At 41.8% G+C, this 121,896-nt stretch overlaps 4 protein-coding genes and 1 long non-coding RNA gene across 13 annotated transcripts; 4 read left to right on the forward strand and 1 right to left on the reverse strand.

Annotated features, from left to right (window-relative positions):
- Nucleotides 1-4,749: 4,749 nt before the first annotated feature.
- si:dkey-119m7.4 (uncharacterized protein LOC560629 homolog) lies at nt 4,750-22,130 on the forward strand. 2 transcript variants are annotated; one of them, XM_051409914.1, is made up of 11 exons: nt 4,750-5,619; nt 6,387-6,490; nt 6,669-6,823; nt 7,268-7,436; nt 7,853-7,976; nt 9,607-9,716; nt 12,657-12,868; nt 12,952-13,060; nt 14,152-14,364; nt 15,431-15,548; nt 19,947-22,130. In XM_051409914.1, the coding sequence occupies exons 1-10, from the start codon at nt 5,263-5,265 to the stop codon at nt 15,507-15,509; spliced, it is 1,632 nt and encodes a 543-aa protein (XP_051265874.1). In that variant the 5' UTR covers nt 4,750-5,262; the 3' UTR covers nt 15,510-15,548; nt 19,947-22,130. The 2 variants fall into 2 exon arrangements, with proteins under 2 accessions (XP_051265874.1, XP_051265873.1); XM_051409913.1 differs by lacking the exon at nt 19,947-22,130 and having other exon boundaries at nt 4,751-5,619; nt 15,431-17,693.
- Nucleotides 22,131-23,778: 1,648 nt separating this feature from the next.
- Nucleotides 23,779-105,381, forward strand: fynb (FYN proto-oncogene, Src family tyrosine kinase b). Of its 6 annotated transcripts, none has more exons than XM_051409916.1 (14): nt 23,779-23,993; nt 40,463-40,533; nt 51,845-51,990; nt 67,703-67,959; nt 75,273-75,369; nt 83,130-83,228; nt 84,632-84,735; nt 86,107-86,256; nt 91,281-91,445; nt 93,737-93,916; nt 96,657-96,733; nt 97,512-97,665; nt 100,986-101,117; nt 103,819-105,381. In XM_051409916.1, exons 4-14 carry the CDS (start codon nt 67,713-67,715, stop codon nt 104,025-104,027), a joined length of 1,614 nt encoding a protein of 537 aa, XP_051265876.1. In that variant the 5' UTR covers nt 23,779-23,993; nt 40,463-40,533; nt 51,845-51,990; nt 67,703-67,712; the 3' UTR covers nt 104,028-105,381. The 6 variants fall into 6 exon arrangements, with proteins under 6 accessions (XP_051265876.1, XP_051265877.1, XP_051265881.1 ...); XM_051409921.1 differs by lacking the exon at nt 51,845-51,990 and adding an exon at nt 91,791-91,946 and having other exon boundaries at nt 23,780-23,993; XM_051409915.1 differs by lacking the exon at nt 51,845-51,990 and having other exon boundaries at nt 23,780-23,993.
- LOC127368796 (uncharacterized) lies at nt 35,754-38,392 on the reverse strand. Its single transcript, XR_007885875.1, has 2 exons — nt 36,072-38,392; nt 35,754-35,939 (listed from the first exon to the last, which is right to left on the reverse strand). It is a non-coding gene; the product is annotated as an uncharacterized LOC127368796 (long non-coding RNA).
- Nucleotides 105,382-108,812: 3,431 nt separating the features above from the next.
- Nucleotides 108,813-113,648, forward strand: LOC127368778 (probable G-protein coupled receptor 139). Of its 2 annotated transcripts, XM_051409944.1 has the most exons (3): nt 108,813-109,023; nt 109,828-109,945; nt 110,804-113,648. In XM_051409944.1, exons 2-3 carry the CDS (start codon nt 109,867-109,869, stop codon nt 111,811-111,813), a joined length of 1,089 nt encoding a protein of 362 aa, XP_051265904.1. In that variant the 5' UTR covers nt 108,813-109,023; nt 109,828-109,866; the 3' UTR covers nt 111,814-113,648. The 2 variants fall into 2 exon arrangements, with proteins under 2 accessions (XP_051265904.1, XP_051265905.1); XM_051409945.1 differs by lacking the exon at nt 108,813-109,023 and having other exon boundaries at nt 109,425-109,945.
- A 58-nt stretch (nt 113,649-113,706) lies between these two features.
- Nucleotides 113,707-120,584, forward strand: traf3ip2a (TRAF3 interacting protein 2a). Of its 2 annotated transcripts, none has more exons than XM_051409937.1 (10): nt 113,707-113,797; nt 114,261-114,306; nt 114,421-114,900; nt 117,021-117,168; nt 117,261-117,445; nt 117,542-117,630; nt 117,705-117,773; nt 117,858-117,962; nt 118,645-118,719; nt 120,416-120,584. In XM_051409937.1, the coding sequence occupies exons 2-10, from the start codon at nt 114,291-114,293 to the stop codon at nt 120,560-120,562; spliced, it is 1,314 nt and encodes a 437-aa protein (XP_051265897.1). In that variant the 5' UTR covers nt 113,707-113,797; nt 114,261-114,290; the 3' UTR covers nt 120,563-120,584. The 2 variants fall into 2 exon arrangements, with proteins under 2 accessions (XP_051265897.1, XP_051265898.1); XM_051409938.1 differs by having other exon boundaries at nt 113,792-113,879.
- The last annotated feature ends 1,312 nt before the right edge of the window (nt 120,585-121,896 follow it).

A 121,896-nucleotide genomic window follows, 5' to 3' on the forward strand; every position in this document is an offset into this window, starting at 1 on the left:
TCTATGCATGGTGCCACTTGTGCTCTGTCTTCACAGGGTTCCTTACATTCAAAGAAACTAGTTTTTACATCCACGTCTGAAGGTAAAGGTGTTTATAGCTCTGAATGGCTTCACTCGAAAGCAGGGTAAGAAGCCGGCCTTCACTTGTTCAAATGTAAAAAGTCTGACAACAAGTACTGTATACACGACCAAGAAACAGTTTCTCCAGGAGACATTTAGCTGGGAAAATTGAATTTCTCAAATCCCCTCCACCAATTAGAGTGTTGGTGGAGAAAGATGTTAAGACTTTAACTCAGAATCAGAATCAGAAATACTTTAATAATCCCAGGGGGAAATGATTTGGCTGGAGCAACGTAACAGGCAGCATGCAGCTTTCACGCAGCTTTTAACTCAGTTGCTTAAAGTTAGTAAAAGTGAAAAACAAAAGAAATGACCAAAGAGCAAAATTAAAAAAAAGCTAAAAGGGACAGATCACGAGTGAAAACATGAGTCAACCTTGGTCAGTCATTCAATGGATGGAGAAAATTTAGGGATTTGAAAGCATTCAGAACCGATCAGGAATTGGCCCTCTTTTTCTAGACAGGTATGTAATTTGTCTGAAACAATTTTAGGCGAGACATTTGTAACTCAGTAACAGAATCTTGCTTTGTATCTGATCAGCACTGTCTAGTTTGACAGTATAATCTGAGTTTGCTGCGTTGAGCTGGACGGACTCCCTGAGAGCGACCTGTCAATCACAAGGTAGCCCCTCCCTCTAAATGGGACCATCATTTTACTAACAGTATGAACATCATGCTGTATGGAAGAAGACTGAAACTAGAGATTGATACCATAAACTCATTAGGAAACTGTTTACTGAGCTAATAAATCAAGTGAGAAGTCGGCTCATTTCTCCAAAAGTCTGCATGGTATCAGTGTTTTGTTCCAGCCAATGGAGCTCCCCCTTCTGGCCTTTACATAGAATGCAGGCTTAAGACACTTCGTCTGCTTCACTTTACAGACCCAGAAGCTCTGTCCGTTATATGTACTGTCAATAGTTTGCACCTTAGCATATATTGCAATTGACTGTGTACAGTCCATGAAAGTATACAGTAGGTTGCAGTGAACATTACTGTAACTAAACTGGATTATAAAGTTACTTTTTATGTTGGCCTTTCTACAGAGCTGTATCTTGCCATTGGCTTATGATTTTGAACAGCTGTGTTTACAAAAGAAAAATGGTATTAAAAATAAGTTGCATCATTCTATCACTCCTTTTCAGAACAAATGTACATGCTACAAAGATCGAGATCTTTAAAAACATATGGCTATTGACAGTCACAAGTAGGGAAGTGCTGTACTGAAAATAGGACTCTGTAGAGTCTCTGAGGCGCATTACCCTGGTGCGGTCATACACAGACCAAGAGAGAACTACAGCAGTGTGTATCCTGGATCTTGGGAAGAAGGAGAAAAGCAAAAGGCCATTCAAAGATTCCCAAACCATGAAAGAATGTATGCTGGCTGTCCTGAATCAATTAGTGTGACCAAAAGCTAAAAAAAAAAGTTTTAAAAAGGTGCTCAAAAAGGCTTGCCCATCTACATTTCCTCATTTTAAAATTTGTCTCAATTGAATTGTTAATTGCATAGCCCTGTTGTAGTCAATATGGATGTAAATTCACTAATTAAGGAAACAAATCTGTCTTATTAAAATATCTCTCGAAAAGATCAATTATAATCTCTGACTGGGGTTAGATAAAGACGTAATAATACTTTTACTGATAGAGTATTGGAGTATATGGGAAAAGCTGATCTGTAGCTTTGTTTCATCAGATGTTTTACACAGGCAAAGAAGGTGACATTCCTGGGAAACGGAAGAATTTAAGATAGGAAGTTGAGATAAAGATGAAGTTGTAAAAGTCGCAGCCTATCCTCCCCCAAAAACAAACAAACACACACACACACACACAGAAAGGAGCATAGCAATGTTTGGGAATGTTGTAACATTCTAGTCTTCTTGTAGTCTAAGCTTTAAGATTTTTATCTGTACATGTGTAGTTAGGCTAACATCATTGCACCACTTGGAAACAGCAGGAATTTAGAAAACAAAAAAATCAGAATTTTGAAAAAACATTTTTACACTTTGCTGACGTGGAAAAGTTGGTGTATTGTTAAATCATGACATACACAAAGCATGTGACTTAAATGTCCACTGAAACTTCTGCTCCACTAAAGAGATAAATGATGCCAGATGAAAAAACACATTCCTATCCCAGGTCATCAAATACTGATGCCGCTTTGTCACGCCGCTTGGTGTCATATAGAAGCACAAAGTCCTCTTTAAATCTGTATGAGACGCCTTTATATACACATGGTTAACATTGTGAAGCAGTTGCAGTTTTGTTAGGTTTAGGCAACAAAAGTACTGGGTTAGGTTTAGGAAAAGATTATTGATGATTTAAGTTAAAATAAATATGGTGCTTGATACAAGTCACGTTGCCATTACTTCGTCAAAAAGTAGCGTACGTTGCATCATGTAAGGTAAAACGTTAACTTTTTATTTCACATGGGACACAAACAGTGGTCTCCTGGGTGAAAGTCCTGTGTTTGTACACAGATGAGTACACTGGAACCTTCCTGAAATTAATACATGAAGTAAAATGGAATGTCATATTTCCATCACTTTCTCCACTTGTTTTTCTAGAGTGTTCAAGGTTGGACTGGACCTCTTCTAATTACATAATCTCAGTGCATTCTCTGTCTGCTATGGTTTGATAGCACCCAACTGGAGAATTAGGGCAGTGACTTTATGAAGGTTTCTAAATCTGATTGAGATACAGTGTCAACACATTTGCAAATAATATTTCTACAATTGTGGCTGCATTATTATGACAGGAGCCACTTTAAGGAAGGAAAAAAGATTGAGATTTTGAGAGGGAAGTTCCAATATTGAGAGAAGAAAGCCCAAAATTTACAAGAAAAAAAGTATATATTAATAGTAATAGTAAAAGTTATGTGTCAGAAGTGTGATGTTGATCTAAAGTTAGACGTTACGTCAATGAACCAGTTAGCATCATACAATCAGAAAGTTTAAGATATTGAAATGTAAATGAAACAAGTTACATGATGCTTTGGAGTAGTGGCTGGAGCACAGTGGGAATTGTGGGTAACTCAAGCAGAAGGGAGTGCATCCATGGCAGGAAAGTTATTAAAGCTCAGCAGGCTTTATGAAAATGATATGAGTTGCAGCCTGCCTGTGCATTACGTTGTTGCTCTGCTGGTACCGTGTCCAGTTTAGACTGACACCTGTCGCCCTGTCTGGGAGTATCTCTGGATTAGAACATGTAGTGATCTAACTGTTTGCTGCTCTTTATCAGGAGTCTGGAAATGAATAAGATGTGCATTTGCCAAACCAGGCACAAAGTGCTGATCCTTGAAGCCTCTTCTCTCATACAACAGTTTGAAAACAACTCTGATAAAGCATAAATCTCACCATTCAATGGCTTCTTTTAAACACAAATGCTAAGTTGTCCACTTCTGTTAAAGTGCAGCACATATCTGTTTCCCTAAGCTTTTCAGTGGGAAACATCCTGGACTGTGAGAGACAGTTCTGAATCAGGCTAGGCGTCGGTCTTCAGACGGAGTGTAATGTAGCTCAGGGACGAGACACTGCAGTCCAAACACGAGTCTTTGAAAATAGTAATTGTGGGTTGTAGGTAGTTACAGCATTAGAGATACAGTTTGTGAAGAAATGCTAAAATGCACATGAAATCCAATCAGCCGAATCTGACCATAATATGCAATATTTGGTTCACAAAGCAACCTACTTTATTCGTGAAATAGTATGACATGTTTGAAATTATTACGTTGTTTTTATATTACAACCTTTTTCAAAATTCAAAACGTTTCTCTAGAAATATTCAATTTTTCTAGATTTTTTTTCAAAATATTATGACTTTTGTCTCAAAACAAATTATTTTTTAAATATTAACTTTCTTTCTCTCAAAATATCATGACTCTCTCTAAATCCTGATATCTGGTGTTTGATAAATTAAGTGGTTGATAAAATTTGTCCAGATTAGTTCATCTCGGTTGGCTCTATGCTATCTTGGGCTGTGTTAACTGATGATGTTGAAATGAATTCACCATCAAATATCCGTCCATTTCCACTGCAGACACAACTGACACAGATATGTCTCTGCTCAACTGGGTAAAACTGAGATAGCTGACACAGGGCTCCTGCTCATATACATAAAACCCCTCACAGTATGAGACACAGTGGAGCCACACACCTCATCACAGAATGCCAAACATCAGTCCTCTTAGATTACGCCTGGGAGCTCTGTTCCAGTTTTGTGAATGGTTTTGATCGCAATGTCCGCTTCGAGCCACATGTGTGAGCCTCACCCAGAGTAAGGAATCACTCCTGTGTTCAAACTATGCAACGGTATCACATGAGATTAACTGATAGGGCAAAGAAATGGGAGCTAGTTAGGTGAGTAGCCAGAGTAGCCTTCATCCCTCCCTGCTGTATTAATCTACTTCTTTTGTGTCACCAGTTTAGACACTCCCTGACGTGCTATCGCATGTCAGATGAATTACTGAATACCAGTTGGAATGTGGATGTCCTTTAACTGGAGTTGATGTCCCACTGAGAACAACTGAAGAAGTCTGACAGCAGAAATACAAAGGTCATATAACCTTGTGCATTTTCTCAAAAACAATGTGACAATGAGCAGTCTATGTCAGCGTTAAGGTGTTTTTGAACTCCTTTCTTACTTGACTCCATAAAAGTCTATGCCACAAACTCTTGGTATAAAGCCAAAATGCGTTACCTAAGATAAATCTTATGTTATGAAACTTTTTGAGTGAGAGAGGGCGGGGAAATAGACAAAAGCAGCTGCACGGTCATCATCACACAGCAGCTCCTCCCATAGAGGGCAAACACCTCCCTCCTGCTTTAGTTCACTCCCATCACACTGAGGTTAAATCACCCTCAGACAGCTCCACAGTCCACTACAACTAGCCACAGGTTGCTCTCAGACTGGAACACAGATGTGACTGCATCTGAATGAGGATACTAATTCTCTACCTGTTAATCACCAGCCTGGCACACATTAATTTCAGTGTTTGATCTTAGACATTTGACTGACGTGTGGCTCTCTGCCTTTATCTGCCTGAGCATTTTTGGCCGCTCCCCTTAGGAGCACGTTTGGACCTCCTGAACCAGACCGATCATTTGCAGAGTGGCACATTTTAAGTGTGCATCTACAAAAAGCCAGAGGAATGAATTTTGATGAAATTCTCTGTCTTATTGGGGGCTTTGGGAAGTTCCAGAAGATCTTGTATGTATGGATCTGTGTACCTCAGATCTTTCTGGCATTCCACATGCTGGTCTCTGTCTTCACCGGGGCTGTTCCTCCACATTTATGCCGCTCCACGTGGCCCTCAGCGGGCGTTCCGGCCTCTTCGAACTTCAACCTCAGCCTTTTGTCCGCCCCTGATGGCAGAACCGAACTGTCCTGCGCAACCCCCTTGAACCACAGTGGTGCTGTAGCTGTTGGCGATGGGCACCCTACAGGGAGCTGCCAAGGGGGCTGGGAGTATAGCACAGAAACCTTCCAAAGCACCATAGTAACTGAGGTGAGTGATATACAAACAACCTCCCTGACAGGCTCTCAATTCAGGATTTGAACCGACCTAATATCTACATTTTCTCCTGATGTGTTTAACATTAAAACTTCATGCAGCTAAGGAAATATGGAGGGGCTTAACAGTTTAATTACAGTGTACTCTGGTGATATCCGAGACTGGGTTAAAGAGGGTGATGGTTGAAAGATGGACTCCTGGAGCATAGGCATGGGACATGGCTTTATTACAAAAAGATGAAAACTCCAAAGGCTCAGGAGAGGTCCTAAAATGCTGGAGTGTTTCTTACTCCATCAACATTAAAGTGTTAAACTAAACAAAGTGATGATAACTTGATTTATAGAACTACAATGAGTGGGCGCTTATCATTTAAAATGTGTCTAAGGTCGGTGCTAGAAGAAAGGTCATGAGGTCATTAAAATCAAATGGTTTATCCCCTTTGGAGCATGAATGTGCTAAGCAAATTGTTTGCTAAGCAAGTTGGTGCACATGGAGTGTCCAGAATAGAAATGGTTCATTATCTGGGGAGTATGAATAAGGAATCTGCCCTTTTCATGGAAAATGAAATTGAAAGGTCAGGGGGTCACAAAAAATAATAGGAGTCACCCTCTGGGTAACATGAATATACAAACCAGAATTTATGGTGATCTAGATAGTAGAGGTCTCACCACTCTTGACCCACAATTTTCATGCAGCTATAGATTTTTTAATTCTTTAATGAAAGATGTTCTCATTTAAATGCTTTTCTGTGCTTCTTGCAGTGGGACCTGGTTTGTGATAGTGCCAACCTGAACAACATGGGCGCCTCCATCTACATGTTTGGCCTCCTAGTTGGAGCAATTGTGTTTGGGAGCTTAGCTGATAAGTAAGTTTGTCCATCTTCAGAGCAATATTTGAGAAATTGTGAGACACCTATTCCGTGGTTCTGTCCTCTACCTTACTTTTTGGAATTGTTACTTTTTCAATTCACATCGTAGAATTTTGCATTATTTTTCATATTTTGTTAACATGTAATGACCAAATTCAGAAATGTCTTGTTCCAGGTACGGTCGGAGGATCATCATCCTCATTAACTTGGCATCCCAGGCAATCTTTGGGGTTGGCGCTGCTTTTGCCCCTAATTTCTACATCTACATAGCCCTCCGCTTTATGGTTGGAACATCCATCTCTGGTGTCATCATGAATGCCTTTGTCCTTGGTCAGTGTATTTATAGAAAGTTGGGAAACATTTAATCATTATGGCTTTCACAATTGATAAACTCAATCAGTGCAATGTGTATCCTATGATTAAATTAAAATTACAAAGCATGCAGTATAGTGTCTAAGCAGGCAGATTGGTGTGGTTTTGTTTACCATGCTTTTGAAATATCCTGCTATGGGACTTATTGTATGCTGCCACCCCAGTACAATGGAGAGGAATGGAAGTCAAACTCAATAACATCATGTCTTTCCAGAAAGAATGTTGCAGGTACTCAACAGTTTTCATTAGCAACTGTTTGGCTAATAACTGTTTACTGATTCATAGTGTCACTGATTAACGGGTTAGGAAATAGAGGCAGAAGCACAGTTTCATTAGTGGATATCTCAAATCTGTTTGTTCCTAAAGATAAATGTGCCCCTGTCCTGTTTGTGTGTCGTACAGGCACTGAATGGACAGGATCCAAGCAGCGCATGCTGGCTGGTATAATCACTGACTACTTCTTCGGCTTTGGCTACATTCTGCTGGCCGGAGTGGCGTACCTCATAAGAGACTGGCGTAAACTGCAGCTGGCTATCTCAGCACCTGGATTCCTCTTCATCTTCTACATCTGGTGAGTGGGCAGCAGCAGAGTGACCCAGATTTGATGCAGTGTGTACTGTACGCCCAGAAAAACACAGTTTCCCAAAAACCTTTTTTAACAGAACCTTCAACAGACTGTTTGTGTTTGTGAAAGTCTATGATAAAGAAGATCCCTTTTATCCCCTTGATTGAAAACAAAATGTGTAGCGAATGCTCAATGTCATGCATGATTGATGCCAAATTCCTCTTATATTGTTAGTGTAGCAGGAAATACACTGACCCACTTTGAGGAGTATTTCTTTGTTTGTCTCTTGCTATAGATCTTACTTATTACTTGTCAAACATGTAACAATGTTACACCTGCCCCCTTTCTTCTAGCAGCGCAGTGGGTAAAGCACACGTATTTGTAAGTAGGTCACCTGAGCAACTTATCTTTAACATTTTTAGGGTGTTGCCAAAGTCAGCTCGCTGGTTAATGACCAACGACAGGAAAGAGGAGGCATGGGAACTGATCCGGAAAGCAGCGCAGATGAATGGGAAGCCCCTCAGCAAAGATTTGGAGATGTGTCAGGTAGAGATGAGACATTTTTTATTATTTACTAGTCTGTAGATGTTTTAGATTTACTAGTAGGTTATTTAATCTTTTTTTTAAAATGTCACCAATAATAACAAATATCCATCACAGCCAAAACTGATGTTGTAAAATTGAACATTTACTAAGCTTCACCCCCCTTAGTTACCTGTCAGGATTTCTGTTCTCGCACAGCACATATGCCACTGTACAGTGATAACGGTGGCAGATTTACCATTGACTTGCTTAGACAGTGACTGCCTTGATTTCAGATAGAGGTTGGTCAAAAGCAGCATCTTGTTTCTATTCAGCAACTGTCAGCTCTAGCTAGCTTATCCGCTCTAATTAAAGGTCCAGTGTGCAGGATTTAGTGGCACCTAGTGGGGAAGCTGCAGATTACAGCTCCCTCGCTTCACCCTCCCCTTCTAAGCTCGAAGGAGAAACTACGGTGGCTGGGAAATGCCTGAAGAATGTGAACAGCCCTATCTACAGCCAGTGTTTAGTTTGTCCATTCAGGGCTACTGTAGAAACACGCCGGTTCAACATGGCCGACTCCATGGAAGTAATTTGTAGATTAAAACCTCATTCTAAGGTAACAAAAATATAATAATTCTTATTTTCAGATGTTTATGAACAAATAAAAACGTGCCTATGAGTATTATATTCTGCCCATAGAGCCTCCTAAATGTTACACACTGGACCTTTAAACTTTTATTCAATATTGGCTCATGTTGTTGTTTTTTTATGTTTGCAGCTAAACTAGTTATAAAACAAGAATTGGTGGAGTCTAAAGTCATCATTCTCACCAGTTTTTGATCCATGCAGAATATGTGGAAATATAGAATCAGCATCATTCTTGTATAGCAGTGTAGAGCTAGAAAGTCCTAGTATGAAAAGGAACAGATCAGACTCTTACGTCACTCTACTATAACCCAGCTTGGCTGCTTAATTTACATAATTGTTTGTTTTTTCAAACAATATGTTTTCAATTTTAACATTACAAGAGTTAAGGCTTTCAGAATGAGGACTGACCAATATGTTTTGCAAAGGCAACACTTCTTGGATAAAGTTGGCTGAGGTTGCTGGAGTGTAAACTTCCCAGAATCAAATAAAAAAGCAGGACAGAGCTGCCAACAACAACAAAAGTCTAATCCAGGCTTCCACACAGTGTGAAATACTCAGGGTTGCCACCTTCAGTGTGGACAAATAAGGGACACCTTGTTAGTGGCCCCATGCCTCGGGACACAGATCAAGCGGGGGGGTTTGAGTGTCAGACTCTCTTTTCAGCTTCTTACTCGCAGCTGAAAATATAAAATGGCATAAAGCAGGCAAGTAAACAAAATGTAGCGCTTGTAAACATGCAACAAAATCCCATTTTATATTTGATTAGAAATGACAAATGAATATCAAAATCATGATTTGTAAGTCACCTCATTGATCATTACTGCACAATACTGAATAGTTCCTCTTGCTTTAGTAATAGTGCGAGTCAACTAAGTGTATCACATAGGCACTCCACTCACTCCATTATCACTTTGCATAAATGTTTCATTATCATTTAAACATGCAAACTACTTAAACAGTGCTGTGTTTTGTCTCTTACTAACTGTCTTACTCACTGTGTCACCAGGTCTATAAAAGTGAGGAGCGAACAGAGAGAGCGAAGAAAAAACACTCATTCATAGACCTTGTTCGAACCCCAAAAATGAGGAAGCAGTCTCTGATTATTTTTTATCTCTGGTGAGTATGAGCAGAACGTCCCCTCTCTCTTTTATTAACTTTAAGACTTGACAAGGAGTTTCGCCATTGGCCATTGCCAAATAAATAGGCGCAAACAAGCCTGGCTTTTTACATCAGAGGTGACACACATATAGCTGATCCTTATAATAACCTTAATGAATTATGTGCTCTCCTGCCTGTGTGTGTGTGTGTGTGTGTGTGTGTGTGTGTGTGTGTGTGTGTGTGTGTGTGTGTGTGTGTGTGTGTGTGTGTGTGTGTGTGTGTGTGTGTGTGTCTTCATCTTCTTGTCTCTCGCTCTGTTAAGACACAACTGACATGTGGAATAAGTACATCATTTTAAACACAATCACAGACAGCAGTGATGCTGTTTCTGATAAATATAGGAGTGGCTGTGGTGTCCTTGGATAGCACTGCATTGCTGCAGTAAGAGTACACAAATTTACTTGTGACTTTATTTTTATTTGTTTGGTGTTTTACAATGACCCGCCCAAACAGCAGAACTTCTTGTTTTCTTCTTGGTAAAGCAGGAGGGGCACTGGGAGGGACATTCCACATTCCTAACTGTCTGTTCAACTTTGCTTTTCCAAAGCAGTCCTCTCCACCGTCTCTTGTCAGCCTGTCAGCTGTGTTCAACCTTGCAATATTTGAAACTGATACCATTTTTTTCTTTTCGTATATTTTATTTATGATATTTAAATAATCTTAAAAAGTGGGCAAACCCCAGGGGAGAGTATATTTATGATTTAATTTAATTTCTTTATACCTCTAAGTACGTATACACATTTATGTAAATAGAAAAATGTCAGTTCAATGTGGCGGCCTCCGTAGAGACCCACTCCTTCTGTAGATAAAAACAGCTGAGCTAAGGTAACAAAAACACAATGGTTCTTATTCCAGCTAATTATACACTAATGAAAACATACCTATGAATATTCTATTCTATTTCTGACAATAGAAAAGTTACATAATGGGCCTTTAAAACTTTGTTTCCAGGTTGTAACAGAGACCTTCTTTTATGATTGAATATTATATTCCATTTCTGCCAATAGATCCTCCTCAATGTTACACGCTGGACTTCTGAACTCAGAGGCTGCATAAAGGGCCAGTATAAGATAAATAAGTTTGTTTTTTAACTGTAAATCATGCAAAACCACTCTAGTCCCAGAATAAACATATAGAGCGGGAATTGAGCACAATAGTTCCTTTTTAATCACATGTTATGCTATACACCATTCATTTTCAAATTCCTATATCATAGAGAAGATAATGTACATTCAGAAAGAATTCCGATGGACGGTTTTACAAACTAAAGAGAGGATAAGCATACAGGGATACTCTGTAATCTGCTGTGTAACACTACCTCACCAAGCACAAGGCTTTCTGCATAAAGATCATTGTATTTGTACTAAAATGTCTACAGACAACCAGAATATCCCTTTAAAAACCAGAGTAGCTTATTATTTTCACAAGTTTATTTTTACTTATTTGCTGATTTGTAATAGTCAACTGCATGTATATTCCCTTTGTGTAAAAGCTTTAAGTAAGACAGCAAACAAGGGTGAAAGAGTCTCCAGTTTATAGAACTGTTAAAAGGAGTTCCCCGGATTAACGGCAGGGGTTTGCGGCAGATCGTTAGCAACACTGGAATGTACATGTGTTGGTGTTAACGAGGCTGCTTTCTTTCACTGACTGAAGGCAGCGCAGAAAGCTGCTGACACAGTGAGCCCAGAGCACTGCACACATACTGTGTATTGAATGGTAGCCTAACAAGTTTGGAGATCCGTCTAGAGATTCTTTTGTTGAGACTTGTTGAAAGTGTGAAAGTTGGCAACGCTGTGTAGTTCCAAACTGATTTTACAGAGCCAGGCCAGCTCTGCCTGTTCAGAAAGTTTGATAAGTCAGCAGTGACCGTCACTGAAGCCCCTCTCAAATTCTGCCCATTTTGTGCAAAGAGTCAGTCAAATAATATTATTTGTAACTTTTGAATGGATTGTAAGAACATAACATAACTTTAATTAGCACACTGATTTGCTGGAGCTCAAAAATGATAACTCCTATAAAAATAACTTTTTGTCATATTTTCTGAAACATTCACTATATGCTGACAGTAGTACCAGAGACAGATAATGTGTGGAATAATCTGGTTCCTCCTAGTGCTCTTAAGGGTCTGAAAGTCTCAATGAAAACAACCAATCAGAGCCGAGAAAGATAAAGAGACGCTTTGGGTTGGTGGCTTGATGATAGTTGTTTGCTGAGTCTCATTCCCAGCGTCGGTATTTAACCTGAATAAAATGAATAAAGTGCAAACAGAAATTTGCACTTTGATTGGACTGTCCAGAGATCTGACTAGCTATCGTTTGAGAACACAAGATATGGTCTTGGTGTCTGCTCCAAGTGTGCAGACCGAACTGTGTTAGTACATATTCGGTTGGTACTTGTCACTGTGCTTAGGTAATATAAATGTTTTTGACACATTAATGTATATCTCGTATGTTTTCTTGTGGATATTGTTGTTTTTATACTGCTGTTTTGGCCAGGTCTTCCTTGAAAATACATTGTTGATCTTAACAGGTCTGACCAGGTTAAATGAAATAAAACATTATAATATGATCCACACTGGGATAATAAATAACCGGGACAGGGATGATACTGTATGTGCACAGGGGAAAAAACTATTTAAACCACAGTTTTGCCAGAGACAACAGCAAATGAATAACCAGAACAGCTGCTGAATAATATAGACTGTAGAATATTGTGTTTTGGAGCTCCCGGTAGAAACCTCCTGAACCATGAACACTGAAGGAATCTTAACTGGGAGAAGCTATCTCCAGTGATGGCAATGGTGGTGTGTCAGTTATGTGGTGAAGGTAACACAGAGGTCATACAGTTACAGGAAGGACGTTAACTGTCCTCCAGAATGATGCTGTTGTTCTGCCTCAGGTTTGCCAACGTGCTCGTGTACTACGGTCTGTCTCTCAACATCTCTGACTTTGGAATGAACATCTATCTGACCCAGATGATCTTTGGCCTGGTGGAGATGCCTGCACGCACTATCACCCTGTTCACCCTCAACCGCTCCCGCAAGATCTCCCAGCTGGCTTTCCTGGCTGTGGGTGGCACTGCCTGCCTGCTGACCATCTTCATTCCCAGTGGTATGGACAGTTAATGGGTTTTTTCCGCTATGTTTCCAGTCTGTCTGAAGGTTTCCCTCACTTTTGTTTGACCTTTCCTCTAGACCTGTCTGTCATTAAAACTGTGCTGGCAATGATTGGGAAGTTTGGGATCACGGCCTCTCTGTCCATTATTTACGTCTACTCAGCTGAGGTGTTCCCCACTGTTATCAGGTAAGTGTTTCCTACCAAACACACTTGAGTAGGGAACTCACGATTCAAAAACATCTAACAAAATGAGACAGTATTAGGACTGAGAAAAAATGACTTTATTCTTCAGAGAAATATTTAAAAAATATATTTCTCTTATATTTTCTATATTTCTTATTATAGAATGCTTTTTTATCTCTGAGGTAGTGTATAAACTCTTTGTAAAAGTGATGATGTCTTTGAGCTTTGATACCTCTACTGACGTCAGTAACATAGGACGTCGAACAAGCAAAGTCAAAAGGAGATAGCCCCCTCTGCTGTTTCCACCACAATTACTTTTTCAATCTTCACATATTTGTAACATGATTTAACTGTCTTGCGATATATCTTTACATTCCCACCCTAGAGTGTTCCTGACTATAAGGTTTTGCTACCCAGCAAGGTTCCTGTGCTACATTTGAGACCATTTAACAGCTTCTACTAAAACCAAACCCGCTCTGGCTGACGATGTCCCAGAATGCTTTACTTTAACCTTTGATGAATGAAGACCTGCCTTTCTTTCTCCTCTTCCACCATTCTGAAATGATGATCACCATTTATATTGATTGCTTCAAGACCACAATGACCCTAATACAGTACTGTCCATCCACATTGTGGCTTACACCAGTGAATCCCAGCCAGGGTTATGTGTACCTCATGAACTCCAGCAGTTACCAGGGGCTACTTGGAAAGATAGTTTCTCAGCTAATTAAAAAAAAATTCAAAAAATGTTATTTGATTAAAAAAAAAAAAAAAACATACATGCCTCCCCCCAACCCATTACTACTGTATTATATACAGATCAGCCATAACATTCTGAGGATTGCCTGGTGAAGTGCCCATGTGGTCATAATGTTATGGCTGATTGGTGTATTTAGGCAATAGCTGGTCCCGGGAACTCTTTTTAACAGTTCTATTAACTGGAAACTCTTTCAAAGCAAATAAGTAAAAATAAACTCATGAAAATAATAAGCTACTCTGGTTTTAAAGGGATAATAATAATTGCTTGGAAAGCCTGGTAGCAGAGGAGCTGACTCAGCAGTGCTCAGGTTCTGACTCTTTTTGTCTTCTCGCAGACAAAATGGGATCGGTATAGGCTCCATGTGTGCTCGGACCGGAGGGGTCCTGGCTCCCATGATGCACCTCTTGAGGAGTATCAGTCCACAGGCTCCCATGATTCTGTGTGGCCTGTGCCCTCTGCTGGGCTCTGCCCTTACCCTTCTGCTACCTGAGACTGCCAATAAGCCCCTGCCTGACACCATCGAGGACGTGGAGGGATCCAACCTCAGGTATGATGCCACCGCTTTCAGACCGTTGTCATTAATAGGGTCAGTTCACCCAAAATCCAACAACCACAAAAAACTTGGAACTACCGCCCTGTGGTTCAGGGTTCCTTTTTAAGAAATAATTTTCCAGGAATCTTCCAAGACATTATCCAGGTTTTTTCTTGACAATACAAGACAACACTGGCTTACAAACGGTCATATAAACTTTGGTTTCAGGCAATTTGACTACATTCATTTGTCCACAGCCCATCGGTAACAGTTCAAACCAAGAAGTAACACAAGAACTGTGTATTTATCAACCACAGCTGATATCAATAATCAAAATTTGATTATTATTAGTCTGTATGCAGGATATGAGAATTTCGCTTGCGGCCCTGGAAAAAAATGACTCGATGCCGAAAAAGATCACTGGAAGTCAGTTCCACTTTGCATCTGGCAAACCCGTTTGGAGTGTCATACGGTTTATCCTACCAACAGGCAAAACAGGAACCCAGGTTTATGCAGGACATGTGGGAACCCTGTGATTGTATGCCTCCACGAGCCAGTCAAGTTGCAGTTAACATCCCTATCTGTCCAGACTCATAATGTATGTAATAATAATTAATGAAGTCAATAGTTGGAAGGGATTTAATAAAAGGTATAAAGTCATTTTTGTAAAAGGTTATTTTATTGATCAGTGCATAATGGACCAACGACGAGCAAACTAAAGAGTGGAATCACCACAAGTTTAGGTTCTGTATATTACATACAAAAGCACTCAAACAACCTTTACTTTGACTCACCAATGATTTACTTGGCTCCCGGTGACTGAAAGAATGTCCTGAATATGAAAGCTATAGCTGGAATATGAACTGATGTATTCTGGTATGTAGACACAATCTTTTTGTTGCTTGGCTTGGGTTATTTCCCAAAGGTCATTATGAAAAAACTCAAAAACTTTAAATAAGTTGATTAGCATCTAGTCAGACCAAAAATGTTTCAGTACTGGGCTGTACTGTTTTTCATCAAAACTCTGTACAGAGGCTCAAAGCTGATTTGAATAATATGTTTCCATCTCTTTCTCTGTCAGTGAGGAGGATGGCAGTGGGAAGCCAGTCGTCTCCGAGGCTTCTCAAACAAAAACAGTCCGCAGCACCAGGACGGACTGATGGACATGATATACAGTATTTTTCAGGACTGTTCCAAAGGTAAAGTCTGTGCTTCCAGTGGAAGTCAATATTAGACTTTGTTTTAAGGGTCTTTGCAAGACACCCAGGTTATCACTATATCGTATCGTATACTGAAATGTATACTCTTTTTCACTCAAGTTCGTTTTTATAATACATATTTTCATTTGTTCCAGTGTGTTAAATATCATCGGCTTATATAATAAAATAACTGTCTTCTATGTTATATTATGTAATGTTGAGAATGAAACTTACTCTGTCAAAAGTTATGTACGAAAAAGCAAATGACAAGGTGCGACTGACACCGCTGTACATACTCAAAGTAAAATCTTACATCCATGTGGAGGTAAAAAAGAATTGTCTGTTCAGGGCTACTGTAGAAACATGGCGGTTCAACAGGGTGGACTCCATTTAAGGCGACCTGCAGTCTGTAGATAAAAACGGCTCATTCTAAGATAGCAACAAAAGTAACAAAAACACAATGATTCTTATTTTCAGGTGATTATACACTACACTTTATCCTCTCTCAGCTGTCAGAACACCTATTTTCCACCTATTTGGATGAAAACCAAAACAACAAGCTAAAAGATGGTAAAAGGTTCCTTGAGAACTGTGGGAAACTGCAGATTTGGCCGGCCGCCCTGCAACAAAGTAACCTGTGGACAGCGAGCCAGCCAGACCAGACCCAGGTAGTAGACGTTAGCACACTTCAATTATAAACGTTAGTGAGTGTGGCACAGTGTTGACACTGTATAGAGCAGAGAGAGAAGGCACTTGGGAGTGTGTAAAAATCAAACCCACATCCCTACATAGAAACACATAGAAATCAGTCCACAGCCAACGTTAGTGGACTCCTTTGGACTTTTGTGGAAAATCCGACCCACATCCCCAAACAGAAAACGAGGACGGAGGGAAAAGTCTCATAAAATTATATAAAAATGATAAATAAATAGTATTAATTGCTTTACAGTGAGCACATTTATTTTCCTGACAGCATTCACCTAAAAGTACAAAAACACTCCTGTCCACATAACCATAGATAGATAGATAGATAGATAGATAGATAGATAGATAGATAGATAGATAGATAGATAGATAGATAGATAGATAGATAGATAGATATACTTTATTGATCCCAAGCTGGGAAATTGCAGTGTAGCAGCAGCATTACACACAGTAACAACACACAGACATATTAAAAAAAAACAATATATGTACCAGTCTGGGTCTGGTTTTGGCCCCTTAGTTCCAACAAAGTTCCCTAGTTCCATATAATCTTAAAGCTACAGTACACAATGAAATCTTAGACAATAGCCTTCTTCCAACTTTGTGCCAACAGTTTGTGTCTCTTCTTTGTTTCAACATGACAATGCCCCCGGCCTGTACAGTGTTAGGGTTACTTTAAGGTGATACACTCCCAAAGAAAACACTTCCGTGTTGGGATGTTTGTCCTGTTAATCTATGCAAACACACAGACCACACAGCCTGGCCAGCCACAGCAGTACTATTACAGATTTGTGTATGTTTTTGTATATTTTTACCTGTATATTTCTGTCATGTAACAAGTATAAACATAAATCTTGGAACAGGAAGTTTGACTCAAACTGGCTGAGACAAAGTGGCACAGTCTTCTGTCAGTGCGGCCAGCGAATTGAACTAAACGTCCCGGTACCAGTATTATGAGAGCAGTAGCTGGTATTTGTCAGCTGAGTGGCAATAGACACTTGCAGATTGCATTTAATGTCATGAAGTTCAGGCAGTAAATAAACTGCTAGTATTTTAAAGTCAGTCAGCACTGACACAGTGAATCTCTGCTGTCTAGTCCATGGTCCATTTCTTGACAGAATGTGAAGTGCACTCAGATTTACTACAGTCATAACTAACTGTAACACTAACAGGAACTGTCTTGAAGGAAACACTCACATTCACTGGTGAACAGTGAGTATTACATCTTTTATGACAGCTCATCAACCAATACTTGAAATTCACTTTTTGAAAGTAAAAACATTTCAGTGTTTGATTTACATGTTCTCTTTTTATTGTGAAATTATTGGGTTGATGTATCTATATACTTTACATTTATACAGAGATTTTGCAGAACTAGAGTCTGTGACTCAAGTTGTGTTTTATTGACTTTATTTGTACAATAAAGATTTGTTAGCAGAATGTATGTGGTGCTCTTCCGTTAGATTGCATCGGGGGTTGTGGGAACAGGCTCAAATTAAGTAGAGCCTGACGGTTATAGGTTATTTTTCCCTTAAACAAATAACTTTATTAAAGAATATTATTAACATGTTAGCCGTTTGTAAGGTAAACACAGCTGTTACAAATGAGACTAATAAAGGTTCAGTTCCATTTAGTGTAGCAGAGCCCTTCAACACACAACAGTGCACACCCTGACTCTCTTTGACCTGAATGGAACGGAACCTTAATTAACCTTAACACCAGTGTCTATCCTGCCTTTCAAATGGCCGCTGTGGAAACAGGTCATTCCTTCAACACTGTGAATGTAATCACCCACATTGAGAGCCGTCGGTCTGGTTATTATGAAAGAGAAGCTCGCCTGTCAGCAGCCTGTTCTCCAGTCCTCTAACAAAACCAGGCAATATATGTAAAACATTGGATGAATTTTGAGCAGATTATTTCCTGTTTAGGGAACTTTTTTATACAATTATCTGTCTGTATTATGTATTTTTATCATTTTTAATAATCATACAGACTAAATAAGCCTCTTTTTTGACAAATCCAGTGTTTTGCCCCTGATGCTTGATCGTCGTTCTATTAGACAGTTTACTTTCTATCTACTTCACAGAAGTGAACCAAATGCTGAGATATAGAACTACTGTGTCTATTTTCATTTAGTTTTCTTACGTGCCTGAAAATCAAGAGGGCCTTGTGACTCCCCCAATGAAGCTTTGGCGACCCCCAGGTTGGGAACGAATGGTCGAGTGACTTAAAACTTATGACTGTTCACACTAAAGTCATATTGCAAAACCACATATGGACCACATATGAGAGTTTTGGATTACCTCAACACCGAATATGTAAGTAAAAACAAGACAGAAGCATATCAATAAGAAGAAGAGAGTATTCTATAACGCAACTGAACAATGTAACCTTTGAAAAGAAGATGGAAACTAAATAGCATCAAAATTGTTTTCAGTTTACTAAAAACTATTAATATAATATAACTTTTTTTGTATCCTGATTATGTATCTCAGTTACATGTAATCCATTACTCCCCATTTTATGTCTGCATCTGCCAGTGGGCCCTCACCATGAGAGTAGGCATAATAAATTCATTTCACTACGGCAAAAATCCAAAATCATGCTAGGGATGCATGATTTTGGATTTTTGTAACCTATTGTTACTTTACATACATTTAGATTTCATTAGTTACTCTTCAGAAAAGCAGTTACTTGTTGACTGCTGCAGTGGTTATTCTTGACTTAACTCAACACAGGTGTAGCATCACCTTTTTTGAAGTGTCAAGCAGGCATCATTTTGAAAAACCACTACTTCAATTTACTTGCTTAGTTTGGCTCAATTCCTGGATTCCTTTGGGATCATTGTTATGTTATTTGATCCCACAGACACTCAACCGTTGAGCCTGATATTGCTGTTAGATGGAACTTCAACTGCACCAAACACATAAAAAACTCTGTCCTAAGGCATTTGTTTGTTTCTGAACTATCTCTTTCACCAAACACATTAGGTGTTTTGTATGTGATCTCCTTTTGATAACTTATGTAATATTGTTTCACTTCTCCCTTGAAACTGTTTGGAGCCCCCCTGGGGAGGCCCACCGCCCTCTACATTATTGTGTATGCACTTTTCAAGCAGGACCTCAATGTCCGAGTCTGAGCATCAGTCATTTGATGATATCTGACAAAAAGGTTTATCAAACATTAAACCCACCAAAATAAATGATACAATAAAGTGTAAGTATAATGTAATACTCATTTGTGTTGGATGTAGTGTATGGATAACTCAGTTTTGACTTCAGAATACTGTTAGAACTTCATAATAATCTGTTCTCCAGATTTAGAATATCTGACTGTTAAATGCAGGCCCATTTATCTCCCAAGGGAGTTCACTGTGATCTTGATAACGGCTGTTTACATCCCACCAGATGCTAATGCTAGCTCAGCTATTGGACTTTTGCATGCTAGCATTACCAAAACACAGAGCACGTACCCTGATGCCGTGAATATCATAGCAGGGGATTTCAATCATGCGGACTTAAAGGCAGCACTCCCTAAATTCCATCTGCATGTTAAGTGTGCTACAAGGGGAGATAACACCTTGGACAAGGTATACTCGAACATCAAACAGGGCTACAGGGCAAGGCCACTACCACACCTGGGCCAGTCCGACCACTTGTCCTTGCTTTTAATCCCCGCATATGCCCCCCTCAGGAAAACTGCTCCCACCATCACAAAGACTGTTGCCACATGGCCAGAGGGTGCCTCCCAGCAGCTACAGGACTGCTTTGAGAGGACCAACTGGGGGGTCTTTGAACATCAGGATCTGGAAGTGTTCACAGATAGTGTTCTGTGCTACATTAAGAACTGCATAGACACTGTCACAGTGTACAAACGCATCCGGGTCTACCCCAACCAAAAGCCCTGGATGAGACAGGGGGTCCAGCAGCTGCTAAGGGAGAGGAACACCGCCTGGAGGTCTGGCAACTAAGAACTCTACAGCACAGCCCGAGCCAACCTGAAGAGGGGCATCAGAGAGGCCAAGGCAGACTACAGGAGGAGGATAGAGGACCACCTGAGCAGCAACAACAGCAGGCAAGTGTGGCAGGGAGTTCAGCATCTGACCAACTACAGACCCAACCTCGGAGCTGCTGAAGGTGACCTCGCACTGGCAGAGGAGCTGAACATCTTCTTTGCCCGCTTCAAGGTCACAGCACCAGAGATGGCACCACTACACCACTGGGCAATTGAGGAGCATGAGGTGAGGCGCACGCTGTGGGCCATCAACCCGAGGAAGGCGGCTGGTCCTGATGGCATCCTGGGATGCGTGCTGAAGGACTGTGCAGATCAGCTGGCTGGAATCTTCAAAAAGATCTTCAACCAGTCCCTGGAACAGTCCACTGTCCCACCCTGCCTGAAATCCTCAACCATAGTCCCACTGCCCAAGAAACCTCACATCTCTAGCCTCAACGATTACAGACCAGTAGCACTCACCCCAGTGGTGATGAAGTGCTTTGAGAAACTGGTCCGTAGTCACATCACAGCTGCCCGGCCCCGCAGCCTTGATCCCCACCAGTTTGCCTACAGAGCGAACCGATTTACAGAAGACGCCATAGCCATAGCACTACACACTGCACTATCACACCTGGAGCAGCAGGGGAGCTATGTGTGGATGCTCTTTGTGGATTATAGCTCTGCATTCAACACCATGCTCCCTCACAGGCTAGTAGTCAAACTGGGCGACCTGGGGCTTCCACACACCACCTGCATGTGGATCAATAGCTTCCTCTCCGACCGCAGACAGAGGGTCAGAGTGGGCCATCATACATCAACGGCCTTAAGCCTCAGTACCGGCTCTCCCCAGGGCTGTGTGCTGCGTCCCTTGCTCTACTCCCTCTACACACACGACTGCTCCCCTGTCCATCACAGCAACACCATGGTGAAGTTTGCGGATGACACCACAGTGGTGGGGCTCATCTCCAGGGGGGAGGGCGAGTCTGCCTAAAGAGATGAGGTGGAGTGGCTGTCAACATGGTGCAGGGACAACAACCTGCTCCTCAAGACCTCAAAGACCAAAGAACTCATCATAGACTACAGGAGAAATAAAACAGAGATCCCACCATTAATCATCAGCGGGGACTGTGTGGAGAGGGTGGCAGACTTCTGCTTCCTGGGAGTCCATATCGAGGAGGACCTTTCAGCAGAGACTGTACTTCCTGAGAATACTCAGGAGAAATAACATCACACAAAGACTGCTGGTGTCCTTTAGCGTGCCTCCATTGAGAGCATACTAACATACTGCATATGTGTATGGTACACCAGCTGCACAGCGGCTCAGAGGAATGTGCTCCAGAGGGTCATCAACATCGCTCAAAAGATTGTTGGCTGCCCTCTCCCCACACTGGAAGAACTACACAGTTCCCATTGCCTCAAAAAAAGCCCAGAACATCATAAAGGACACCCACCATCTTGGTCACTCCCTGTTTGAACTGTTGCCTTCAGGCAGGAGGTACAGATCAATTAAAGCAAGGACAAATAGACTCAAACACAGTTGTTATCCAACTGCAATAACTACCCTCAATGCTGCACAAAATAAAGTGCAATATGGACTCAGATATTAAATGGATCAATGCAAGGACAGATGGTATGCATGCCTGCAGATGAATGTTTATACTGTTTTTATGCAATAACTGTGTGTTCATTCTTTTTTTATGCAATGAATGGGTGTGTATGACTGTGTGTCTATGTATGCTGCTCGTGATGTTATATGTTTCTACTTATTTTTTTAGGTAACACTAGCACTTAAATTAATTAGTATTTTATATTTCCTTTTTTTCTATGAATGATGCGCTGACTGGAGAGCCTGTGACAATGACAATAAAGATCTATTCTATTCTATTCTATTCTATTCTAATTATGGTCAAACCATGCAGAAATAGTGATCTAAAACCCTGTTCCAATCCCATAATGCTATATCAAGTGTGATACAATGTGTCCTTATTTTCGTGGATGGTGTTCGCGTGCGAGTAGTGGTCAGTGTGATGGGAACAACTGGAGGTTATGAGCTGTGGGAAGCTGGCAGAGGGAGGTGGGGCTGTCAACACTGACCGGCCGGCCCGCAGACGTCAGACAGCAACTGGCACTTCAATTAGCAGAGGATCCAGCAGGGACCACTGCACCCCCCCACAGTCCTGTAGTGTCACTGCAGCTCTGCTCCAACCGTCTGCAGGCAGGACAAAGGCTGTGAGAGATCCTGTGCCAATGGACTCAGCTTATAGTTACCACGGTTTGACATCAATTATATGGATTTGGAATGGAATTTTATTGATGGAGAATTTCTGCCAAATTTAGCAATGTAAAAAAAAAACTCTAAAACAGCATTTAAACTACAATATGACAATAAAACACCCCACTGAAACCTAAACAAATACACTTAGTGGCTATTTAAGCCAGGATGATCAATCCTGTTTATTGAGTTGTGGGTGGAATGGTAAGAGTCTCTACATTCTAACATTGAAGACCCCCTGAAATCTGATGCATAGCAGTGTAATGCATCAGATTCCAGAGACCACATTTTAGTTTCAGCAACAATAACAACAAAAAAGGGACACTGATGAACAAGATTGAATTCTTAAAAACGTGTTATTTGTTGCGACGTTTCCTCCAGCTGCTTGTGAAGTTGAGCAGACCTTATTGGACTAACGTGCTGTTCTATGTGCAGACAGAAGATGGCGCTCCAGCGTTAAGTAGAAAACAGAAGAGACACTGACGCTCATACAGCTGTTTATCACTTCATTAGAGGCATAGGTTAACAGAAAAACAGCAGCTCATCTTCCATCTATTTCACCAAATCCATTCACACACACAGAAATGTAACCATCAGATGTCAAAACTGATTTTTTTAGATAGCTTAGGCGGTATCTTATATTTCTATTAATAACTTTTATCCCCTATGTTATTGCGCTTTTAAAAGCTAGTCAAAGTCCGCCACCTGTTTAGTTTTTGCTGTGGTATCTCTATAAAATCCTCCTGAACGTTCTCATAGTTTGAATAGACATCTCAATCTTAGAAATCTGTTTATACACATACACAGTAACCCCTTCCACCCACCGCCCACCCTTTGCTGTTCTTTGATTGGACGAGCGTCCTGTCAGTCAACGGACGGGCCCGTTATGCTACCTTCACAAACCTCTGAAATTTGGGTTGTCAATACACCGATTTTTTTCCATTTATAAAAATAAAAGCAAGAAAGTAACAAAAGTTTTAAAAGGCGTTAGCAGTTGTTGTTTTTTTTTAAGAAACACACAAAAGCTGTATATCAGTACTAACTAGAGTCAATAAATGTATAGGGCAACACAATAATATTGGTTGCAATTTAAACAAAGTCAAACAAAGATTCCAATAAACAGTTTTTAATAGCTATTGCGTTCTCTAGTCGACTGCGAAAACCACACACTTCCCCAGCTGCTCCTACGTCCTGTGCTATTCCTCTCTGTAGCATACGTCCCTTGGTTGAGTCTTGTCAAATCAAATCGCGGGCTCTCATTCCAGTAGTTCCGACGGCCCGTGAAGGCAGCAGCAGTTTCATTGTGGCCCTGCAGAGCTAACGCCATCACACGCAGCGGCTACGACGAGCAGCAGGGCGACATCAGGGCCACCGCAGCGGCAGCAGCAGCAGCAGCAGTCTCTACCACTGTCTAATAATTCCTTCATAACGACAATGGAATACACTGCTGCGGACTATTAGACGCGTTTGAACTGGTAAGAGACATTTGTTTCCCCTTTCACTCATCATTCAGTCCGCATGTTTCTCCAAAGCCGAATGAATTACTTTGATTCCCCCCCCCGGTGTATTACTATTATTGACATTTCTTGGACGTAAAAGGTGCGTTGCTAGTAGCCGTTAGCTAGCTGCATCTTTCTCCACCTCCTCCGTGTAGAAAGGCTGTCTGGGTGAGGCGTCGGCTGCTTTTACTGCCTCTGTGTATTCAGTTAAACAGCCCCACAGCCGCGTACATCCAGCCCGTGGAAGTGGAATGAAGAAACAGCAGCCGGAGCTCATTAGACAAGTAGGTTATCCACGGTCAGGGGCAGGAACATACGCTGTTTGTGGTCACACAGGAGGCTTTTAGCCCTCCAAGTATCTTGGCGCATTGGTTTTTTTGATCCTCTGCTCGGTTGTTTACCATGCCCTCCCTCCCTCCCTCCCTCCACTTTCTCCCATCCTCATCATCAGCATCTCCTATCGACGCTTAGTGGAGTCAGATGAAGGACACAACCTCAAATGACTGACAGTGGCTCTCTTCTATCTGGGATGCATTTAGGCTCCTGTGCATGCAGTAAGGAACCCGTAGTGCTCAGATAACTTTGAGGACCAGGTTGCATTCCTCCATATAAAGTGTATGGTGCAGGTGGAGTGTGTTGCTGTCACTTTAATACTGTCTACCCAAGCTGTTGTTTCCCTCTTGATGTTTGCTTGTGATTTCTGGAGCATGACATGTTGTTTAACACTTGTATTCCCCACTCTGTGTTCTTCTCCACAAGCCCGATGTATTGCACTGTGCTGTAAGGTTGTCAAAAGTGATAATGGGTGAATACGTCTTTGACACCACACATTTAAAACGATGCAATACTTTAATTTGATAGTATTAAAGTGCCGAAGCTACAAAAAAAACCACATCTACACTCAGATTAAAACCCGTTGCTGTACAGATAAGACAGTGGGAAAGGAAATCAACTCGTCCTCATTGTGTTCAGTGGCTGTCTCTCTACCAACACTGTGCAGCTCTATTTTGTGTGGGACTTTTTTTTCTCCATTTGCTGTGGTATTGGGTATTGCTTTTTGCATGCTAGTATTGTATCAAAGTTTAAAATTGTGGTCTGGGGACGAGCCTCCTCCTCCTCCTCGTGTTCTCCCTCCTTTCCTTTCCTTTCGTAATTGGGGTTAATTGCTCTCATCACCTCTATCACCTTTCCAAAACAATGACGGGCGTCCCTCCATCCACCCCGTCGGCCCATTAAACCTGACCAGGCCCATTAGTTCCACACGTTGTGCTTGCAGAATGAGTGTAACTGATGATATCATCTGCCGCTGCCATTAGGCGCCCAGTAGCTTCTCTCTTACGTCAGCATTTCCTCTCCTAAGAACTGCTTCTTAATTAAGCAGCCGCTATTTACAACACGCGTGCGTGCCACTTGTAATGAATGTATTTTAGGTGGTTCTGAGAGAAAACCACAGAAACTGGAAGTGATACGATGTGATGTGGAGTTCTAATTTCCACTGCTTTCTTTTTGCTGCAGAAGTACTGTTATCCCTATTTTCAGAAAGCCGGCTTCCTAGGGTTTTGAGCAGTGCCAGCAGCTGGCAGGCAGCTCGCCTTACTCCACCAAGTGTAAGATTTCTGCACCAAGAAGACAAAGCTGCTGTTTTACAACTATGTGACGTTATGGCCTGCTGAGTTCAGGATGCTGCAGGTGCAGTGTATGGAAGCACCGTATATTGTAAGGCTTTGAGGATGGGTCTGTCCCCAGGTGGCCAGGAGAATCTCTGAGAGGTAGTAGTCTAGGAAACCAAGCACAGGAACCAGTGTGTGAGTGCAGATCTGGCTTTTAGGAATCCTAATCATTTGATGACTGCTGGAAGTCCACATTACTCCTACCAGACTGGAAAATCACAGATATTAAATAAGAAAATCCTTACTTCCATGCTTGTGTTAAATGTGACATTTTTGCAGTGAAGTTCTGTATAGCAGACGTCCCCGTCTGACTCGTGGCTTTTTGCAGAAAAACACTGCTCTTGTCAGGATGAGTTATGAGTTATGGGCTGCTCCTTTTTTTTTATTCCTGGCGCTGTACAATAGGATGAGGCATGAATAGTAGGTATCCCTGATAAAATGTTCCTTTTGTTAGGCCACGTTAGACAGATGGCTTTAAACAGCTACTCATCCTCTTATGGTATGGTGAAATGCTGCCAAAGCACCGTGTTCATGATCGCGTTCACCCCGCCACTGACTGACAGGCAGATACTTTGTGCTGGCAGCAGGTTATCACACAGAGGTGAGGAAGTTAGGACAGTAGAACACAGGAAATCTAACACACTAGTAGATGTGTAAGCATGTACAAGTTGCTCTTATTTTGATGAGTAGTCCCAAAAAATGTACTTCAGTTTGCAGTTGTTTTTTATGTTATGGGTGATTACTAAATTATGACCAGAATAAAATGCCTTGGGGCAAAAATGATCAGATGGGTCCTCATTAGATCCCAATTTCTTCTTCCCTCTATGCAAACAAAACCAAAATGAATGTAGGAATATACAGCTAGTAAGCACAAAACTGTAATAATAAAAAGCTTGTAACTAGACTTTGACACTCTGCAAGACAGGCCCTTAGGATTATGAAACAGAGCAGGCCCCCCTTCAAGGCCCTGAACATGTCAGCTGATATTGTAGATTAAAGCTGAAATAGGTAACTTTTATAAAAATAACTGTCATATTTGACAAAGCCTCTGGCTCCTCCTAGTGTTCCTAGTGGCATTTACAAGAACCCACCAGGCCTGAACAAAAGCAACCAATCAGAGCCGAGAAAGAGTTTATTGTTGAGCCTCACCCCCAGGTTGTCAAATACCAACACTTTAGGTCCCTAAGAATGAAACTCAACAACTTACTATATTCAAGCCACCAACCCAAAGCGAACTGGGGCTGAAACTCAACAACCAGCTACCATTCCCAGTTCTGACTGGTTGTTTTCATTCAGGCCAAAAACACAGATTATCTGTCTCATGTCCTACTGTCACTGAACATTTCAGAAAATATGACAGTTATTTTTTATAAAAGTGACCTACTGCAGCTTTATTTTCATATTTTCAATGAAATAACCAGAAAGAAGTGCATACAGTAGTATAACTGGAGCTTTTTGGGGGGCCCTGGAGCTCTGAGGCCCCAGCCCAGATGTCCTGTACTTTTCAAAGGTCCATTGTTCTAAATATCATATTTAGCTGTGTACAGGTTGTCAGTGGGGTCTCAAAAAGTCTAAAGTCCAATCTGAATGTCGTTTAAATATGATTGTGACAGGTCTGAGCGGTTTCTCTTCACATCCTTCGTACTTTTTAGCCGATTTGGTTGTGAAATACGTCTTCAATTGCATTCATAATGGCCTTAAAAGGTCTTTACATTCAATCTGTTGAAACCCACAGAAACTGTATAATTAGCTGTGATATTTGAGTTTTTTTTTACAAGAGGAAAGCAAAACATTTGAGTGATATTTTTATTTATTTTTTCTTCCACTGTTTCATCCTTTTTCTCATCTTGTGACCATTTTAAGGGGGTCTGATTTAGCAGTGTATATCTGTCTCTGTGTGCATTTTGGTGTAGATCTGAATCCAGATGTGATGGTAGTAACAGATTTGTAGGTTTGTGCAGTCTTGGTCCAGGTATTTGCTACTGAAGTGATTTCTTGTTTAAAACTTGCCATTGACCCACTTTAGACCACATCTCGACTCAACCTGGATAACAACACCTGCTCTTGGAATTAGCTCAGACTCAGTCAGTGTGACCCCCATTCATCCCTTTATGAAGCTTTGATTCATGCTGCTGGGGTGTACTGTACCACTGTACTGCGATCTGTTTGAGAAAGGGCCATATTACTACTGGGAAGTGCAGGTGTGAAGCGTGCTCACATCATTGCTAATGTCACTTTGTTTACTGTGGGTGTACACTGTGCAGCAGGAGCACAGGTTTGGACCCGTTCCCTGTGTAGTGGCCAGTGCACAGAGCTGGCAGCAGTCACGGTGAAGCTCTGATCCTCATCATGCTGCAACTGTGTGTAACCTCTAATCTCTGTCACTTAAGAATTACACACTTTCCCAGCAGTAAACAAGCATGCTGGGAACATTTTGTTTGCCTTCAAAGAGACACTGGAGGGTTTGAGGTGGATCACATTTGACTTCAGGCTTAATGCTGCAATTAATGATTAGTTTCATCAGTATCAATGAATCTACTGATATTTGTCAACAAATAGTTGTCTATAAAATATCAAAAATAGAATAGAAATATGTCTTCAAATAGCTTGATTGTCCAATAATCAACTAATCATTTTAGCACTATTCAGGACTAGAGGCTCACTAGAGGTTAGCCGATTAATTGATTAGTTATCCATTAAATTAATTGTGAGCTATTTTCTCATTTTAAGGTGTGTTCTTATGATCAGATCACACTAGTTTTATTAAGTCATTTTAAACGTAAAACATAGACCTAGACATAGAGTTGAACTGTGCAGCTTTTAGTACTATAACTAGAGCTGCATCAATGACTTGATTATTCATATATTTGTTAATTATTTAGTTAATCACAAACTATTTGATAATTGACCAATCTTTTGGAGACTTTTTCCAAATTTCTTGATTTCAGTTACTCAAATGTGAAATTATCTTTGGGTTGTGGAAAAAAACAAGATATTTGAGGACATCTCCTTTGGTTTTGGAAATGCATTTTCTGACATCAAAACAATAGTTTGTTGCAGCCCTGATGTGGTTGCAAAGTAACGTTACTATGTACAGGCAAGAGGATGAAAATAGATGTATACATACTTAGAAATAACAAGGGGACAACAATCATACAGCGCAGCATTTTTGTTCAAGTTAACTGAATACTGCAAACTATTTATGATGTAAATGGACCTGTACTAGTATAGCACCTTTCTAGTCTTCCGACCACCCAAAGCGCTTTTACACTACATGCCACATTCACCCTTTCACACACAGATGAACAGAAACTAACATTCATACACATTCACACATGCATGGCACAAATGTATCTTCTTTTTCTATCTTTTGTTATCTTGCTCAAGGATACTTCGACATGTGGCACCAGGGGCTGGGGATCGAACCCACAACCTTCCGATTTAGAAACGACCCGCTCTGCCTCTGAGCCACAGCCGCCCTGGTTGTTCTGGTTAGTACTAAGCTAGAAGTAGTGCACAAGTATGCAGGGCAAAGAATGCTAGAATGAAACTGTATTATGTTACTGAAATCCTGTGTCTCTTCATGGATAAGGTCTATGTGCAGTATGTACAGATTTCCAGTATGAGTCTCTGGATGGAAAGCTCAGTCTCAGTTAAAGAAAAGAGCCTGCTGCTTATTAAATCAAACCCAGCTGATTTTAGTGTTTTCACATAAATGATTAAATGTCGCCCCCACCCAGTCTCATTAGCTAAAGTTGAGGGGGGAAAAAGCCCTCTCCTCTGCGGGGAGGGGCCAGTTCAGGAGTTGATGTCATCACATGGAGCTTGCGCTGGGTCAGATGGCCCCCGGCTCATGCGTTTGGGACTGCGAGTACAGTCAGCCGCTCCTCGGCGCTCAGCGTCACACCAGAACCTCAGAGGTCAGAGAGACACCACAACAATGTTGTCCTTTGTGTCACGCTTCCAGTGGAGAGGGATGAGATGTGTCTCTCTCTCCCTGCAGTTTGGTGGCTGAGCCGTGACGTACTCTCGGGCTGAAATGAAGTTATTGTTGCAGATGAGTAAATGTTGAACTACGGATGAATGCGGCCTGTGACAGAGCCGGTGGGGACGTACGCTGACATGTGAGAGCAGATCATATGATCGCCCCTAAACGCCTGCAATCCCTCCACTGTCTCCATATCACAACTGCTAGTTTTCCTTTCACTCTGCTCATTAAAAAACCCAGAGGTTCGTTATAAAATAGGAATGTTTCTGCATGCCGTTGGGTCATTGTTGCAGTGATATCAAGGGAGGAAATGATGTGTGAAAGCGATACACTCGCATGAAAGCTTGTCAAAACGGGGCCCATAGAGATGTCCGTCTTAGGGTGTTTCTTCAAAGGAATTCAATTAGCAGGAGTTGTTTGTCTTGCTTCAAGGAGCTGCAGTAATCCAGATCCTATCACGCAGATAGCATCACGCACAATCCCCCATCAGCCCCACACTTCCACCTGCCACAGCTCTCGTCTTTGTGTTTGCTTACGTGTGCGTTGGCTCCGAATGTGCACAGTCAGTCGCTGGTCGTCAAGTGTGGCTTCATTTCCTCTGAAAAAGAATCACGGTCGCTCATTTACATCTGGAGCGCAGACGAGGCATGAGAGCTCCAGCGAGCGTGGCTTTCTCTCATATCCTGCTCAACATTTTCCATTTTAATCTTCCTCTTTTTTTTTCTTAATCTCTCCAATTCCATTTAGCTCTCAAGTCCATTTAGCCTTTATTCAGAGGTTCAATAGTCCACTGGAGCGCCTCGGTCTATATTTAAAACCTTCCCACTGAATAAATGGAGCAGAAATCCTTTAATTCTGCCAGCCACCACCCAAACCCAAAGTTTATACTGCTGTTGAAGCAGAGGAATGGCAATGGTAGGTTCCTGTAACAGGTTTCCTCCATATGCGGGTGTCTGAGAAGCTAGCCAGAGATTCAAGGCATCATGTGATGGTTGGAGGAGCAGCTGGGAGCAGCAGGGAGAGCTTACCGACTCCATGCATTATGCTATCTAAGACTTCTCTCTAAGTATTCTATTTGTCCTGCTGCAAGGATTAACATGGCACCTTCATAGAGAGGGGGGGGCGACGTGCAGCAAAGGGCTGCAAGTTGAAATCGAACCCGCGCCGCTGCAGCAAAGACCCTGCCTGCATGGGGCACATGCTCTACCAGGTGAGCTACCGTGCACCCCATGTCGATTATGCTTTTGATTAATCAGTGAGACATTTAGCCGATGAAACGGCAGAAGGCGATGATGTCTCACATTCTTTCATTTACAGTGTATTAAACAAAGAAAAGTAGCAGATCCTCAGATTTGAAAGCGGGGGCCAGACTTTATAAATCACTCATTGATCGTTTGAAATAGTTGTGGATGAATATGTTGATTATTGTACTATTTGTTTCAGCTGTGATGGAGATGAATCAAGATTAAGCGTACCATACCTAATTTCTGACGCTTGGGGGTCTTGTGGGATGTTGTTCTTAGCCGTCATTGCAGTCTACCAATTATCCACAGACGTCTCCTCCTCGCCAAAACAAATTTGTTGATGAAGGGATGAAACCTGTACAAAGAGTAGTAAATTATTAACTTTGTCAGAAAGGCTTAGGGTTAGGATGATACTAAAAGGGACCTGCTGAATAAAGCAGTTCCACCTTAAAAATCCCTGTTTCTCCCACACTGTTGGACAGACGTCCCGGAGGGGCTGCGAGCCGAGCTGCTGCTAACGTTAGCTCAGCTTGTTTCTCTGATAACTTAAGATCCAGACGTCCAATGACTAAAATCCTTCATCCGGTTCAAATCTAGAGTTAACCAGCACCATATACATGGGATAAAACCTCTGAAAACACAGGTGGGTAAGAAAGTTGAGCCTGTGCACACACAGGCTTTGGTGTTGTGTATATTCATGCTGACTTACTGTACTGGCAGTGGAGGGCTGCAGTTTGACAGCAGAGAAGCATCAATGGTAAACAAAGTCCCTATAAGCTCCTTACGAGCATTCATTTTCGACTGGCTTTACATTGATGTTCAGCAGTAACATTCATAGAGGCAGATGTACCCCACTGACAGGAGCTTCAGTAGATAAGCATTCCATGCAGCCACAGCTTGCAGGTTTTCAGATGTATTACTGATAGTGCATAAAAAGCAAAGCTTCCTTCAATGGCTGCTTCTCTGCGTTTGAAGAATTGAGAAAAACACATGACAGCATTTTGTCTCTCACTTGACAAACACACTGGTGTTGCTTGGTACTGATAACAACAGTGTGTATAAAACTTCATTCAATAATCTGAATTTGAGGCCTTTAAAAAGTCTTAAATATGATTTTGTCAGGTCTTTAAAATGTGTTGGATTAATGAAGTTAACATTACTTATATTGCATTCATAATGGTCTTAAAGGGTCTTAAATTTAACCTGTTGAAACCTGCAGAGACCCTGTATCAAATGTTAATTATTGTCCAAACGCAACTGGCAGTATGAGAAATTTTAAATAGTCCAAAATGAAATTTTTTTTTTTAATCTAATAAAAGAATATGCAAAGATGAAATCGACCAAGCAACAGTTTTTGACACTTAAGTCTACGGACATATTCTTGTCACTTCATGAAGATCCTGGATGTTTAATTTGGTAAATGCAGAAATCTGTAACCTAATCACAAGAAAACAGAATGGGTGATAACACACATAAAGATATGAATTGTTAATGTAAAAGTAAAGTATGTAAAAACACTTTGATTACTATTTTGGTTAACATAGTTTTTCCCTTATAAGCTTTTAAAAAACCTAAATAGGGATGCACCAATACCACTTTCTTCAGTGACTATATTTTGGCACTTGCCAGTACCGAGTACTGATATTAATACTTAATAATACCATTACAGTTCTAACACTGACTTTGAAACAGGATGTTCCTCACTAAGATGTTGCTTATGTTGTTGTAAAAGTTGGTTCTCTCACTGTCCATTGTCCTAAAGTGGTATCGGAGTAGTTTTATGATGATACCCGATACTGGTAGAGGTGCAGTCCTAACAACAAGGTGCTGGATTCTACTCTTTCTCCCTCCACTGAGAAATTCTGGCTCTATGAATGCCCGAGCCTACATGTTTGAGCCTCAGTCAGACCCAGACTCAGATGAGGAGTCTGTCGTGCACCAAAATTGGCAACTAGCAGATGTATCAGAATGTTAAGTGTTGGCATATTTTATCTATGTTGGTTGTTAGCTTGTAGGTGTAGTGGCTGACACTGCCTTAGTGGTTGTGAAACATGTAATATCTGCAGCAATGTTACAGTGTTCACATTGTCACAATGTTTTTGCGTAGCAGATAGCGGAGGGAAGTTTCAGGGTCACCTTTGCCTCCAAAAAGTGCAAACTCTACATGTTTCCTGTCAGAACTTTCACTATGCTAGTGCTTGCTCTGCGCTGGAGGTTTCAGGTTTCTTTGCCGGATGCATTTGCATATTAATCTGTGTAGTGAACAGACCTCTCAGCCTTCAGCAGAACAATGTGAAAACACCTCTGTAGTGACGAACTGTACACATTTTTGAGTGGAGGGGATCCTTTAATGATCTCAATTCAGTTGTTAATCTTTAAATGGCCACCTGGTCTCTATATATGTGGTGAGAGAATAAAAAATGTTATATTTGGGATCAGGTCTTGGTGATCTTTAAGAGCACAGTGGTTCTCACAGTGAACATTTGAGCACCTTAAGGCTCTCTCCCTGCCAGACACAAGCAGCAATCATGTGGGCGTTGTTCTACCCGCTCAAACAACGGGCGAAGAGGACAATGCATCTCACGATGCCTTATTATTTATTAATGATATGTTTACCATGGTGACAGGCGGACTGATGACAAGTGTTTGTATTTCGAGGCGAAAACAAAAGTGCTTTCTGTACGTATGTGGATGGCCCAGAGAGTTTTCATACATAATTAACTTGCTGTGAATTTTCCAGCTGTGTCTAATGTTATGTGTGAGTTACAAAGGCGATATTGTCCCAACAAAGCCTCCCTGTGCTGCGCGTGGTGATGCTGTTAGAAAATCTGCATTGCAAAGAAGCTATTATGTTTATGGTTTCTATGAATATCAATGCGATCTTACTGTATGCTGTCTCTGATTTTGCTTTAGATTTCCACACAGCGCGCAGTGCAAGAGAGTGTCTGTCTGTCTGTCTGTCTGTCTGTCTGTCTGTCTGTCTGTCTATATGTACAATTCCAGCTTTGAGCTTTCATCTTCAGACTCCCGGCCCAGAGGTTCTGTTATAGCCACTTGCCACTGCAGTGCACAGTCTCCTGAACCCCGCTACCTGTCTGCCCTCTGTGTTACGCTGCACGCTCTGACTGTGCAGCGTCATTTATTCCTCTGCATTGCTGATGCAGCTGCGAGATGCTGACCAAAGAGATGATTGCTCATCCTTGCAGTGTCGTCACGCTGGCACGCCAGACCTTGGCCTTCATTGTCTCAGCGCTCGGTCTTCAGTGTGCTCCGTCACATGTTCGGTAAATAACCCCAAAAGCCAGAGCTGGAATTACAACTGCAGCTCATCTGAATTTTTATTATGATCAGGGTTGGACAGTGCATGCGTTTCCCCTGTGAAAAATGGAAAATCAGACTGCAATTTAAAAAACATAGCTACTGTACAGGTCTTAATTCAGGCACTCATTGCTGTTGTTCCCAAGATTCATAGCTAATTTGAGGATCAATTGTTGTGTTCAAGTCCTCTTTTATTGATTTAATATTGGGCTTTTATTTAAGGATTGTTGGGTCTGTCCAAAGTCCTACTAAAAGGTTCAGTATGTATAGGGGATCTACTGACAGAGAGGGAATATCATATTCATTGGTATATTTTCAATAGTGTGTAATGAAGTCTTGTTACCTTTAGACTGAGCCATTTATACACCGACTAATTATGGCTGATCGTTGTATGTCTACAGAGGGAATGTGTCCTGTTGCACAGAGGCAGCCATGAACCGCCATGTTTCTACAGTAGCCCAGAACAGACAGACTAAAACACTGGTTGTAGATAGTCAAGGTTCTTTAAGTCAGGGTGTCATTGCTGTGTTTCCCAAGATTTGTAGCTAATTTGAGGATCAATTGTTGTGTTCAAGTCCTCTTTTATTGATTGTATATTGGGCTTTTATTGCCCATCTTTTTATAAAACTATCTCCTTTTACTCTCCCTTTATAGATATGTGGTCAAGCTCAAATATGACCCCTTACTTTGCATTGTTATGCTAATATATTATCATTATGTCAGTAGCTTAATGTGTTCTAAGAAAAACAATAATATTGTTTACTAAGAATATTTCTGGGACAGGATATCGTCCAACATCGTATAATAAGGTAAGATTTATATTAAGGACCAGTGTGTAGGATTTAGTACTTTGAAGCAGTGAAGTTGCAGATTGCAACTCCCATGAAACATGGTGGTTCAATATGGCGGACTCCGTAGAAGGCAAGGCATATGAAGAAATAAAGGGCTCATTCTCAGGTAACAGAAACACAACAATTTCAATACTCAGGTGATTATACCTAATGAAAACATACCTATGAATATTATATTCCATTTCTGCCAATAGACTTTTCTTTAACCTCTCCCAACCTTCTCAGCTTATAACCTTTTGATGGAAGCCGTGCCTGCGTGCCACCCCTTGGCCTTCATCTGAGAAAGTGACGTTCTCTCCTCAGATTGTTTTATTAAGAAAGAGACATATCCAGTATTTTATAATAAAGAAGCAAAGAATCTTGTAAAATGTTTGTTTATTTTCTTTTTTTGAGTCTTGTTTATCATCTTGTAACCACTTTCTCCAACCACATGGACATGGCATGGACCCACCGTTATAACGGTGGTTCTGATTTTCTTTTTCCAAGTCTGTCATACTATAATAATCATATGCCATATATACAGTATGTCCATTAAAAGAGTTATTGGTTGCTGTAATTAGAGATTGAATAAACTGCAGCAGGAATTGAAGTTGTATCTCTTGATTTTAGTGTGATGAAGTACCTTGTTTTTATCATGTATTTATTCAATGGATTAGTCAACCACGGAAATTCCCGAGAATTTATTTTATCCATAAACAGTTTCCAAGTTGATGTTCCAGAAAAGGGACCACCATGTGACGATGTATCACTGATGTAAAATTACACACACTCATAGAAGATTCTCTCTGCATCACCCTCTCCGTGTCAGTCATTCAGGAGTTTCCCTAACACAGTGCTGTTCAGGGTGGCCGCTGTGGGAATAAGATCAGCTGTTAATTCTGTCTTCCTATGAACACACAAAAGCTTTTCAGCGTTTCTGAAGTGTTTGCTCTTGATCTGGAAAAACATCCTCATTTTTGCTTTCTCCTTAATGCTTTAATCACCTGGCAAATCCCTCTCTGGTGTAGTGTAGACGCAAAAGCCGCCGCAGATAGAGTACAGGAGGCCTGGTGTGCTGTGAGGATAATTGTCCATTTTAATCCACTTCTCAGCAGTGTCTGTCAGTCAGCCTCTCAGTGAGGGCTCACAGCCCACTGGCAGTCCTGACCTGTCAGTCAAATCACATCCGCCAGGGCTCATGGGAATGGGGATGAAACGACTCTAGCATGTCAGATCTTAACCATGAACTCCATGACAATGTTTCAGAAAAAAACACGGGCAGCTGAATAGATTATAACTACTCAACTACCCCACAGTCGGTAAGGTTGCTCTAAATCCATGTAAAGGCTGTAGCCTGCAGCTGTAAGCTTTGCAAATGCAGCTATTATTGAAATGGCAAAGTGCCCTACTTACCCTTCAGAGACTAGCCCTGGAAATGAACCAGAAGTGGGTGGCTGACGGCAAGCTTTATGTTAAACAGAACGAAGCAAGGCTCGTGTGAGCGGCGCAGGGGTAAAGCAGTCGCCCACCACCGCTGACTTGGGTTCATTTCCCAGCAGGGGAGCCTCTGTCTTTGCCTGGGCCCCCAAAGATTGTAAGTGGCTGTGTTCAAAGGTGGGAAGCCAGTGAGGGAGCATGTCCCTGACTTCTGCAGACCTGTTCAGCGGGGCTTCCTCTCTTCTTGCGCTGCCACTTGTCTTGTACCAGGATATAACTTGGAGGAAGCAAGGAAAGGACAGGAGGAAAGTTAATGAGAGGAGGAGGGAGTGTGAGATTTTTAGCTTTAAAAGAATACTCCTTTGGAAATCTCTTATAAGTAGGGAGTGGAACTGACGATTTACATTAATATAATACATACATCAATGATTTTTTTTTTAATTAATAGATTTATTATTTAGTCTAGAAATTGCCTGAAATGGTGAAAAATGGTGGTAGAACCCAAGACGTGCAAAGCTCCGGCTGCACTGCCTGCTGCTGCTGCAGCGGAACTTCTTGATTTTCACTTTAGTGCCCACGTCAACAGGTAAGAGCAGCATCACTGCTCACATGAGCTGCAAGGCAGCAGCAACGCTTCACGAAAGCAGAGGTCTACAAGGTCCCCAGCAAGAAAGTGAAGTAGTGACAGTGAAAACCATGTGTTCAGCCATATCAATGTTATACAGCAACATAAACACCTTTCACTACAGTGTATCTGTACGTGTCACAGACAAAAATATAGAAATAGTTTTTTTAACTCAACACCTCCTGTGTCTGTTTCAGATTGGGTTTCTGTGCACAGAATGCATTCATTTGTTAACAAGGCTTTTTTTGTATTTATCAAAGGCAAACTCGATGTAGGAACAGGGTTAGCAGCAGCACAGGCGTGTGAGCCACTGCAGCGAGGAAGCTGTCATGATCTGCTCATGCATGCTGTATGTCCAGGGTGTAAATGGTTAAAGAAACCTAATTTACAATGTTTTGCACTTTTGCTTGATAGATATTAAAAGTGTTTGGAAATGGATTTTAAAGTTTCTAGCTTTCTCCTTTTGTATTTTCTGGCTAAGCAGATTGTTTTGAACATAAGTATGTGATGATGCATGTCCATTGATGGGGAACTCCACTAATTCGAAACTCTTGTCAGTCTGAGAAAATAACCCCTGATGATATAATCAGTTATATTGACCTGTGCTAGAAGACTGAGTTGCACACTGGAAATGTGGAGTGTGACAGACATGGGCCTGCAAGGAATAAAAAAAGACGATCTATCTTCTGCATCGATTTTGATCTTGCAGTATGTTGATGTGTGGAAAAATGGCAGCAATAGGACATGGCTGGTGTGTTTGGGTCACAAAATAAACAATCCTTTGGGAGGGGGTTTACAATGACAAGAGCTCTAATAGACACATATATGGAATTGGTGGCGACTCTGGGGGGAAAACGGGAAAGTGAAATGAAAAATCAGCACAAAACCAGATTTTTCAGCTTGAACCCTGGCTGTACAGTTGAGCACAGCGGGTGCCTGCCTTCCTGCCCACTGTCCCTCAGTGGCAGCTCAGCACATTGAGAGCGGTGTCTTCTCTGTGGATCATGCTGCGCGTCTGGCCAGTTCAGTATAGCCCACTCATCCGTCCCAGTAGCCGAGCGGCAGCAGCAGAATGACTGAGCCCGTTGTGCTTCGTCCCGTTCATGTGACAGCTTTGTGTGGCTGAATGACTTTCCCCCGCAGCCTCAGCGCCATTATGTTTTATTGGAAGGGGGCTGCTGATGAAAAGAGAGAGTCAGCTCTCCCTCCGGGGGCCAGGGGGCTCCGCAAACTCGCAGCAAAGCCTGCTGGGAGCCCCGTCGCCATGACTGCGTCGGGTGGCAGAGAGAGAGCGGATGAGAGGAAGACAGGGAGCAGCCAAATGGCAATTTTCTGCTGGTAAAGAAGCCTTAAATCACATGTTTCACTCACACACTGAGGTCAGCTTGAGTATTTTGGGACACCCTTGCAGTTCTTGTGCACAGATCTCAAAAATAGACACGCTGTAACCTCTGGCCAAAAAAACAGTTTTGTTTCTGGCTGAACATTAAAATATTACTATTAAGTTTACTCACATCCTGTTTTAGAAACAGTTGTTTTGTACTTTCTGCTGAATTCTCAAAATGAGAGCACACGTGTCATTCATAAAGAAAATGAAACCACAGACTTCACTGGAAAGGAAGAGCGTCAGAACAGGTCTTCTCATCTGGTTGTCCTCATTATCTTTGTTTTCTCTTTCTCGTTTCCTCCACGTCTCTTCTTCTAGTTTGTCTCTTTTTGTCCTGTGTTATCAGTGCACAGAGGCCAAAGCAGTGTACCACCTCTCCATCTCCCTCCACATCTCTGCCATTCAGCTGTTCAGTCAGCCAGCAGTGCCAGCATAATGATCATTCCACTTGAGCATAAGCATCCACATTGCCAAATAACAAGTGCTACACAAACTAATGTATATTCTTCCCATCATGCCCTGCTTCACATGTATTGATCTTGTGCAGAAAAATGCGGCTTACTTTGATCAAATGAACCGCTCGGTCTAATTCCACCAATAACAGGAAACGATCATGCAATAGACCCCTGCATACAAACCAGCAGCAGCAGCAGCAGTTTTCCACGTGGGCGTCTGCTGTTGCAGAACAAACAGTCGCATCACAGAGCCCACATGCACTTGCAGCGTCATTACCGCTATGCTCCAGCAATCAGCGAAGCCACAGAGACAGATTAAATTAGATTAGAGTGGCTGAGCTTTAAAGTCAAATCAGCAGCTAATGGGTTCTAACATATTTGGCAGTGGTGACAGCGTGTCTTTTGTAAATAAAGGGCGGTTAGGAGGCACGCCGTGCAGTTAACCCTCAACCCTCCCACCACACAATGACTCCATTGTGTAATTCTGCTGTCATTCAAAGAGCTGGCAGACACAGTAAAGTTTATCCATGCCTGGTGTCAATAAAAAGCTGCTATGTAGTGTGTCCGAAATCTCCTCTTTGGTTTAGTTCTGCCCTTTTTTAAAAACACATCAGTGGTTAAAACTGTTGATGTATGTCCAGGGCAGGGATTGGTCCTGTGTGTGTGTGTGTGTGTGTGTGTGTGTGTGTGTGTGTGTGTTTGAGAGTGAGTGTGAGTGTGTGTGTGTGTGTGTGTGAGTGAGTATAAACACATCAGCTCATTATCATATAAGCATGAGGGGAAATATGCAGCTTTACATTTCTTTTACACTCCCATTTAATTATTTAACAGTATCATTTATTGATGCATTCATTCGTATTTTTTACATGTGTACAGATTTGGGGCTGAAGCTGTCGCTTTACATTTTACGACTCCTGAATGGGTTTGTTTCGCAGTCCTTCTTCCCTGTAAAGCACGCAACCTTCGTCTAAGTAAAATGATTCTGTGCATGAAATGAAAAGTTTATTTAACCTGTTGGCACTGAGTAGATTAGCCTGTTTGTGATACCCTACATGTAATGGCATCTCTTCATTCACACCTGGAGAAGTGAGTGAATGGATTTCTAAAATCCACCTGCCTGCTGTAGAGGCGGTGAAACGAGGCCATCTCACTGGCTTTTGATTGAAGCTGGCAGCTCGTGTGTTGTCGGCAGCAACCTGTTGTGGTCATTTATTCCAGCTGGACAAATCTGTGTTTATCAACCTCTTCCTCTCTATTCTACATCATCCTGTTTCATGTTTTAGCACAATGATAATAGGTCAGAAAGGCTGTACTAATAGAAGCTGAGGCTGACAGTCCCTTGGCATAGTCCCAGAGCATTCTGGGGAAAAAAACTGCAAGACCCATTTTTTTTGCAAATAAGTGTGAATGACGGCGTCTGGCACACGCAGTTGATATTCGTGTTTTATTGAATAGGACGATGAATAATTGAGCGTCTCTATGTCCCTGCAGGGCCTCTGTTTTGGCGGCGCACAAAGCAATGTGGAGGAAATAAAAAAATCCTGATACGCTGAAAACCAGAGGTACGACTCTTCACACTCCGCTCGACTCACACACACTCATTTGTAACCTCACACAAACAAACTTACAGATGAATTCAGGCGTGTTTACTTGCATGTGCACACTATGAGAATATGTAGATACTGACAGCAGATGGATGCACTGCAGAACACCGTCACTGTGGAGGATTTTTCCTTGTCTTTAAATGCATGTGCACCATAGGGACACACTCATACATTACACCGATACCCACCAGCTGGCCACCACTAGCTGGGATTGTTTGCCAGAGGCCAGCCTGCTGTTCCAAGTACATACACATACCTGTGGTGCATTAACGTGGACTGTGTATTCCATACTGGGAAACGTGTGCACTTCCCTTATAAAAGGCCACCTTGTGTACCTGTTGTCTCTGGAGCAGAGTGTTATTTCAGGTTGACCCGCAGGGCAGCAGATGCAAACAGCTAAAAGCTAAAGTGTCGTTTTCCTTTATACCTTTACACAGTATATGACCTGACCCAGCTGTCTGTTTCTGCTGCTGCCATCTTTAATCCGCAGTGCAGCAGTAAGGTCAGCCCATCCATCGCCGCGGGGGTTAAGCCACTACACACTGCAACCACGCCACTATACGATTACTCATGTATCCCTCCTCCTGAACTGAAGGCTTTTTTTTTTTTCTTATCCCCATGCCACATATTTTCCAGGCTAAAACTGCAGCAGATGAGATGTTTCAGTTATTTCCTAATCCGTGTGTTAGCGTGCCAGGTCCCTAGCTAGGTTAGAGTAGAACACGATGGCACTGATGTCAGATTAGTTATCGACAGCTAGCAGCAGAGTGTGCTTTGTGCCTCCTCAAGTCAGAGTCGTCCACAAAGTCCCGTCAATGTACCGGAGTCCAAGAACAGTTTGAAATTTTGTAAAATGAGAACTGTGTTGAACCAAGAGAGATGCACTCTGTCACAATACATGGATTATGTGAAAGAGGGCAGACATATAGGCAGAGGTTTTGGGAGGGAAATAAAGCAGCAGTGTGGGTGACCATACATCATGTGTGACAGCGCATAATGTGCTTTTAATTCTGCCTTTTGGTCTTGGTTCAGTCCTTAAATAATGACAAGAAGTTCACATTATCTGATTTAACCACGATCTGACTTGGAGTTTTAGACTGAACGCCCACTAAACCTTGTGTGGTTGGACGTCTCTCTATGCTGTAATGACAAAAAAACACCACAGTTTGGTGGGTATTTTGGTTTTGGGGTCACAGTATGATTTGATACTGTAGAGAAAACAAAAGCCCTAAGACATTAATTTGTTGGATATGCAACCTATACCCTATACTACAACCGGCATAGTATAAAAATATAAAGTAAATTTGTCCATTCAACCATTTTTCTTTCATGGTATACACACTCAAGACTCTTTTCCTCCCTGTTTTATACAGCTCAGCAGCTCTCTGTAGCCCTGAAGGTCCATCCATTGTTGGTGCATAACTCCATTGTTGCTGTAACTTAGTAGGAAATGGAACAGTTCCAAATGATAGATTTAAATGACACTGGAGGCTCTACAGCTCTGGTCTCATTGTGTTTACATGTACATTCAGGGGCTAACCCAACTAGCATAGTTTGGCTAACAGACAGCAACTGTCCCACTGCCAAGGCTGTACAGGTGAATCTCTAGCACTTTGGAAGTTACAAGGTGTGCAATGATGCAAAAAAATATATAAGAATCAATAATTCCCCCTTAAATGCATTAAAACTAAAGTAAGGAGCCTGTTTGAAAATATAAGGAGTAGAAACTTCAGATATTATGTAAAAATGTAGAAAGGAAAAGGAAGAGGTTGTCAGAACAGTGTTTCCTCTATGTTGATTTTGGAGCCGCCACTGTTAAATTTCTGCCGCCACGGTATCAAATGGTGCAGCCGCACAATGTAGTCACGGTTGCCTTTTAAATGATCCTGCCGACGTAATGCACCCCTGTTGGCTGCTGCTCACATTGCAGCTTAACAACAAGTAGAACTATTCAGAGGTTATTAGGGCTGTCCAGTTTAACTCCACATACTGTTGTGTTGATGGAGCTTATTGTCAAAACGTTTGCTTTCTTCCAAGTCGACTATTAAACGGGGACGGGGGGTGTTTGGACAGGCCTGCCCCCACTGCTAAAAAAAATCCTAGAGGAAACACTGCAGAAAAATAAATGCTCATAGTAAAGATACCTGAATTAACTAATTAGGTACAGTAATGAATATGGCTGGGTATTGTTAAGAACCTCACGATTCGATTCGATTTTGATTCTTTAGGTCACAATTCGATTCGTTTTCGATTTGATATTGATCCAGTAATAAGTAGAATTACACAAATAATTCATTAGAGTACCTGTTGATAATTTTAAAAGCTTCTGGATGGCGACTTTCGTCATGGGTTTGCGTGTTGGTATGGCGTATCGTGGTTCGAGTGTGAATAGTATACCATCTTCTTAAAACCCCCGTTTTCCACGACACTGTACGGTCGTAGGTCCTTACATATGAAGATGGCCACAGACTCCGTTATCCTCTGTGCGCGGGCAGAGTTTGGCAACAGTTTGCAAAGGAAGGATCTGTCGAGTTGCGTCTGTTTTGAATCCACAGGTTTAGCCGCGGGTTGCTGCAGAGCATCTGCATGGTGTCGGTTTCAGTGGTTGCGCAAATATTTTGTGTTATTGCAGTATTTTAGTACTGCCTGGCACAAAGGTATTGCTATCCGCACCCCCACTGGCCAGGGGCTTGAATCGATTCAGAGGATTTAATGAATCGATATTGAATTGGGAAAAAATATATTACAATGCATTGATGAATCAATATGTTTACCCACCCCTAGTATTGAAGTATTTGTACTTTGTTACTTCGCAGCTCTGGTACTGAACCAACAGTGGTTCCCAACCTGGATGCCGGGACCCTCAAAAGGGGAAAAATATAAATCGGTGGGGTCAGATGATTAAAGGAGTAAGAAAGAAAGTTCTGTTTATATTTCAGACTATTCTCTAATGTGTCCTTTTTGTGAAATATGGGATACTTATACTACAGCCCATAACCTCAGGGCTGTTTTTACAAACCAAAAGGTTTGAGACCCTCTGCTCTTTTGGACACTTCAGGAAGATGACACATACCTTTACACCCTTAGTATTGAGTTAGAGTGTTGTGTTGGCTCATTTAATATCTATCGCTATGAGCATCTGACTATGATCTATGACCAAGACACATTTGTTGTTACTAGTTGTTGTTTGCTCACTGTAACCTTGTCTTTTTGATGTTTTTTTCAAATGGATGGGTGAAAAATGAAAGAAAGCAATTCAACATAATAAATGCAGATGCTTTCATACAGGACATGAGGGCTCACTGAAGGCCCTCAAGGCTTTGACAATGACGCATATCATTTGCTTCATCTTCACTAATGTTCATCCCTCTAGTAGAGTTCCAGAGACTTCAAGCATCGACGACAAAGACTATTGAATGTGTTTTGGAGACTCACGGTGGCCCAACACCTTACCAAGACATGAACATGGAGGTGAAGTTCAGACCTTGCTAAGACACTTAATGTTGGTTTTCCATCCATTTGTCACCAATCTGTACTTTAAAAACAGGATTAAAACACAAAATCTGTTTCTGCTGAACAGCTGGCAGCCCGGCCTCATCATATTTTTAGTTTTCCTGAACAATTTCTGTGAAGTACAGTCCAAGTCAAGAACCTTCTGTTCTACACAGCAGCCATTTGTTAGCTTCACTTGTTATGCGACCTATTTTGAAGCCAAGGAGAGTCCATGTCTGGCCTCATCAGAGGAGTTTCCAGTAACCCAAACCCAGCCTGCTGACAAAGGAGACACATTGTAAAACCCCTGCTGAGCAACTGACAACCAGCTTTAAATGGAGAGGAGGGGTTTTTGGTAGAATTCATCAATGGGTTAGCGGAAGGAAGCTGAACAAGGGATTCTTCCAGGAAACCAGAGTCAGCTGAGTATCTAACATTCATGGCAAGTGTATTCATTATGCACGCTCAGTCATCGCTGCGCTAATAGCTCCTTTATTATGTGTGCTCCAGTTTCCTACGGTGCTTCTTCTGCGTGTCTCAGTGCTCGGAGATGCAGCCAGCAGAGCGGGCTCGTTGTGGAGCGGAATCGGTTTTGAGCGTGACTCTGCTTTTTCTTTTTTTTTTTTTTTGGAAGAGCTTCTCGGTATTTGAGGTGATGGTGACATGGTTGACATCCCACAATACACAGCAGGCGTCAGAAGACGCTCTGCAGAGCTAGCACATCAAGAGCAACCTTACTGTGGGAAGCAGATGTATGTATGTAAGTGTGAGAGTGTGTGTGCTTCACTGCTCTTGCTGGGTGGGTGGTATTGAAGGCTGGTGAGAAACAGAAAATGAGTCACCGATTCCAATCATGTTTTCATGCTTCCACTTCTCTCTGCCACTCTGAGAGTTTCTGCATTGTGCAGAAAGCAGAGTTAAACAGCACAGTGGTAATTATCCTCACATTATCTGAGACACTGATATTCATTGCTGGAGTCATTTGCAGCCATGAGACAGACAAACACATACTTGTGTTCGCCTTTTGCCTCCTGGCAGCTCCAAAGCTGACTGTTCGCCCTATCCTCCTCCCAGCTTGTTACCTCCACGATAATGACTGTGCCAGTGTGGGCCGTGCAACTATTCTCTGAAATGTCAGCGTTGCCCTCAGACTGTGGCTCCATTGTGGTTTCCAGTTTGCCTGATGTTAAGGAGATGGGTAGAAGCGGTCCCGCTAATGAACCTGGTTAAGTTTCACTCCATTATATTGACACATCTGGTGGCATTTTCCATCCCCATGTTTTTCTTCCTCCACCTAATTAAGTTATCTGTTCAGGATCTGGGCTGCAAACTAAAGTGTACCCACCATAGCTCGCACAGGGTGTACTGCACTGTATGTTGGCTCTCTGCGCTTGTTACCGAGTCTTAAAGAGGCCTCTTGAAACCTCAGTGTGACACATCACCAGCCGTCACCAGCTGGTTCAGCGCCTAGAACGTCCCACCCCAGTTCCTTCGGCCATTTGATGGCTGTTACGCTGCTTTATAGGAGGAGCACTCTGTCTTGACCATCAGATCCACTCATGTCAGAGCACCTCGCTCCCATCCGCACCATCACTACACTGTCGAGGTGCTGTGTCAGAGAAAGGCGAGATGTCGGTGAATTAGCAGCAGCAGCGCTCTGCCCCGCAGAGAGACGTCAGCTCTGGGAAACATCAGAGTGCTGCCGTGGTGTGCCGGATCCTGGGATCCTCAGTCAGCACCGCACAACGAGATATCACTCCCATATCTATTGGTGACATCTTCATGTGCAGCCGTATATAGAAGAATGTGTGGCAGTGTGTTTGTGAATGTATCATTATTATTCATAATGTAGATACACATTTAAAGGAAAGCCCCACCATTTACATGAATTATTGATGATGTAGAATGTTTCCAGGAATTATTTTACAATGAATTCTCCCATTTTTCTGGTGTGACTGACTGTACCACATGATTTGTTACACAAAACCATCTGCAAAGTTGTCATTGGAAACTGTTTGGAAAAGGCCAGGAACTCTAAAAAATGACTCTGCAAATGATTGGATGAATTGGAATCAACCAATTAGATCACTGAACCTGTAACTTAGTCAGAGTTGCCAAAGTCAGTCTGCAGAAGAGTGAAAACAGCTTTTCCACAGAGATAGTCCTTCAGTCTTATAGTTCAGTCCAGTTATATAACTGATGCTAGCAGCATCTGCGCTAACCTCTTTAGCAGCCGCCGTGGTCGATTTTGAGCCGTCACTTCTCACACACACCTAGGGTTAAACCAGGGTTATCACATATGGATGGGTGTCTTAAGATACAGACAAGTGTCTCAGTAAGGTGTTGGTCCACCATGAATTGAAGTAAAAAAATAAATAAATCACAGTTTTTATCTTCCAATATTTGCTGGTTTCTTAGCCTTCTGTGAATAATCTCTTTGAGATTGTTGGTCCAACAAAACAAGCAATTTGAATAGATCACCTTGAGCTCCTTTTGATAATTGATTATTTGAGAAAATAATCTGCATAACCAATAGTGTAATTGTTAGTATTTCTAATAATTGTAAGTTTCAACCCAAAACCATTCTGTGAGTTACTTGTATAAAAATGACTGATTTGTTATGTTGTTATTCTGGTGCTTCCTTTCATTTCCTACATTTTCCAAAGTGCAGCATTCCAGAGAACACAAGGACCTGCTAAATTCAGTCAGGTTATACATGTCAGTAAAAATATAATGCACATCTCATGCTCTGTACTCAGTTTGTGGCTGCTGCTTTTTATTTTGGTGTACTGATGTTGCTGTCGGTGAATAATTGGTATGTTTGTTTCCTCTATAACAGATTATTCCCATGCATAGCACTGTAGAACAATATGCTAGAAATATCCCAAAGTAAAAATATACACCCAAACAGCAAAATGTGCTCAGAAATGCAGGTTTTTCTGCCAGTTGCTGCTCTTTTAGTATGATTTTTATTTATTTTTTTTTTTTTTTACCTAGCGGTTGGGTCCCACTTGCAGAGCAAGAATGATGTTTTGTGATATTCTGGGTTTGAGTTTAAGTTGCCGTGCTCTTACCCTGCTTGCCCTTAATGTTCTTTCAAACAAAGCAGTATAGTTATTGAATCTAAAGGAGGTGGAGAGGGGAAAAAGCATGAAGAGGTGGGATGATTGACCACTTGCTCCTAGTGGTTTTAATCTACACCTCTACAGAAAGTTCTTTTGATGTTTCGCCCTCTCATCCCTCCATCTGACTCAAGATAAAAGAGGCCGGGATGGGCGTAGGAAAACCAGGGGCTGGAGGGGTTCGACCACAACCTTTTTAATGATCTCTCACTTACCCCCCTCGTCTGGATACTGTTGGCTGGGTGGGTGGAGGCCACATGCGGGAGGCTGAAGTTTGGCTCAGAGAGGACTGGGATATTTATGCAGCATGTTATCTGTTTATACTGATTTGTCGTGTTTGTTTGACTGGGGAAGTAACATGGTTTAAAGTTTATGAACTGTCTCTGTTCAGCACCGACAGCTGGCTGCAGCTTGTTGTTTCTGCTGCTTACAGGATGCAACTGTGTGTGTGCGTGTAGAATGCGTATGTGGTCATGTATAGAGCCTACTGTGCAGATGGTATAATACCATAACCTCATCCTGTTTGACTCACTCACCATCTTGCTGAAAAGCCCACCTTCAACACATCTGCTGCAGCAGGCTGATGACTTGCTTGGGATCTGTTCAGTGATTTTTTTGTTTGGTCAACTCCCTTTGTGAGGTTGAAGGTGTGAGTGTATTTTCTGTTCTTCTTCTTCCTGTTAGTCTCTGTTGTGTTTCTAAACAAGCAGAAATGTATCTTTACAAAAATAAGAGCCCAGGTGAGCTCCGTGTCTGTGTGCATGCAGATGAAGATGAATATGGCCAAGGAGGAGAGAATGAACAGAGATTTTTATTGACCGCTTTGAAAGAGCAGGGGTGGGGAGTCAGACGGCCCAGAACAACAGCAGCTGTAGATCCTCACTGACGAGCTTTAGACTTACTGCCCAGCCGGCCGGGAGCTGTGACAGGTATATTGTCACCGGGGATGTGAGACAGAGGCTCTGGGTGTACCAGACCTTCTAATGGCCTCACACTCAGATGGGCTTATTATGGACGCAGAGGCTAACAATGGAGTCTTTCTGTTGGCCGCGGTGGGGCTGAAAACCTCAAAACATTTTTGGTTTGCAAATTAGCGTAATCTTAGACAAGATGACCATCGATGCTACAAAGAAAACCTCTGGGGCAGAAACAGCATAAATCAGATTGGGTTTGAGGGTCACTACACACAGCTACAGTTATCTAAATACACCACATGGACTGCACTCTGATTCCTCAAAGCTCTCAGTGTTCCTGCTCAGCTTTGTCATTAAGTCTTATTTACCAGTTTTCTGACTGAAGGTTGAAGGCGGTTCAGTGCTGTTAAATGGTTCCGACACCAAGAGAGCACTTTTGATGTTGCACTGGCTTCCTCTGCTCGGGGCAGTCTGGCTTGTCAATAATGGGCCGCAGTTTCCATCAGCGCTCCACATGTTGGAGGTTTAGCTGTGACGTGGTTTTAATTATAATGGCGGGCTGGATAAGGGTGGGTTGAGGGTGGTTGTTGGGCCGCGGCCATATGCCGCCCCCCGGGTCCCCAGGGACTCAGCCAGCAGCTTAATGAGCAGCCCCGCAGGAATTAGTGCTGCTTGAACCTCAGTGTTTTGACTGCTGCTCAGCTGATTTACAGCCACTGATGGGAGGAAGAGGTCTGTACGTCTGTAGTCTGAGTCTGTAAGCACACATCAGGAGTTCTTCCTAAACTGTTTGAGGATAAAGCTTTAAAGGGACAGTTCACCCTAAAATCTATATATTTCCTCTTACCTGTAGTGCTGTTTATCCATCTAGACTGTTTTAGAGATGTCTGCCTTCTCTCCAATATATTGGAACCAGCACCAAAAAACTACATTTGCATAACTTCACATCAAGCTGAGCTGTAACATTAGTTAGCTCACCTAGCACCACTGAGAAAGCTAACGTTCAGCTATTGTTGGTGGTTGTTGTTCAGTAGAAAAAAAATAGTTCCTCTATGAAACTGCTCTGTGGATTATCTTGAGTAATGATTTCTGGAAAAAGATATTGTTGTCAAATTTCAATTTTAAGTTCAAATGTATTTTTGGCGCTTTGAGGACCACTTGAGGACTTTGAGTTTGTTTGTTTTTGGGGTGAACTGTCCCTTTAACACATGGCTCAAAGCAGCACAGTTGTTTCCTCTTTTAGCTGAGAGCAATTAGGAAAACATTAAGAACTATAATCTTCTATTAATAGGGCTGGGAAATGTTTTAATACTAGATTTTTTTTTAACTAGCTTTAGGGGCTGGGAAGTTCTGATACTTCTGGACACAAATCAGTCAGAACCAAACCAGTATTGACTTTTATATGTTTATATACATTTGTGTAAAATTAAAAAGCAAGATATTTTGTTTTGGTCAGGGATTATTTGGGCCTCATCTGCCCCCTTTGTGAATACACTTTTTACTCATCAAAGTACACATGCAAAATGTAAATAATGCTACTTAGGCAGCAGCTGTTTCACTGAACACATAATTAAAATTTATATAGGCACTCCTATAGTGCTCAGGTGCTGTATGCTCTGTACACACCGTCGCACCAGCCAGCTGCATGGGGAAGAAACTGAAGACAGTATAGTTGCTGTAGCGAATGGCTGTCTAATCTTATCTTCTGATTTTAAAATCCTCATCATTTCCAGACTTGGACAGACGGAAAACCTGGCTACAGTGTAGAAACCGTTCTAAATGTTCAGAAAACATTTAAAGGGGAGGGATACAGGGCAGAGTCAGTCAAGCTGAGTATCTAAAGCACTCATCAGAACATCAGTCTGACACTGTAATCTTTCATACGTCTAGCTTCATGCACATTTCATATGATTCCTGATGCTTTCATTCTTTTATTGTATAAATGTAAAATGTTCAATTTCAGACTATGTGAGTGCTCTGACAGGCTCCCATCATGCCCAGCCCTCTTCAAACATTATCTGCTGATTGATCTTAATGGAGCCCGCCCGCTGTGTTGTGCTGTAGCCTCGATGCAAACCAAGAAAAGACAACGGGGGGCAAATTGCATCAGGCCTGCCTCTCGCATATGATATAACTGTGGTGACCAGAAGTCTACCTTGTTTCATGATAAAGTCTGAGAGGTGCAAAATATGGACTTGCAGCCTTGGTGTCTGCGGTTCCATCAGACAGGGCGCATTGATTTTAGAAGAGAGAGTTTGAGGACCAGGAGACAAAACTCGCTTCCACACAGTGTTACAGTATCTATGTGTCATATAGAAACCTGCTCACAGAAGTATGGATCGGGGCTTTGTCCACCTGAGGACAGAGAGCCGAGCTCTGCTCTAACAAGATTGACAGGCTGTGTTTGTTTCCACATGGATTCACATGATTGAACCATGATTGATGGTCAATCAATCACTCAGGAAGCCCCCTGGCCCATGATCCAGCCTGGACCTCGCACCCAGAGAACAGATTCTCTGCCCCTGCGTGACCAGTTTCTCAGCTGTCAGGCCATTCCTGCTGATGGATTCTGGTCCAGTTGTACACTCAACTACTAACAGGATGGTCAGTGAGTCTGTATTTGATGGTCCATCTGTCCAACTACTTTGTAACAACTACTGGCTAAATTGACGTGAAATGAATATTAATGCCCCCCAGAGGATGTTTCCTAATGAGCTAACTGTATGTGGACCCCTGAATTAGGCCAAGAATCTTTCCTTGAATTGTCCATGAAATGAAAATTTTTTATTTATTTAACTAGTGGATGGACATGGCCACCATAGAGTACATCAAAGACATAACCATATTTATACTTGAGGACACCAAGGTCATATCCTCTGTGTATTTGGGAGGCGGGAATAACAGGAGTTCTTAATGGTACCTGATGATACCTAATGCTGTTCCAGAGGAGGACAGATTTTTCCCGTTGTGTGAGCTAGGTGAAATTAAGAATGAGATTCATCTTTTGTTTTGCTAAGGATGACAGTGACTTTTTAGAAAAATGTCCTCCATTAATTCTATTTTCTTTTGGCTGGACGATCACAAAAAAGTTGTGCTTCAGGATGGGAGCCTCCATTGTATTGTTGAAGCCCGCGCTGTAAAATAAACAGTAATTTTGTAATAAAATGTAATGTTAGACCATTACAACTGTACCATCTGTGGTGTCTATGTGTGAATGACTCAAAGTAAAAGTAAAATAATCGAAATAAATACTATCATACTAAATACATTATGTGTATTCTTGCTGTTCACTTTGCACCTCTTGTGTATGGCTGTGTTCTTCTGTGCGTGTGTGCACCAAACGCTTATAAACCCTGTGAAGACAAAGGATGATGAGCCTTAAAGATTATCCCCAGCCGGAACACAATCCTCTTTGGAGGTTCTGAGCAGTGGGGGCGTTTGTGAGCCTGGCTGCTGTCTAGACGCTGCTGCTCCGTGTGCCGGAACGTGCTGTACTGAGCCAGGCAGCTGCACACTCTGGCGCAAGGAGTCACAGCTGATTCACATCGTCTCCTCAGAGGCACAACGCATTCTCACATCCGAAGTCACACACACAAAAACACACAGGTGGAGTTTTTCTTTCCAGAGACATATTTAAAGCAGTGACGTCTCCCAAAATGTGTCCCCCCGTCCCCAGTTCATCCTCCATCATTCACTGTATCTTTTAATCATCATGGCTACTGTGTCATTTCCACTCCCCAGACTCTGGCAACCTGGCACTGCCAGCAGAGCAAGCACCCATAGTGCTGTGTGTGCTCAGGAATGTGGTAGCCTAGCAACTGGGCTGGAGAGACAGATCACCGCGTTGGGTCGGTGATGATGGGCGACCGTGCCTCATCTGCATAGAGGTAAATCCTGCTTCTGACGGGCATGTGTGGCGTCACCCTCTCCAGTTGTTTATGTAAACATCAGGGTGAAATGACACAATTTTACAATCCTTTAGTTTATTTTTGATGCCATCTAAATATAGTTTTCTTTTTAAAGAGTGAAATAAAGGATGCAAGCCAGAAACAAGAAATAAGAGTGTTTGGTGTTGGCTTGGATGGGGCATCCTGGGTGTGAAATTCCACATACCATAATAGTAAATTGTATCCATATCACCCATCCCTAGTTAAAATGTAAGTTGACAGGTAGTAAAAAACCATCATAAAAGCAAGTCTGTGAAAGTTCTACATGGCAGGTATTAAAATTAGATAGAAATATATTACAGAGCTTCCATTGATTGACTACATGGTCTTCTGCATGGTTATTGCACTAAAAGCATCATCTGCCATCTGTGGGTGCAGAGATTAGTATAATTTAAAGATGAAATGTTTGCTCCCAGTGGTGACTGTATACAACAAAGACACCAGAGAAGATAAAGATACAGCCTCGTGTGGTACTTTATTTTTATCTGCAAGGTAGAGGAAGTCACTGCAGTGTGGAGCAGTGTGTCATCCAACTCATTTATCCTGTCTGTAGAGGCCATGAAGAATGCATGTGGCTGCTGGGTAATAAAACATGTATCTGCCGTGAGTGGAAAGGCGTTAATATGTGGACGGCAGCGGTCTGCTGTTGGCCGCCGTACAGAGATGGCGGAGCAGGGAGACGTTACACGTGCCACAGTCTTGTTTGACTCCAGGTCAGCCCCGTCGGTTCATGGGGAAACGGCGAAGATGAAATGCAGAGAGTCAGAGCAGGACGCAGAGGCCTCCTTGGCCTATTTATAGAATGACTGGTCGACTTGGCATAAGACAGCTCATCAGCAAAACTGCCTTCCTCCGAATGGAAGAACTGAGCTGGGGTTTTTTTTGTAAACGCTTTGTGGCTGAGCCATATTATTACACAGCTCTCCTATGACATTGTTCTTAAGAGGTAAATGGAAACTTAACACCCTTTAAGGTGTATTTAAGGCTTTGAACCACATCCTGCACACATATGATGATGCTGAGATAGCAGTCAGAGTGTGTAAGCTCTCTGCCAGGGAGTGTTGCACCTTCTTCACAATCTGCACTTTAGCTGGAAGATGCAGCACCCACAAGCTGAAATGTTGCACAGTTGTTACATCTTTTGTCTGTCAGTTTTGACTGTTAGTCTTTTCTTTCATGAGGGTATTTCCTTCTGGCATTTTGCCCCTGTGGCATTGTAACTGTAAACCTGAGGCTGATGGCCCCTGTATGAAGCAAGCCTGGACACGCTCATCGCAGCCTCTTCAATATGTCATTTGAATACAGTGTGTGACCCTGACAGCACTGTCCTTTGTCTCGTTGTCCAGAATGATGAGGACCTGGGGAAACTGCAGCAGTGCGTTCTAGCAGTGGTTTATGTGCTTCTGTTTCCTGTGCACCATGCAGTCAGCGCCTTGACAGAAGAGCTTTCCTGCATATTTCATCATAATAGGCTGAATGGGACACTTGGTGTTGCTCTTCGGGGCACTGTTTTGTCTCTGCCTCACTGTATAGGACAATGTCATTTCTTGAGTCGCATGGAAATTTTTGTTCAAAAGTTTGTCCTTTTCTTTAGGTAATTGCTCTTTTTCACAGCAGCCATTTTGAAATGAAACAGTAGGGTAATCACAGGTGTTACAATGATAGTAATTAAGGTTCTGTTCCATTTAGTGTAGCAGAGTTCCAGTGAGCCAACATGCACAACAGCAGCACACTGAAGCCAGCTTTAAAGTTCGGCTGGGAGGAAAGGAAACAAGGAAAACACAAGACAGATATAGGAGAGAGACGAAGAAGAGTTTCAGTTTCAGTCGCAGCTAAGTACACAGCGAAAACACAGTAGCATAGAAACCCCACCGCCGACTAGTGTTTTGGTGGTGTTATTTGCAGAGAAACGCAGACACACCAGCATACAAGTATAAGTGCAAGTAGAATGACGTTCTTACAGGGAGTTTCACACCGCATACCCGGGTATAGGTTTAGTCATCTTAATGAGTAAGAGAGAATGCTAATATGATATTCTCTCATTTGTACTCATTGTACCTTTATTGGTCATCATATCCATTGCAGCACATTATTTCCTTTAAGGTATTATTAATGGGGACACCTGTCATTTAGCACTGTTGAATTTGTTAACCTGATCTTAACTTGAGATATCTAACTATAAACACTTTAAAAATAACTCTTCACACCTTGGACAGAAGTTTCAAACTCTCAATTTTGCTTTAAAACAAAAAGAAACTGCCCTTACCATTATTAGCAAACCTGAAGGACGAATGTAAAACATCCTGTTCCCCCCAGTGTGACAAGTGTCTGGTGAAGACAAATAAGCGCCTGAAAATGTCAAGCTATCCCTCTAAGGGCACTTATAGAGCGACTCTGAAGGTGTCTCTTCTGTTCTGTGTTTGTGTGCTACTTTGTTTCTGAGCCAAAGCCCAGCGGTGCATCCGGCCTGCTGTACACCACACTGATCGCTGACAACATACTGCAGACAGTGGATGAAGTGAATGATGTGTGCGCACCGTAAATGCAGAAATATTAGGGGTGTAAGGAAATATCGATACACAGTATCACGGTATTTTGTTGTATTTTGACTCCCTGACGAAGGCTTGATGCCTAAACGCATCTGAATTTGTTTTTAGCTATAAGTTGACCATGCCGTGACAGCAAAGGCATTTTAATTGTTTAGAAGAAAGTGCCTTAGAATGTGTCCATTTGTATCCATATCCAAACAGCACATGTTGTGTTCAAACCCCCGACCTCTGGGGAACAGTGTTGTGAACCACTGGCTCACCAAAGCTTCATGGAGGGGTTGTGAGGCACGCTTGGTTGTAAGGCATGTAAGAAAACTGTAAATGAAAATATACACAGTAGGCTTCTATCTCAGCATTTTGTTCACTTCTGTGAAAAAGCAATAAATGTAAATTAAATAATAATTAAATTTAAAAAAAATTATCTGCTCAAAACTCATCCAAATCACTGTTTTTATGCAAGGTTCTTGCAGTTACTGAGCTCACACTGACCTTGGCCAGGTCTCTCTTGTAAAATAGATTTTTGGTCCCAATGGGATTTCCTGGTAAAATAAAAAATAAAAATAAAAAAATAAAAGCAGTTTGGGTTCAGTGTACAGTTTTGAATCTAATAATACAATAAAAATGTATTGTGATGAGTATCGTATCGGCAGATTCTTATCAATTCACAGCTCTACTCAACTCAGACATAATTGTTAATATCCAGCTATCAGTGTTGGTCATTTGTGTAGTCATAGCACTAAATCTGAAACTACAGTTGAAACCAAATTAGTGTTGAGTTTCCTGCCTTGTACTATGGAAGAAAAGTGCTTGAATGAAATCAAAAGATTGATGGCTTCCTCCGAGGATCAGACGAATATTTCAATGAGGAGAGCAGAGGCAGCATTTTGTGTTGGTGTTGATTCATCCAGAGCCCAGGGGAAGGAAGGCGAGTGGGGGCTGCCAGGTCAAGTCCTGGACACAGCTGCATTATTAACAGAAGGTCAGCTGTCAGCACACGTCTGCAGGCCTCACATCAAGCAGCACACTCAATTTTGCGCCTCTGGCTGACATGTTTGTAACCTTGTAGGCCGTTTAATGAAGGTTCACAAGCCCTCTCTTCTAGCTTCCACGTTTTTTTCCTTGTTCCAATAAAACCTGAGCCAGACCACAAGGAACAACTTTTATTACCTCGCCATAAAAAGATATATAAGATATATTGGGTGAGAGCCTGCACATATTAACCTGAATGGCTTATAGGTCTGCAACAAAAATAAGCCAATCTACACTTTGATTAGTCTCTCTAAAATGTGAAAAATAAACAAAATGCATGTTCAGTTATTCAGCTGTTCAGATATTTAAAACACATACAATACAACACTCTAAAATACTTATTTTGTGTAGATTTAATCATATTTTGCAAAATTATTTTGTGAGTTAACTAAACTATATACTATATACTATATATAGACAGTTCAATCACAATGCAGATGCACTTGATTATTATTATATTCTATATTTTAATTGTCATCTTTATTAGGTGCAGTGTATTAATATTGTATTTAATTTAATGTGCTTCTTAACAATAACTATAACATCATTATTAGTATCTCAATAATGTAAATCGGAGCTAACTGGCCTGATTTTTTAGATGCAGAGTAGATGGGGTGTACTTTATTCACCCCATCTTTATCCATGTTAATTCATAATTTACTTGAAAGTAATTGAATGTATTCAAAACCACATTATATGATACAGTATCAATTTTCATATTTTATGTAGTTTTTCGTTGTGTCCAAGTATACACTTTTCACTTTCTTGTACTCCATGGGTGGAGCAGTGACCCCATAGGAGGGCACTAATAGGCCTTTTGATGGCGTTTGGACAGTGTGGGCTCAAACAGTGAACATACGATTAACCAGTTATCAAAATGACCATCAGTTTATTTTCTGTTCAACTAATCATTTCAGCAGCAATAGTTTTTATCCCTACAGTTTTACTGAGGAGGCTGACTGCTGGGCTAATCCCATGGAGAACAGCGCAGTGGTAGTCTGGACTCTGGATCATAAGGTGTCCACTGTCATCCTCCTCCAGCTGCTACCAGTACTGCTGCGGCTGTTGCTGCCGCTGCTGACACTGAGCCGCCCTGACACAATGGTGTCACCGCCGGCCCCTCCCAGCTTGAATTTGACTGATGGGAGCAGCGAGGACAGTATGCAGTATGGAGAGAGAGAGATGAGAGAGAAGAGAGGATCATGGGAGCAGAAATGGTTGAGGCCAGTGTTGTTGTGATCCGGGCTCAGCCAGCAGGAAGAGATGTAGACAAGCATGCGGCCTCTTCGCTTCCCCAGGCGCAACCACAACCGAGCCAGGCGGCAGGAGGAAGGGTTGTTCCGGTTTTGACAGCCCGCAGCTCAGAATCCCAACCGGAGAGGAGCTGTGCTGACTGAAATGAACCATAAACAGCGGCGTATAAAAAAACAAAACAGATGCATTAATGCCCAATCTTCACTGTCTCCCATCTTCTTTGTGCTTTATGGCTGTTTGCTGGTTGAGGTAGCGTACCAAGGTCTTTATCATCCACACTGGGAGGCGACCTGTACACGCAGGAGCTCACACTGACAGGGATAAAAGCGGGATAGAGGCTGTGATTTTTAATGAAGGGGGTTGGAGCATCCTCAGGCAGACCTCCTGCAGCGACACGTGCTGTAATAAAAAAAAAGAGCTGCGAAAAACAAGATAATCTAGCCCAGACCCTTCGCTTTACAGACTCTACTCCACCCAGCCTCTTTGGAATAACCTCGCAGTGCAGGAGCTAGCCTTTGGATTGCAGGATTGCTTACTTAAAGCCAAAATGGAGAGCCTTACTTTTTGCTGTTGACCTTGGGGAGGCCGGTAGCAGCTACTCACGTCTGGTGAAGTTATAGTTAAACTAGAAGAAAAACAATCTTCAAAAACTGGAAGAAATTAGATTTTTCCCTTTTTATTTCCACTAACTTTAACATTTCCTCCTTTACTGTCATCATCCCAAGGTCTTAAATCATTTCCTACTGTTATAACAAAGTTGTTTTCAGGCCAACTAAAAATAGCCATGTCCAAGTTTTCCTTTTCACTCCCAGCCAGCTGATTCTTAGTGTCTCAGTGGTCAGCTGTGTGTATTCCTCAGTATGTCCACCACAGCAAAGCCTGGTTCCCTGGAAAAGTGAGGCCACTTCATCTCACTGTGGTTAGGCTGGCCTGGTGGAGGCAGCAGGAGTGTTTTTGGGGAGGCAGGGATCACAGCTGCTGCAGCAGTGGTGTTGTGTTGGCAGCGTTTCCTCTGCGATGTGCCAGGTGACCTCAGTGACCCCCGCGGCACGAAGCCAGGCCTGCCTGAACGAGGGCTGCCCTCAGTACATTGCTCTAAGAGAACTGTCCCTTCATTTCATAATCATATAAACTAACACTATTTGCATACAAAGCTGTAACTGTACAATATTTACAACATGTTTTGACTCGTGTATTATTTTTGCATACAGGCTGTCTTTGTATGTATGTTTGATGGACTATATTAAAGGATGCATGTTTTTGGGTGACTTGTAACAGAAGGTGTGTCAGTGTGGTGAGTCTGTAGTTAGTAGGTTAGTAGCAGTTGGGATGGTTGTCACCAGTGTTGCACCTTTTTCTAACATATCCTCACATATTACTGTAGCTAACTAATAACATGCTAATTATTGGCCTTGTAAATGACACCAGTTAACCAAGCGTGCTAGCCTTAGATTCTGATTCATATTTTCCTTTATTCATTTCTCTTGCACTTGCTCACCAGCGAGCAATGATTAATGACCTACCTTCCCAGTGGGCTTTTGACATGATGAGAGGTGAGGCAGTAGACAACACAGTTCAGCCAAGTGATTATGGTTGAACTGATGAGTGGACTGTAGCGCCCCAGCTCTCTGTCAGGATGCTGCTGCCATGTTGATGCCTGGTCAGATGCATGCAGTAACTTGCTGTATGTATACAGAGTGAGAGTTTGTTGCTTGTGTGTGTACACATAATATGTGTATCCCTCCGTCTGTCTGTGTGTTTGTTGTGTGAGAGGCTAACCTTGACTGGCACAGGCCTCCACCCTCCGCGGGATGCTGCATGACACTGGCAGGATGGCATGCTGGGATTGCACAGCCGAGGCTTTCCCCTGGCAGAGAAGGGCAGCCGGAGCCCATCATTAGGCTGCTCCCTTTGTCGAGCGTCTGGATTCTAGCTCCTCCCCTGCCCGTCTTCCTGTCTATCCATTTCGTCACCCACCACCTGCCCTTCCGCCCCCTGTCGACTCTATCCTCCACTTCAGTTCCGTCTCACTCCTCCCTCCTCAGCTAATGCTCTTCCTCCTCCACTCTATGCCCTCCTCTACTACCCCTGTATCATTTTTATATGTCATTATTGCTCCATGCAGACCTCTCTCTCTCTCTCTCTCTCTCTCTCTCTCTCTCTCTCTCTCTCTCTCTCTCTCTCTCTGTCTCTCTCTCTCTGTCTGTCTGTCTATCTTGGTGTTCCTCCTGATGAAGGGCACAGCACGAGGATGGTGTAAAGTGAGTAATTATTTCATGATGTGTTGTCTGTGCTACAACAGGGTGAGAAACAGCAGGTCTGATTACATTGTCAGTGGTTGTGCTGGCTGGCTGAGCTTTGTAAAGGAGGCCATTGTAGACATAGGAGTAGTAGAAACGGGCACAGGGAGAAATTGTGGGAGCTTTGAGTTTTGGCTTTTGACCACTTGTGGGTGGTCATCAGAGCTTCCTCCATTTTGGACTCTGGTTCTCTCTGTTCCTTCAAAGGTCAGCGCTGTCAAGACAGTTCCTCAACGGCATATATTTGCAAATTTACTTGTTTTGAAATGAATTGATTTGGTTAAAAATGTGCTATTTTATATGCTGGCGTGCAGCTGCATAACAGTAGTCTACAGTTATATTCCTGTATGTCACCCTGCATTCATTCACATAAACTTAAAGTGATATTTGTGTAGTGATATGAACTAGTGCCAGAAAAATTAATGTTAACAACCCATGGAAAATGACTCTAACTCTGCAGTAACTTAATTACAGGACTACACTGAGTCATACTAAGTTAAATTCCAGCTGTCAGATATGAACAGTGTCTGGCAGTCAGCACTTTGATATGAGTTTTCAAAGCAACACAAGACAAAATAACAGAGTTACAGGGACTGAATCATCTGTGCTGCAAAAATGGAATACGTCAAGAGCAATAAGTTTGTGTTATAGTTTAAACTATAACGCGAACGGCACTGACAAAGAGATAAGGCAGTCAAAAGCTGCATTCAATGTTTTTATTTGAGCAGTGGGTCAAGTGACGACTGTATGTGTAATGTGAAAGGTGTGACTCATAGTCCCTGGTGTTCCCCTCAGCTCTACAGAACGTTTTAGCTCACTGTTTGGTTCCCTCTCTTTGGTCATGTTGTCATGTTATGTATGTTTTAGTGCTGGGCGATAAACCAGATTGAACTGGTATATCGGTTTTAATTTCCTGTATGATATACATTTTTCATATGCCACCATATGGGTGCATAGCTGAAACAACTGCTGTAGCTCATTTGTTTCTTGTGCAGTAGAACAGAAACAATTGATATATATCTCTAAATACCACTTATGTCAGTTCATAACTATTTTAAAATATTTTGTTTAGAAAAGGGAAATAATGTTAAAGTTGTTTGCATATCTTTTTTGAAGTGTGTACAATAGAAATCATTTACACACATGATCTTTTCACATCTTTTATGTACTCCTGACAGTAGAATAAGCCACTATAAACCTATATAAAGGCCCAGTTATGCAAATAAATAATAAATACAGTGATATATCATGTAACCACCAGAATCTTAAAAAATACAGTGATATACATTTTTGATTATACTGTCCAGCACTAGTATGTTTTCCCCCACTATGTGCAGTTGTGTTGTCAGTATGTGGACAGTGGGGAGTGTGGCTGTGCCTTCCTGAGCAGCTGTAGGAGTGTGACATGCACGACCCTCAATTTCAGTCAGACAAAATTTGGCTTAGTTGAACTTAGACCCCCAAATTTAACATACATGTATGCTAAGCTAGGCGAATGTCCCTTTGGCTCCAGCTCTGTACTTCATCAACATGAGATTGTAACAAACTTCTCATCTCGCTTTCAGAACAAATGCAAATACATGCACATCCAACTATTCCTTTAAGAGTGGAAGTAAATCTCTCTGGTGCTACTGGACTAGAGTAACAGATTATACGTTCCACATTCTGATTCTGAGTGTAGTGGGTAGCATCCTATCAGCTTTGCAGAGCTTTATAATGCTTATAGTGCTCTTTATCTTAACACTCTTGCCTATTGATGTGAACATCAGGTTACTGTGTACGATGATACCTTTCAAAACAATTCTCTGTGCATTTATTCCACTTGCCACATGAGTCAGTTTCCAGCGGCACAGTTTAAAATGGTAAAGAGTTGTACTAGTATATTAAATGTGTCCTTGTCAAGGATATATATGCTCCCACATGTATGACCAAATCTGTGAGAAACAAATTAATAGTCCCCCTCTCCACCCTACACCCACCCTGTTTCCACTCTCCTGGAGCCGGAGGTGTTTTCATTCAAACAGACACAACTTCAGCCCTCCAGTGACCAAAGGGATGGAAAAAGCCTTCCCTGAGGGCTTAATACGACAGTGTGCCCTCCACCTCCTCCTTCACCAACCACCTCATCTCCTGCTTCTAATGAACTCCGCCCCATCAAATATAAATGCAGCGTCTCCCTCGACGGCTGCCCCCAAACACCATGACATACCATCAGCTCTGCACAAACACCCCATGAATTATTCACCCAGAGTGGCACGTGGACGTGGACGTGCTTTTAGCAGTCCCCACCAACACCCTTCTTCATCCCCCTGTTTTTTCTTAGACATGGACCACAGTTGGACAGCACCTTATTTCGCGTTGAGTTAATCAATTTTCATCCCATTTACTCTTTTAATCACGCTCTTCAAGTGTTCAGATGCTTCAGGTCTTTGGCTCCAATTAAAGAACCTAATGAATTTTGTCCATCCAGTGTTATATGAATAGCCTTTTGCGTTAACTAATTATAGATCTTACTCCACTACTGGTCATGTCCTGCTCTGTAATTGGATTTCCCCCCAGGGTTTATTGATTTAATGCTGAAAGTGGCTGAAACATGGGAGGAGGTTCTTGGTCTGATATGAATCATGCAAGCATACTGAAAGCCGTATGCAAGCCGACAAAAGCAGCAGAATTCTTGTTTTCTTAAATGAAAATGTAAGCATTGTAGAGACTCTCTGCAACTGGTCATTTTAGTAAAACTATGCCCCGTTTTGGTTGTGGCTTTAGTCTGCTCTAGAGCTGTTTTCCCGCAGCCCTCTGGGACGGAAAGTGAGAGACTGGGGGAGTAAACGGCAAAAAAAGCCCCTACGGCAAGCAGGTGGCGGCTTTTTCTGCAAAGGAGGAATAATTAATCAGAAGAGAGGGCTGCGTGAAAAGGAGGGAAGGAAGGGTGGAATAAAGAGATGAAAGAGCCTTCAGTTCAAAGAGAGCAGTCAGTGATGAGCTTGGCCCTTACTGGGCCTGCAGAGGAACATTGCTTGTAACTGTCACAGCTTTCTTTCTGAAGCAGATTGCATTTACCACGAATCCAGTAATATGATTGCTAAAAAGATTGTTCGAATTGATTAGAGTTTGTTGGAAAAAACACAGCATCATGGATTCTAATGGGAGAGCTAATCCCCCATTAATACACACATAAATACATTAGGTAATAGGGGTGTAAGAAAATATTGTATCGCAATATCGCTTGTGATATTGTATCAATTCTCAGAAACACACAGTGTTGTAAATGGAGGGCTATATTGGATGTTACAGGGACAACGGCCATTTTCTTAAAGTTAGGTAAAAAGGAAAAAAATCGCAACATATTGCCTTGCTTACAGTATCTATTTTATATCTATTTTATTTGATCAAATTCTTGTATTTAACCAAAATTTACCATTTGAAATCTAAAAGCTGACTTTGTAGGTGGGATTGTTTCTTCAAATGGGGGAATCCATCGATGAGCACAGCACAAGAACTATTTGAATCTTGAACAAACAGAGCTGTGGGCGATATTTAGAGGTATGGAATTTGAATCTGTTAAATTTAAAGAAATGATTGTTAATATTGTTAAGTCAGTGTAATAGTCATATGTGTATGTGTCATTTCCTCAAATAGGCCTGCAACTTTCAAAAGTAAGCTTCCTATTCAGGGACTTCACACTGCTTTACATATTGCAGTGGTGAGAGGGCAGGTGTTTGTGTGCTTTTGTCGGTGTTATCACTCATGATTTGCCCCTAATGAGAATAAAAAATCAAAGCCACAATCAAAACCACCATCGTCTAGCTCCATATGACCAGCTGTAATGCTCGGCCAAATCTCTTCCTAAAAAATAGACTTGATCCATCATCACCCCTCCTCCAAAGATTATCATTTAACAACTGCACAGGAACAGCTTTCCATCCGGCTCCGAGGGATCAATACATTTGTTTCCCTTCCAAAAGCCGATTGAGTCTGCCTCTGCCAGCCACGGGTTATGTAAAGAGGGAGGTTTGGGGTCTGAGTCGGTCCTGCCGTCTGCTCTGAACATATACGATTAGAGATGCTCTGCAGTCTTGCACTGAGCATAGCATTGCTGCTGTTTGTTGCCTGGCCCCCTGCCTGGCCCGCGTCCTGTCACACAGGATTACAGCACCCGTTGACAGAGTCGTTGTGCTGTGTGCCACTGCACCCGCTGCTTCACGAGTGAGCCGGCCATTTCGCTCTGCCCGCCTGGTTTGACACCGGGTTGTTGACTTGGGTCAAAGCAAGGCGATTGCAAGGAGCACGGAGGTAATATTGCACTCATCCTGACCCCCATTGCATCTGCTTAAAGCAGCTGCCAGCACAGAGGTTGTCTTTATCTATAAGGTACATTTTATGTGATGTGTGTTATTTAATACATTGCCCATGAAATCACTATTACAGCCCTCTTTTAATTCTGCACAGTTCACCTTATTACCCGTATCAGCCAATTTAAAGCAAACACTTGAAGGTTGCTAACAGTGAAAACAAGACACAGAATGAACATTAAGATTGCACAAAGAGAGAAGAAGACAGGGCATTCAGTTTGAAAGCCTTGTCCTTGGCATAGACACAAACAACACAAATAACACGGTAAGATTTCCGTCGATCCGACACCCTCCACTTCCTGTGACAACCTCTGATTGTGCTGACAGGCATTTCGGCCTCTGTCTGCACCAGCATGCCATCTGAGGGATCAGTCTGTAATTATGTTGAAAGAGAGTGGTCACGGTGTGTCAGTCAGTGTGAGGCCTCTGTTCTAATTGGGAGGGAAGTAGGTTTCTCTCAGAAGCTGCGCTGGCATCAACAAAGACCCAACCTTAAAAGGTGTAGCCCTTGATCATTTTATGAATGCTATAATCTTGACACAAAAATCTGCATTGAATGTCAACAGGACTACAAGGCTAACACTACAGCAAGATGAATAGCTGAGTTTCTCTACCTTTCATATAAATGTCATATGCCCTCGAAGGACCAAAACCGGGATAAGACTCAAAATTGTAACCATACCTAATGCAAATTTTATCCAGAGGGAGGCACTGAACCATTTTTTGCATAAAACTGTAAACTTTTGCGATTTGGCCCTTCGTTCACACGAAACCTTTGAAACCAGGTTTCAGACTGCAATGTTTAGGATACGCTGTTACCGTTGCTGTGTAAACTGGCAGTAGGCGTTTGCTGTGAAAACGGTGGGCTCCACTTTGTGCATGAGTATTATGTTTTCAGCTAAATAACCATGCCTTGACTCTGTTACCTGGGCTTTGGTCTACTGTAGAGTGCAGGTATCACAGTTTCTTTAAAGTGACTTTGTGTGCCACGGATTGGTTGATTCTCTTCCCTGTCTCCTCAGCATTGGACGGCAAAGCGCCTGACAGCGCCTCTTCAATTCTTGCTGATAAGCTGGGCTCGCTGTATTCTTTATGGTTGCAGACGGTAGCTCAGGTTGAAAACAACTAACATGGTTCGTCAGATTCATTGTATTACCAAAGTATTTCATTTTTGTGAGGCAGTTTACAAACTGCATGCGTCTTGTCCAGTTTGTGCTCCCAGCAGTCCGAGGTATGCCCAGATCCACTTTCAAAATACACGCTGCTGATTTCTGCCTCCCTCCATATAAAACACATAAAAGTAACGTGTGTTACTGTGTCATTGTGTTGCTGTTTGGTTACTTTCTGCCTTTCATCTTTCCAGCCTCTTGTCTCCGGCAGCTTGTCATTAGATTGGTGTGTGATTATCTCAATTCAGAGAGGTTATTGTTCGTCAGTGACACTGTCAATTGGTAGAAGAGTGAGGCTCCTTTCTATGATCCTCCACTTGTTTATTGCTGCTGCTAAGAAGGGGAAGCCCACTCTCCTCCTTCATTACTCTTCTCTCTGTCCTCAGTGTGTCACCACTGAATAAATTTCCTGCTTCTCACTGCAGTCAGAGGCGACTGAGCCAGAAGACTGAGGGAAAGCAGGGGAAAGAGAGAAAGAGAGTGAGAGGAGGGAGTGAAATATATTTTCAAGTGACACAGGCTGAGGACAGACTGGAGCTGAAGGCCAGACCGGCACTTTGTCTTCCAAGGAGAGCCTAGATTTATCGCCTGTTGTGTCTGCCATGCCCACAGTCATTTTCATTCTCTTTTTGCAGAAACAATTAGATGGCATTAGTTCCTCTGGGAGTACACAGGGTTGTCCAAGGGTAATCTTGTGCTCCCTGTGGTGTGGCTCATGTCGGTTTTCAAATCTCAACTTTTAATTTTGCTGAGGGAAGGACCGTCTTTGCTTAGTCATAAGCAAACTATTGAGAAAGTATTTCAAGATGTTTTTAGACTGTAGTGTGGAGCTGTATCTACATTACTCCCTAACAGCACATGTGAACAACAGAAACATTCCTTCCTCTCTCCAACATAGCTGTGTGCACTAGATAGATTCCTGGTTCCTTGCAACCCAATAGTATCTTCTTATTATAAAAGCAAAGTCAGATCATATACAGCACCACAACTGTTATGTGGTAGTGGCCTGATGAGTATTTTTTTGTTTGGCACATCCTTAATGTTTGGAGGCTTATAAAAGAAATTCTTTTGAATGGACAAAATCGAGTCAAGCTGCACAAACACAGGACGCCTCCAATTCCCATAATGCAATTGCATAATGCAAGATACCTTGGTGATGTTCTTGACAGTAAGCTAATTTATTTATTGACACATAATATTGTTGGAGTGCCTCTTTCTATATTTAGTGCCACTAATTGCCACTGAAGGGAGGACCCATTATTTTACAAAGTTGGTTCCCTGAAGCTGACACATGTATGGAACCTTTCGAGTTACTTTTTGCAAAATATGCCGTCACCGTCTCCATGACACCCCATTATAGTACGTGTATATTCGACAGCTAGCCCTGCCTGCACCATATTGGTTCTCTTGAAATGCATTACTAGTCATCACATACACATTTACAGTAATAAAGATAAAATATTCATATTAATGCATTGGTTCAGTATCCCGCTGGTATGTTGGCAGGCTATGTAAGCTCAACACACAATGTTACAGAAATGTGCTTTGACTGCATCGATTTATCATTCTTCCTGGGCAATTATTCTTATGCTGTCTTATGTTAATAATGTTAGCAAAACGTGCGCTAACTAGCTAGCTAACTAGAACTGTAACTGGCTAGGTAACGATTGATGTCAATCGATTGCACTTATGTAGCACCTTTTTAGTCTTCCGACCACTCAAAGCACTTTATAATACATACCACATTCGCCTATTAACACACATTCATACAAACAGAAACTAATACTCGCTGACACGTTGATGACACAGTATCAGGAGCAATTTGGGCACACTTTTGCTCAAGGATACTTCGACATACAGCGGGAGTACCTGGGGATCAAACCACCAACCTTCTGGACGACTTCGTCTACCTCCTGAGCCACAGGCTATTACAGATTACAGATTTTCAACATGGATGAGTCTAACACATAGCATACCTAAATACAGGAAAGGAGAAGTTGACTGAGGTTCAGACCGAGGCTCGCTCAACTGTCATTGGAGCACAGAGCAATAACGGATTTAGGAAGGGTCAATTCCAGCCAGTAAAGTATTAGGTTGGGACTTGCAGCTTTCTGTAGCTCTCTGGAATGCAGTAGAACTTTTTATAAAAAGAGAATTGTGGGATATAATTTATAGGTATCCTGCATTGTCAAGGATAGAGTTGAATTCTTTGATAGCGTCCAACATGTGGGCGACAGGTGAGGATTCTAACTTCTGTCTGCTCAGGCTGACACTGATTGTTCAGCTCCATGATAAAACCAGCGTCCGCTCGCCGACACTCTGTCCTCCCACCAGCCTCCATTAAGATCAACAGGGTGATGTTGACAGCACAGCGCCGTGCCTCCATGTCTCCCCTGCTCTCCGGCCAGCCTCCCTGACATCAGTGTGATAGGAGCCGTTATTCCTTCTGACCGAGAAAGAGACACATTGTTTGTGTGAGTCATCCACAGACCAAGTTACTGTGTCGGGCTATAAAAAAAGGTCCCTGCCTCCCAGGCCAGAGTGCTAATCAGTGAAAGGATGTCATCTGTGGAGAAAGCAGTGTGAAGTGAAAACCTTGGAGAGAGTGATGAATTGAGCTCAGTTTGTTGTGCGAGTGCTTTTCTGTCTGCTCGTTCTTCTTCCAGACAGCATGTTTCATCTTATTGATCCACCAGTCCAGCTTATAGTATGTAAGTTGAATTCATTGCCTGCATTAAGGCTCTTTTAGCTTGTTTGTGTTTTTATTTCTCCCGCCCATTATCACATTTTATTTCCTTTTTGTTGATGTGATCTTCCACTGTCAAATGGACCTTTACACACACTCAACCTGTCTATCCGCTGTCTTTATATCAGCTGTAGTCCTGCTATCTTTTATATTACCTCTAGTAATGCGTTTTGTATTTTCTTACCATGTCCTTTCTACGATTGAAGTCAACCAGTTTCATCTATACCAACCTTTTTCCTCATGTCATCCACAGATTATAGATAATGGGCTGTGTGCAATGCAAGGATAAGGAAGCAACCAAACTCACAGACGACCGAGACACCAGCATCTCACAGGGAGCGGGCTACCGCTATGGGGCTGACCCCACGCCACAGCACTACCCCAGCTTCGGGGTCACCGCCATCCCCAACTACAATAACTTCCACGCCCCCGTCGGACAGGGGATGACCGTCTTCGGAGGGGTCAGCACTTCCTCTCACACCGGAACCCTTAGGACCCGTGGCGGGACAGGTAAGGGACACGTGATGTTCGCTCAGTTAGAAACAGTCATGATCAGAAGTGTGAATATCATTCACAGTCCAAATGTTGTGCTTGTTTGCACTTTCTGCTCAAATATAAAATATGAAAAATAAACTTAAATTACATATACATACATATTTCTCCCCTTTCGTAGTCAGAAATAACCTGTTATTCAAATGCATTGTTAAGAGTTTTTTATTATTTAAAGGAAGAAAATAGCTCTTTGGGGAAATACCAGAAATACTTGATAAGAGGGAGACTTTACTGCTTTTGCCAGATTTGATTGGGTGTATCAAAATAAGGTGCCCATCTATTTACAGGAAATATGTATGCTGGGAGAGACCACAAAATCCAGTTTAATTTCAGTTGGACCTGTACATATTCAACCCAGTGCAAACTTGATTGATAAATGGTAAACAGAGAATGATAATGAGGTTTATAAAAATAAATAGGGATTCTGCCTTTAGAGATCATTCCTGTTGTAATCAAATAATTCATGTATTTTCCAAAGCAAGTTAATATTTAGCAGCCAAATTATCAACCTTTACCCTGCAGTTACATCAATGTCAATCATATTTCTTTCATTGGATGAAAGATGATTAGGATGAAAAGTGAAAGAAGATATACATATTATCCACCAACCATTGTACAGACCACTTTTACATTCTGTCATGGAACTGCACAATTGTACATTTACCAGAGATCCATCCATGAGTTGTTTTTGGCCTTTTGGAGGACAGTCTCTATTTACTCTACTGGTATTGCATGCATATAGTCCAACATCAGGTAGGACATTACAGTGGTGTTGTTGTTGTTGTAGCGTTCTAGGAACTCTAAAACAAAGAGAATAAGCTTTTCATCTATCACAGGTTGTTCTCAGATTAGTGGCATTAGTTGCACATTGAAAGGTCAACGCCAAATAAAGTCAGAGTTTATACTGATTGAACTTTGAGTGTTGCATAAAATCCAAGCAGACTGCAACCTCCCAAGGTAATGCTATACTTAAAGATTTGGGATCTTCACTCTCTCAATAGGAAAACAATGAGTTGGTACGGAGCAGTTCTGCCACTGATCATGTGTAGAGGTCCTCACAATGTCTTCACAGCCTGTGAAGCAAAAGCAGCAGGTTTACTGGGAGAGCAGCGTCAGTGCCACACAGGATGTATTCAGGCACAGCATCACCCACGTTCCAACACAGTCACTGTAGTTAATGTGAAAACTGAAGAAAAACATAGCGATTTTCTGCATATAGCACAACGAAGACTATTTGTTCCCAGCCGTGAGACGGACAACTAAAAAAAGCAGCTGAGACCCCTGTAGACCAGCCTTTATGACCTTAATGTGGCTCAAATTAAGTAGGCGGACTGATGTGTTTTAAGGTGTTTTAGAGCAAAAGTATTCAGTCGATAACAGAGCACAAGAGAGCTTGAGAGAGAGAAGTTCAAATTGTTTCAAAAGTTTACTACCACTGAGGTGTCCTTGAGCAAGACCTTTGGCCTTCCACTGTACCAGTGGAGCTGCTCAGTGGCTAGAGTGGTTCAGATACTGATACCAGCATACCAACACTGATACCAGTCTTGGTAATTCCTCTGACACTGCCTAAATGCCATATCGGGTATCGCCAAGTATGCTTCTATGCACCGATCTGATATCATCTAATTTATTAGCCCCGAAATGGGACCCTGCTTCTTCCCAGCAGTTTGCCTTTTGCCTTTTTTTTCCTCGGGATAGTGAAGTCATGAACCACCATTCTCTGACTCTGACAAAAAGGGTTTACCTGAGCCAAGCCATGAGAGATAGCAGAAGCTAGGAGAGACACGTGGTATTTTGCAAAGAACACAGAAGGAGGAAGTGATTAATTTGAAGGGCACTTCTTAGAGCAATGTGTCTTTATTGTTTGTCAGAAGAAGGAAACTATCTGCAACACATTATTGAAGTGTGAAGGTCTTTTCTTTTTACTTCTCTCCCACACGGTTACGGCATTGAATGCACCCAGTGAAAGCTCACAGCTGCCCACACACATACACCTCCGTATGCAAAAGCACACCAACTCTTAGGGATTCTTTGTGCAGTTAAAGACTTCCTATGGCATCCCAAAATCCTGAAAATCCTCACCTCACTGGCCCCCTGCTACAGCTCCACTGCCGACCCCACCCCGGCCCTGTCAGGAACGTCCGGCTGGCATTAGCACGGGGCTTTGTGTGTCGGGCTCATTGTTTAGGTAGGGAATATTCCTACTCAGGATATCCTTTATGTTTGACTGAGCTCGGGCTGCTCTGCAGAGGAACTCAGCATTTCCACTCAACTTAGCAGGAGTCCTCTCCCTCAAAGTGTGGATTATTTTCTGCGCTGTATAATCTAAATCCACACAGTGGCAGAGGAGCGGAGAGGGGTTTAGCTTTTTAATTTTCTCCTGGTGGAGAAATTTGGACATCAGCCACCCCTCCCTCTCAAACCTCTGTTATAACACAGCTGCCTAGCTTGTTTGCCTAACAGCCGCAATCACCCCACTGCAGAGGAACTCAAATTGCAGTTGGCATCTGACATCTTATTGATTATCAGTTGATCTTTTGCTGATGTAAATGGAAATTCACAGCTAGTCCTGTGACCTTATGTAACTAATTGAGCAGGATCCCAGTAGACAACTCTAAAATGAGTCAATAAATTAGTTTATACCTAGCGCCCACCTCTGCTGACCTAATGGAACATTCGAACGGTGCAAACCACATCTGTGATGCACTCGGGGGCCTTGTTATGTCCTGAAGGTTAGAAAACCAGAGTGTTTTAATCGAACACTCTGTTTTCAACAGTCTGCTCTCCCCTTTCTCTGTTTGTTGTCACATGAATAGCAGCAGGTCCTCTCTATCTGTAGTCCCATCAGCACGAGCCTCTTCATATCATCACTGTTCCCCAGAAAGCCTCAGCCTGGTGAAAGTGTCTGAAGTGAAATGACTGGAATAAATGCGATCAAGAGAGTTTAAGTGGACTTTGAAGAAGTGCCCATTCAACTTCCATTTGTCAAACACTCAGAGGCATGAAGCAGCTTAACAGCCACAGTCACCTCAGGACCGAGCAAAACAGTTTCAGTGTTGTTTTTGTCTCATCTCGTCACCCGTGTGCTCTGTTTGACACAAGGCAAATCAAACTAAACTAAGATAGTGAGATAGATGGGCATATACACCTCTAAAAGGATTGTGTTTATTACATAATTTTCATTACTTGAAACAGACAGATCTGAGAGATCTGAGATCTGGGAATACAGATTGTTAAAAAGTCTAATTTTGAAAAAAATGCAAGCGGTCAGACAGTTTGGAAACAAACCCAGAGCAGACCTTGGATATAGTAGTTTTGACAAAGTAATATTGATTCAAGGTCTACTAATTTGCTTTAACCAGAGCCTTTAGTTTCTTTGTGCAGTCTTCCTCTCTGATTACTCTCTGGTACTATTTTTAATATCCCTACATCTCCATGCTGTTGTTTCTTTTAGCTAGTTTATGCTCTGTTGTTAATCATGACAAACAGCCCAATATCTTGAAAATCTTGACATCCCCCATAAGACCGTCACAAGAAACTTAAGCCTTCTACCACCTTATTTGTAATTTTATTCACAGATTTACAGCTCAAATCAATGGATGCCATTGATGGCACTTTACAGACCATTTGTAAACGGTACCATATGCTACATATGCCAAGTTTGATTCATTTAAATCAATGTGCTCATGTGCCGTGACTCCTGCCTGACCACCATGAATGAGTGGTGAAGCAAATCCACAAGTGCTTTGAGGTTCAGTTCCGGTAAAGAATCCTCCTTGAGAAAACTCAGACTGTATTAAAGTCAGTGGGAGAATTAATACAAATATAAAGTCAGTACATGATTTCTAATGTTTTCCATGCTGTGGGTTTAAATGCGTGAAATAGCGTTGATTGTCAGTGTGTTTACTTTGTTGCAGTGGTTTCTGATTGCTTCGAACCACCTCAGTTCCACTATGTCGACCAAATAAAACATTTCTGAATTCAGTATGACAAGATGGCAGTCAACAGTAATCCAGAATCCAAGCTTCAGAAAGCCTCTTTGAAAAGATACATAGCATGAGCACCCATGGAGCTTAAGCGCCACTCGCCTAACCCTTAATGTAAATACTCTTCCATTAAGAAGTTGGTTTTTTTTCACCCTATTGCTAATTTAGTCTTAAAAACAGCCAGTATGGACTTAATTTCCACTGACTGATGAAGCCTCATTCATTTAGAGCTGTATTTAGTGCATTCAAAAGCATTACATAACCTCCTGTAACCCACTGTAGTTTCACACTTTGCTGGTTTTTACAACTTTCCACAACAACTCTCTTGCTGTAGGGTGAAAATCTTTTTCTTATCACTAGAGAGGCCACAGCATGAGGGAGGTTGTTGATATCTGCTTCATAGAAATTGGGCATAAACCTGAAGCTACATTGAGGATTTTGGCATGAAAAGTGTGCAAAAACATTTTTCAATATCTTGTTGCAAACAAACGCTGGCTATTCTATTTCTGCCACTGTGATTCTCCCAGTCTTGTACATCAGTAGCTTTGTTGGTGAGATAATGCTGGAATGGCTGATACGTTTTTTTTTTCAGGCCACTGGTCCTTATCTAGAAAGGTTTTAGCCTGTCAGAAGGGGGTCAAACTGGACTAAGGCAGCCCATATCCCAGCGTCTGTCGCTGGACAGTTCAATGTCAAAGCAGTTCATGGCTGCCCTGCAAGGCTGGATTTTACATGCAGTTTGGATGGTGGATTTGTTTCAGACAGGCAGAAAGACTTGCATGAAAGGGCAATGTTGCACTTTTCCAAAGCCACTGACACTGTGTTGTAGGGATTTAGCTGATGCTCTTATTAAGAGAAACACGGGTCAAACAATAGAGAGCTCTGTGTCTTTGTGGTTAGACAGTGAATTCAATTACAGATAGAGTTCCTAAACTTCTATACAACCTTGTCACCCCAATTAAAAGTGAGCAAGAATGAATGATATACCAGTGTAAGTTTACATTTTGCATTAATTTAATTGAAGCAATATTGAAATGAGACCTGGATGAACTGCTTCAGTTGGGCCCCAGGACCTATACCTATGACTTTATTTATTTGTCTCCAAATCATGAACTGTCTTGTTATATTTGTCAGCCATTTGCCAATTTTATATTCATGTTCTACCAAACACACCTAAAAGGGCAGTTTAACACTGTTTTTCTCTACCTCACAGTTTCATTTGTATTGTTAACCTCCTGCTGCGATCTGTTAACACATCCTTAAATGAGCCTAAATTCCTTTATCACGTTTGCCATAAGTAAGCAATAAGCAGGAGTGAGAAAATATTCCTGTGAGAGAAGTGCTACTGGGAGATATTAAAATGAGAGCTACTGTTCTTTTTCTGTTCCTCGGATGAGGATAATATTAGTTGGATTAGTGGAGGGAGATGAGGGAGAAGGGATAAGACTCAGCAGGGAGAAGGTGACTTCAGCTACTTTGTGGAAAGAATTGAGATTCTGCAAAGTTTATTCTGCCATTATGGTGCCAATTCTACCACAAGAAAGCTGTAGTGGCAAAGAATTACAGAGAGCGAAGGTTAACAATACTACAAGACAAATGTTTAATATGCTTGAAGTAACTAGTTTGTAAGACCACATTTAAAGGCTGGCGTGAATGACCATACTCGGAGGCCCGACAAAAAGCATGCTCATTTCCCTCACTGAATTCTCAGTCTTTTGCTGGTCTTTGTATACTTGACACAGTGAATTGTGCAAATGGGCAGTTGTCAAAGGCATTTGCCGGTTGCACTCTTTGTACACACAAAAAGTGAAGAAAGTAGCCCTGTGAAGGATTGAAAAATAGAGCTTGGAAGGAAAATTCAGATTCTGCCTTCTACAACTCCTCCATAAACCTGGGCAGCCACTGAATGGGGCTTTCAGATGCTGTTAGATGACCAAACAAGCACTCTGTGTAAAGCATGCTGACATCTTAAGCATCTACAGTGACGCTAGCGGCCTGTACTTGCAGGTACAACAATGCTTTAAGCTTATGCACGTTCTACAAACTACTTCTGTTCGAGCATGCCCCAACTTTAACATGTTCACAATGAATATGTTAAAAGGCTGTAGCCTGGTAACCAGACAAATCTGTAAGCTCATGTTTTATTTGCTCTGGCAGAAGTGTCTGGCCAACCTCCCATTCAGACAGATTTCCACCAGTCCTGGATCTGGTCGGGCCAATCGCAACGTTTATCTAATATTGGGTCGGTTTGATACGATGATGACCGTACAGAGGAGCACGACCTTATTGGCCGTTGAGACATTTTTGTGCACAACCAAGATGGATGCCACTGATGAACTATCTTTGTTGAATTTGCTAACACATCAGTATTTAACATAGTCTGGCAATACCAGGCTAAAGATGCTACTGTGTAGCATGTAATGTTTTGCGTTCACCATCTTGGTTTTGCATGTTAGCACTTTCTTAAATTACGGTGCAGCTAAGGCTGATGGGAATGTGATTAGTTTTAGTTTCATCATGAACTGTAGTATTTGACAAATTCTAAACTGATGATGGCTCTATATGAAAAGTCAGTTCATCCTGGGGGAGCATAGAAGTCTGGACCAAATTCCATGACAATCCATCTGATAGTTGTTAAGACATTTCACTCACAACCTAACATGTCAACCTCATGGTTGCACCAGCGGAAAAGTCAGAGTATCAACAAAGTCATTAGGATTGATCCTCCGAGAGCTATGAATATCTGTACCAAATTACATCCCAATCCATCAAGTTGATGTTGAGATATTTCACTGGATAATTAAAAGGTTTGACATGCTGATGGCACCAGATAAAAAGTAAAGGGATCACCAAAGTTATTATGTTTTATCCTTTGGGGACCATGAGTGTTTGTACAAAATGCAACTGTACCAAATCTATAAAATACAATGGGAGATAATAATAAAATAAGTGTGTAAATGTCACAACATTTCTAGTAATAGGTTTCATTTTTGGGAAGCGCCTTTTAAATATCCTTTGCTTCCTGGGTGGCCTGTTTCCATTCAATTTGATCATCAATGACCACCTGTAAAAGTTATCTAAGTCAGTCAATCTTTAAATGAGTTATGTAAGTCAATCATGGTGAATTATATCACCATCACTGACTTAAATTCCAACCAGCCATTGCTTCCTATTTACTCAGTGTGCTGCAGCTGTCAGTGCGTCGTCAGTTAAACATGATTCTGAGGTTCATTTTCTCTTGCTAATCTGCCCAGCGCTGACACTGTGTTTTCACCCCTCCTGCAGGAGTCACCCTCTTTGTGGCACTTTATGACTACGAGGCGCGGACAGAAGACGACCTCAGCTTCAGGAAAGGAGAAAGGTTCCAGATTATCAACAGCACGTAAGTCGCTACAGCTGCTTATCAGACTGCCTGCGCTCGGAAGGAATGCGAGTTTCCCATTTTATCACTGTCTTGGTGCTGGGAGGGGTGCAGACAGGGCGTCGGATTTCAGCTGAGGTAAAAGTGGCAGCTTGAACACGGAAAAGAGGTGTTTTGGTTTCATAATTTGGAGCAGGCTGGAGCCCAAAATAAGTCTGCTTTACTTCAGTTTGTGCAAGTATAAAATTATAGAAACATTTTACAGCTGTTACAACCAACCTGGCAGCCCCAACATTGACAACGGAATCATTTAACTTTATTTTTAGGCTTAAATGCAAAGAAAATAGTTAAGAAAGCCAGAATTGGCAGCAACATTATACCGAGTACAATATACGAGAGTGCATAGCATTTCAAATGAGGCTAAAGTGGTGACTTGAACATGCAATTTGACAATCAGCAGTAAACACAGTTTATTTAGGGTTTACAGAGGGTGGAGCCGGGTCTCCAGCCAGGAGTGATGAGTGCGGTGTTCCTCCAAGATTTCCCTCTGAGCTTGGACAGGAAGTGCCCTGTTACACCCACAGTGATGTTGGCTAGTCTTTCTTCCAGTCAGCGGAACTGCAGACGACCAGCGTGTGTGTATGGAAGGAGAGGCATGATCCTTTGCCAGCTCTTAAACCATCCTGGCCTGAGCTTGCGGATGGTTTTCATTTTCTTTCTGTCTACACAAGGCTGTGTGTCAGGCTTTCTGGAGCGACCCTCAGCTGCCTCTCTGTTTGGGTTTCTGCAGTGGTGCACTGACATTTGGGGAGGCAGGGGCTGGGTCTGTGCTCCGACCCTATTCTCCTTTAGATTTCATTGTAATTAAGCTGCTGGGTGCATGTACCGTACAGTACTGCAGAGAGTGGGCAGGTTCAATGTGACCCCACTGTTTCATTAAGCTGATTACCTGTATGTAGCTGTCACTACACTGCTATGTCTCTGATTTCTGTGCCAACAGGTGAACACACAGCCAGTGGAGTGACAGTGTTAGATGGCAGCCCTATTATTAGAATCAATTTTGGATAACTAAGCATAAGACCTAGGTTAAGTTTCACAATGAATCAATTTTTTTGTTCTTCAAGTGAAACAAAACTGAAATTATGGGGAATGCTATTTATATCAGTATGGTAAGTAACACAGTTCGGTCCTTGTACTCTCCATAATCATGGCATTAAGGCTGGGTATTGACACTGATCTCCCAATTGAGATCATTCCACTGTGCTTGCAAGTTTTTTAACTTAACTGAAAATTGTAATCATGCATACTTTATTTATTGTTTTTATTGTTGTTATTTTTATACTTATTTTTGCTGACCATTTTCAAATGCATTTTAAGCAGAGGTATTTGCACTAGTGTTCCAGACAGCGATTGTTTTCTATTCATCTCTGCATGGTATGAAAATCACTTGGAAGGCTATTGACACTTGCTTGAGTTGTATAATCAAATCAGAGCATTGTTGTTGCTTGATAATGCACAGTAAGTGCAGACTGATTATAAAATCACAGTGTAGATGTGATGTTTTCTATGATGGATTACACAAGTACACTATAGTTATTTAGTTGTTTATAAATAAACAGTTTTCTTTTGAATATAAAATGCAAATTATAGGCTAAACTGTAAACCCATTTCCATTTCATGATATCCAGAAAAACAGCCAGCCACAGGAAATAAAACCCATTTCTAACAAGTAACCACAGACTGCGTTTCTTAGTAGTTCCACTTCCCCTCCTTCACTTACCCTCAGCCCTTGGTATGACGTAACAGCATACGTCGCACGGAGGCCACTTGGAGCGCGGAGGGAAAGTGGGCGGGGGAGGTGCGGGGGATTTAAATGAAACGCACTTGCCCTTACTCGGCGTTATAGCGGCAATGAAGTAAACTGCAATGCATTGTGGGTGATATCCACCTCGGAGTGACCATCGTTGTTCACTCGCTCCCTCAGCCCTCCAAGGGTCCATCTCACCAAGTTCACTTCAGTTTTCCAGACAATTGGAACGACACTTATGATGGCGGCGGGGATTCCCCCGAGGGCAAGTGAACGACTAATGATGTCTGGGAGGTGAACACATGGTGGGTATAGTATAGGCTGATGAAAAATCTAATAATGAAAAAGAAGGAAATCATTATTCTTAAGTACATAGTTCAAGAAACGTCATAGGAAATTATTAGGAAAAAAGTATCTTTTTGGTGTTGGTGGGGTGTTTACAGGACAGGACTGATGAGCTCAGCATTATGAAAATCCCAGCTATGGTTCTGTAGGGCAGCCTGTATGTAGCCTTATGGTACAGACACATAGAATCCAGCAAGGATGCATCTGAACACACTGGACCGCTGAATTGTCCACTTGTGGATCTGCCACTTACAACATGGCGGCTGTCACAGAAACTTTTACATATTATGGCTAAACAGCACACTAAAATATGTTTCTGAGAGCATTTGAGGCAAGAAATGGGCAACGCATTAACAGAATCTGGATTCATATTTGATCAGCAATGCCTAGTTTGACAGTTGGATCTGAGTTTGGTGAGCCCGCTGCTTTGCGCTGGACAGATTGCATTTGCATTAAGTTGAAGCCGAGTCGTGTTTATGCAAATTCAGGTATGGAGAACTCACCGCAGTGTATCCATCATTCACCGCACAGCCAGATCTCCTGCTCTCCATAGAAAGTGAATAGGATCAAGTCAACGAATCCAGCGTGTCTGCACCATTAGAGGTTATATCCAGGGCAAAACAGCACACAAAAGTAGTTGTAATGTAACTCCAAATATTGCCAGTTATTGCAGCACTAGTGTTTGTATTAGTGGCTTTATTGATGCTTTGCTGTGCTTTCACACAAACATACAGTGTCTCAGATATAAAATGTTAATGCCATATGAGGCAGCTCCTAATGAATTATGAAAGCTCACTACTGTACATGGCTGTCTTTGGCCCTGCAAGGTCAGTCTTCCTCCTCACCACACCCAGCGAGCGTCCTGTCTTACACATTCCACCACACACCTCGGCCCCTGCTGGGCCTCAGCCTGTAGCAGGAAGACACTATCGTTAGAGCCTAGACTCCCTCCTCTTCCTCCCCTCTTCTCCCTCTCCTCCTCCTCAGCAGGGGCCAGACAGTGCTGCATCTTCTCCCCTCCTCCCTCTCTCCTCTCCTCTCCACCTCCCACGCCTTCACTGCTTCTACCAGCCTCAAATATGGACCAGGGCTTCCTCAAGCCAGCCACACTGACCCCTGCTGGACAAAGGTGGTGAAAGCCGAAAATCCTCGTCTGCTCCTGCCTGGCTGACAGGAAGTGACTGACAGATGCTCACGTGAAGCAGCACCACCAGAGATCCCAGCACCACTGCCTCAGCTGACAGAAGGCACTGTTGTCCCTTTTTTGTTTTGTGGTGGCATCCTCTAGGAAACAGGCCTCCATCCCTGAATGTTTATAAGACGCTGCCTTCAGCTCGGGCTTTTTATAACCCACCATGAGCGTGTTATTGTGAAGCTTCATCAGACATAATCAGGATGTAGCTCCTGTTTTTACAGAATGCTACAAGTCTACACTGTTAGTAAATTAAACTAGTATTATTCTGATTCCGCTGCAGGCTATGAATAAACACACTGTGGTGTTGTGAATGGCTGCCTGTACTGTACAACTCTCAGTCAACGCGGTTGTGTTTAATTATTCCCTCATCAGCAGTCACCACGGGGAGAGAGGATTTGAATCCATTTGGAGACAGGAGGGAGGCTCTTTGTTTACTCTTGTTGTTGTTTTCTGTCTGTTTGCGGCAGAGCGGAGTTGGTTTAAGGGGGTTTGTTTCTGGAGACAAAAGAGGCAGCTGGACAGACTGGGGCCCACCCCGCCCCGCCTGTTTATGTCTCTCCAGCTCCACACAAACACACATACCGACACATCTGAACACAACGCAAACACTCCTGCATACTTCTCTCTCTCAGAAGGCAGATTGTTGAGAATCTTTCTCTCCTCCTCCCCCCTGAGGGTTCCTCTATGAACAAAGAGAAGCAGGCCTGTTTCTGCCTGGGATGTCGTCCCTAGGCGATCCCCCCATCATGGCTTTATTCAGCATAAATGAAGGACCAGCAACGCCTCTCCTCCCCCTCCTTTCCCTGTCTCTTTAGCATCCTTCTCAAACACACAAACACACACCCAAAGACATTCCCTCCTGGTGTGTGTGCGATGTGATAGAAACAAGCACCGGGTGGTACAGTGTGTCAGAGAGACATTGTCAAATCGCAGGGACGAGGGGAAGGAAATGTACATGTGTGATTGTGCGTTCATGTGAAAACATTGGTAACCATGGTAAACCACTACTGCTAGCTGTCCCTTAAGGATATCTATGTGTTTGAAGAAGAGAGTGAAGGAATGAAGGCAAAAGGAAAGGGGGAAAGGAAACGATGGAGAAGTAGAGATAAATGAGGGGAGAGTGTCTGTACTGTAGGAGTGTAATAAAACATAAGTGTAGAAAACTCAGCTTGTGTTCTGCCTTATCTACTTCTACTTTAGTTAAAGGGTGCCATTTAAGTCCATCTCTCAATACTCCACCCTGCCTGTGGCACTCAGACGAAGCCCGAAGTTGCTACTGAGGAAGGTGATTTATAAAAATGGATCACAAATGTTTTTTATTTTTAAAAAGTGTTCCTAAACCATCTGACCACTGTAGTGCTGAGCAAACTGGAGCAAATAGTGCATTTGTTGGGGACTCTTCTCATTGGTGGATTATTACAAATTTGGTGAATACCCGTAAAAACTAAAAGTTAATAGCCCTGGCTTTTATCTGCTTCAGTCACTGCAATTGATACTTTGGTGCTCATGGTTAATGTTGGAACTGTGGAGAATCTAACTGATCTCACAATGTGTAGCATGTCCATATTGGCAAAAGTTTAAACATTTGTATTTGTGTAGGCAATCTAAGCAGCTTAGAGCTCACTCAGGCAGGCGAACTGGTGGACTTTAACAGGTTTTATCCATCCAGAGAACTTGTATAAAATCCATACATCTAATTGAGACCTGTGTTTATCTGTCAAAACATGTAGATGCACCAGGCTAGTAAAGGGGACCAGGAAATGGCAATGTAAATGTCAAAAAAGTCTAAATATCACAAGAACGTTTTTACCTTTAGCGAAGGTGGAAAATCTGGTATATTGATATACTCAAAATTCATAAGTGCATTCATTTGTGTTTTCTTTTGCTAAACGTTTTGGAAATTTGTTTAAAATTTGTAATAAAGCCTCTAATGTCATGTTCATGGTAATGAAGGGAAGGTGTCAGGTGCAACAGTGTCGCTCAGTGATTTTTAGACAGCATATTTAATTGTTTTTGGAGGAATACAGTTTATTAAGCAGTTGCTGTTTGCAGGATCAATTCATTGCTGGTTTTGGTTATTTCACTGGATTTAATAGAAGTCAAAAAAATAAACTTGAATGTTCTCCTCAATTTCTCGTGCACTTCCAACAGCACTGATCATGGAAGTCAGTAAACTGGCCTTGTGTATGTTAATGGCAACAGTGAGAATAAAGACCTTCTCGAGTCACATGCCTCAGTCGCCTCAGTCGCAGTATTAAGGGCTTCTGTGGGTGTACAAATTGATCTGTTTACCCTCTCCTACAATGGATTCCTTCATGTATGATTGTTGAACACACACAAGGGAAACCCCTGCTCAGATTGTTGGGGACAAACACTAAAACCTGCTGTTTACAGTCCACCTTTAAGTTTTGTCCCTTCTCAAACCACAGATGGGTGATAAATTAAAGGAAAAACCTTAAAAATGGAGAAACATTAAAAGTATCTAATGACTGCTATTTATTTCTCCAGTAGAGTTGTGGAGACTTGGACAATCTATACCAAGGAGCACTGAAGCTGTTCTGGAGGTTCATGATGGACCAACACCTTACTGAGAGGCTTTATATTGGCTTTTACTTTACACCATCTGTGCAACATGGCTGCTGGAGATATCTCTAGGTGGCATCATACCCTTTTAAATGTGAGCAGTTATTGACAGGAGCAAAACAAACACTAAATAACGTATCAGACTGAAAGTGTTTTATGATTGATTTCTCCTCTAAGCTCGGCAGATTGTCAGACTGCCATTTTGGTTGTCAGTCCATATAGGAATTCACAGTCAGCCACTAAACTTTTCAATTCTTTTAAAATTCTGTCAAATATCAACCTTCTGACAGATCACAAATGAATTTCCATGCGTTATGCGTTTCTCATGCTTTTTGTTGCAACCTCAAACAGTCCCTAGTACCTCCAATGAACGTGGCCAAATAAATGGAAAATGAAATAAAAGGCAGAGAAGATGAAATATAAGAAATGTTAAGGTAGGCAGGAATATGGAAGATGAGTGGACAGATGAAAGAGTATGGATTGGCCCAAAGAGAGCTGGAGGGTAGAGAGAAAGAGCTGCACAGAGGACATCAGCGAACACACTAATGGCTGTGTGGGCGTCCAGGATGAGACATCTTTAAGGACTCTTCTCTCTCTCTGCCCTCTTTCTGACTTTCTAGACATTTAGTTTTTCAAAGCGGCTAAACTTTAATTCATGTGTCACTGCCATCACACTTCAGCAACTGAGTGCAGAGGCTGGAAAAAACGCTGCCAAGAATGTAGGAAAAGTCAAACAGTTGAGCTATATTTATCTTAAAAAGAGCAGTTTAACATTTTGTGAAATACCTCCGTATGTTTTCTTTCCACAAACAAGATCAATCTCGCATGTGTATTTTAAATACTGAGCTGGTGTCAGGGTGTGGTTAGCCTAGCTTAGCATAAAGACTGGAAGCCGGGAAGAAAAATTGAAAAATAAATGACATAGACATAGCTGGCCTGTCAATACTTATAAGCCAATTCGTCCATTAAACATAAGAGCATGTCATTTTGGAGGGAGCTCAATGTTAGAGCTAACATCTCTCTTGTTGATCTCAGCTTTTGTCAGCTTACAAACAGTTACAGCAAATAGCTTTCCCTTTAAAACCAGAACTTTTGGTGTTTTTCTGTACAGGTCGAACAAACAAGATATGACGTGCTACATTTTGAGGACATTTAGAGTTCTTGTTGATAGGTGCTGTCCCCTTTCTTGTTTTTGTTTTTCACCTTTGACCAAGTGAGGCTAGCTGCTTACAGTAAAATAGGCCAGCCACGTCCTGACTGCAGCTCAGCATTTACCACACAGACATGAGATTGATATCAATCTTCAAACGGAATTTTTGATTTAAAATGTATAGAACTTCAATAATTGTATGAAATATTTATGTTCAGCAGACGTTTGGTGCTGCAGCCAGTTGTGCATGTTTTTTGTTAATATTTTGTATCAAAAGGTAGTTGCAAGTATTGCCAGACCATGTATGTCTATGTCATCTATTTATCTTAGAAGGGGCAGGTAGTGTCATTTTTTTATTTTTTTAATCCTGCTACCTTTCAATATTGTTTTTGTTGTTGATGTGACCTGAAAAAAAGCTCAGCTCATACAGTGTAAACATGTGTTTCTACATTTTTAGTATGCAGGGCTGCAGGGCTAAACAGACCCTAAACTCTCTACTGCCACATGTTGCCCTCTGTTTTACTGATCCTGTATGTTTTCCACATGGACAGTATTAATAGTGAGCAAGTCAAACTAAAGCTGTGCTTTGATGTTCAGTGGCATAGAGCATGTCAGCTGGGATGAAATTAAGTTTATTAATGTGCCTCTTCTCTCTCTCTCTCTCTCTCTCTCTCTCTCTCTCTCTCTCTCTCTCCTTTCAGTGAAGGCGACTGGTGGGATGCTCGCTCACTCACCACCGGTGGCAGCGGCTACATTCCCAGTAATTACGTGGCTCCAGTGGACTCCATCCAGGCTGAGGAGTAAGTAGTGTGTGTGTGTGTGTGTGTGTGTGTGTGTGTGTGTGTGTGTGTGTGTGTGTGTGTGTGCGTGTGTGCGCGCTCCTCAGAGACCCACAGCGCATAGGTCCAGGACTAGTGACTTTCATCTAGAACACACTCTGAAGTAGCTCGAGATTAGTGGACGCGAGGAGAAAAAGTCTTCCTCATTCCTCAGTTTCTACTCTCCCTGCAGGGCCGACGTTTCTACTGGTCTGATAAAATGACATTTATGTGACACCAGGAGGAGATGCTTTTACAATTTTAAATGCCAGACTGTGTTGGTGGGGGATTTTTTTATTTTATTTTACAGTTCAGTGAGTGTATACACTTTTAGCATTAACATGTATACACTCCTAAACCACTAAGTTTCCCTCTGACATATGCTGAATGGGAAAGAATGAGGAAATACAAAGTATGTCAGTCTTCCTCATCCTGTGTGTGTAGTTTCTGAATAAAGATTTTTTCAGTTCACTCTGAGGTAGACTGTCGTTATGAGCCCACTGGAGCATGCTGGGATTAAAAACAGAGAGGTGGTGTGGTGCAGAGATCTACCTCTGTGAAATACACACTTTGGTGTCATACTGCTCACATTTCCTGTCTTTTCTCCTTCTCTCAGTGTAGTTTCAGTCAATGTGAGAACTACTTTCAAAAGTAAGGTTGAACTGTAACCTCTACCATACTGTTGGTCATTGGTTTTGGTTTCAGTTTCTTGAGAAACATATCTGCTGGACTTCTACATCCCCCGCTATGAATTAAAAGTAGAAAATTTTAATTTTTCCCAGGTTTAGAAACTGTCACTAAACACTCACTTATGCACTGATCTGAAGGCAGGCCTTAAACTAGTCACAGTCCATATGACATGCTAGTTACTGTCTTAGAGTCAAAATGCTAATATACAAACTAAAAGGCATGGTCTATGTACAGCAAAGCTCAAAGTGTAAAGCCCCACTAGCAGTCCCTAGTGGCTACCAGGCTAGTTACATCCCACATGGGGCGAAAAAATGTAAAGTTGTGCTGAGGGTGGCGCTGAATTTTCAGCTGTCCTATCCAATAAAGCCATGAAAAGGCCAATAAAATTTCTTTTAAAATTACTTTAAAATCAAGAAGGCCTTGCAACCCCCTGTGAAGCTTTGACGACCACTATTTGGGAAGTAGCGCTCTAGATTACTTGAGGGAAAAGTCACAAGGTCAATATAAGGATTTATTTTCAGGGCACCAACAAAATCCGGCATACACTACGGAAACAGTCCAGACCTTGGAAGTATAATAAATTTGCCTTACGACCAGAACAAAAGAGAGAATGGAATGAGAGTAAGCGAAGGAGGAGTTGCTGCAGTGAATCTTCTTCTGACTCAGAGTTGACATGTTTTCTCCTGGAATTGCAGCTGGTACTTTGGTAAACTGGGCCGTAAGGATGCAGAGAGACAGCTGCTGTCCACCGGAAACCCTCGAGGAACCTATCTCATCCGGGAGAGTGAAACCACAAAGGGTAAAACCACAGACACACTCACGCTATCAACCTGTGTATACTCGCCGTTCTTGACCTGTCGCGCGACAATGTGACGTCACTGGAGCGCCGTAACTATTTACTAGTGTCGCGCTGGTGGTCGCGATACTAGTTGCAGTCTTCTCCTGAACAGAGGTGTCGCTACTGAGGAAAGGCTAGCCACTTTGCTATTTCTACGCACTAGAAGAAGAAGAAAATGTTTTGGGTGTTTTGGGTTTTTTCCGAATCGGTCGCAGAGGTTCACCCAAATTTTCTGGCATATGGCCTCCTCTTTTCCAACATTCATGGCGATTTCTCGCCATGAATTCTGGCACCTCTGGGCATCTCTGTGTTCCTTCATTGAAGGATCGTCTATCTTCCTGTTTCCGGTTTGTCGCCCTCAGCTGAAAAAGAGAGCGGTGTGCAACCGGGCCAAAATCCTGGCACGCCAGAGAGATCTACGTCATTTTGACGTCACGGTGTCGCGCGACAGGTCGACAATTGCGAGTATACACAAGCCTTAAGTGTGGGTGTGTTTATGCCATAACAGATTCACTACCTCTGGGGGTAAAAAAAAACACTCCCATCAGCCTGAAAGTGTTATTACTGTGGAATATTTCCAGCTAATGCTGTGACCGTGGTCTAGACTGTGTTAAGTCTACCTAATTAGTATGCTAAAGATTGCAATGTGATTGGTTGTACACACAGGAGATTTATATTTGTATTTCCTCTGACATTTGTCATATTTAAAACTGGCAGAAAATAAAGAATTAGTATTAAAGTAACTACTTTCTTAAAACAGTCAATGTTTCACACAGGAATCAAACCCCTGTCTCCTGTGTGAAAGTGTTGTTTTACCTGTCCACCCCCTTGTGGTATTTATTTGAACCCAAACCATCTTTTCCTAAACCTAATCAAACTGTGATCATTTCACAATGTTAACTACGTAATTTACTTAACTTACCTCATGTCACATTGGTAACGTTTCTTAACTTCCATCCCGTACCTAATGTTTTTTAACTCACATGAGATGAGGTACGTCACGTTTCTTAACTCACGTCATGTTCTGAACGTATCTTAGCATGTTCCCAGGTGCCGTGTTCTTGTCAACAGACATTACCTCGATTATCTGCGCTTGGATATTTCCCACGTGATTTTTGTGAACCTTTTGTAAACAAATTGTTTCTATAGTAGTTTTAAGAAGTATTTGAAGCGAGCTCTTAATGCTTGATCAGATTCTTAGTCTTTTCCACTTTTTCTTGGATCAAATGTTTCCTGATTTAAATCATAATTTTCTTGATAATCATCAATCATTGGTTTTGTGTAGACAAGCTCTTGATGTTTAATGACTGAACTGAATTGTGTCTCCCCCAGGTGCCTTCTCCTTGTCCATACGGGACTGGGACGATGTGAAAGGTGACCATGTCAAGCATTATAAGATCCGCAAGCTGGACAGCGGCGGCTATTACATCACCACCAGGGCTCAGTTTGACACACTGCAGCAGCTGGTTCAGCACTACTCAGGTATAAAAACATTTAGACTGCTGTTTATCTAGATGTGAATTGTAGAATGTTAGGACATATTCTGATTAATTTCAGAACGTTTTCTGGTTTATTTTATGACATTCTGTTTCTTGGGGGGGATTCATTCCGGGTAATAGTTGTACATATTGTAGTTAATGTATTCTCGTTCACTTTAGGAAGTATCCTCGTTATTTTCTGGAAATATTCTGATTTATTTTAACATACATTCTGGACATAAGCTGAGCAGCAAATACAGACATAAAGAACATGTAAATGTGAGCCAGCTTTACACTTGAGCAGTCTTGAACATTTAAAGGCCTTCATTACCCAGGAATTAGGTGACATCATGTCTGTTAAGTATTTGCAGGTTTTGCAACTTGTTCTTAAGCTCTGACCATTTCAAAATTTCCCATATGCAAAGCCTCTAAATATGTGATCTATATTGATTCACACAGAGTTATTGCCTAGTGCAGCGTAAGACCTACAGCACTGACAGAATATGGTATATAAATTAGCCTGAAAACCACAGAGGCTGCTCCTCAGCGGTCTGGCTGCAAAATGGCACAGGTTTAAAATATCTGAAGGATTGCACTGCCCCGTCCATTAAAAAAGGAAACAGACAGATGTTGCCATAGAGAGATTTGTTATGATGGAGAGCGTTGACACTGTAGCCCCATTTGCACAAGCCCAAATTGCAAAGTCGAAAGTCATCTCTTCTGTCCAGTGTCCATTTCCTTGAATTGATCCAGAATGCATTAAGCAGACGCTGTTACACTATAATTGCATCTGGTCTGCCAGCACATTTTCACATACAGGAATAAAGGGTGGCACTTACCATGAGGCACAAATACAAAGAAATGGGAAGCCACTGTGTGTCGAACGAGTTGCGTTTGCTACTGTTACATGCCTCAGTTTATTTAGATTCACATTCATTTTTAATGCAGCTCTACTTAGCAGTGAACAAGAAACATGATGTCTTAGTTCGACTAGAAAGGCACTTTGTTAGCACTCTTCCTGAGCGGACGGAGACAGGGAGTTAGTGTGTCAGCGTTACAGTTTGCATCACTGTGAACGCATCTCAATGTGTGTGTGTGGAGCTTGTTCCTCCTGGCTGTGAGCGCTGTCAGGAGATGACCGCTGCATCTGTGCCGCTGACGCACTTATTTGATAATCAGATTTACAGGATGAGACAGTGATTATTGTCCTTAGTTGTGCTCGTCCATTCTGTGTTTTTCTCTCCGTCTCATTAAGTTTGTCCTCATTTGGTACTCTCTCTGTGTCCAGGAGTAACAATGATATATGAGTCTGTGCTCTAATTCTTACATTTGTTCCCTCCCACTGAGGAAAGGATATTTTTTTCTGTCATGCTCTAACTGGCACATTGAGATATTGATGTTTAAGCCCTAAAATCAACACCATGGATTTTCTCTGTGTTTGTGTCGTGGCACATTAACCGTCCCTCTACGTTTTATCGCCACTCTCAATGACGTATGGCGCCGACAACACATCTTTGCAAATAACCTTGAGTCTTTTCAGGGCTTGTGCTTTTATTGCTTTCTGCTTTTCTCTATTTTTCATGTCTTTAAAGAGCTAAAGAGCATGTCTGGCGTCATATAATGCAGCTATTCCTCAGACGCAACTGAAAAGATGAGAAAAGAACGACACAGGGCCTTGAGAATCTGCCAGACTGCAAATATGAATGCCTTTCATATTTTAAATTAGACTATGTAATGTTTGAAAGAACAAAAAGGCCATTCTTCCTCTTACAAATAAAAAGTTGAAGTCAAAGTCAAACTTTGGATAGGTATTGATCTGACTTTATGGCTCTTCACTGAATATGCTTCAGTTAAAACCACATTTCTGCCAGTAGAAGAATATAGAGCAAATGTTGAGGTATTATTATTTTTAAATATATATATTTTTTTTTAATTTTCCTTTTCAATTCAGTTAGTTTCCAGAGTGGGTTTGCTCATTTAAATTTAGTTTTTATTGCTTAAAAATGTTTAGTTTTATTAGTTTCAATGTTAGTTTTAGTTTAATAATAATATGGGGTGTATTTGTCAGAGGAAAAGTTTCAGATTTTCACAATGAGTATTATGGTATATAAATAAACATAAGCATCAATGCCTCCTCATGCTTGTTGTTCTGACATTTCCTGTATATTTTTATTTTATTTTAGTTACATATTTTTAGTTATGTACATAATGTCATTTCAGTTTTTGTTGTTTTCTAAAGTCTAGTTTTTATTTTCATTTCAGTTAACTAAAATGTTTTTCCACAACTAGTTTGAATTTTTAGTTTAGTTTTAGTTAACTATAATAACCTTGGTTGTAAGTCGAGAAACGATGAGATAATGAGTCAATAAGAGCCATCTTTTTCTCTTTTCCCAATGCAGTCCTCTACTTTAAAGCCACTATGTATTAAACGTACATGTGATTATTATAGAACTTTTCAAATGATGCAGATAGCAGGTGCTGGTGAAAACTGATGCAGTCTGTGTGTTGCTTTAAGCCCATTCACTCATTGTTCCCAGGTTGGATCACTTTTTTTAAAGTACCACTTGGCGACACCAAAGTTAGTTAGGTTTGGTTGTCATGTCAGAAATTGTCATAAGAATTGTCATAGTGACTTTGGATTCAAAATGTTTTTTATGAAGAAACCAAAACTCAATGTCAAATCGATTTTAGCTAAGTTAAATCAATTTCTCTGACTGTAAAAACACAAAAGTTGAGCACTGACAGATTCTTCCTTTACAATAAGAACTTATTAACTCTGATCAAAGCACAAAATTCATCGTTTGCAGCTGCCAATTTCTAGGAAAACAGACTGTTTTGATGTGTGCTGTGTGGATACGGTCCACATATTGACAGGTTTTATGACAACCAGCAGAGTGAACACGGAGCTGTATTGATGCATGAGTGGAGCGGCTGAGGCAGCAGGCAGGCGGCCCAGATGGGCTTTGATGGCCGAGTTGCAGGTTGAACACTCCCACAGGAGAGACGCGGGCCTTTATCTCGTCTTTACTGCCCCGTGCAAACAACCTGGGGGCCTTATCACTGGCAGCGGGGAGGAAAGGGGGTCACTTTGTCCCTGCAGTATTAGGAGGCTGGTGGTGGTGGTGGTGGTGGTGGTACCAACGGAATATCTGCCCTAATCCACTGGCTTAATCAATCACAGGCAAACATGAGAGCTTCCTCCAGAGTAAAAGCAAGAGATGTTTGATTTTACAGGATGACATGGAGTGATCAGCGATAGTGACAGCCATACACAGCCAATAGAGAGGGTGGAAATGGAAGCAGCTGGAGTACCACTCCGTTGCCTAAACAAGCACGGTCGTTAATGCCTCTCATGGTGCATAAAGTCCCTGAGCTCCATCTTTACGTGTAACCACAACTGTAGATGTACATTTCCCAGATGAGTGACTGACAGCCGGAGCTATCTCTTTACATAAATTACAGGCATTATCGTAAAGTACAGGCCATTAGCCAAAGTGAGCCATAACGTAGATAGAGCTTATACTTTTTCTATGACCTGCACTCATACTGCTGCTTTGGTACTCTGGCTTTTGCAGCAGCATTAATACTTTTCCTGTGTATTCATTCAGCAAGACAGGGCCGCAGCAAAAATAACTATACATATACCAATACAGTGGAGAAAATACAAATAGTACTCAGTCTATATGATAGAGGTCGGCAACCTTTCTGAAATGACGTGCCATTTTTTATTTTATTTGGACATTTAAGGAAGATCTGTTGGCAGAAATGGAATATAATGTTCATAGGTATGTTTTTATTAGTGTATAATTACCTGAATATAGGAATCGTTATGTTTTTGTTACCTTAGAACGAGCTGTGGGTCGCCTTCCATGGAGGCCACCATGCTTCTACAGGGCCTTTTTTTTTACGGGTTTTTGCAGCTTCCGTAGTTTCTCACACTTCACAGCCCGTTCTCATTCCCAGGTTCCCAAGTTGCAGATGAGTAAACACATCCATCTAACATTGAAATTTTCAGTATATTGAATTTTAAAGCAAGAACAGAAAGGATCTAAAATCCAAATGTATGCCAAAATGTTTGTCAGACAAAAGAAAACACAAAGAAGCACAAGCCATTCAACAATAAAACAAAACATTATCCTGAAATCCAAAAGCATCTGTAAGAATGTAAGAAATCTAAAAACTCCCACATCAGAAACATCTAAAATAGCATTATCTTTGCAAATTTCAAGGGGGGAAAAACCTGTTCCATAAACAAAGTCCTAACCTGACTTCTATAGGCCCCTCTCATATCTAAAGATTTGATGTGTAATAGAAGGCTGTTACCCAACAAGAAAAAACTTCTGGCTACATTTACTCGAGGTGCTTTACATGATCGCACACTGGCCCTGCTATTACAGTTTGACCATTGTTATCTGAGAACACAAGTATTGAGGAGCATACCCATTAATAACGTTGTACATATGATGCAGTTTCTTTGGTGTTGCAATTTAGTATTAGCCTCTCAATAAGGTGGAGGGGCACTTCCCATAATGTAGGGCCTCCCTGCCTAACAAAAGCCATTATCAGGGTTATTTTTGTAGACTTGACAAGGCTCCACCAGTGCTACAGAAGACATTATAATAGTGTTTCCAGAGGTTGCGTTGCACTTTCCACGACTTGCAAACTGATGTCGATGTGTGAAATCAGTGGATTTCCTCTTTAAGGTGAGACAGCACCTCTATCTCACTGGCTCCTGCAGATTAACTCCTAGTAGCATTTTATTTGTGCTGAGGTGGACGAGCTGGCAGCACTCTTGTTTATTGGATGATCACTGAGGATAATGGAGAACACATTGGACTGATGGAACCCCTGACCTGGAAACAGCCTGTGTGCCATCCAGGAAGTGATTTCCAGCTTTCCTGTTTACTCTGCTCTTTGTTTTCCAGTTGTTGTGTTGCTTTGAGCCTCTCCTGCCGATCGCTCTGCTAACTCTCTGTACATCTCTCTCTCTATGCTCTTATTCGTGCATTATCTGCGCGGCGCGTGCAGACCGAGCCGCGGGGCTATGCTGTCGCTTGGTGGTTCCCTGCCACAAAGGGATGCCCCGCCTCGCTGACCTGTCTGTCAAAACCAAAGACGTGTGGGAAATCCCGCGGGAGTCGCTGCAGCTCATCAAGCGTCTTGGGAACGGGCAGTTTGGGGAGGTCTGGATGGGTACGGATCCAGTCGCCTCCAGAAAAAAGGGGCCGAGTGCAAGGGGGCCACACTGAGCCAGCAGAGACACCAGGCTGACTTCAAAACACAAGCAAATAATCTGGCCTAGGAGGGGATCAAATGAGAAAATGGGGCAGGAAATTTGATAATTCTCAGTTTGGGGCTTTTGCCAGGGAAATAGTTGTGTTTTCTGAGCCCTGCCTCCCAAAATCATCTGGAAACACATCCAATGTGTCAGGAGACTCTGCTCTCACAGTCTGAAGAGGGCCCTCTTCCACGTCCCTCATTGCATGTTCCTCTCCCCGGTAGTTAACCCTGTGTGCCTTGCCTTCCCTCCCCCTGTAGAGAGTGCGGATGGTTTGTGCTTTAATTTAACGGGCGTGTGTGTGAACTACATCCCTGACACTGTGGGCTTGAGTCATGATGCCTGGGAGATCAGCAGAGAAGCACTTGAGTTGGAACTAAAGCTGGGGACAGGATGTTTTGCTGATGTGTTTTACGGTAAGGAACCCCACCCCATGGTAGCTTTTTTTTTTTTTTTTTTTTTTGCCTTGAGCCACCCAGGAAATAAATGTGAAGATTTTCCTCTATCCTTTTCTCTGCATTCTTAAATGCGCCAAGAAACCATTTGCAATTGTGTTTCTTAATTGGAGATGAATGCAATGTTATTCCTCTCTAGCATTGCCACAGAATTTTTGTGGTTGTATTATAACACATAATCCATTATAGTTTTTCTAAATATTTTTCGCAAAGTAAAACTCTGAAAATCATTTCCTATTCCTAAATGCTAATTTCTTTGCTATTATTTGCTGGTGTAATATTAGATATATGTTTCAAATACATTGATAAAAAATCATAATAGAATAAAATACTTTAGTTGTGTGTAGCTGGCTTGCTAGGAAGCATGTGCAGCGTTGTTGAGCTAAATGACAAGAGAGCGAGTTAAATTGCATGGGGCTTTTTTTGTTTAGAAATGTGACTTCTTTTGAGGAAAAGCAAAGTAACCAAAATAGGAAAAATATTATATTTTGTATAGTATTTGGTTTAAAGGTATTACAAGCAGCATGCAACCTGTCAGTATAACAGTATAAGCATGGACACGTCTTGTCCTGCACTTTGGCTTGCTAAAAGAGCCAGCAGATAAATATCCAGTGGGAAAGGTGCCATGTTAACATTGGTTCGCAGGCTACATAGCTGATTAGCTATTCAGCTGAAGCACTTTGAAACAGCTTATATGCCTGCAAATATCCACATTGGTCAGTTTAGATGCTAAATGGCCCACAGGCCTGCAAGCCAAAAGAGCATTTCTTAGTATCGTCACAGACTTTAACAGGAATGATTTTTTAGTTTTTAAAAAGATTTAATAGATAAATGATTTGCTAATACACATATGATTTATTTCCTAATGTTTAGCTTTTTGGACCATACTGTACATGATGTTATGGGTTCTTATCATATTCCAGCTGGTCAGATACTTATGATAGGACCTCTCCCAGATGACACCCAGCCTCTGGGATCCTATTACCTCACAACCCGGCAGGTGACCATCACCCGCTTTGGTCCCAACTCCCAAAATGTGCACAGCTGCATCACCAAAGAAGCCTACTCTGATTTATGAGCTTACTCTTAAATTAAACCCCCAAACCTATGTAGACCAAGCGTTTGCTGACAGGCTCTGTCTTCCCTTTGGGTCACTACTAATTTTCCTGCATCCATTACTGTCACAGAATGAGATAAATGGAGTACTACTTTATTGGAGTGATTACAGTGATCCATATCTTATTATGTGTGCTCTGACACAGTAGCTAGAGGGAGAGAACATGGTGGCATAGCCATGCTGTGTGACAGTAACTGTCATGCAACCAGTGAGGAGCTTACAGGCTTGCTTTTGTTAATCATCCTACAAAGGATTATCTGCTCCCGTGTTGGCGTATTGTGGATCTCAAAGCCCTGCTGGATCCCTCTCCTGGCTTTTAAAAGCCACTTCAAATCAAGGCCCGCTGTAAATCTCGTACCCATTTAATTATCCCCCAGCACAACCTCCGTGCATGAGAATCACAGAGCAGCTGATCTCATAGAGTCTCCTGATCTCATTCTGTGTTGCATGTTTACCACAATGTCATTTTAAAGCGAGACTTCTCCCCGTGTTTTTGACTTCAGTCAACTCTCAGCCTCCAATCATCTCCTCAGGTTAGACGGTCAGGTTGTCAAGTCTGGCTTTGAAATGATTTGATTTGAATATGAATCGTTGTTTTGCTGTACTGATGCCAGCTTGTGTGTGCGTGTGCCAGGAACGTGGAACGGCACCACTAAGGTGGCGGTGAAGACTCTGAAGCCTGGCACCATGTCCCCCGAGTCTTTCTTGGAGGAGGCTCAGATCATGAAGAAACTCCGCCATGACAAGCTGGTGCAGCTCTACGCCGTGGTGTCTGAGGAGCCCATTTACATCGTCACAGAGTACATGGGCAAAGGTACATGAACACAAACATATATACAGTATATGGATACAGCCCTACTGGGTCAACTTCTGCAAGGAACTTATAGCGCCCTGAGATCCTAACCTGACTTGGGACCAGAAGCCATATGTTTGCTACGTCATCCAATACTGATGGTTAGCTCACCAGGCTAATGCAACACTTTGGCTACACTCTGTGTCTCTTGATATTTGCCGTCGGCATTGTGTATCTAGTTGCAACACATAACACACATGGGCTAAGACAAATGGCACAGTCAGAGGGAGAGAGCGAGAGAGACATTTCTCTCTAAATTGCGTTTGAAAATAACAAGACCCCAACTCGACCCAAGCCTGGAGCTTTACACAACAAAATGGCACAAACCCATTATTTTGTTGGTACTTGCAATGGGCATTTTAAGGAATTTACATTTTCGACTACTTGCATTGAATTATTATCAAGTTCTCACGAAACAAAATCTAACAAAAGAATAGGGTCCAGAATGAACACCCAAGCAAAAATGTGTGTGGGGAGGTAGGGTTATCATACCTTTCTGCATTCAAATGTTGCAATAATATCAATATCTCAGTCATTTGGTTGGTAAAAAACTGTGGCTCCTTTACTTTTTCATCTGCAGCCACTTTGGCCCGTATAGCTAAACAGATCATTTCATTTGGCACTTTGCAAATCAGCCCTCGCATATCTTCTCCACTCTTGCAGTTGTTGTTCACCCTGATGGTAGCTTGTACTCCAGCTCAACAAACATGTGAGGATATAAATTTAAGTACTCAAAAGGTTGAACAAATACTGAAGTCCAAACGAGTACTTGAGTAGTCATGCCCATTCCTTGTCGGTACTGATTTGGTGTAAGATCTGAAAATGGAAAGGGTTCATCTTCTCTCAGAAGCATGGATATGCTCAGTAAATTCAGCAAAATGACAATCTGACATTTGTGTCAGTGGAAATTTTGCCCTGATGTTGGTATGAGAAGAAAAGTCAAGGGGTCTCAGAAATCTTTTGGAATCATCCTCTGGGGACCGCGAGTACCCACAGTAAACCCTTTGCTTTGTTTGACCCGAGTTGCCACAATAGCAAAAACTGACACAAAATTGTCTAAATTTAAAGCCCTGTTCTACTGTGTTTGTATTTAAGTATATGGCGCTGTGCACAAGCATGCATGCAGACACTCCAAATGTTTTTGATTGAAGTGTTTTTGTTCCATTCTGCTCAGAATAATAGCAACTGTTCTGCTATGGTAAAGCCTTTGTTTCAAAGAGACTGAAGATGATTAAGGCCTTCAAAACAATCCTCAAATACATTGGAATTTAGAATCCCCACAAGAAAGGGCTGTGGACGCACATTAAACACCAGAGAACACAAGAATGGAAACTTTGATGTGCATCACTGTGTCTGTTGTATGCAGAGGCTGCCACATCTAGGTCAGCCCATTACATTGGAGAGGAGGACGTGTTTCAAAAAACAGATCCACTGGGAAATTTTATGAATGTCAAAAGTATTTGTGGTGATCATAAAGTCCCTCAATCCTGTATTTTCAGATTTAACTGTCATTATTGTTGATGCAATAAGTAGAAGTGAACAAGAAAATTACAAACCTCATGTCTCCAAAACATTCAGCTGTCAGATTATTGCTTGTGGTTGTTGAATTACAAACAGTTGCTATAAGGTGGGGGGGACAATAGGGCACCACTGATTCGCTGATGGATCTAAGACGGTTTGTGCACACGGACTGACGTCTGTTTATTCAATTCAATTCAATTCAATTTTATTGGTATAGCGCCAATTCATAACAGAAGTTATCTCAGGACACTTTTCAAATAGAGCAGGTCTAGACCAAACTCCTTATAACATTATTTACAGAGACCCAACAGTACCACCATGAGCAAGCACTTGGCGACAAGGGCAAGGAAAAACTGCCTGTTAAAAGGCAGAAACCTAGGACAGATCCTCCGGCTCTAGGTGGGTGGTCGTCTGTCTCGACCAGTTGGAGTGAGAGAGACTGAGAGAGAGAGACAGACAGATAGACAGACAGACAGACAGACAGACAGACAGACAGACAGACAGACAGACAGGTGCACAGCAACAACAGTATTGGTTATGGCAATCTAGCAGGATGCTCCACCAGGATCGATAAGAACCTGCGAGACGAGAAAGCACAAGAACTTCGGGGAGGAAGTGAAGTTAGTAACATGCATTAATGGGACATGAATGAGTGCAGAAAGAGAGAGGAAGAGAGGAGCTCTGTGCACCATGGGAAATAGTCTAGGCCTATAGCAGCATAACTAAGGGATGGTTCAGGACTCACCTGATCCAGCCCTAACTATAAGCTTTATCAAAGAGGAATGTCTTAAGCCTGCTCTTAAATGTGGAGAGGGTGTCTGCCTCCCGAACCACAACTGGAAGCTGGTTCCACAAGAGAGGAGCTTGGTAACTGAAGGCTCTGGCTCCTGTTCTACTTTTAGAGACTATAGGAACCACAAGTAGCCCAGCATTCAGAGAACGTAGTGTTCTAGAGGGGTAATAGGGTACTATGAGCTCTTTAAGATATGAAGCCTGACCATGAAGAGCTTTGTAGGTGAGGAGGAGGATTTTAAATTCTATTCTAAATTTTACAGGGAGCCAGTGCAGAGTAGCTAGTACAGGAGAGATGTGATCTCTTTTTCTAGTTCCTGTCAGTACTCGTGCTGCAGCGTTCTGAATTAATTGGAGCGTTTTAATGGAATTGTTTATGTCTCTGTAGGAAGCCTGCTGGACTTCTTGAAGGATGGAGAGGGACGAGTGTTGAAGCTGCCCAACCTGGTGGACATGGCAGCACAGGTACTTGTTGAACTGACGGAATCAGTGCTGTATTAGACTATCAGTGTGGCTGCAACAAACAATAATTTTCATTGGTGATATTAAGCTACTGATTATTTTTATTGATTAAGTGATTTGCCAATATTGGAAAATAATGAAAATGCCCCTTATAGTTCCTAAAGCACAAGGTGATATATACATAATTATTTTATATGGCCAAATATATTAACTATTGTTTCTGTTGGAACAGAAATTCTGTTTTTATTCATAAATTATTTGCAGTATTGAGTACCGGCACTAGTTCCCTTTCTTCTTATTGGCCGTACCCACCAGTGAGGTCTTAGCGGTCTGGACCTCAGTATTTTTTCCGAGGGGTATACAATAAATCTTGAAGGAATTGCCTAAAAGTAACCCTTCCTTTGTTGCTCTGATGTGTATGATGTGTTTAGAGTCAGGGTTGAGCTGAATTAGGATTGGATTCTTGTAAATGCCATTAGGAACGCTAGGAGGAGCCAGAGGAACCCGATTTTTCACATTTTTTTGTCTCATGTTCTACTGTCAGGATATAGTGAAAGTTTCCGCAAATATGACAAAAATGATTGTGATAAAAAATGACCTACTGCAGCTTTAATAGATCACCTGAAGGCCTATAGAAAATCTATATTTATATCATGTCACTCATATATAATCATATAACTAACATATCTCCACACGCATCCTGAGGCAAACCACAGTTGCAGTATTCAGCAGAAGCAAAGATGAGTGTTGACACGGCCGTGCTCTCTGTGCTGTGCTCCAGGTGGCAGCAGGCATGGCCTACATCGAGAGGATGAACTACATCCACAGAGACCTGCGCTCCGCCAACATCCTGGTTGGAGACAACCTGGTGTGCAAGATCGCTGACTTCGGCCTGGCCAGGCTCATCGAAGACAACGAGTACACCGCTCGGCAAGGTAGGGGCTTCCCGCTCCTCTCCCACAGACACGCACAGGATGTTTAATGCACATACTTAATGCTTCCTCCCACACACACTCTGTATGACTGCATTAGATCATGGAGGAAATTCTCTCAATTTGCAGCACACCCACATCGAAATGATAAGCAAATAGTTAGCTGTGAGCCATGATGAGAGTCAGCTCCAAATATTTGCTCACTGTTACAGTGAAACAGAGAGCAGACACTCCCTGCTGCACACACAGGCATGTTTAATAGTGTTTCTGTCCTGATAATCAGACTGAATCAGATGGTTTCTGTTATTTGACTGACTGTCCTGTCTGGGGTGGGAGAAAAATTAGATTTTTGGAAACATTGCGGCTCTCACTTGAATGATTGTCTCCATGCAGAAAAGAATGTGAAATTTAACACTAAATTCTTTCACTTTTTTTTAACCTTGATTTATTCAGGGGGGGTTCCTTGGGAGGAAGTCTCTCTTTTGCAGGGACACTGTGATCACATTCTCACTGTTACACATTCATACCTGGATCTGTCCAATGTAACCACAGTCTGATCTGCTGGCCACTGAGCAGTTGGGGTTACAGCCTTGCTCAAGGGCACCTCAGTGGTGGTAATGAGGGAGGGGCAAGCTCTGCTCCTTCACCTTCCCCACACAGATTTCCTTCCTAATAGCTGAACCAATTGGATGAGAACCGACGAGAACATTTGCGTTGTGTTTCCGTTCTAAGTTAAAGTTAGTTACTGAGTTTTGGTGAAGGAGGCAGAGTGTGAGTAACCGAAGACAGATATGATCCGACCGGCAGTAGCAGCTTTGTTTCCACTGATTTAAAAGTCTGTGGACTGTTCGTTTACTACAAGGATAGAGCTACAGACACACTTTCGTTTCTTATCTTGTTGGTTCTTCGCAATGCTGGGAAACATTTTGGCAAATGTAATCTTCCATTTCTCACAACTATTGGTAAAAGATCATAGAAATACATTCATCTGCTTATTTTAATTATACATCATTACAAATACAAAAGCAAAAGTAGCAAGTAGTCCCACAGTGAGAAAAAAATAAATCATATCGAAATCCAAAACTCCTACATCAAGATGCAGTCGTTTTATAATCATATCATAGCCCTCTCAATCTAAATCCGATTGAAATCTAGGTTGCTTAGAGATTCCCACCCCTAACTGCCATCCCTTCATGGTTTCAGTCCACACAGACGCTGTGGTAACTCCTGCTAGCAGCAGCCAACGTAATGTTTGTCATTAAAGAAAGACAGACAGAGTTCATTCTTGACCTTGGATGTATTACTTCTCTCTGGATGCACTTACAGGATTTTTCTCAAAGCTTTCAGACATATCTCATGGCCTTACCTCAATAGATATCTTGTCATGACAACTGAGGGACTGCATTTGCTGAAAGCAAATTCCATTCTTTGAAATCTCCAGGAGAAATCAAGGAAGTGGTCTTTAACGTCCTTAAGAACCTTTTTCTCCAAGAAATGTGCAGTTGTTAGGTCTGTAAGTGGACCTGTACAGCTCTCTCTCTCATTCATGCTTGCCACCACATAGGTTTGGAATTGATTCTGTCTCTAATTGGCTCGGTTGTTGCCAGCCATGGTGTACGCTGTGACTCAGAGGTCAGGAACCTGTGTTTCAAAGCTTCACTATAAAGAAGTTTTTTTCTTTCCATCCTCAAATTAGAAGTAGAAAATTGATCAGATTTCAGAAGCTATTAGCTTATTGTTTGTGTTTTTCATCATATATTTTCTTAATGGGGTCAAGGCATTGATCAGCAATGTGTCTGTTGTATCTCCCCTCATTTCCTGTCATTTCTCCACTGTCTGTCTTATAAACTGAATAATATGGCCAAAACAAAAGGCTTCATTTAATGTGTACAGTAACAGAGACACGTACGGCAAATGGTGAAAAACAGCTCCAGATCGGCTCATAAGAGGTGACCAATAACAAAAGTATTTGTCAACACCCAGTGTAGTGTTAAATGTCTCGTGACAGCTGTTTGATGAGCTCAGAAAATGCTGTCATCATTTTTGAGAATTTTCCGCTCCCTTTGAGAAATGATATCATTTTGCTGTGCACATTTTTGAAGCTTTGCATTGAGACAGAAACATTACAGCAGCCGTTGTCATTGTGATTAACCTCAACTTTCCCATGAAGTAGTTTGAACCATCACGTGTACATTCTGTGACCCTCCAGTGGCTCAGATAGAATTGAAGATAGAATCTTTAGGCAAACTTTATACATTAGTTTCTGTCTATCAACAGTCAACCATGCCAATAAAGCCCACTGACTTTGAATCTGAAAGAGGGTGAAAGAACACCAGTGCTGGATCCTGCATTTCTCATAATCCAACTCAGTAGCATGTTTTCATTCGTCACTTCATGCCTGGTAAATGCCCATATCTTTTAAGCTGCACACCTCCAACTGAGCCCGAAAGTTCACGCCCAGTTTGTAACACGGGCTTTCCGTTAGAGGTACTCGGTGACATCACTAGGGTTATTTTTAGAGCTTGAGCTTATGGCCCCTTTACAGCCATTTTAGGGACATTTTTGGTACATCATTTAAAAACATATCACTGATTGTAACGGTAGTAAACAAACATACCTTTTTTTTATCCAATAAGTTCAGCCAGTAACAGCAAGTGAATTGCATTCTACAACCACATGGAGTGGCAGAAGCTATCATCTCTACTCACTTGCTAACTACACAATAAGACCTAAATTAATTGTTAAAGCTGACTCAATATGTGGCTGTATTTCTTTTTTAACGTCCAGTGTGTAAGATTTAGGAGGATCTTTTGGCAGAAATGGAACATTTTATTTTTAATTAGTGTATAATCACCTGAATATTAGAATTAGATTTGTTACCTTAGGATGAACTGTTGTTACCTATAGAGCGAGCGGTTCCTCTTCTACGGAGTCTACTATGTTTCTACAGTAGCCCAGAATAGACAGACCAAACACTGGCTAGATGCTTTTTTCACATGTACCCCGTGGCAACAGCAGAAGTACCCCCTGGGCTACATGTACCTTTGATGGGGAATCACTGCTCTAAGTTAAAAAGGCTCTTAGACAGAGTGACAGAAGATATTATCCAGCAGAGGCTGATCACTTCTCTTCATGGCAAAATAAACTGATCATGGTTTGTAAAATGTAGCATTTGGAAGGTAGCTGGGCAAGGCAATGCCAGCTGGAGCAGAACTCCACAGCTCTTTACCAAACAGCATTTTGTCACCAGAAAGAGAAGATGACGTGTGTCAGAAGGTAACGAGTACTTCATTAATGCTTATGTCATCTCTGCTCTCCCACAGGTGCAAAGTTCCCCATCAAGTGGACCGCTCCGGAGGCCGCGCTGTACGGGAAGTTCACCATCAAGTCGGACGTGTGGTCCTTTGGTATCCTGCTGACGGAGCTGGTCACCAAGGGTCGGGTGCCTTACCCAGGTGAGGAGGGGGAAAGGTTAAACAGCCAGCAGAGGCCACCACCTTGAGCTGTTTGGGGCGCGTCGATAAAGTGGCCTGATAAGAATGAAACCTCTCCAGAATGAAACAACGAGTTGTTACCAAGGCACACACAGCTTTCTCTATGACAACAGGCCACCCCTCCTGCTGTTTATGGGAGTAAAAGGTTCTTTAATGCTTGGGTAACCTTCCATGCCCTGGCAGAATGTGAGATAGCCCTTAATTACCCCTGCTCCCCTGTGGGGCGACTTGAATCTCATGCAGAAACTAAAAGAGACAGCGAGGGGGAGGCCGGCCCCGGGGCACAGCGTGTACTCAGAGTGTGGCTCCACGCGGGGAGGGAGACACATGTTTGTCCAGATGGGGGTGGTGGGCTCTGGTTGTGCTTCAGGGAGAAGGTGAGGGAGGGGTAGCACGCAGTGAGCTGAGGGAGCAGCATCATGCTAACAGATGTGTTAGCAGATTCCTGAGGCCGTCTTCCGGTCCCTGATGGTGGGTGGTAGCCGCCAAATTGTGTACTCAATGAAAGTACTACTTTACTCAAGTAGAAGCAGTCATCATGAGTGAATGTACAAAAGTATATGCTGAATACTACACTTGTGTTCTTTCATTTTATGTGGACCTGACAGATGGTCAATGTAATGTCACATCATTATCTCCTGGTTAGGTTAGTTAAACATTTATTCCCAGTCTTCAACTCGTAACTGTGATCAGAAAACACCCAGCTACTGTAAATACTACAAAAACATCCTATATTACATTAGTTCATACATTCTCATACTGCTCTTTGATCGATCAATCAGGCAAATACCCATGGATCATGTAACTGTCATGGCAAAAATGTGATATAAAGAGTGTGACATTGTTCTTGCACTGTGAGCCAATAGCAGAAAGCGTTTAGTACACCGGACTAATGCAGTCTTACATGTTTAATAGCTGCAGTGATTTTAAGAAAGGGTGCAGTAGATCCCAGTCCCTGTCACACACTCCCTTTAATCAGTGAGGCCACCACTGGATTCAATAGCAGGCGTCCAACTGGTGAGATCTACTTCACCTGAATAAAGAACAGTTAAACATACAACACAGACTTCCAATCTAACAATAATTATAATGGCTATGCCGTTCGCTTACATAATCTAACACAATGTTTATATACATATCTGCTGTATAACTGCTCTGTAACCTTGCCTGCTCCAGTTTGGTATCTTGGTGACTCACGGTGCATCATAGTGGGAGGAGAGGTCTGTAGAGGGTGTGGCAGTAACGAGTCCGCCGCCAGCCAGTGATTTCAAAACACACCCACATCAGTTTCTCAGACATCATACAAACCCGTCATTTTTGTTCTTTCTCCACTTTTATTCTGCATTTTCAACCAGCTGATCGCACAGAAAAACAGTTTTATGCTGATTGTGCAGTATAAAGTTGATGAAATCCTTGCAGCTCTGTCATCTAAGACAGGTAGTAGTATATACTGAAGGTCTATCCTGGGAGTCTGTCTCTGGAGTGATGTTCCACACTGTCAAGTCAGAAAAATGTGTAAAATAACCACAGAAACGTTCTTATGTGCACATCAAAGTTGTCATTTTCAAGTTTTTCCTGTGGATCAACAGGTGTGTTGACATGTTGAACAGTTCACACAGTTCAAACTTGCCAGTCCTCCCCCGTTTTTGCAAGTAAAACACACAAATTTCACAAAGTTACAGCATGGAAAAACGGATTTGACTCTCAAACTCTATATGGCACTATGGTGGTAGTTGATGTTGGGGTCATTGTGATGGCAAATGAAATGTTGATCTTCAACATGTCATCATTTCTTCACATTATTGTTCCCTTTATTATAGGCTACTTGGATGTCTAATGAAGCTAAATACAGTCGCACATGGTATCGGTCTGGATATTTACATTAGCACAGAAAGCAGGAGAGGTCGTAGTTTTAACGCCTGATGTGCTGCACATATGTAGTGTTAAACGTGTGGGTGCAAAGCCATTGTAATCAGACACAGCTGATACTCAGCTCAGTGTCTGCTGCACTACTGATCTCAGACCAGCGTTCACACCTGGAGCTCACTACAGTCTGATCTGTGCAACTAGCTGTGTAACAAGATATAGTCCTTTTTTTTTTTTTTTTTTTTTTTTTTACATTTTTACAGTTTTTTTATTTACTAATACTATACTAATATTTCAAATTGAGGTAAGGTTTAGTCCTGTATGTTTGTGTGTTAATTGTAATAAATGTGAGTAATCAATAAATGTCTAAAAAAAACAACAAAACAATATTGCGATAGTGAAACCCAAAGATACCGTGGATGTTATGTCATCAGACCCACAGCAGACCTGGGGTCAGCAGCCGACCAGTCTGAGAAGGAAAAACCAGAATGTGCACTGCATACAGTATTGATAAAAATAGTGTGAGTGTATGGAAATGTTAAAGTAAAAGTATTTATTTTCCTACATTAAAACTACAAAAAGTAACTTATGTACATGTAATGGAGTAAATGTAACTCATTAGTACCTGCCTCTGGTTCTTGATGATTACAGGGTTACAGGCCTGCAGAGGTTGTGTGTTTGTGTTGAAGGTCGCTGAGGCTAAATCAAAGTGGTCAGTCTCCACGGAGCTGTCATATTGATCTGTTTAAAAGCCCGCGGTGCACTTACTCACCTCCTGCATGCGTTTGGTTTCCAGGCATGAACAACCGCGAGGTGCTGGAGCAGGTGGAGCGAGGCTACAGGATGCCGTGCCCCCAGGACTGCCCCAGCTCGCTGCACGAGCTGATGCTGCAGTGCTGGAAGAAGGACGCTGAGGAGCGGCCCACCTTCGAGTACCTGCAAGCCTTCTTGGAGGACTACTTCACGGCCACCGAGCCTCAGTACCAGCCTGGGGACAACCTCTAAACCCCCTCCACCCACCCCCCAACACTCCTCTCTCCCGCCCGGGGGTCGGCCCCAGGGCTGGGGCAAGACTGACCCCAATCAGTGCTGTTACAAAACTCTGGAGCCTTCCCAGCCAGGACTTTATTTTAGGGATGTGTACAGATTCTTCAGCTCAACCCCGAGCATTTTCAGTTCCACCACCAACACCCTAAAGACACAACCCTCAGTGTCCGACACGCCCCCTAGTGTCTGAACTCTGCAAAGGCGAAAAGTTAAAGAGGGTGGGATGGAGGACGGACGGAGGGGATGTGATAATGGATAATGCAATGAAATACCTGTATTCAATGTAAATAAGAAATGGCTTGTTTTAGTTTGTTTGCTTCTGTTTCAGATTTTATTTTCTCCTGCACAAAATAATAATAATGATAAAAAAAGGAAGAGAAGCATTTCAGACGAGCACCTGAGCAAGCACAGTTAATCTGTATTATACTGTAGCTCCTGTATTTTTTTCTAGAGATTGAATCTGAAGCCTCGATATATTTTTTTCTCATTTGTGTAAAAAAACAAAAAAAAATCCACCCACAGATTATTGCTTTATACTTGACCCTTCAGTTATTAGAATCGCAGAGGCTTCTTCAGAGCATGACGCAGTCCTCCATTTTTGTTTTTCTTTTCTTGCACCCCCTAAAGCTTCCTCAGAGTGTAATGTTAGGCTACTGCTGTATGGGTCAAGGTTCTTTTTCAAATGGTATACCAATGTCACTTTTTTGTAAATTACAGCCGTGTGCAGGTTTTCATCAGATCCCTCCGCGCGCAGGATTTTGAGAAAACTCTGGTGAAAACATTTGTGTCTTTCTACCGCGAGTGGCTGGGACACAGAGAGGTCGGATTTAATCTTAATTTAAGAGTGCGTACGTCTTATCTGAGCTGTCATTCTGAGGCCTCTCCTCGTAGGCACAGACGGACCTGGACCACCTCCGCTCCTGAGTTTTACTTCTTTTATGTTTTACTGACATGGTTGTATTCTATCAGTATTTGAGTTTTTACAGTTTTTATTTAACCCTTTTAGGTGACCCTCTCAGAGTCCGTTGTACTGAATGTTCAGGGGAGGTTTGGGGCCGATGTTGCAGTTCAGAGTAAACATTCATAAAGAAACTGTGAATTGAAAATGAACCCGGCCCTGACCTGGTCTTAATGCAGATGGTTTGGTGGCCAATGGGAACCCCTCATTTTTGAGTTGTACAGTGATTTTATGTGTCGCTAACTTCCCTCCTTTATATCGTTTCATTTCCATTTTTTAACATAACTTGTTTTGTTATTTCGGTGATTTGGCGTTTTGAAATTCCGAGATAAACAATAAACATTTTACACTCTTTGTAAGACACTTCCTTTCCACGTGTGTGAGCGCGCGTGCGCGCGTGTGTGGTCAAGTCTAGCATGTGACTCACATATCCAGACTTTGAGTCTCTAATATGGGGCAAGCTCCAAAAACACTGGATCCCACTTCCTGTAAACAACTCTATAGGCACTTATTTGGAACTTACCCTGTCAAGTTATACATGCTCAAGCCCCATGACCCTGTCTCCGGTTCTTTTCCTTCCTTGCAGCACTTTTGATAGGTACTGACCTCTGCAGACAGGAACACCCCACAAGAGCTGCAGGTTTGGAGATGCTCTGACCCAGTCGTCTAGCCATCACAATGTGGTTCTTGTCAAAGTTGCTCAAATCCTCACGCTGCCCATTTTTACTGCTTCTAACACATCAACACTGAGGACAAAATGTTCACTTGCTGCCTGATATATCCCACCCACTGACAGGAGCCATGATAACCAGATAATCAGTGTTACTCACTTCACCTGTCAGTGGTTATAATGTTATGGCTATATATATATATATAGATATATAGTACACACTGCATACTGCTTTTAATAGTATTATGCAGTATGTAATGGATTTATTTTGCTTTGTTAGGCTAAAGGCTAACCATCGCTGCTGTATAGCCTCCCATTATGCTTTAAAAAGTTATATATTTTGGATTTTAATAATCTTTCCAAATATGAAATATTATACAATAATAATAATATAATATGAGAGATGTGTCACACCTATCTGACATGTAACCTAGTCATAATTTGAATTGTTCTCCAGCTGTGCACCTTGCATTGTGGGACACGGTTAAACTGGTGAGGCATACTGGAGATTTATTCAAATCAGTACAACATCCAATATGTTTGGCATACTGCATATTTAGCTTTTGTTCGTGTACTACATGTTACATTGTGGCTGAATCAGTACGCACTGCTAGTATGGTAGATGGTAGTCTAGTGGTATGGTAGTTTTGAATACACCCCATGAAAGGAGCAGGTGTTACTAATAATGATGACTCTGTTCAGAAGCAGATTCAGAATCAGAATTAGGTTTATTGCCAAGTAGGTTTTTACGCCTACGAGGAATGTGCCCTGGTGCATTGGTGCATAAAATATACAAATCACATCCACAGGGGTTCCAGTAAGCCATGACAGTGAGCCTGTACCAACACTACCGGGACCCTGAAACTGGAGCAGCTAAATGGAATTCAGCCATTGTTAATGTTATGAATTACACCTGTGCCTCTCACACATCGCTCTGTACGTAGCAGCCAACCTGGCTGCTCGTCAGTGTGTCCTGCAGTGCGACAGGTTAAATAGTGTGGAGGTGTTAAGTGCCTGCTACAGGTTAGGTGGTGCTCCTGCAGACAAACGGAGAACAGGTGCCATCAGACACAGTGCTGAACACTATGGTCATAATAAAGCCTGGACCAGGTCACTGTTGTTTTCCCCCATTTGGTCCCACTTTGGAATGCCTAGTTCCATATACACTGTGGTCACTTCTAACATGATCGTTCACAGACTGTTACTGAAAAGCATAAACCAACCGGTAACGCTGCTGCTAATGAAATTAAATGCAATGGACACAAATATAACCAACACCGGGAGTTACATGATGCAAAGAGAGTATTTCTGTGTGACAGTTGACACCCAAAACCAAATTATTCTTGTGTGATGAGTATGGAAAATTTACCAAACTGGTATTTGTCCTCATTGTGTGCTGCCTCTGTTTGTCCCTGACTGTTTGGTTTGTGGATCAATACTTCTGGGAGGTGTAAAGTGTTTGCTAATAGCTCCCTAAACAAGGTTTACCCAGGTCAAAGTTTCCCCTGCCCTTCTGCAGCAGAACAACCACTCCCTGTTTTTGCCATGTCCCCCTCTCTCTCTCTCTTTTTCCCCCCATCGTCTTCCAGCTGCTCCTCCAACACACTGCCATAAATTCTGTCCTCAGCTCGTGCTTATTTCCTGGTCCTACTGTTGCTGAGCCAGTAAATTGTTGGTAGTCAGACCTTTGAGATTTGTATTGAGTTTGTGGTGCTAAAACAAAGTCTTATAACTTCCAGTGTTAAATCCCCAGGATGAATAACCAAAGGCAAAAACGGTAACACACACACCAGGACAAAGTTTACTAATCTCAATTACACCAATTTATTCTGGCCAGTTAATTCTGTATGTAAAAGACGTGACTACCATTTTCTTTCATGCTCTGATGAATTCCACCAGGCTGACACGTTAATAAAAATGAAACCGTCACAACCCTGGATCCCAGCTAGGCGGCGTAAAGACCAACTCTGGCTGTCTTGTGAAAAGATTAAAATATATATATATATATTTTTCTTTTTACAGCAATCAGTAATTGATGATTGTAGAGAATAAAAAAGTGTCAGAGTCACAACTCTTATTAATTAAATTAAATTAAAAATGACTTGTGCTTATTATCAGCCTTCACAGCACTGTAAAACCCAATGAGTTTGTTTAACTCTGAAACCGATTGCCTTAAACCATTTATTAACTCAAACAATTTAAGTTTGAAACAATATTTAGAGCTAAGTTGTTTGGTAACTTCCATTCAGTCAATTGAACTTTAATCAGTACAAATAAGTATATCACAGTTATTTGCAGCATTCTTCCAAACATATTTAACTTATTTAAATGTATCTGAATACAGTAAGCCTAAATTAAATGGTTCATTTTCTGTGGATCATCTAATTGTTACTGCTGTAATTAAGTTGTTAACTATAGCCTGCTTTATGTGACTAACATCAAGTCTTTATACTTTGGGGGATCATTAAAAAATGAAAATCATAAAATTACCTAAAATACTACACAAATCATTGCAGTCATTACTGCAACAGTTCATTATCGAGTTGGGTTTAATTCATGGGATTGAGGATATTTTTGAGGATTCATTTACATTAACTTACTTCTTTTATTAAGATAGGCGGTTAGGTTTTACAGTAATTCAGTAAAATGAACAGTGTGGTGTAATAAATCCAGTTTTACCACTTTTATTTTTAAGTCGATTCTATTTTTAATACTCAGGCACTGACTCTAGGGATGGAAATGTCAGTCGGTCCACCACTTCAGACTGAAATATCTCAACAACCATAGGATGCACTGCCATGTAATTAGATACATCAATGGTGCCCAGACTGTGGAACCTGATAACTTTGGTGAGCCTCTGTCTTTTCCTCTACTGCCACCATGAAGTGATTTGTGATTTTCAGTGAAATGTCCAACAGCTATTTGATGGATTTAACATAGCGGGGCCGTTTCAACATGCAGCAGCAGCACCCTGACGAACCTGTATCACCTGTGTTCACCCTACTATTGCATGATGATGGCTGGCTTTCAGCACTATTCAAACTCATGAATTACTTTTTGTGGTAATTCATGATTTAGTTTCAGTTATTGGCGTCAAAGATTTGTTTATTTTGGAAGAACTGAGCCGTCACATCAGCTGTACGTCAGGTGATGACTCCCTCCTCCTGAAGCTTTAAAGGAACAGCAGCTGGAGCTGTCTCACTCATCCCTGCTCGTACCATTGATGGTCCTGTCCTAGTGGAGACATAACCAGCTGGTGTGCACCTCTGTGGACTTCTGTATGACTCATTAATAGCTTTATAGAACACAGCATCTACAGACACCAGGTACGTCTGATTTTATTTTATTACTTGTCAATATTATTTTAATATTGACAAGGCTATTTTCACACAGATGAAGATAATTAACCTGTCAGTCCAGCTTATTTATATATAGTTAAATCTTTTTTTAATTTGAGAAAAGTTTTTTATTTTTAGTTACAGTAAGTCTCAATAAAACAACCATTAGACAGAGAGTTAAAATCAAATCAAATGTATGTATAAAGCACATTTAAAAACAATCCTTGTTCGTGCTCAAGATAACTGGACCTTTATGTGCTGTTATTATGTGACACTGAGCATCTATTCCAGGCAGTTAGATAGAAAAAAAAACTTTTTACAGAAAGCTCCTGCTTCCTTTTCCTCAGTGCCTTTCAGGTGAGACCCACCCAAAGCAGACAGATCAGCTTTCATTCGGCTTTTATTGTGGAGCTAATTTGTTTTGTCACTGCAACATATAAGGAGCTGTCTGATCTCTGTGTACAAGTTGAAACTTGGCTGAACAAAAAAATTATTGAGTCTACCTAACAGGATCAAGAGATAAGCTCTGTGAGCACATTTAAACCAAAAGTAAATTAAATGAAAATTATGGATACATATTCACATTTTTTCACTGTCTTTTATTCACAGATCCTTAAAGCTTCAGTTTTAGTAATTCCACATTTTAAATCATGCCGATTTCACTTCAGTATCTCCAAGTAGTTTTCCAGAACATGGCGTCAAAAGCTCTTATCTGCAATCTAAGTAGCCCCTCACCAGTATTTGTCTTTTGTACACCTCTTCTCCTCCACCTCTTTAATGGTTTTATTGCAGGTATTAGCATGTGAGCTGTAGCCCGGTGGTGAATGAACCATGGACGAAGCCAGCGCCACCATCTTCGTCACTGTTCAAAAGATCTACTACCCACTCCTGTGCATCATGGGTATTCCAGGTTCGAATCTTGTCGTTTGTTTGGTTGGTACCAATGTGTGATTGGGCATAAGGTTATAGGCTACTAATGACTTTATTAGGCTGTTCCTTATTATTCACTTTTAGCTCACTCTGTACACCCAGCCAGTATTCAGGAATGCCTTTTTAGTGAGACAGATCATTTGGCTCAGTTCAGCAATAAAAAATAAGAAAAGAAAATTGGCTCTCAGGCAGGAGCCAACTAGGTTTGTCCGTTCTTGGCTACTGTAGAAACATGGTGGTTTAACATGGCGGCCTCCATCGAAGGCGATCCACGTCATCTATAGATAAAAACTTAATTCTAACAAAAACACAACAATTCCGAAGTTCAGCTGATTATACACTAATGAAAACATACCTATGAATATTAGATTCCATTTCTGCCAATAGACACACTGGACCTTAAAGGGAGCAGGATCATTCACAAACACATCACTATCAGAGATTGCTCAAAGACTGGAAGCTGGGTAAAATCGTTAAGAAATACACTTATGGAAACTTGCAGCACTTTCTTTTAGCCTACACATTGTATGTGAAACAAGCCTATTTCTTGACCAACAGCTGTTCATCTCAAAAGTCCTGTCCTTAGAGTGACTGTTTGGAGACTGTTGCGTCAAAATTTAGGGGAATTTTAGGTGAACTAGCTAGCTAAAATACAACGTCAATAAAACAGCCTAAAAGCTTTTCAAAGACTTTTTTCCATTTTTGAGATTTTGGCTAGCAGTTTGCGCCTGCTTCCATTTGAGCTAAGCTAGACTCAACATTCTGGCAAACCCCAAAATGTCTGTTTATTTACACAGTGGAATAGATTATTACTGATTTTTGTGTTCCTGTCTTCCAGCCAACCTCTTCACATTCTACATGATATGCTTCCGAAAATGTGGCATGTCCAACACAGCCATCATTTACCTGAGTTGCCTGGCTATTGTGGACACCTTTTACCTGGTGTGGGTGATCCTTATTGACTTGACCCTCACCTTCTGGCTTCTGCAACCCTTCTGGCACTCCCACCCCTGGTGTGGCATCTTGGGATTCCTGCAGTACGGATCACTCTACAGCTCCTCCTGGATCGTGGTGGTGTTCACCATTGAGCGCTACCTCGTCCTCAGAAGCACAGTGGCCAAGCAGCACTTCTCCCAGCCCTGGGTCACTAAAGGGACCTGTGCGGCTATCGTCCTGGTGTCTCATCTTGTCTCTGTGCCACTGGGCTGGATCAACATTGTCACACCTGTCAACATTACTGTTGATGGGGAGAATGTGACACTGCCCAGGTGTCTTTACCGCAATGAGGCCTACACTACTGTTATAGTGTGGATAACCACCTTCCTCTCAGGGGGAATACCCATTGTGTTGGTCATCATCTTCAACTACCTCATTGGGTACCATCTGTCCCGCGCCAGCAATCTCTTCACTAAGGAGGAGCGTCGCACCATGCATGGAAGGAGTACCAGGGGCATGTTGAAGAGGACCATCCTGCTGCTGGGTACTGTCTCTGTGGCCTTTGTTGTGCTCAGCCTGCCCCGCTTTGTCACATACTGCATCCTGAGGACCAAGTACAACAATCAGAACTTCAACAGGAACAACTACAGCATTCCCATCAATGTGGCTGGAGACTTGGCTAACATGCTGCAGAACCTCAACTCCACCACCAACTTTCTGCTCTACTGCATGGTCAGCCGGCGCTTCCGGCGGGAGCTGGTCCAGGTAGTGACTTGTAAGGTGAAGGCCCGTGAGCTAGGCTCTGTCCTCACCCATACCACCATGAAAGTGTTCTCAGTTGTGAATCATAAGGTCTCGGTATCCAGCAACCCCATGACTGTGGTGCTAACCAATCTCAAACAGACTGAGTAGAAAGGATATGGAAGAGTGGACAAAGATCAGACATTCAAAATAATTATCCTTCATGCATAAGCATTCATTCTTGACCTTGGAAATTCTATGAAAACAATCTTAAGGTTGATCTTAAGCTTTTTTCTGGGCTGTCAACCACACTTTTTCTTCATCAGCGAATACATACTTAGGTAAAAACTAAGGCATACCCATGACAACCACAAGAGCTATGGAAAAAGCTAGTTAGTGGACCTTAAGTTAAGATTATTTTATCATAAAATGTGTGTTTTTGTTTTTTTAGCCACCTAGCTGCATTGGTCTAGGAATGGCCAAGTTGGAGTTTGGTACAGACAGAAATATCTCCACAACTTTCTGATGTATGTCCATGAGATTTTGTACAGACATTCATTGTTCTCAGAGGATGAATCCTAATGACTTGAGTCCAACTCTTGTCCAGCAAATCATGCAGTGTCAAATAAAATTTTCACTTATCCAGTAAGATATTTCAACATGTAGAAGATGGGTTAGTACAAAGCTTGGTACAGACATATCTAGTTCCCAGGATCTCTAGCACTACCATGAGGTTGACACATGGTTTTGAGTGATATATCTCAACAACTATTGGATCCATTGTCAATCATGGTCCTCAGAAGATGAACTGCAGTAACTTTAGTGATCCCTCGCTCTCCTTCTAGCACCACCATCGGGTCAAAATAGATAATGATCAGGAGAAACTTCAAAATGCCATTATAGATTTACAGATTATCAATATGACAGCCGATATAGTGAATTTAAACACAAAACTCCCCATTCACTGCCAACAACAGTCAGGAATTAACCACCACACACTGGAGTGACTTAACTGTGATTTATTTAAGAACAAAGCTATGGAAGCTGCAAGTGAAACGTGTTGTTCACTCTTCTAAATCACAGTAAAGTCACTCCAGTGTGCGGTGGTTAATTCTTTTTTTATAGTGAATTTTAAGTTGGAATGAAAATGTTCTATGTGGATTGTTGACCAATGTGACTCTGCAAAGGTACTCAGAAGGCTGTTTTCTTAAACAAATAACTTTATTTAAGAATATTTTTGTTAAATATAGCTGCAGTAGGTAACTTTTATACTGAAGTTTTCAGTTGGTAGCTTGAGGATAGTTGATTGTTGAGTTTAATTTTTTCTTGGCTTTGATTGGTTAGTTTCACAGATTATCTGTCTCATGTAGTGAAAGTTTCAGCAAATATGACAAAATATTATTTTTATAAAAGTTAATACCACCATTACATGTAAAAGAATTTAACATATACATTGTCAACCAATTTTAGTTGACATTGCTGACAAAGCTTCTTCCCCCTTGACTCTTGGACCTGTGCTGCTTGCCACAGTGTTGTTAGTCTGTTGAATAAATTCTACAGTGACACCAATATATTTACACAAGCATTTTATTCTGCATTATATACACAACAAAACAGTTTTCATATTGCCATATATCACATAAAATAGTTACGATACGATACATATTTGCGATAGGCCAATATCTGACATATCAGTAAGGCTCTAAACTGTAAGCTCTGAGTCATCCAGGTCATGTGCAGTTCTAAAAGGAAAGCAAATGGATCTGCTTTCTTGCCTTGAAAATGTTTCTGCTCATCCAAAACTGCTACATGACATTCAGTAGTAATGATGAAAAGGTGATTTGTCCCAAATAAAATTTGAATACATATGACCAATGCTGCAAATTATATTCATGTAGATGTCAAGTCACTTGTCCTCCTTACCAAGGGTTGGATGAAAATAACCTGCCCACTTTCAAATCAAAGGAACAATTCAACCTGTCTGGCCACACAAGGCCTACCTCGCTGAAGAAACACCCTGGCAGTTGCAGTCTTAATGCCCCACATTATTTGCATAAATGGGTCACGAGACTTCCCTGCTTTGCATGGTGGGAATATTTCCTGTTTGCCTCAGAACAGGTTTGTGCTGTGGCTGACGAAAAAGGTCTAAGAAAAGGTAGGTGTGGGAGTTCGGTGAAGTTCTGCTTTATCCTATGTGTTTGAATTTATAAGGGAAAAACATACCGGGAACTTTGAAGGTAGTTTTTCTTTTTCATTTTAGACGGCATACCTGACATACCTTTGGATCGGTGATTTTAACCTTTGTACTAGTTTGAAGCGTTCGTGTTGAAATGTTACTCAAGCTCAGCTCTAAAGGTCATGTTTCACACCTATTCAGTGAGAAATACTCTTGAGAATAGTTTATACTTTGTAATGTTAATTCTAATTTTGTATCTGCTGTTTATTTTGCAAGGTGTGTATTTTCATTAGTGGTGTTGGTAGTGGCTTTGTTGTTGAAACAACACTTTGAATCCTTCCGTTGAAACTACAGTTCTTGCTTATGAAAGATATGTGTCTCTCTTTAAGTTGCCGCTCTCTATTAAATTCCTTTAACATTGTTTTCATTTTCACTTCACCAGAGTTGACAGACACTTTTCCTCAGTGACAAAATGGACTCTTTTAAAGGTAGGAAACAAAACCTTGACACACTGTCAGCAGTCAGGAATCTATCAAGCTTATCTAAACGTCTCGCCGAGTGAAATGCACACCTGATTTTTTTCTGTTTTCTCTTGTCATCAGGACCTTGTCCTCATCAGAGCGTTCCAGTTGAAATGGATGAGAGCATGACATCCTCCAGTCTGGACATGGTCTTGCCTCCCCCATGCAAACAGTGTATTGGGGACACAGAGATCAGCAAAAGGCTGCAGGAATACGACTGTGAGCAATCCAAGGGGGCAGTGCGCGATGCCGGCCAGTGGGGAGTCCCTGAGGGCCAGCACAAACCCAGAGCAGCCTGTTATCCTGTCGCCCATCCTCGTTTCATCCCCCCTTCACACTTAGGACAGATGAACCCCCCCTACCCTGCAGGTCTCAGAGAGCAGGAGCTGCTGTATGAACAGGATCTCAGAGTCAACAATAGTAGAGGTTTTGCACACCCTTCAAACTATCCCCAGGATCGCTCTGTGGAGGAGACGGAAAGCTTGGAGCTCCCTCACACACTCGTGTCTCTTAACTACAACCAGTGTGTCCCATCTCGATACCCTGCACCACGTATGCCCGGTCAGTGCAGCATTATCATTAGAAACATGAAAACTTTATCTGTTAGTGAAAGAAATCATTTGATTTTATTGTTGCTGTGAATCACACTAGATACATGAGATCTTTCAGTGGTTTGACATAATGACTATAATTATTACGCCATGGGACACTACCACACTCCACTGAGACCCACACAAATGAACTAATGTAAGGGCAAGAAGCTCATTAATGCAGTGTGAGCAGCTATTCAACAGCCAGAATAACCTATACTGTGCATTAGGAATTAATATGCTACAATAATAAATGGGCACAAAATAGATGTAGATTGGTTGCTAATATTTCATACTTGATGGAACTCTAATATTTAGACATGTTGTATTATATGTTTGTTTGTCCATGTTTTGAGATATCTTTCTCTGAAATTTCATCCTACACCCCCACTGCAATGGAGGTGAATAGAATTGGTGGTGTTTACATCATTGAAGTGTAATATTAAAAAACTCAACATAAACAATGTTAGCTATTACTTTGGAGGTAGTTCCAATGAAATCTGTTCAATGTTTGGATTGCGCAAAATAGATAGGACACTTTCTCATTTTCAGTGCAGTAACCACCGCAAAATTAAATTTCATCCACTTCCATTGTGTTGCTATGAAAGAAATTAGAGACAGATATCTCTAAACGTGGACAAACACAAGCAAAGTTACCAGGTCAGGAAATGAGAAAATGTGTCTTTCAGTCAAATCATGACAAATCATTTGGATGAACTGACCCTTAAAATGATACTATGTAACTTTTACAAGAAGAATATCACTCTCTCTGAAAGAGTGAATTCATAAGCAATAAACTCAGTCTTGAATGTATCAGCTGAATTCGGTACCCTGCTGCTCCAGCCTGACCTGGACTGGTAATGACCAGTAGCTTATGGTGGCTAATGTTAGCAGACTTCAGATAAATATTGCTGTATTACTACTATTAGTTGGTTAGCGGACTTTATGACTCTTCTCTACTCGTGCTACTGTTACACTATGTTTTAGCATTTACCATTATCTTGTTGCTGTCTCCTGTGGCCACAGTATTGGTCAATAAAAGTTATGCAGGCTCGCTTTGATAAGTCTAGATGCTGGCCTTTTTATTTAATAAAAAAACAAAAAAATCTGTAGACAGTCATGGTCCACACACAATAATTCAGCTGTATTACATTAGTGGTAATTAATAAATGTTGGCATGCACGCTAAACTAAGATGTATAAGCTCCAGTGTGTAACATTTAGGAGGATCTTTTGTCAGAAATGGAATATAATATTCATAGGTATGTTTTCATTAGTGTATAACCACCTGAATATAAGAATGGTTGTGTTTTTGTTACCTCAGAATGAGCTACTTTGACCTGCCGTGTTTCTACAGTAGCCCAGAACAGACAAACTGGCTGTAGATAGGGGTTTTGCAAGTTTCGTGGACACCAAAGTTTCTCCTCCACACTTAGAAGGAAAGTGGTATTCAGTTGGTTGAAATCTGCAACTTCACTGGTTGATGCCACTGAATTCTGCACACTGGTCCTTTAACATTGTGAGCATGTTAGCATGCTACCAGCATTTATTCACATTCACTGTGTCTTGTGGTATATTATTTTCTAATCCATACCAAGTTCTCTTTGCTGTTGAATAGATGGGTCACACTGTCTTAATGAGCTGTTCACCCATTTCACATTAATGACAGTCTCTTTGGAGACTTTTAGTGTCCCATGGCACTGTGATAGCTAGTGTCATTAGTAGTAGGTTATAATGAATCATTTTTGGGTATTATAATGATATATTTTACAGATATGGAATATTATTTAATACAATTGGCTGCAGGCATCATCATTCTACAAATAACAGCATTGGGCTAACTCAAATGACTGTTTCAAAAGTAGGACAAACAACACAGCTACAGGCCTTAACTGGTCTGTTTCATTTGATTCTTCACAGATCCAGTAATTGTAACATCTGTGATAGATTTAGTTTTAAATGTTGCCTCCCCAACCCTGTTAGGTGTCATTTGGCTGCTGCCCCTTGTGTTCCTGTTGAGTCTGTGTGACCTTGTTACTGCTGAATTGGTCCAAACTAGGAGTTTAATGTCTGCTCCTACATCTCTCTGCAGGCCACAATCCAATGCCGGGGAGTTTTCCCGGACAGTGTGCATGCTGCCTTCCAGCAAATCTGCCCCATCTCGATAATAATTATCGTCATTATAAATATGATTACCCAGCGGATCCTCACCAGGAGCCTCAATACCGCCAACAGTCATGGTATGATTCCTGTCCTGTTTGTCATTCTGATCTGATACCTCACAGATGTCATACATAATTCTCAGACTGTTTCTGATTAATTCCCTCCACAGGAACCCCCCTAATAACAGGCTGCAACATAAACAGGCTCCAAATGCCCCCCAAGGATCTGCACCTCGGCTTGTGGCCCCTCATAGAGATTTGATGCATGAGGTCAGCGTGGATCGCTCCTTCCAGGCTGGTCCAGGACCAGCCACGAGGGAGATCAGGAGGACCATCTCCCTGTCTAAGGAGTGTAGTAAGTCTCATCAATGTCCCTGTGTGAACATGTAATTCTGTTTTTCTGATCTTAACGAATGTAACAGGTACAGTTTCACTGACTTTTCATTGACAGGGAATGTTTTCATCACATATTCATTGGACACGGCAGATGAAATGCTTACTTTCGCCAAATTTCTGACCGATCAGGGATTCGAAGCAGCAGTAAGTCAGGTCAATTGTCCATCACCTTTGATTGTTTTCATACAAACAGTCACACCCCGCCAATCTCTCAATAGATCGACATCTTTGATAATCCAGTCCGGAGAATGGGCATCACCAAATGGATGGACAGATTTTTGAATGATGTAAGTCTGACTGTTGAGTCTGAGGTGAGAATGAATCAGGCTGCTGTCTTCTGCAAAAGCTAACAATGAGTTGTCACTCTGCAGAAATCAGTGCTCATCATTGTGGTGATTAGCCCCAAGTACAAGGAAGACGTGGAGGGAGACGGAGACGATGAGCACGGCCTGCACACAAAGTACATTCACAATCAGGTAGGAACTATGATCAACACAGCTGTCAAAGACTTAGGCAGAAATGTCTGTGTGAAATATCGCCCTCTTGTGACAAACTTATGTCATTAAACTCCCGCCTCCCACATGCCAGTAGGAGCAGGAGAATGAGGAAATGCCTCCTGGGACTCGAAAACAGGGCTATTCATTTACTAGCTCCACCCAGTGTCCCCACACTCAGCCCCACAGTGTTAAGTGTGTCACAGGTGCTGTAGTAACCCAGCTGTGGGCCTGGAAGGCTGTCACAGCTCAGTCAGGTGTAGTGCAATCTAGTCTCTCAGTTTTCATTGTCAAAGAATGCATTAATGTAAAAATGAAAAGGCTTCTTGATCATTTTATTGTTATCCAAAGAGAAAATGAACCTTAGTTCCACCCCCTGTGTCTGTCCAGTGTTCATTGAAAAGTGTCCTGAGATAACTTCTGTTATGAATTGGCGCTATACAAATAAAATTGAATTGAATTGAATTGCATTTCTCAGATGGTAATGCTTCAGTGAGTTGTGTACATGTGAAAGGTAATCTTGATACAGTGTATCAGTAGCTCCATTTACACACAAAGATAAAAGGAGCAGTGTATTGATAGCCTGTATAACTAATAAATAAAACACTTTATAATTTAATGGAGTACCATAAGCACTGATTATCATCTCTTCCTGCTGGAACAGATCCAAAATGAGTTCATCCAGCAAGGCTGCCTGAACTTCAGACTGGTGCCTGTGTTGTTTCCTAATGCAACCAAGGTAAGTACAATCAATTAACACATTAAAGTGTCGGTTCACCCAAATAACAAAAACAAAATTGAGCTTTGAAGTTCATTCTTGACGTTTGGAAACAGTATATTTACACCCAAAGTGTACTTACTCGTATGGGTGGGGGAAAAACAGATTAATGTCAGTGTCACTCTATGATTCTGAATCAATTCACAGCTTGCCTCACGCCCTTTCTGGCTTCCTTAAAACACAGCTCCAGCAAGCAGTGTGGCTACTGCTAACGCTGCTAACGTCAGCTCTTGGAGTTGGTTGCCTATCTAAAATGCAGCAGCAACAAATTCAGGCCGTCCTGACTTCATTCTCCCAGGGAAGAAGGAGCTTGAGAATCGATTTTAAATTGAATTGTTACCCGTAGAATCGAAATTAAGTCAAATCGTGAGACACCGACAGATTCACACTGCTACAGTAGCTTTCAACCACATCTCCGGCTCAGTGAGCTAGCCATTTAAAGTTATTGGAACAATACTTTATTTGAAACTAAGACAAAGCAACATAATAAATGAATGGGCAGTCAGTAAGTCAGTGGTGGTTGTGGTGTTGAATGTATGTGTGGTGTTGTGCAGACAAAACAAGGGAAAAATCTAGGCCCAGTCTGCCCATGTGCAAGACATCAGGTTAGTTGGCTCCACCCATCTCTACCTGCACACAGCCTGCAAAGGAAAAACAGGAAGAGCGCTGACAGTCAGAGGCTGTCACAATGACGACCATGTGAGGAAACTGAAAAAAATATCAAGGTTTTGTGATTTGGGTGAACTGAACTTTTAAGATGAGCAATCCATCACCCCCCACCAACCAGTGCACTGGCCAAGGGGACAGAGGCTACAAAAGGTCTTTTTCACAGCAGATAAAGGAGTATGGGCCGTATGCCATATGTTGTAGCTATGGCTAAGACTTATGGGTTTTGTAGTTGTTGGCTGCTAATAATCATTGCTGTATCTTGGCTAAAATGATGTTACTAAATATTTTCTTTTCAGTACGTTTGTACATCACCTTCTCTGTCAGGACTGCATGTGTAGTAATGTAGGACATTCAGCCAGTAAACACTAAGCCTGAACACTTTGGCAATTGGCAAAAACAAACAGTGCTGAAACTTGTCTGGGCCGACATAGAACCAGAACAGGACCAGTATATGGTCATACAGTTGGCTGAGTTATGGCTATTTCACAGGGTATATGTGGCTACCAGATCTGAACCACCTATGGACCACAATTCATTGCTGCACCAACAGTCAGAAGTTTAGTGGAGCAAGAGCTATGTATTTTGTGACCCCCAGGTTAGGAACCACTGCTGTATACTTACTGAGAGGTTTTGTAAAACTGTTCACATACTGTGTATTAAGGGCAGTCCCCACTCTCCACCATAAGCAGCTAACAGCTGTCGCCATAGATACTAATATGCACGTCCAGATGTTGTATTATGCTGTTTCCCTGCTCATGCATAACATCCCCACAGCTCATATGGTATAGAATAGACTGTATGCTCTGTTCTTAGAGTCCTATGCTATAGGCCGATAGGTAGCACTGATTTTAGGGATAATGTAAAGGACAGAGCTAAGTGGAGTACCTCTCTCCTTATCAGAGTGCTGTGCTGCTGAAGCTCTCATATCCATAGTGAGTCACAAACTAACTAACTGACCCACTGTGCTGCCTCTGTGTCCGTGCTACAGGCACATATTCCCAACTGGCTCCGGAGCACCAGGATCTACCGCTGGCCCCAAGACACCCAGGAGCTGCTGCTGCGCCTGTATAGGGAGGAGCGCTACATCATCCCACAGCGAGGGGGGGACCTCACTCTCACCATTCGTCCCCTCTGAGACAAACCGAAAAGGACAAACACTTGTGGAAACTAATCAGCAAAATGGTTTCTTGCAGTAGGTACGACTCGATGAGGACTGTTATCACTGCAGCAGATAGGTTGTTAAGCGTTTTCCTTCTGTCGATTGTTTTTAGATACAGACACAGATCTGTTGATTTATAATTCATTTTAACAGTGTTTCTGATCTCACTGTATACTCTGAATATCACTCAGTCTTCTTCTTTGATGATAACATTTGAAATGACACAGAACATTAAAATCGCATCAGGAACACTAAGCTGAAGCCTGGTGTGTGTTTATAGACGTTTACAGTGTTTAACTAGAATGAATTAATAGTTTGATACATTTAAAAAAGCAGTTTTTAACTGTTTTAATTTGCTCTGATAGCGCTGATGGGCCAGCTGTTGGCAGGAGTTGTGTATAGGGTCTGGCCAATCAGTGTGCCAGCTGCTGTTCCGTGGGATGGATGTTGGAATTTTTAAGGTATATTTCTCATACTATACTACTATGAAATTAAAGCTAAATCATTAGATTTTTTTCTCTGGGCTTTAAAACCAACATTAAAGGACCAGTGCGTAGGATTTAGTGGCATTTAGTTGTGAAGACCTATTAATGAGAATGGGCTGTGAAGAGTGTAGGAGAATGTACAGTGGCTCCACGATTCTCAGCTCATTCTAAGGTGACAAACACAAAGATTCTTATATTCAGGTGATTATACACTAATGAAAACATAGCTATGAATATTATATTCTATTTCTGACAACACATCCTCCTAAATGTTACACACTGGACCTTTAACATGATAGATGGATAGATACTTTATTTATCCCGAGCGAAATCCAAGTTTCTTTGAGTTAAGTTTTGTGTTTTAAGGGTTTAACTTTAAGTTTTCTTTAAGGGTGTATTTGGAACCACCTGCCACATATTTGCAAAAGAACTCTGTTTTCAAAATCTTTTGAGTGTTTGTTGTGATCTTTCCAGCACTTTTCATTGTGGCAAGGGGGGGGGGAGGCTGGTTTGGTGCGACTGGAGATTTTTTCAAAATTAGTACATCAGGGTATTTTTGACATGCGACAGATTTTACTTTTGTTTGTATACTGCTTACTAATCACTACATTTTGGCCAAATCAGTACTTGCTGAGCTGAGAGGAACCACAGTGTCAGGTGATAAACCCTTTACATTACGCACAGTCATTTAACTCATTGTTATTATGAAAATATTGATTAGTGCAGCTAATAAGCAGGGGACCATTGGAGAATACATTGTGAAATGGAGTACAACTGGCAGCCCATTAGTAAATGGAATTTAAAAAATAACATTTAAAACCTTTT

This window comes from Dicentrarchus labrax, unplaced genomic scaffold (assembly GCF_905237075.1).
Source record: "Dicentrarchus labrax unplaced genomic scaffold, dlabrax2021, whole genome shotgun sequence".
NCBI lineage: Eukaryota > Metazoa > Chordata > Actinopteri > Moronidae > Dicentrarchus > Dicentrarchus labrax.

What these genes read in the sequence shown, in the direction of transcription:
- si:dkey-119m7.4 (XM_051409914.1), top strand. Translation starts at nt 5,263, where the DNA reads ATGAATTTTGATGAAATTCTCTGTCTTATTGGGGGCTTTGGGAAGTTC. An exon ending in CATGAATGCCTTTGTCCTTG is followed by an intron (nt 6,824 to 7,267) that starts GTCAGTGTATTT and finishes TGTGTCGTACAG; the next exon opens with GCACTGAATGGACAGGATCC. An exon ending in CTGATTATTTTTTATCTCTG is followed by an intron (nt 9,717 to 12,656) that starts GTGAGTATGAGC and finishes GTTCTGCCTCAG; the next exon opens with GTTTGCCAACGTGCTCGTGT.
- fynb (XM_051409921.1), top strand. Translation starts at nt 67,713, where the DNA reads ATGGGCTGTGTGCAATGCAAGGATAAGGAAGCAACCAAACTCACAGAC. An exon ending in TTCCAGATTATCAACAGCAC is followed by an intron (nt 75,370 to 83,129) that starts GTAAGTCGCTAC and finishes CTCTCCTTTCAG; the next exon opens with TGAAGGCGACTGGTGGGATG. An exon ending in GGGTCGGGTGCCTTACCCAG is followed by an intron (nt 101,118 to 103,818) that starts GTGAGGAGGGGG and finishes TTTGGTTTCCAG; the next exon opens with GCATGAACAACCGCGAGGTG.
- LOC127368778 (XM_051409944.1), top strand. Translation starts at nt 109,867, where the DNA reads ATGGACGAAGCCAGCGCCACCATCTTCGTCACTGTTCAAAAGATCTAC. An exon ending in GTGCATCATGGGTATTCCAG is followed by an intron (nt 109,946 to 110,803) that starts GTTCGAATCTTG and finishes CCTGTCTTCCAG; the next exon opens with CCAACCTCTTCACATTCTAC.
- traf3ip2a (XM_051409937.1), top strand. An exon ending in TGGACAGATTTTTGAATGAT is followed by an intron (nt 117,774 to 117,857) that starts GTAAGTCTGACT and finishes GTCACTCTGCAG; the next exon opens with AAATCAGTGCTCATCATTGT. An exon ending in CAAAGTACATTCACAATCAG is followed by an intron (nt 117,963 to 118,644) that starts GTAGGAACTATG and finishes CTGCTGGAACAG; the next exon opens with ATCCAAAATGAGTTCATCCA.